This window comes from Aethalodelphis obliquidens, unplaced genomic scaffold (assembly GCF_003676395.1).
Source record: "Aethalodelphis obliquidens isolate GAN/ISIS:26980383/991018 unplaced genomic scaffold, ASM367639v1 scaffold8, whole genome shotgun sequence".
Lineage (NCBI taxonomy): Eukaryota > Metazoa > Chordata > Mammalia > Artiodactyla > Delphinidae > Aethalodelphis > Aethalodelphis obliquidens.
The window spans coordinates 41,555,543-41,699,721 of record NW_020837952.1 but is presented as its reverse complement, the minus strand read 5'-3'; positions in this window follow the sequence as shown (position 1 = coordinate 41,699,721).

Below are 144,179 nucleotides of genomic sequence, written 5' to 3'. Positions count from 1 at the left end.
CATTCTAAAAAAGAGGAAAATGAGATACAGTGTGTTTAAGTAACTTGCCCGAGTTCACACAGTTTGAAAGTATCACAGCCAAGACTTGAACTCAGGCAGGCTTTCTCCAGAGTCATGTGCTTAACCACCACACCATGGTGACAGTAAAAAAAAACAAACACACACACACAAAAAGATGCACAATAATACTTGTTAAATGTTATGTGACTTCACAAAAGTATTGATAAGATGAATATTTAAAATATGATGCAGGAGAAGTAACAATTGACACCAGAGAAATACAAAGGATCCTGAGAGACAACTATAAGCAACTATATGCCAGTAAAATGGACAACCTGGAAGAAATGGACAAATTCTTAGAAAAGCACAACCTTCCAAGACTGAACCAGGAAGAAATAGAAAATATGAACAGACCAATCACAAGTAATGAAATTGAAACTGCGATTAAAAATCTTCCAACAAACAAAAGCCCAGGACCAGATGGCTTCACAGGCAAACTCTATCAAAGATTTACAGAAGAGCTAACACCTATCCTTCTCAAACTCTTCCAAAATATAGCAGAGGGAGGAACACTCCCAAACTCATTCTATGAGACCGCCATCACCCTGATACCAAAACCAGAGAAAGATGTCACAAAAAAAGAAACTTGCAGGCCCAAACCACTGATGAATATAGATGCAAAAATCCTCAACAAGATACTAGCAAACAGAATCCAACAGCACATTAAAGAGATCATACACCATGATCAAGTGGGATTTATCCCAGGAATGCAAGGATTCTTCAATATACACAAATCAATCATGTGATACACCATATTAACAAATTGAAGGATAAAAACCATATGATCATCTCAATAGATGCAGAAAAAGCTTTCGACAAAATTCAACACTCCTATGTGATAAAAACTCTCCAGAAAGTGAGCAGAGAGGGAACCCACCTCAACATAATAAAAGCCATATATGACAAACCCACAGCCAACATCATTGTCAATGGTGAAAAACTGAAAGCATTTCCTCGAAGATCAGGAAAAAGACAAGGGTGCCCACTTACACCACTATTATTCAACATAGTTTTGGAAGTTTTAGCTACAGCAATCAGAGAAGAAAAAGAAATAAAAGGAATACAAATTGGAAAAGACATAAAACTGTCACTATTTGCAGATGACATGATACTATACATAGAAAATTCTAAAGATGCTACCAGAAAACTACTAGAGCTAATCAATGAATTTGGTAAAGTAGCAGGATACAATATTAATGCACAGAAATCTCTTGCAGTCCTATACACTAACAATGAAAAATCAGAAAGAGAAATTAAGGAAACACTCCCATTTACCATTGCAAGAAGAAGAATAAAATACCTAGGAATACCTACCTAAGGAGGCAAAAGACCTGTTTTCAGAAAGCTATAAGACACTGATGAAAGAAATTAAAGATGATACAAACAGATGGAGAGATATCCCATGTTTTTGGATTGGAAGAATCAACACTGTGAAAATGACTATACTACCCAAAGCAATCTACAGATTCAATGCAATCCCTTTCAAACTACCAATGGCATTTTTCACAGAAATAGAACAAAAAATTTCACAATTTGTCTGGAAACACAAAAGACCCTGAATAGCCAAAGCAATCTTGAGAAAGAAAAACGGAGCTGGAAGAATCAGGCTCCTGGACTTCAGACTATACTACAAAGCTACAGTAATCAAGACAGTATGGTACTGGCACAAAAACAGAAATATAGATCAATCGAACAGGATAGAAAGCCCAGAGATAAACCCACACACATATGGTCACCTTGTCTTTGACAAAGGAGACAAGAGTATACAATGGAGAAAAGACAGCCTCTTCAATAAGTGGTGCTGGGAAAACTGGACAGCTACATGTAAAAGAATGAAATTAGAACACTCCCTAACACCATACACAAAAATAAACTCAAAATGGATTAAAGACCTAAATGTAAGGGCAGACACCATAAAACTCTTAGAGGAAAACATAGGCAGAACACTCTATGACATAAATCACAGCAAGATCCTTTTTGACCCACCTCCTAGAGAAATGGAAATAAAAACAAAAATAAACAAATGGGACCTAATGAAACTTTAAACCTCTTGCATAGCAAAGGAAACCATAAACAAAATGAAAAGACAGCCCTCAGAATGGGAGAAAATATTTGCAAACGAAGCAACTGACAAAGGATTAATCTCCAAAATATACAGGGAGCTCATGCAGCTCAATATCGAAAAAACAAACCACCCAATTTAAAAATGGGTATAAGACCATTTCTCCAAAGAAGAAATAGACATTTCTCCAAAGAAGATATACAGATTGCTAGCAAACTCATGAAAGGATGCTCAACATCACTAATCATTAGAGAAATGCAAATCAAAACCACAATGAGATATCATCTCACACCAGTCAGAATGGCCATTATCAAAAAATCTACAAACAGTAAATGCTGGAGAGGGTTGGAGAAAAGGGAACCCGTCTTTCACTGTTGGTAGGAATGTAAATTGATATAGCCAGTATGGAGAACAGTATGGAGGTTCCTTTAAAAACTAAAATAGAACTACCATATGACCCAGCAATCCCACTACTGGGCATATACCCTGAGAAAACCATAATTCAAAAAGAGACATGTGTTAGTGAAGAACCTAGGGGCAGGACGGGAATAAAGACTCAGACCTACTAGAGAATGGACTTGAAGACACAGGGAGGGGGAAGGGTAAGCTGCGACAAAGTGAGAGAGTGGCATCAACATATATACACTACCAAATGTAAAATCGATAGCTAGTGGGAAGTAGCCACATAGCATAGGGAGATCAGCTCGGTGCTTTGTGACCACCTGGAGGGGTGGGATAGGAAAGGTGGGAGGGAGACGCAAGAGGGAGGGGATACGGGGATATATGTATACATACAGCTGATTCACTTTGTTATACAGCAGAAACTAACACAAAATTGTAAAGCAATTATACCCCAATAAAGATGTGGAGAAAATATATGATGCAATAAATTCGTCAATAGCCTTAATGGCTTTTGTATAAGTCTCTGTCATCACATTTAGGAAATTATATTCTAAGGATGTGTTGAAATGTTGTCTTTCTCTCCCAATACTGTTAAGCCACTCAGACATAAGGGCTGGGTTCTATTCTAGACATTTGCACTGTGTCTTGTGCAGTGCACTCAATAACCGTTTGTGGAACGAATTACTTTCTTATGTATTATATGTATTATTTATAATTTCTAAACTGTATTGACTACATTATCTCATTCAATAATGACATCAACTAGAAAAGATAGGGGTGGTAGGTCCTGTTATTCCCATTTTATAACCGTGGACATCAAGGCAGAAGAGAGTGACCAAACTGAACTCCAAAGTCCAATTGAGAGCACTCATCATCCTTCCTCATTGTAATCACTTACATCTTGGCCAGAATGATGGAGCCCAGTGAGAAAGTCAAATTCTAGGCTGAAATACTCAATGTAATGGCTATGATTCTTTGCCATCATTTTTTTTCTTTTTTATAAGCACATGAGGGAAACAAGCACATGAGAACATGGGCTACACTAAAAGCTAAAAAGACTCAGGAAAGTGTTGCAACTGGCATTAAGTGATTAATTAATTAAATGGCCACCACAGTCTAATGAAGAGGTCTATTTTTTTTTTTTTAATTTTCTTTTACGGTATGCGGGCCTCTCACTGTTGTGGCCTCTCCCGTTGCGGAGCACAGGCTCCAGACGTGCAGGCTCAGTGGCCATGGCTCACGGGCCCAGCCGCTCCGTGGCATGTGGGATCTTCCCGGACCGGGGCACGAACCCGTGTCCCCTGCATCGGCAGGCGGACTCTCAACCACTGCGCCACCAGGGAAGCCTGAAGAGGTCTATTTATTGGGGAAATAAAGACAAAAAGCCAAGGGAACGATTGTGGCTGCCATCCTTGTTTCAGCACATGCCCACCTCTGTCACACTGACCTCTTATCCACTCACCAGTTCAAAATAAATCTAGGAAAATCGCCCTCATCAGCAGTGTGGCTTTCAGCTATTCCACAAGCAAGACTAAGTCTTTGTTTTTCCCTTCAAAATTCACCCCTATTCTTCCCTTATCTATATCAATTGTCTAATTTCCTTCTATTGTTTAAAGTGCATCTTTGTTCTTTTCCTCCAAGACAACACCTTAAGAAATAAGATAACATTTATCCTTTTATTCCCTTTTTTTGGTTTGTTTTCTTGTCCTGTCTCCTCCACAACCTTCTACTTTTCTCACATGTAGACTGAGATCAACTTTTCCTGCTTCAAGAATCAGCTCAGGAGTCCTTTTGGGGTAAACTTATTTCTAAGAAGGACCCCAGTGTTTCCTGTGTCCATGTATTCATGCCCTTGTGCAACACCCCCCCCCCCAACTCCTGCCTGAGTCTGGGCTGAACCCTAGTGATTTGCCAAGCATTGGCAAAAGTAGTGGGATAATTAGCGTGGCAAGTGTGATGGGGTGTCACTTCCATGGTAGGGTTACAAATAATTGTGATGTTGATCTTACGAGTAAGCTCTCTCCCTTGCCTTCTTGGCTTGAATGGCTGGATGTAGCAAGCTGCCATGTGGAGAGGTCAACATGGCAAGGACCCGAGGGCAGCCTCCAGCCAACAGAGAGGACTTGATGCTCTCTCTAACAGTGCACACAGAAATGGATTCTGCCAGCAACCACAGACCTTGGAGGTGGGTCTTTTCTGCAGTAGAGCTTTCAGATGAGACTGCATACTTGGAATAACACCTTGACTGCAGCCTCACAAGAAACTATGAAACAGAGGACCCAGCTAAGCCATGCACAGATTCCTGACCCATTGAAGTGGTGTGATAACATACCTGTGCTGTTTTAAGCCACTAGGTTTTGGCGTAATTTGTTACACAGCAACAGATTACTAATACACTTCCCTTCCAAGCAGCTTCCCCACACCCTAGGCACCTCTCCTTTGTGCAGCCATCTGTATAGCTCTATTCTTGTACTTAGAACACAGTATTCTAATGATGTTTACCTTTGTTTCCTGCTCTGCACTGAGCTCACTGAGGACAGTGACCTGATTTATCTCCCAACACAGCACCTGGCTCAACAGTAATTATGTGTTAAGTAATGAACATGTATTCAATAGCTTTCTCTGCTCCCACTGCTCTCCCACCAGTCACCTGCAATTGGTACCATTAGGGCAAGAGAAGATGGTTCAGTTTCAGCCATCTCAGGTCACTGCTATAATTCTTCATGTGCCCCTGCTCTCTTTGTCCCTTTGAGCAACATATCCTGGCAAAAACGAGACGAGCAGATTTCAGACACATTCTCTTCTTTGATCTTCCCAGTCAATCATATGGTCTAGATATCAGGATCCAGTGTATAATGAGGAAATTAATGTCTTGCACAGAGTTGCACAGCTGATAAGTAGCAGAGTCAAAGTTAGTATTTGAATATATCTGATTTTTAATTCAATACGAATCTATTCACAGTTACGCCATGCATTATGATCATGGACAAAGTTTCCTACTCTCTAGGATAAACTGTCAAAATGAGAATAACAAAAATAATGTTATTTGAAAACATTTATTGAGTTCTTGTTCTGTGGCAGGCACTGTTCTGAGCCCTTTAAATGTATTTACTCAAGACTTTCTTACAAAAACCATGAGGCAGGTGTTATTATTATCTCCATTTTACAGAGAAGAAAACTGAGACAAAGGAAGGTTAAATAACCTGCCGAAGGTCATATGCCTGGGAAGTAGGAGAGCAAGGATTCAACTCAGGGGGTCTGGGTCTAGAAATCAGCCTGGTCTTAGGGGACATGATTCATCTCAGGTAATTTTGATTTTCTCCTATAAGAGAGAGTAGAATGACAGACCACTACTCACATGTATTTGAATCCTAGGTTCCCAAGAAAAAATTAATTTGAAGATTCATTTCTCTTTTGTTAATGAGCATCAGTTTTTCTCTGGAGAGAGGACCCCTCCTGTTATGAATCCCCACTGCAATGCAGGAACTCCAATTAATGCTATGCGAAGTACATAAAAAAGGGAAATAATGAGAATCTGGAATTCAGAAAGACATGACTCTGATAGCATCCTTGAACACAGTTTGGCCAGATTTTGTCCCTTCCTTTTAATATCTTGTGGCTGTGAGCAATAAGAAGGATATACAAAACATGTTAATTTTTGAAAGAAAGAAGCTTAATTGGAAGATTTTCTCAGGCAGGGGCACAGAGCATTATGTGAGCCTCCAATTCATTTGTTGAGAAGAATTTATAAATTTAATTTTTTTCTTCAGTTGTAATTGCCACATAAAAAGTCAAATAGTTATGCAAGACTTATGAAAACGAGTAGCTCCCAGCCCTGTCCCCTTCTCTGCCCCCCACTACCCCACAAGAGGCTACTTCTCTAAAGCCTTTTCAGTTCTTTCTCTTGATATTTACCTATATATTTCCAAATAACTTGCTCATACTGCTATCTCTTATTTCAGTTTTAGACATCATTCTGGAGAAGGATTTGTCAGTGGCATTTTATATGTTAACATTTCCTTTTCAGATATTTCTGCAAAAATAAAGACAATAAGGCAAAGAGGTCATAGTACCTCCACATTAAGAGTGTGTACATATTTATACAAAGCACCTTGAGACTTGGGCTAGGGAGAGAGAACAGCTATATAAGACAGCCTAAAAGCAATAAACAAGTAGATGGGTGAAATAGCCATCACAACTTTGGAATAAAAAAGGCAAACCAAAGCAAGCTTGAGGTGCTATTTTAAATGTAATAAATTGGAAAATGTTTAATAAAACATCCTGTGCTGGTGTGGTTATTATAAGTTGAAACACTTATATGCTTCTAATAGAATATCTTTGTAAGTCAATATGACAGTGTATACCAAGTGCCATAAAAATGGTCATACTGTTTGACCCAGTAATCTACTACTGGAAATTGATCCTAAAGAAATAATACAACAGATGCAAAAACCTATATATACCAACAAGTTCATTGTAGTATTAACTATAAATCAATATAAATCATTAGGTTATTATCTAGCTGTTAAAAGTGACATAAAAAATACTTATGATGTCCTGTTAACTGAACAAAACTAAACACAAAATAGTATATGCTCTGTGATTTTAACCCTGTATAAACAAGTGTGCATACCCACAGGAGTGGCTTCAGTATGAAGGACATGGATGAACTGATTTGAAGTCTGGGTCTTTCATTTACAAGCTGGGTGTCCTGGGGCTTAAAAAAGTACTTCTCTGAGCCTTGTTTGTTGCATCTATAAAATTAGAAGAAAATATTGACTTTTTAGTGTTGATGTAAACTTTAGAAAAATATATAATTAGAAGCTAATACAGTGCCCAGCATATTATAGTAAGGGCTCAATAGATGGTTACAAGTATTGCTAACATATGGACCCAAACCAGGAGGCAATATTCATGGGGGTGGGGCGAGCTACCTTAGGGAGATGGAACTATGGATGCTGGTTTTCCCCTTAAAATTTTTATGTATATGAATATATAAAGTTTGTATATACATTATATATAAATTTTAAAAATTTATAAAATTATATATACAAACTTACAAAATTTATATATATAGTTACATATAAATTATAATTTATATATATGAAATGTAAGTTTATACATAAATGTAATGTATATAGTTGCTACATGAGAGCTTTAATTCAGTGGAATCATACAGAGTGTCTTTGTCAGTAAGGAAGGCCCATGTTTCTGAAGGTGCCATAATAAAATAAGCCTGAAGAGAGAGCAAGGTTGGGAGCCTTGGTCTGTTAAACCTCTGTTCTCTTTTTATTGCCCTTGGCTCTCCCAGCTCTTTGTTCTCCTCTGGGCATTCCTGCTAAACAGCATTTTAACTCTGATATTCCCACAACTCTCTGCTATTTCCTTAACTGACATTTGCATGGCAGATGGTGCAAATGGCCTAGCAAATATATACTGGGTCAGTGTTAGAAAACTGCCAGATTGATGGCTTTGTTGGCTGTGTGCCTCCAAGCAGACACACGACTGGAAATTACACAGAGGCTCAATTTTCCAGACCAACGTGTGGGCTTTCTGTTCCTCCCTTGCTATAGGCGATCAGTAGGACAGGTGAAGATGGGGCTAGTCTGATTGGCTTCACTTTTAAATAGACACTGATGTGGGCAGATGGGTTGGCACACAATGTGCTGAACTGGGAGCTGAATCTTTCTCCTTCTAATCCTGCCTGCATCAGACTTGCTCAGGGATGGAAGCCAAAATCTTAACCTGTTCATTTCCAGAGTGTTCTATGGGATAATATTAAGCTTCTTTCAAGGAGAGTCATGAAGGTTGATTTAGGAAGGTAGAACATTTTATCTAAGTGGTTGAAGAAGACTCGTTTATTTAATAATTCTTAGTCCCTAACTGCTTCTGGGGAAGAATAAACCATTGACTTGACTTCTACCTCTTCTTTGGGCTTTCATCCCTGTACCACTATTATTTTCTGTGCTTTTGATCTTCCCAGCTAGACTGTAAGTTCTTTGAGGACAGAGACTAAATCTCATAGATGTTTGTTTTTCTTACAGCACATAGTAGGACCCTTGCCAGTGCTACTTCTCAGTGCCTGGTGACTACTTTGTGAAACAAGTACTGCCAGCCTGATTCATAGTACTGTGACAGCAGGCAGTCCTGTTGCTAGCAGGGCCCCTGCCCTGGGTCTCCTGTGGCTATAACCCTACTATTGGGGCCAAGAGTCGAAGGTTTTATTATCTCAGTAGATGGTTGTGAACATGACATGATAGATAAAAAAGATTCTACCTGGACCCCTCCCTTCTCTGCACCTACTAGACTATATTCTTCATATCCATGTCCCTGGAATTTCCTATCCCAATGGCCCTAAGCCCACTTGCAGAATATGCATAGGTCTCTTCCAAGGGAAGACTATGATGCCAGTGTTTGATATCCTTAGGCCTGAAGGATGGCCAAGGGGCAGCTGTTTGCAGGGAGCTGCGGAGAAAGGTAGAGCTGGAGCTTGGAAATTTGAGCCAGGAGGTGCATGCACTGTGAGCGCATGTTAGCCTGCACGGTGCAGGATGCAGTTGGACTGGGAAGAGAAGGTGAGTGAATAGTAGGCTGGGCACTGATGCTCCCTGTGCTGCCATGTTCAGGTATAGTACATGCTGATCCAAGAGTTCTAAACTTGAACCTGGCCTTCAATTTTCCAGACTAAGGTAGGAGTATAGGACAAGGTATATGTTTGAAAATAGACAGATAGAATGTACTTCATTTCACATGTGTTAGCTTCATTTATGACTTTTAAATATGTGGACGTATGGGCTTCCCTGGTGGCACAGTGGTTGAGAGTCTGCCTGCCGATGCAGGGGACACGGGTTCGTGCCCCGGTCCAGGAGGATCCCACATGCCGCAGAGCGGCTGGGCCCGTGAGCCATGGCCACTGAGCCTGCGCGTCTGGAGCCTGTGCTCCGCAACGGGAGAGGCCACAACGGTGAGGGGCCCGCGTACCGCAAAATAAATAAATAAATAATATGTGGACATATAGTAGATGGGTATCCATTTGTACTCTCACCACTCAGCTCTGCAAATTTTAAGGGCAGGGTGATGCCAATGAATTCAACTTGCAAAATAATGTTTGGAGTAAAAGGTGATGTCAATCCCTACATTTTATCAACTTATTTAACCTTCTTTTGGTGGTTCCTTTTTTTTTTTTTTGCGGTACGCGGGCCTCTCACTGTTGATGGCCTCTCCTGTTGCGGAGCACAGGCTCTGGACGCGCAGGCTCAGCGGCCATGGCTCACGGGCCCAGGCGCTCCGCGGCATGTGGGATCCTCCCGGACCAGGGCACGAACCCGTGTCCCCTGCATTGGCAGGCGAACTTTCAACCACTGCGACACCAGGGAAGCCCAGGATAGATACCTTTGAATGTAGTAAATGATAAAAAAGAATCTGAAATAGTTTGAAAAACAACACAATTTTGTTACATATAATCACCAAAACTGATGATCAATTAAGTATTGCTAAGTTGGAGTCTTATGGGCCTCCTTTAGTAAAAAAGGTAATTAGCTCATTAATGTCTCTGAACGAAATGAAATAAAATAGTTCTAAAAGCACTGAAAAACAATATTTTCTAAATGAGCCTTAATATTTTGCCTCTTTTCTTTATACAACTAATTTACTTAGGTCATTTTGTTTTCTAAAATAAGGTAAACTTCTGCCTAGTTCAAGTAAGAATGATGACCAATTCCAAAATGTGCAGGGCCCAGTTGGCAAGGTTTTGTGGAACTGATTAATGTTTGTGAACGTGACAGGGCAGGTAAGATTCCAGACCCAAAGTCAAGGTCCAATCTTTCCTCTGGGATACCTCTGGCAGTGAACAATCATTAAGATAATGATTATTACACTCTACAGAAACATTTTATTGTTCCTTTTCAAATGATTAAAAAAAATCCCACTCTAAGCAGGAAGAAATTAAATTCAGAGGGAAAACAGGAACTTTATAGGCCATCTGCTCAGACTTTCAAATTTAAATTTTATACATAAGAGCACATTAGCTGTGGGGAAAAATGTGATCACATTTTGTAGCTGTCTGAGCAATGAAGATATTTCCCTCGTTGGGCTTTCTGCATAGAGATAAAAGCAGCTGTTTTGTGGAAGAAAATGAAATGGCTTCGGTATGGGGGAAATCTGCTATTCACTATTTTATATGTATGGAGTGCTGAACTTACACCATCCTTTACGAAATATGAAATAACGGTCCATGCCTTTGGGGCTCATGGGGGACATTAGACAAACAGTATTTGAGAGCACCTCACAAAGAGAAAACTGAGGCCCTGACAGCCTGTTAGTGGCAGTGAGTAACGGGATGGATGGGTGGATTTACAGGTGACAGAGCGCCCACCTGTGTGTGGGAAGGAGAACTCAGGAGCACGAGGGAGGGGAGGCTGTTCCTTTGTACCCCTTCTCGGGAACCCAGGCCCCTAACATAGAGCCTGGTCCTGGTGGCCTGTGCCTTTAGGAATCTGCTTCCTCACATGGGGACAGAGAACGGTAGGACGTGGTTAACAGCATGAGTCAAGGATCACACTGAGCCGAGGAGAATGGGTGACAGCAACACTGCTCACGCTGGCTACTGCTTCCTGCGAGCCGCAGCTGGCGGCTTTCCTAGGAATGGTCAGGACAGCGTTTGATTAGGTCAGCCTGCTCCTTCTGCTGCCTCCAAACTACCTGTCTGACTCTTCATGACAGCGGCAAGAGAGGTCGTAGCAACACCAGGACAATTAGTGTGAGCCGTTGCTTTCTTCCACTGCCTGCCTCCCTTTCCAGGCTGTGATCATCAGAGAAATCTCCATCCTCATTTGGTCAACTGAAGCCAGGCAAACGAACCCAGTCTCTTTCCCCCACTTTGTTTTGCTGTGAAAAGATGAAGGAGGCACAATGAACGCTTAAAGTGATGGAACGAATGCTGACCCCGGCAGGTAACAGTCTTTTACAGTCAACCCTAAGAGGTGATACCTTAAAGCACCTAGTTTAGAGAGGTATGTGAACCACTCTAAAAAAATACTAATTAAGGAAAACCAGTTAGAAGGAAAACTGTGAACTTTCATGAAAAACAAATTAAATTCATTTGAGTTGGTGCTATTTTAGAAAAGCCTAGAAAAGCTGAAATTAATCTGATGGTAAATGAATGAAAGGAGCACAGAACTCAGTAGAAATGATAGCACTGAACATCAAACTTCCCTCAGTCATAAATCTTAAAAGCAAAATAACATAGCTGTTCATAGTGCAATCTTGGTAGTCAGAGCAACTTTATTTGAATTTTAGGTCCCCTATCTTTTAGCTGTGTGGCCTTAAATAAGTTAATTACCCTCTCTGTGCTTCCATTCCCTTATCTGTAAAATGGGGCTAATAATTGTACTTCATGTAGTTTGGGAGAGGGTTAAATGAGATAATACATAAAAAGTACTTAGTGGAGTACCTGAGACATTGAAAGTGCTCAAAGAAATATTAAGTATTTTAGTTCAGTGATTTTTAAACTATGCTTTAATAAGTCCTAGGTTCCAAAAGTTCCATTCTGGAATGTCTATAAGTTTAGGGGAAGGATAAACAGGGGTAACTTGATCCCTATCTACAACTACCACAGTATCTCAGCTTTTGGATGATATTTTGTTTTAAATCTATTTAAGATTTTATTTGAACAAAGTCCTCTAAGTTAAAACAAAACAAAACATGCCATATAAGACATCTGATCCAGCCTATTATCCCAGTTAGGAGAGAAATCTTGTCCCTATTTGTTGGTCATCCTACCTCTTCTTAAACATTTTTAGTAATGGGTTCTCACCAATCCGCAGGCCTTTTTAATTTGGAATCACTCAGATAATTAGAAAGTTCTTTCCCATATTGACTTGTGTGATTTCATTCTCAGCTTTGCTCTCTAAATATGACCAAATTCTCTTCTGTAAAAGATCCCTTTTGTATCCCTTCATACAAAAACCCATTGTATCATTTGAGATCTTTGGTTGCAAGTAACAGAAATTGACTGGCAAACCTAAGATGAAAAGAAATTTCTTGGTGAGACATTAGGCTGCTCATAGTTAAGGAGAAGGCTGGAGAACCAGGCTTAGTAGAAAAGACGGGAATCAGGGTCCTTCCGGGTGTCTTGGCAGCATGATCCATTTTGGTCTTCCTTTTTCATATTCTTTCAGCTATTCTTCCTAAAATGTGGTTTCCATGATCACTGCTCACTGTGAACAGTGCTCTAGTTCACTAGCATCTCTCTAAGAGTGGGTCCTGGAAAGGCACACAACAATCAATACATGCTCTGCTGAGCTCAGTAAATCTTGGGATTTCTTTCTTTCTTCTAGTCATCATTATTTCATTCATATACTGCAAAATTGATTTGTTTTCCAGGGCACCCATGTCTGAAGACCTGTACTGAGCTTTCAATCTGTTAGAACCTTAAAAGTAAGTCTTCCAGATTTACTAATAAAATATAGAACACTCAGTTAAATTTTTTCTCCTTCAAAAAAAAATTGAGTGAGTCTTTAAATTCTATAGTACTTTACAATTTTCAAAAGTTTCACACAGATGATTTCGTATAAGCCCATAACAGCCCTTTTGCCCCCTTTCCCCGTATTGCTCCTCGCCCCTTCCCTCTCCCCACTGGTAAACACTGGTTTGTTCTCTATATCTGTGAATCTGCTTCTTTTTTGTTTTATTCACTAGTTTGTTGTATTTTTTAGATTCCACATATAAGTGATATCATACAGTATTTTTCTTTCTCTGACTTATTTCACTTAGCATAATGCCCTCCAAGTCCATCCATGTTGTTGCAAGCGGCAAAATTTCATTCTTTTTTTTTATGACTGAGTAGTGTTCCGTTGTACATATATAACACATCTTCTTAATCTACTCACTTGTTGGTGGACACTTAGATTGCTTCCATACCTTGGCAATTGTAAATAATACTGTTATGAACACTGGGGTGCAAAAACCTAGAACACCAGTTAAATTAAAATTTCAGATAAATGGTGAATAATTATTTAGAATAAGTATGTCACAGATATTTTATCTGGCAATCTTCCTTAAGTTTATTTTTTGGTTTTGTTTTTTAATATAATTTTCTGTTAAACCATTGCTTATCTTCTATACTTCATTTTAGAAACTAAGCTCAGAAATGTACATTTATCTCAATTAAATTTCATCCCATAAATTTCAGCTTCTCTTTCCAACTTGTCACAAGTTTTAAATTCTTGATTTTATAAAGTCCTTGTATTCACTCTATTTCTAACCCTGAATCCCTAGTTTGATATTATGACCAGATAAGGAGGGTCTATGGAAGGACAGGTAAAGAGCAAGATGGAGTTTAGAAAGGATGGTGGTGGTAGGGAGGTAGCCAGTCAGAAAGAAGGACTCAGGATAGAAGAAGTTTTAGGGAAATTGGAGAAAAAGGAAGAAAGAAAAATACATTGAAAGGAAAGGTATCAGTAATCAGAGTTCTTAATTTCATGAAACTGCTCAATTTAAGCAAAAAATAAAAAATAAATAAAAAGAGCAATTATGTGAAGATATGGGAGGCTCATAGACTCTACCAGAAATTTGGATAATGGGCAGGAATCTAGAGCTGGGCAACAGGAACCACAGCAAAGACTGTGAAGTAGAAACAGATTGGACTCAAGGCCACTTGGGCTGCTGCTGGGGCTAATGAGGACCTCTATCTGACCCCACAGCCTTGGGTCATAGGTGAGCTCTGGCTAAGAGTATCCCACTGGCCGAGCCTAAGTCATAGCCCATCCCCTGGCAGTGTTGAGCTGAGGGGAACTTTGGTCAAGCTCTTTGGGCTCCATCAAGGAAGGCTCAACAGTGTCAGAAAAGTGCAGTTAGGAAGGGGCTTCTATTTCAGACAGCCAAAGCCAATGAAATCAAATCGATCAATCAACCAACCCTTCAACAAGCAAGCAAACAAAGAAGTAAATATTCCCAATGGAAAGGTTAAAAGAATAGAGTCACATGCAGGTGACTCTCTATATGCTGCCTCCAGCCCCAGTCTCTCTTCCATGCTGCTAATCAGTACAGTCAATGGCTACTCAGTATCTCTGATAGTATGTGAGTCAAATCAATACCAATAAAGTCTCTCCAAGATCAAACTCATGCTCTGCTCCCATTCTACTTCCAGCCTGTGACTTCTTTGAGTGTTGCCCATCTCTGTGAGCATCACACATTCCTAATCTAGTATCATTCTTGACACTTCCCACTCTTTGGTCCTTCATACTAAATATACCTCCAAGTTCTGTTGAGTTTACTCATTAATATCATTCGAATCTCTTTACTTCTCTCCTTCTCCATCACCTCCACCACCCTAGTCCATCCTAATCCTACCCCTCACCTTTACTACTATAATTACCACATAACATATCTCCGAATCTATTCTGCCATCCCTGCAGACTGTTCTCCACCTTGTAGCCAGAGCAATCTTTCCAAAATGCAAATTTGAACATGACACTTACCCCATTCCCAACATCTCTCAGCATGAAATGTTTCAATGGCTTTCCGCTGTGCTTAGGAAAAGACCAAGATCTTTAATCTAGTCTACAAGGCCAGGAATGATGCTAAGCTATTAGTGACCATATAGGGCTTCTGTAATGATTACATAAAGTACTGATAGATAAGGTGACTGAAAATGCTAGGAACACTGTCAGGGGATGCTTGTTTCTTTGTGCTAAGCACTATATAGGCCAATAAATTTAATCTCTGTTATATCACTGTGAAGTCACTTCCTTGTTTTATTGGGAACTGAGTCTCAGAAAGGTTGAAGTCCTTTAACCAAGCTAGACAATGCAGAGTCAGAATGCAAACCCAGTTTTCGCTGGCTATCTCCGTAACTCGGTATTTTCCATAAGAAACATCACCTTCTTCCTGATTGACAGAGAGGTAGGCCTATGCATTAGGAATCACTAAGAGCTACCCAATACTTATACCTTCAGCCTGGCACAATAGAACATTTGAAGAGTCAGTGAGCCAAGTGGAGGGAAAATGTCACACGGACCACAAGACGGAAACAACCGCACTCTCCTTTAGCTTGCACCATGAGCCATTTCGCTTAATGATTCAACTGCAGGTAAATGTATATTCCATATTTCTTTACTAATTCTCTCTAGTCTTTTCCCTCCTTAACTGAATGGGAGACAACTGCCTTTCAGACTATCTGCTCTTGTTTTATTTAATTCAACCCAGGTTTGTTGATGCCTTGAGTGACTTATTAGTTAATTGGCACCTTGTTGGTAGGACAATCCCTAGCCAGTTCTAGAGGCTGAGTGAGGTGGGTGAAATCTTTTGGAAGTGCCCTCTGTGGCCCCGTGGGGATTCTCAATTGATGACTTCAGCAGCAAACAAGGCTTTCAACATCTTGCCCGCTGTATGCCAGTGAGGTGGAGTTCCATGCCAGAATTTGCCTTTCAACTTTGGGCTTCGTTCCTGTTGTGTGGCAGCCATGGCTCACTCTTACCGCCTGGGCCATCTCTTCTGGCTCTTCAGTGGGTCTTAACTATGGTAGTAGTTAGTAGTTAGTTGGCGAGTAACTTTCTCTGAGTCAGTGAAACTAGTGTGAAGATTCCACCTTGGGAGAGGGCATGCCCTGGCATAATCCCAGCTCCATGATTGACCACTGGATGACCTAGAGCAAGAGACGGGGTTCCAGCTTCGCAAAGTGGAGTTAGTGACACATGTGCACAGTATTCCTAAAGGAATTCCCTGAACTCCAGCCCAGTGCTTAGTGCACACTGCCCACTGAGGGCCTGACTATACTAAACCCTTCTCAGTGTCTACTTCAGTTAATCCTCACAATAGCCCTAAGAGGTAAAAATAACAGTAGAATCCTCTTTTTATAGGGAAAGAGAGAGAACACACTTAAATAACATGCTCAGGTTCACATAGTTCAAGAGAGAGTAGGGACTGCTTTCAAACTCAGGCAGACAAAGAGCATGGCCTGTGCTCTTAATCATAAGGCAATAATGCACAGAGTGTGCACTTAATAGAAGGGCACTGATATTGTCTTTGATGATGATGCTGTTACTGTTACCCTTCTCATGTGGCTCCATTCTCAACTTCCCAGCTTCCTTGGGGTCTGTACCTATACCAGAGCATGCTCCTTTGTTCTCATTCAACAGGTATTTCTTGAACACTGACTCTATGCCATACAGTGTCTCACCTAAGAAAAGTAAACCAGACAGACATGGTTCCTGAATCCCTGGAAGAGTTCAGTGGGGAAGATGTCCATTGGAAGAGTTCAGTGGGGAAGATGTCCATGGAACAAAAAGTGTCAGATGATGAATTAATTGCTAGTATGATAAAGCAGAAATCAAGAGAGCTAGGAAAGCTGATCACTGGGGCTCTAATCTTGGAGCGGGTGGAGGGGACAGGAAGGCCTTTTAAATCAAGAATTCTCCTCCTCTTTCCTGTAAGCTTGCAGGGAAGGGATACAGGTATTTTTCTTAGGAGATCCAGAACAGACTCTTAGAGCTATTTTTCTGTTAAATTTCTTATTAAAAATAGAACAAAACAACTCATGGGTTTTAGAAATCATACGGTAGACCATTAGGAAAACTGAATTAATGAAGTAGGTTAAATATGAAAATCTGATAAAGTCTCTTAGTAGTTTTCTCTACAGGATTTTCCTTCTGCTTCAGGAACCCTATCCTCCATCTGTTCATGTGAACTTTCATCCAATCTACTCTATGGCTGCCCTGTCCTGATAGGTTTGGGGTTTGGGATTAAACACTCTGTGTTCATCCACTAGGACTTTTGCCTCTAGCTGTTCCCAAATTCTAGATTGTTCCTTCAACACAGAGGTTTTACACCCTTGAGGGCTTTCTACCATCATACAACTATGCCAGTTTTTCCTCTTAGATCTGTTTTAAAAATTTACATTTTACTTACGAAGTTAAAATACGTAACCCAGGGGCTTCAGTTTCTTTCCCATATAATGTAGCTCTACGTATTACATTTCCACCTAAAAATATAGAGGAGGATTTGTAAAATAGTTAGGTTAAGAAACCATGGCACAAACCTAATTTATAACATGTTATAAATGATAATGAAGCAGTTTTCTAATTAGAAGCTGTTTCCCCAAATAAAGTCATACCACAGTGGTTTATTTCTGTAGTCCTTTTGAAAAAAATCAGTTCATCAGCATATCTGAAATCCATATACTAAACTGGCAGAAAATCAAAATATTAGTTTTATATGGGAGAGGAAAACCCCTAAAGATTTTCATTTAAGTATCTACATCTTGGACCCATTTCAAGTTCTGATTTAAAATCAGGGGTTCAATATTTCACGGCAGATTATAAGGCAGAATCCAGAGAATTAGATGAGACATTTTCTGACTCGTATTATCTCCTTGAAGAGCCAAATTCTTGCTTTCAGATTCATTTTCCGTATGATTTCCCTGTTGGATACGTCCTGGATGCTGTGGTGAGAAGCCAGCAGGAAAACCCCAGGGAAGAGGTCAGAAGCGATGCTATCAGAGACAGAAATGTCATGGGACAAGGACTGAAAATTGGAAACAATGAGAGAGGGAGAGAGGGGAGGGAGGGAGAGAGGTAGAGAAAAATAAAGAGAGGGTGAGATTGAGAGAAAGAGAATTTGTATGCAAGGGAGCACAATATGAGAAATAATACATGGAATACTGCCACCAACATGATCATTTTGGTTCGTCTTATTTAAACCCTCTTTAAGCCTTCACTTGTAATTAATAAGAATTGCTATTTAAAAGATTTCAGAAGGACTTCTGTTTACTGTTGAAGCATAAAAGAAAAATATTGGCCTTTCATCATCTCCAAAAGGAAAAAACCCCACACGATTTATGTATATGCTTTGGAATCAAAGCCCCTTTTAAGTCTCTTGGAGCTGATCGTGAATAGAAGCCAAGTCTGGTCTCCCCAAATAATAAAACAGTGGAGAAAAAGATAATGCACCCTCTACCATTTAAGCAGTTGGCCCACATCATTAAAAATGGTTCAAGTAAGTGCTATTAAATTAGCCCTAAGAATGCAATGCACTGAAATTTGTGTGTAGTAGGGGCTGTTTTTCCGTGTAGAAGCAACTACTGATCCAGCAGTAATAGGTATACTCTTCACGGTTGCTTTCCCAAGAGCGGTGCTGGCCTGCACAGCTACCATGCTGGTCACTAACCCTCCCTAACCCATTCTCCCTTGGGACTGATGCTGTTGGCTATGGGGTTTTCCTGTAAAGCGGAATTTGCAACCTCCTCCTTTTACTTTCCAAGTGGAGGAAACATGAATTATGTATATCAATACTAGTACTCAACTGAGAAGGTCACTTACCAGATAGTAGAGTTTTGATGGAGGTGAAAACTTACCCTGGGAGGAAGAAATTAGCGGTAAATTTGGTGAAGAAGGCAGCTGAATTTTTCTCCAGCAAGGCCAATTGAGATATACAACCTGAAGCGTATAGCAAACGTGATGGAGAGCCAGCTGAAACTTAATACGTTTTCCCACTGAAGTGCATTTGGGAGGTGGGGGGATTTCAAATAGAGATAAACAGCAATCTAAGACTGGGTAAGCATCCTTAGAGACAATCATTTTTTAGACAGAAAACAGAAAGGCTTATGTATACAGCTGGTATTTACATGAATTCCTCCCACTAATGCCTGGGACTTTGGAAGACACACCAAGAGATAGGAGGTAAGCAGCTGTCTGTGCAGATGTTGTCAACAAATAGGATTTGGAATTCTGATCTATTACGTAAAAGCCTATAACCAGTGACTTTTACCTGGGGATCTGGGGAAGAAGGGAATCTAACTGACCTCTAAATGCTAGTGTGTTCAGGGCTTATTCCTGAGCCTCCTTCTTTAGCTGCCTTTTCTCCCCAGGTGAACTCACCCAGTATGTAAATGTAATCTATGCCGATTTAATGTTTGTAAAGTGCTGAGAACCGTGCCTAGTTCATAGTTAACACCATAGAAGTGTCAGCTCTCGTTACTTATTTTAGCTAATTGCCTAGTAACTGTTTTGACTTGAATGTTTGATAGGTATTTCCGAATTAAATCCAAAATGGAATTGAAGTTTTCACTGTTCCTCCAAACCAATCTCCCCTGTGTTGTTTTTCCATCTCTGCTATAGCAGCTTGACCCAGTGACTCAGGCCAAAAGTTTAGGAATCACCGCTGATTCCTCTTTTTTCTCTTACTCTTCACATCCAATTCATCAGCAAGTCATTCTGGTCAAACCTCTGAGATAGAAAACAAATCCATCCACCTCTCTTCATCTTCGCTGCCACTGTTCTTGAACAAGCCTCCCCATCTCTTGCCTGGAGGACTGCAGAGGCCTCTTCCCTGTTTCCTTTGCTCCCAGATACCCTTACGATCCATTCTCCACACAAGTAACCAGAAGGATATCTTTAAAATGGGAATAGGGGTCAGGCTTGTGACTCACTAATGACCTACCAGTGCCTTTGGCATAAAGTTGAGTCTCCTTTTGTTTAATCTGTTTGGGCTACTATAACAAAAATGCCATAGACTGGGTGTCTTAATGAATAAATACTTGTTTCTCATAGTTTTAGAGGCTGGATGTCCTATATCAGGGTGCTGACAGATTCACTGTCTGGTGAGAGCCTGCTTCCTGGTTCAAAGCTATCTTCTTGATGCGTCCTCACATGGCAGAGGGAGTGAAGGAGCTCTCAAGGTCTCTGTTGTAAGAGCACTAATCCCATTCATGAGGGCTCCACCCTCATGACCTAATCACCTCCCAAAAGTCCTACTTCCTAATACCATTACATTGGGGGTTAAGATCACAACATGGGAATTTTGGGAAGCACAAACATTCAGTCTGTAGCACCTTCCCAAGTCTTTACCACCTGACCTTCTCTAGCACCTGCCTGTCTTGTGCTCACTACACTCCAATCAAACTGGACTTCCCTTTGTTCTTTTCTTTTGTTCCCCCGCATCGTCTCTCGCTCCATCTCCAGCATCTGTCCCTCACCCACAATAGGTTCCTTCTCAAAGTTCAGGTTGCAGCTCAAGTGTTGAAGACTTTCCCTGACCCCTTGGCTCGCTCTAAACAAGCTCCCACCCTCTTTACTCCAGGGAGGTTCTGTTTCTGCATTCATCACCATCTGAACTCATCGTCTTCATTTGCATATCTACTGGCACATTGGCCTTCTCCTTCTACTGTTAGTGCAAGCTCTAGGAGTGCAGGGCCTTTTCTGTCTTGTTCACTGCTGCATCTCAGATGCTCAGGACAGTCCTGGAACAATGAAGTGTCTCAATGAATATGAATGAATACAAAATTATCCAGGAGCCACTTCACCTGATCAATGAGCAGGGGATAAAAGCTTAAATCTTATTTATAGAAAGCAGTAGCATGCATTATGTATAAGAATAGTAAAACTAAAAGATGAGGGGCCTGTTGATTTACTTAGAAAAAATGGAGGGTGGGAATAATAGCCACCATCTCTCTGCACCTGTCTGAAGTCGAGCTCTTCACCTGCCCACTGGATCTCATCTCCTTACCTACTCAGGGACAACATTGCAGAAATTTCTCTCTCTCTCTTTTTTTTTTTCTAAAATTATACCTTTTTTGTGCTCTACTGGATCATTTCCATCATGCAAAGATATTGTAATTTTTCCCTTAAAAAAATCAAAAACAAAGAAACAAACCAAAATTCAACTTGTTTCCTTGTCTTCGTAAGTTTACAGAAAAAGATGTCTAGTCTTGCTGATCCCATCCCACTCTTGCAATTCTTTTCAGGCCAGCACATCACCAAAATTACTGTTGTAAGCGTCACAGATGACCTCCACATAGTTAGTCTTTAGTCCTTGTCTGAATTTTCCTAACAGTAACTGTTGATCACTCTGTCCTCCTTGATATGATTTTCTACTTGGCTTCCAACACACCTTGCTGTCTTGGCTACTTCTTTTTCTACCTTCCTGATTGCTTCTTTTCAATCCTTTTTTTGCTGTTTCTCCTCATCTCCCCCAATTCTAAGTATTCAAGTGCCCTAGGAATTAGTCTTCACTCACTTCCTTGGTAACTTCTTAGAGCGTCACAGTTTTAACTTCTGTCTATATGCTTATGACTCCCTGATTTCTATCTCACACCTGGACATTTTCCAAGTCTTGCCTATTCATCATCTCCACTTGGATATATAATAAACCTCTCAAAATTAAAATGTCCTAAACAAAACCCCTGATTTTTTTCCACTCAATTGTCCTCTTCCACTGTTGTCTCCAGCTAAAGAAATGGTGACTCTTTTTGATTCCTTGGAGGGGGAAACAAAAACTTGGAACCTTGGATCCATCCTGGACATCTCTTTTTCTTTCCATCCCCACATCCATTCTGTAGACTCTACTTTTAAAATGTACCCAGATTCTGACATTGTCTGTCTTCACTACTATGCTGGTTGAAGCATCCTTTTTTGCATAGATTATTTCAATATTCTCCTAATTGTTTTCCCTGTTTCCTTCCTGAACTATTAGAATCTATTTTTAGCACAGCAGCCAGAATGATCCATTTAAAACCTAAGTCAGTCAAAGTCACTATTCTGCTCAAACCAGTGCTTGCCTTCTTGCTCAGAGTAAAAGCTAAAGTCCCCATAGTGAGTTATAAAGGCTTTATTTCCCAACAGACTATAAGGTTCCTGGGAGGTTTATACAGTCCCTACAAGGCACCTTCACATTATAGGTACTTAGTAAATATTTGCTAAATAAAAAAATTTAAGAAGAGACTCCTCCAGAAAGGAGGCAGAGTAACACTATATGTCATTAATGTCTTAAATTCCCCCAGAAACTCCCAGTGCGGGTCAAGTAATGTAGAACTTGGACACTAACCCTCTCCTATGTAGTCTTTTACCCATCGCGTCTCTGTCTTCATGTCCTAGTTCTCTACCACTCACTTATTCCACTCCGGCAACACTGTCCTTCTTACTGTTTATCAAACATGTCATGCATGTTTCTGTCTTCGGGGCATTGGTACTTGCTACTTCCTTTGCCTGGAGCCCTCTACCCCAGAAATCTGCATGGTTTTCTCCTTCCCCACCTTCAATCTTTTGCTCAAGTGAATCTTTTTTTCAGTAACTCCTTTCCTGACCATCCTTTTAAGAATTTTAATCCCACACTCATACTAGCCTCCTCTTCCCTAAAATATCCATCTTCATCCAACTGGTCACCATCTGACACTCTATAATTTTATACTTTTATTTGATTAATTGTAAACTCCTTGAAGGATTTCTGTCTGTTTGGTTCTCTGCTGAATCTTCAACACTTCCAACAAAGTCTGGTTCTCATAGGAGACTCTCAACAGATGTATGTTGAATGGGTGAATGAGCTAATGAATAAATGAACTTTGATATGAAGGACTGAAACCTCAGTTGGATAAAGAGTTTGAAAGACAGGCAACCCAGGTACTACAGGTGACTTTTTTTTTTTTTGGGCTTGTGAACCAGATTATTTCTCATGGTTGTGGAGAACTTGTAAGTCAGGTCATTGAACTGCTTTGATGATTCTTGATGAATTAAGACAAAGAAAAGATGTGCCAGAAAACTCTGGACATGAAAAAAAGATATTCTGATTTTCAAAAAGAGGGTAAGGTATAGATTCAGCAAATCTCAGACTGGTATACTCACTCCTGAACAAGATTTTAGAATTGATCATTATACTGTTTGTCTGCCTTCTAAAGGAAGTTTACCACCAAGACAAATTTTAGCATACTAAAACCGAGGTTTGTTGGCTAAATTTATTTTTTATTTGCCTTGTCGAAAACTAGACTGCCAGAGAAATGTGAGAGACAGAGTATATTTGCATTTTAGCAAGTCACTAATGAAAAATCTCCCATTATTTTCTTGTGGATAAAATGGGGAAAAATAAGCTAGACCTGACATAATCAGATGGATTAATGCTTTGTTTGACAAAGCATTAATTGCTATCAGCCTAGATAGAAATTCCAGTTGAAAAGTTTTATCAGTTCTTCATGTTTTGGTAAGCATTCTCCATTCTCTCCTTTTCTCCTTGAAGTAAAGTTCATTGGTGCCCTGTGGCTCTCTCTGTGGTCTTAATCAACATATTTATCCATGCCTTTATCAGTATTAAATTTTCAGGTATGGCTTACTCGGGAGGAATGGCAAATATATTTTATGACAGAATGTGAATCCAATACAATCCAGATTAGCTTGGATGACACATTGCCTGAGTTTAAACAGCTGCCCGCACCCATGATAGATGGGGCAGACACAGTTTAGTTGTCATCCACGTGGAAAGCATTAGAGGTTTGATTAGGTAAAGTAGAGGTGAAGTTGTTACAGAAAGCAGACCTCCCAGATAGTAGTCCAGACTGCTGGGTGTGCTGCTATCCACTAGGGTGTTATCCTTGCCTGAGTGGGCAAAATGGCCCAGTTTTATGCCAGTTTTCTAAAGTGTTGGAAGAAGAATGCCCAGGAAAAGTGATTTCTTTTTTAAAAGTTATTTTTAATTTACATGTAGTAAATTTCATTTTGGGGGGTGTATAGTTCTGTGAGTTTTCACGCATGCATTGATTTTTGTAACTACCATTCTTGGTTCTCTGACGAGAGAACATGGGCTTCTCTTGGAGCTTCCTCTTTGTGATTCCATTTTTGGGCCGATCCAGAGCCCAAGGCAACATATATCAGAAGCAAAAGCAAACAAACAATAACAACAACACTGCTGGGTTGCTTTGGAGCCCTGAACTTCCTATTCAGTCCTCATGTTCTTAAGCACTTTTTCAGAGTCCTCTGGTAGTTGCTTTATATACTTTGCCCAAACTTTTTAGTTGAATTAAGTGGGAGAGATAGTGTAGGGTGTGTTTATTCCATCATAACCAGAATTGAATCTCATGATTTCCTCTTAAACACATGGAATGACAGGGACACTCTTCACTTCCACTTACATCCTATTGGTGAGAACTTAATACCAGGGCCACACCTAGCTGCAAAGGAGTCAGGAAATGCATCCTCCAGCTTAAGGTAAGGAGACAAGCTAAAACTCGTTTACTAAGAAGAAAGGAAGAGCAGATTTTGTAGAACACTGGCAGTCTGCCACAGGGATGATGGCAAAGAATACACTCAATGTGGCTTGAAAGACTAAGATGGCTAGTAAGACCTCATGCTACATGTTTATGAGTATGAAACAGCAGGTTAGAATGAGACTCTTCTTCTTACCTTGGGTTTATCTTGGACTCCAGCATGATAGATATTAGAGACCACAGTGAGGGTTAGACAAATTACCGTGTACAGAGTTGCTAAGGAAATAGCTACAAACTGGATGAGAATGTGGAGAGGAGGTAAATGTGGGCAGAAAATTACTTTGGCAAAAGCTGTAACTTTACCTCCAGCCTGCTCCCCTGACGGGAGCTTCCATGAAGCCATTTGGAGAACTTCAGTGTCTGCTCCATCCATTACATTGTTGGGGGGGGGGGGCATGGCGGGGTTGGTGGTGCCTGACTCATACCTGAGGATAGAGGTGGCTGCATAAAAACCAGCTGCTACATCCAACATTTGTTGGGGTGAGGAGTGGACCATAGGTGGGCCACACAGATGAGAGAGAGCTGATGTAAGGCTTTCTTGAGTCCTGTTTAATCTGTCTACCTGTATGAGAAGAACGGCCCCAGTAACAAGAACATGAAGGAGAATGCTGACTTCTAGGGGTTAAGGAAAGGTCTCAAGTAATAATCATCAGGACAACAAGTCAAAGTAGAAATATGTGTGGTAGGGTCAAGAGATTTTCAGGAAAACTGGTCCTCAGAGATGGAATTCTCAACCAAAGTGCACAAAAACACCCACCCGCCCACACAAAAAAAGCACTAGACATCTGCCAAGCCCGGAGAGAGAGCAGGTTATGATTTAAGACCTTTCCTTTCATCTTATCCACCTTTCCTTTCATCTTATCCACACTTTCCACACTTAGTGTGGAAAGGTCAGAAATTACCTAGCAAGTGGAAAAACAGAGAAGCCAACCACCACCCACCACCGTTCACAAGCACATGAAACCACCACCCTTTTCATGTTGCAGGCTTCCAGCCTGAAGCTGACTCCAGCTGAGGAAGTGGAAAGGATATAGCGTTTGACCAAGTTGATGATTTTGATTCCTATCTCGAAATGGACATTTTCATTACCGAATTGAGTGTATGTTTGTAATTGAAAGTGACCTTAGGAATGTCTGTTACTTAAGAGTAAGAAAAATATCATTTTTAAAAACCATCTCTGATTACATTTTAATGGAAAGGTAGGAGACAAAAAAATGTTGTATTTTGACAGTGCCACAAATTGTAGCTTGTCAATATAGCAACTACAAGTATGGAGTATTTCAGATGCAAGAAGATAAAATCTGCTCTTATTTTCTCACATAAGAATTTTGAGCATTTGTAGGCACTGTACATTAAGAGAAATACAGAAAGGAACCATTTACATAGAAGCAACATAATAGCAAAAAGATTCAGAAGGATCATGTTACTATTTTCCCAAATTGAAGTGCTATCACGAGGAAGAAGATTAAACTTCCTTATCCCCCATTGATATAGGGATGAAAGTTGTGATAGTGGAATTTAAGGGAAGTCAGCTGAAGGCTGAAGGCTTATGGGTAAACTTTCCTTCCTCATTAAAAAAATAGGCAAGTGAGGAGAAAAGTCTTTTTTGCTTCTTCTCTCTTTGCTTCAAGGGTAGATGCTAATTTCTGAGGATGTGACACGTAGCTGGGACAGACATATTTGTATTACGAAGGGAGGCATTGCTACACATAGTAGATGACAGATGGATAGAATCAAAGGAATCCAGGCTCAATCTCTGTCAGGATTTCTTGTTAGATATAATAAATGTCCCTTTGATTTAATTCTATGTGTTTTTTCCTTTTACTTGCAGGCACAAACATTACTAGATTTTATCTTCTATATCTCTTCTTCCTTCTGCTGTCTTCCCTCCTAACTCACTTTACTGGAACCTCTGGAAAGTGAGTTCCATTGTAAATAATTCTGAGGCCATCACACAATACTCTTGTCTCTGCCTAACCTGAACCCTGGCTCGTCTCAGAGGGCACTGAGTCTGTTGCAGTCCTTTCAGAAATTCATGTCATTTTTCTTTCTCCAAATGTCACAGGGGTCAAAGGTAAGGATGACATTATCTTGGATGCCCATTGCCTTGGTAGACCATTAATTTTCTGCTCTTATGAGGAAAAAACCCTCCTCCTTTGAGGAGGCAGGAGGAAACAGATTGTGCTTATACCTGATTATGTTTAATAGTAACTACCATCTGGTTAAGACATCCTCTACCTCTGCATGTTGTTGCCATGTACTACCCCCTGCCACCAACATCCAAGAAACCCCTTCATATTTCTTTTCTGAAGACTTTGGCAACTGGTTCATAGGTTTCCTTTTTGCTCCAAACACTGTCATCATCATGGCGACTTCAGCATCCATGTAGATGTCCCTTCCAATACTTGAGTTTCAGGAGCAGATGTTCATCCTCTCACTGAAATTGTTCTTTCATTATGGGTGATATTGATGTAGTGATTTTAAAATATGTAAGCAAATTCTTTGACACGCCTTCAGTCAAGAGGTGGGGTCTCTGTTCCCTCTCTTTGAATTGAACCGGCATGAATGACTCCCTACTAACCAAAAAAATGCAGTGGAAGTGGCATTATATGACATCTGAAGCTAGTTTAGAAAAGACCATGCAGCTTCTTCCTGGTTCCCTTGGAATGTTCATTCTAAGGAGGCTAGTCAGCACGTTAAGAAGTCCAATTACTCTGAGTCATGCTGAAGAGGCCATGAATAGGTGCTCCAGACAATACTCCCAGCTAAACCCCCAGCTGGCAGAGAGCATCAGTGGACAGCCTTATCAGTAGACCATCTTGGACAGCTAGTTGCACTTTCAGATGATTCCATCTCCAGCCATTGAATCACCCCCAATGGCTTTTGAGTTTTTCTAGGTAAAGTCCTAAATATCATGGAGCAGAGATAAGCCATGCCCACTGTGCCCTGTCTGAATTTCAGACACAGAAATGTGAGCATATTAAAATAGTTATTTTAAGCTGCTAAGTTTGGGGATAATTTGTTTTGTAACAATAGCAACCAGAATCCCTGCCATTGGCTTTCAGGGGAGTACAGTTTGTCCAATGCTCACAGAAGTCCTTAAGACAGGACCTTCCAAAGCAGGGAGGCAGGACAGAACAGACTGTGATTGTACCTGGTTACACCCAATAATAACTACTGGATTTTGAACACTACCATTGTGCCTGAGACTGTGCTTAGGTTAAGCATGTGAATTTTGATATCAAACAAGTATGGGTTCAAACTCCTGCCTTGCTGCTTACCAGTTGTGTGATTTTGAGCAAAAAACCTTTTAACATTTCTAAGACTCCTTTTCCTCATCTGTAAAATGGGAAAAATAACAACCATCTCATAGGATAGTTTTTAAGATTAAATAAGAAAAAGTGTATAAAGCCACTGACACGCAATAATGGTAGCTATTTGATAACAACACAAGAGTAATATGATTTGTAAAGGGCAGAGGTGAGCGATGAAGTCAGTGGAAGAGGAGAGGGTGAGGCTTTAGGATCTTGAGTGTTGGGAAAAGGAGTTCGGAATTTGAGGGAACTACAGGTTTTAAAATTTTTAATTTAATTATTTTTTATTTTTAATTAATTAATTTATTTTATTTATTTGTTTTTGGCTGCATTGGGCCTTCGTTGCTATGCGCGGGCTTTCCCTAGTTGCGGTGAGCGGGGGCTACTCTTTGTTGTGTGCGGGCTTCTCATTGCAGTGGCTTCTCTTGTTGCGGAGCACGGACTCTAGGCACGCAGGCTTCAGTAGTTGTGGCACGCGGGCTTCAGTAGTTGTGGCTTCAGTAGTTGTGGCACGTGGGCTTCAGTAGTTGTGGCTCACAGGCTCAGTAGCTGTGGCTTGCAAGCTCTAGAGCGCAGGCTCAGTAGTTGTGGCGCACGAGCTTAGTTGCTCCGCAGCATGTGGGATCTTCCCGGGCCAGGGCTCGAACCTGTTCCCTGCATTGGCGGGTGGATTCTTAACCACTGCGCCAACAGGGAAGCCCTAATTTTTAATTTTAAATGAACAGTTTAAAAAAAAATCAATTTAGTCTTCTAATTATGTGTGAGGGAGTGGCTTTGGTGTTCTAACAATTATGTTTGGACTCACTATAATATTTATCATTTATTTAAAAAATACTTAGGAACTATTTCCAGTGTGCAGCAAAGTGCAGAAAAACCAGTGTATTATTCACTGAGGATCAGCCTCCCGCCCAGATGCTGATATTTAAATGCCTTTGTGTTTTAGAAGATGAAGCTGTTAGGGTGGTGCAGAATGAATGGAAAGGTGGAATGTCTGAACAGGGAGGCTAGTCAGGGTCTTTCAATTCCAGCATTACTGGTAGGTGTGTGGTTGTGATTCAAGGATGGGCGGGAGGCTGGATGGGAAGTTTTGGTATGTGAAACCCTAGCAAAGAAGACTTGACAGGCCTGACTTTCCAGGAGACTTGTGGTCAAATTCCCCTACCCAGCCTCCAACACCTTACAGTTAATCCTTTTTTTCCTTTTGCTTGGGAAAAAAAATAAAATTAACAAAGTGCAACTACTAAACAGGTTACACTAAGATGTGTGAGCAATTTTGTCAGAAATATCAATTCTACATATTGCAGCAAAGGAAACATGGAATGTTTGCCAAGTTCTTGTGAGAACTCTCTGTCTAAAAATTGTGCCAGCTTGCTAAATATAGAGTCATTACCAAGAACATCCCACCTCAGAGGAGATGACGGGGTTATGCTGGATCTTGCCCTGCCGATGGCTTCCACTCCAGGGGACCTAGGAATGGGGTCAGGGCACTTTTCTTCCCCGAAGCCACAGTCTTCCAGTGTCTGTAGCTGCCCCTCCCCACACAAAGTGGCAGGAAGTTTCCATATGTCCTCCTACACCTGAGAAAAAAGAAATCTCACATGCAGATGGCTGAAACAAAGCTGGGTGCTGTCTGGATATCACTTAATATTCTTCCAAGTAAAGAATCCAAAAGAGGCAGGAGAGAAACTCTTTGAATGCTCTCGTAGTGTCCTGAGACCTCTGTTGCATTGCTTTTACAGAACAAAGTTAGGTCTGTTTCCCTAGCAGGGAATTACCTTTAATATTGGAAAACACCTAAAAATGTAATCGACTGAATATAAAAGAGTCAAAATAGCTCAAGGTATGAAGGCTGTAGGAAAAGGGGTTGGCTTGGGGGAAAGAGGCATGTGTGTGGTTTTGGATATCATGAGGACAAACATGCGAATTGTTGTTTGGGAAGGTAATTTGTGTCCCACACGAAAGCCTCCTTGTAGAAGAAAGTGCCAGAATACTGCTCTAGTGGGTTGCACTGTGTCCCCCCAGAACACACGTCCAAGACCTAACCCTTGGTAACTGTAAACGTGACCGTTTTTGGAAACAGGGTCTTTGCAGATGTAATTAAATTAAGGATCTGGAGATGAGATCATTGTGGATTTAGGATAGACTCTAAGTCCCACACCAGTGTCTCTTCAGAAGAGAGAAAGGGACATTTGAGACAAAGAAACAGAGACACAGAGAAGGAGGTGATGTGAAGACAGAAGCGGAGATTGGAAAGACAGAAGCATCTACAAGCCGAGGAACATTGACGATTCCTGCCAGCCGCCGGAAGCTAGGGGACAGGCATGGAACAGATTCTCCCTTAAAGCCTCCAGCAGGAACCAACCCTGGCAACTTGATTTTGGACTTCGGGCTCCATAATAGTAAAAGAATAAATTTCTGTTGTTATATGCTACTCAGTTTGAAGTAATTTGTTACAGCAGCCTCAGGAAACAAATACAACCACCCATAAAAACACACATACACACACGAAGAAGAGACCCAGGACTAGAAAAAAGGACCCTGGTAGGTATAGGACTGTGTTGTTCAATATGATAGCCTTAGCCACATATGGCTATTCAAATGTAAATTAATTAAAATGAAATGAAATTAAAAATTCAGTTCCTCAGTTGCACTAGCCACAATTTGAGGGCTCAGTTGCTACATGTGTCTCATAGTTATGCAATGGGACAGCACAGAGAAAGAACATTTCCATCATTGCAGGAAGACCTACTGGACGGCACTTCTGTGAGAGCCACGAATCAAGGTTCCATCTTTAGAGGCAAGCGGTGTGCATGGGGGCTTCATATCTGCTTTTTTACCCACAGCTGCCCCGGAAGATAGCAGTTATCACTGGTAGTGTCACTTTTGATTATGAAGGAAAAACAGCAGCAAGGTGTAAATATAGTACAACCACCTGTCTCAGGTTTCCTCCCACATACCATCTTCCAAAACAGCAAACATATTAAATGATTGTATTGACAGACAATTCTCTTCCAGGCCAACATCCTACACCACTAGTTCAGAAACCATCAAACATGTTCTTATCTACAAATACTATGTGAGTCATATCCAGGTGAACATATTTATTTGATTCCCTTCCTTAAATATTTCTATTTCATCTTAAAATTTTAAGAGGAATTTTTCCCCCTTACAGCCTTTTCCCCTCTGGTGGGCTCTGTGGCTTTTGGGAACAGCAGGAGCTCCTTGATGGGCTTAGAAAACTAGGGAAAGATTCTTAACAGGGGAATAAGGTGATATACACTTGATTTTTCCCCAGGAGATGAATCTGGCAATGATGTTAGAATGATTTGAAGGGGTAAAGATTGTTGGCTGGGTGGTCTTGCTGAAAATGGGAAAGAAATTATCCTGTGAATTGCAAAAGCTGCCGTCACCGAGATCCACCTGTTAAGGGCTATCTTTAGCTTCATTCGGGAACATTTTATCCACATAACCTTTCTTTCCCTTATTTTTCTTGTCTCCAGATACAGACAAGGAGGAATTTGCAACACTAATATGGGAAACAGCATCACAGGATTGTATGTGTGTGTACGTGTATGTATGTGCGTGAGAGAGAGAGAGAGAATGAGAGAGAAAGAGAAAGAGGAGAAAGAATGACGGGAGATAGATATATATATATATATATACACCATATATGTATATGGTGGTGCATTTTGTTGGCTACAGGTAGAATGAATAGTATGGCACTCAAAAGTTTCTTACAGGGCTTTCCTAGTGGCACAGTGGTTGAGAGTCCGCCTGCCGATGCAGGGGACGCGGGTTCATGCCCCGGTCCGTGAGGATCCCACGTGCCGCTGAGCGGCTGGGCCCGTGAGCCATGGCTGCTGAGCCTGCGCGTCTGGAGCCTGTGCTCTGCAATGGGAGAGGCCACAACAGTGAGAGGCCCGCATACCCCCCCCCAAAAAAAAAAAAGTTTCTTACAGCCTGACCCCTTACTCCTTCCACCCCAAATCCCTCCCTCCCTCTGCTCTCAGAACCACACGCGCTGTCGCAAAAATATGCTACACACATCTGTGCCTCCATCTTTTGTCCTTTTCTTCACTTTGCCGAGAGCGCTGTTTCTTGTCCTCTCCCTGTGGTAAACTCCTGACTCCTTTTCAAACCCAGTACATATGTCACTGCCTATAGACTGTCACTGCCTATTTCAGACTTCGATCCTTCAGAACTGTCAGAAAATAAATTTCTGTTGTTTCAGCCACCTAGTTTGTGGTGATTTGTTAACCAGCCCTAGGAAATTAATACAGGCTGGAATCCTGACACAAGATCATGAGCTCTGCCAGATACTAGCTCTATATCCTTAGGTAACCTCTCCAAGCCTCAGTTTTCTTCTTTGAAAAAGAGAGTTACCCCAAAGCCAGACAAAGACTGTACAAGAAAATAAAATTACAGGCCAGTTTCCATGATGAACATAGATGCAAAACTCCCAACAAAATACATGCAAATTGAACTCAACAGCACATTAAAAGGATCATACACCACGGTCAAGTGGGATTTATCCCTAGGATGCAAGAATGGTTCATTTGCAACAACATGGATGGAACTTGACATTATGCTAAGTGAAATAAGTTAGTCACAGAAGGACAAACACTGCATGAGTCCACTTATATGAAGTATCTAAAATAGTCAAAATGATAGAAGCAGAAAACAGAATGGTGGTTGCCAGGGGATTGGAGGGCGGGAATGGGAAATTGTTGTTCAATGGGTATAAAGTTACAGTTTTACAAGATGAATAAGTTCCGGAGATCTGCTGTGCATTGTACCTATAGTTAACAATCTGATGTTGTGCACTTAAAAATTTGTTAGGAGGGTAGATTTCATGTTAAGTGTTCAGACCACAAAAACAAAAACAGAAAAAGCAAAGGGACATGAGGGAACATTTGTAGGTGATGGATATATTTATTATCTTGATTGTGGTGATGGGTCATGGGTAGATGCATATGTCCAAACTCATCAAATTGTATACATTAAACATGAGCAGTTTGGGGGTGTATTTATATATTAATTATACCCCAATAAAGCTACAAAAATGTTGGTGAATTATAAGAATATTAATAAAAGGTCTTTGAAGTATGTCACAAAAAAGAAAAAAAAGAAAAAGAAAAACAGTGTGTATAGGACGCCTCTAGTGCCCAGTTTCATGTTGCATACCGTCTTACTCTAGGTGTACTTTACAGAAGCTCCCTTTGGCTTCCCCAGGCATGTGCTACATTTTGCCCCAGGGCGTCTCTGCTGCAGCCACATGGGGCACCTTCCAGACTCACTACTCTTAGGCATTGCAGTCCTGGAAGTGTTATGGTGTCGACACCCTATAGGACAACTCTTGGCCAAGGGGACAAAGTCCAGGGGGAAAATATTCCTCTCTTCAGAGTCTTAGATAATTCTGGGGTGCTTTCTGCACAGCTTCTCAGAGCTACCTTCATGAATTAGAACCCCTGTTGCCCACAGAGTAGATCAGCCAGACAGCACACCCTTGGCTTGGCTTTCCACACTCCCCTGTTTCGTTCCTCCTAGTCCTTACTCCCTTTCCTTGTTCGCTTTCCAAATTCAGCTACGTGCACACAAGCCCCTGCCACAGACTCTGCTCTTTGAGGAACCTAGGCTAAGATACAGTGATCATCATGGTATTGACCTCACGGTGTTGTTCTGAAGGTGAACATTTAAATGTATGTAAAGTGCTTAGTCTAGTAGCTGGCACAAAGAAAGCACCCAATAAACATTAGCCATTTCCCCATTTGAGGTGGAATGTTCTGGAAGATGAATTTGAAATGTGCTATCATCAATCTCTCTTTCTAAGTGTTGAGTGGGCACATAACAGTAAAAGTTGCTCGTGGTCTTTCAGCTTCAGCTCCCATCTTCATTAACACAAGTGGGGCTGTAATGGTAGAAAACAAGATATCAAATTTCACTCCCCTTTATGACACCCACTTGAAGCCCTGAACCCAAGAACTAAAAGCTAAATAAAACTATTTACCAGCCAGAGGGAAAGGAGAATAACAGCATGTGGCTTGTAAACTTAACAAATATAATCACAGTAATTGAGCAGCCCAGGAAATAATTTGACCAGCATAATTATATTACAAATTACATATTGCACAATTAAACAATGCATTTTGGCCACAAATGGAATTCCAAATATACAATTTGTGTTGAAGTGGAGAGGTAATTTAAAATAAGAAAGCAAAGGCTCAGAAATGCACTTACATTTGTATCCATATTAAAGGAAATATACCAAGGAAAGTAACAAGGAAAAAGATCAGAGTTTTCAACAGAAAAAAATACAACTGAGTTGAATTTTGAATTTTGCCAAATACTATGTAGATACAATACCATGATTTGAATTTCCAACATGTGTAAAATCCCCACACCTCATTATTTCTTAAATAGACATTCTCATATTATGGGTTCTTGATTTGGGCTCTTAAACAATGGATTAATGAAGTCCTAAACTCAGTGGGAAATTCCAATATCCAATCACCAAAACATGTTGGTGGAATCAAATTTTATTTTTTCTTGTCAAGTGCATACATTCCTGAAACATGCCGATTGGTAGATGCACAAGAGAAATAAATTGCTTTTCTCATTCTGCTGTTCCAAATTCTTGGTAATTCAGTCATTTGGTCTGATCCTCATCAAATATTTACTATGGACTTTTCTATGTTCCAGATTCTATTCTAGGGGGTACAGTGGGGAACTTAGTAAACATGATTATCTCATGAAAAGTGTGCTAGATGAGAGAAAAAAAACATTAATTATTACAAACAATTCATGAAATGATTACAGATGTATAAAATATTAAGAGGTAAGGGTGGAGGATACCATGTGTGCTCACAGCAGTGTGTTCTAACCAAGCCTGATAGGAAAGGACTGATATTTACACTGTGATCTGAGGATCCCCAAGAAATAGAGGACTCCCTACTTATTTTACAGTTAGTAATGGGTAAGGAAGCCCTTCTGGAATTTTTTGCCTGGGGGCCCCAAAGTACAATGTCTGCTGCAGATGGGAACCATCTAAAGGGAAAAGCAATTGGAGAAAATATTTTCCCGTTAAAAAAGAATCTTAAAAAAAAACCAACCTCGGTAATTTGGGGATGAGTTCTATACTAATTCTTGGTTTGTGTCCTGGAGAGCTGGAGATTTAATATGCCTTGCCCATTGGATTTTTGAAAAGTGCAATTTAAAACACCCAGACTCTCTTTGCTCATTACTTGGAGTTTAGGGTCAGGATAGCACCAGTGAAAAATCAACAAAACAATACTCATTGTGGTTCCCATTTATTGAGCACTTTGCTTTGAGCCAGAGTCTCTGTTGAGAGCGTTGTCCTACTCAATCTTCACAACAGTCCATGTGTTGTGAGCCGTTGTTGCCCTGTTCTGCACATGGCACAATTGGGGTTTCCATAGGGTAAGTAAATTGTTCTAGGGCCTCAGAGAGTGTGTGACATATCTGGGCTTGAACCCAGTGTCTCTCTGATCCACATGTCTGCTCTCTAGCATTTTGCTATTAGGCTGTTCGTGTTTTAAAGAAAAAAAATGAAAAAAGGAAGAAAGAAAAAGAGAAAGTAACTTATTAACAATAGATTTGTCCCAGGCCATAGTTTGCTGTCATCTAAGTCTGGTTCTCAAAGTGTGGTCCCCAGAACAACATTGTCAGCATCACCTAGAAACTTGATAGAAATGGGTAAGCTGTGGAATCTGAAACTCAAGGAGTGAGACCCAGAAATCTGAGTTTTGACAAGCCTAGGATTGATTGCCAATTAAAGTCTGAGAACCACTGCTCTAGGCAAATATGGAAGGCTCTGCAGAGCCCTTCTGTTCATTTGGGGTCCAACAGTGTCAGACAACAAGGTAATTCTGATTCATTTCCTTCTGCTGGGACAGCCATAATCGGGAAGTAGCTTTTCTATTTAAGCTGCAGATTCAAAGCATTTTCATGGTCTGGGATTTCTGTCTTCATTGCCTACCCCACACTGATTTAAAACTGATCTTTGGTCCCTGAGCTTTTTTATTTTTGATTCATATCAACTGCTGTTTAAAACAGATGACCTCATTAAGAAACTTCCTCTGCTCTCCTCAAGGTCCTGGCTTTGTTTATATTGGAGTGTGTGTATCTTAATTGGAAAATGTGTCAGAGCCAGGTTAGGATGTGAAAAATCTGATTGGACCCTGGGAAGTGTAGATTTTTCCATGTGAACTTAATGAAGGAACTTTTTCCGCAAGACAGAGAGAGACCAACACCACAGGGAAGAAGTTAATAATAAAAACCAAGGGAGTAAAAACAAACAAACAAATAAAAAAACCTAAGGAAGTGAAAAAAAAAAAACCCAGTGAAAAAGGAAAATATTAGATATGTGGAATTAGGTCTTTTTCACAAAAAGGAAAACTATATTGAAGTGAGATGGGAAGCCACTGGACGAGTGACATGACCTGGGTTATGTTTCTTTCGGTTCATCTTTTTCTCTTTCAGGTAAATACTGACCTGAGACTCAGCTTTACATGACTTGCAGGTCATATTAAAGAGACATCATGACCCAGGATGGGTTTTGTGGGCAAGAGAGTAATCAGATAAATTCGGAACATGCTGCATATCGTCTCTGTCTTGGAGGTTTTGGTGCACATCAAGCATTCTTTCAGCACATAAGCCTTTCAACAAGTGTTTCTCAATATTGTTTGACCTTAACACTATTTTTATAACAATATCTATTATTATCCTGAGAACATGCTACTTGAAGAACAGGTCTTCAAGTAGCAAATGGTCTTTGGTGCATCGAGTTAGTGTGGCCAACGTTGTGACGATCTTTCACAAATTGGCACTTGTGACTGGTGCTGTTTTGATGCACTATGTCTGGATGGACAGTGGGTCTCTGGGTGTGGTAAATGGAATATGAGCTGGGTTCCCTGGGAAAAAGCACTGACATGGAGATATTGAGTAAATGACATGATTAAAAGATCTTCTTACATTTTTGTGCTGGATTGAAAGTCCATCCACTGGATACCTCTGTTAAATAAAAGTTTCGTAGGTAGTTCTCTAGTCCATGTTTGAAAATATTTCATGATAGACAACTTGCTCTTTTGCAATGTCTAATTTGGAGATAAAGGTAATGAGACTCAGCCTTGGCTAGAGAGTCTTGAGGAAAATATCATTCCTGGAGGCAGCATATAGGAATGAAGTTGGCCTGAGCCAACTTAGTTGGCTCAGCCTCTTAAATTCTTGGCAATGAACTCAATAACCTCAATCCTGCCCATTTGCTGAGTCAGTCTTGGTAAAGGGCTTCTTAACCTGGATTGTGTGATCCTACATGGCCAGGCCCCTGCTTGTTCAGTCTCATTTCTCACTACTCACCATCTGCCATGCCACCTAACATTTTTAGTCCCCTAAATACACAAATACTTTCTCTCTTCACTGGACCATATTGTTCCTTCTGTTCCAAACACTTTTCCTCTTTCCCTAACTACCCCATTCCTTGTTGACATCTCAGTTTAGACAACACTTACCCTGGGAAGCCTTTTATATTTGTTGGGGTTTTTTTTAGTTGCAAGTGGTAGAAACCAAGGCTGGCTTATTAAGAAGAAAATGTTATTACATGGATCAAAAATTTTGGATCCTCGACTTGACTGGAAATGCTCCTGTTGCCAAAATTGATACTAACCTGATTCAGAAACCTGACTTTCCAACCAGTGTAGCTGCTAAGGCTTGGGTGCCTTGAAAGCCAAATTGTTCCATGGGGGCCTTTGTATTCCTCTTTCACAGTTCTAAGTCAAAGTCTTTCAAAGATGAGTCAGGTTAGTGTGGTCTAGGGAACACACCTGTGCCTCAGTTACAAAAGAGGCTGGGAGGCAAGTTTTCTGGATCCTATTTTAGGGAAGAGGGATGCATAAGGCTGGACATTTCCTGAGGATTCAAAGAAAGATCAAAGATGCTGGGCTAGCAGCTAACATAACAAATGTTCACCATCCATTTCCTGATTTTTGTGACTCTGTGTTAGGTGCCCCTCAGCACACTATACTTCCCCATGTTGGCATCTCCCTCCCACCTCCATATCATAATCAGCTCTTCACTGTTTTATAACTTTTCCCAGACTGCTTGTGAGAAAAAGGGCTGTGTGGTGTGAATTTCTTTTTATTCACAATTGCATTCCCAGACCCCAGCTTAGTATTGCTCTGTACACAGTAAGTGCTCAGTAAAGATCTGTAGAGAGAATACATTTGGCTCAATTAGTCTGGGTTTCATAAAGCTGGCACCCAAGGAACCTACGTCTCATACCTGCTGTATTTTTCCTATTATGACTCACTCCCATCATTCCTTTTCTTTTCTTTCTTTCCAGCTTTATGAGATATAATTGACAAATAACACTGTGTAAGTTTAAGGTGTAAAATGGGATGATTATATATATATATATATATATATATATATATAGAAATGATTATCACTGAAGATTAGTTAACACATCCATCACCCCACATAGTTACCTTAGTTTTTTTAGTGGTGAGAACATTTAAGATCTACTCAGAAAATTTCAAATATGCAATATAGTATTGCTAACTATAGTCATCATGCTGTATCTTCACTGGATCCTCAGAACTTATTCCTTTTATAACTGAAAGTTTGTACTCTTTGACCAGCATTTCCTCTTTTCTCCCACCCCCCCAACCCCTGGTAACCATCAATCTCTCTGTTTCTATGAGTTAGTCTTTTTAGATTCCACATATACGTGAGACCATGCAGTAGTTTCATATTAAAGTGATTTATTTCACTTTAACTTAATGCCCTCAAGGTTCATCCATGTTGTTGCAAATGGCAGATTTCCTTCTTTTTTTTTATGGCTATTATCCCATGGGCCTTTGTCCAACACCAGACACTTAAGTTGTTTCCATGTTGTCTTGGCTATTGTGAATAATGCTGCAGTAAACATGGGGGTGCAGATATGTCTTTAAGGCTGTGACTGCATTTCCTTCGGATGTACTCCCAGAAGTGGGATTGCTGGGTCAGCTTTCCTTTTCAACCTGTACCCAATTCTATCACTGAGGCAGGGAAAACTACCTTGGGTTCAAACCTTTTTACTGAAACGGGCCCTGGAAACGTACAAGCTTTTGTTGCTCTTATATCCTCAACCATTAAATGGAACCATATTCCCAACCAGGAATATAACTCGGGAGCAATACATTCCCACCTGCCTACCTTCCACATTGCTCTAGATTACTGACTCTTGCTTCACTATATTAGTTCCTCTTTTATATGTCATTCCAGTGCTGATTTTTGCTTTTCACATCTGGATAGGCCTGACAGTTAAGTTTGCTTCTTTAGCTTCAGGTCTGCCAGTTCCAATTCCTCCCTTTTTCCACTAGCCCAGCCCAGAGGGCTTAGCGTTCTTCAGGGTCAAGCCCAAATGAGGGTGGGAAGTGGGAGAGTATAACATTCCATTTTAGCCTCACTGAATTTGAATTATGAGTGGAATAGCCCAGTGAAAATACCAAGAAGGCAGTAATAGGAAATATTGACCTTGAGTTCATGCATGAAGTCAGAGCCAGAGCTGAGAATTTGAGATTCACTAGAAAAAGATAGTGGATAGAGTATGAGAGAATCCCCAAAAGCTAATGCAGAATGAGGAAAAAAGCAAAGACCAAACTTTCAGTCTGCTTGCAAGCCAGGGGCAAGAGTCTGTTCAGATGAAGAAATTAAGAGTGTGAAATATGGAGGAAATAAACAGTTGAGTAAATTTGTAGGAAGAAAAAACAGTATGAGATTAAAGGATACAACTGAAAAGATTTCTTAGAAAGAAGGGGGAAAATATCCTTGAAATGAGAAGGAAAATAAGCCAGAAGAAGTGAAGAGCCAGAGACATAACAAAGTAGGTGGGGAGAAGTCCTAAGGGAATTTCATGGCTGATGGCTTTTATTTTTTCCTATCTGCTGAGAGTTATGGGACTGAGATGTCCTTGAGGCATTGCAAAGAACTGAGAAGACTTGAAAGAGCAGCTATAAGGAATGAGAAAGAGATATTTAGGGATGCAGTAAAGTATCAGGCTCTAACAGAAGCGTAATGATGTGAATTTGTAGTGGTTGCCGTCGCTGCTTTTATTTGTGATGATAGCAAATTATTCAAGTTTTAAATTCTTCTGAAATAAAATAATATTTTTCACATGTTGTTATAGTTAAAAAATAGGAAAAAAATGAGATATACTTAATAAAATCCCAAATTAATTTCCAGTGACTTACATTCCAAGTTATCTTGGGAAAAGTTTAACTGTGGTATATCTCAAAAACAATACAGCTAGAAGGAGAACTAGTGCTTAAATGGCTATAGCATACCAGACCCTGGGCTATGTGCTTTATATGTGTTACCTATTTTTTAAAAATTTAATTAAATTAATTAATTTATTTTTACAGCAGGTTCTTATTAGTTTTCTATTATATACATATTGGTGTATATATGTCAATCCCAATCTCCCAATTCATCCCCCACCCCTGCTTTCCCCCTTGGTGTCCATATATTTGTTCTCTACATCTGTGTCTCTATTTCTGCCTTGCGAACCGGTCATCTGTACCAGTTTTCTATATTCCACACATATGCGTTAACATACAATATTTGTTTTTCTTGTTCTGACTTACTTCACTCTGTATGACAGTCTCTAGGTCCATCCACATCTCTACAAATGACCCAATTTCATTCCTTTTTATGGCTGAGTAATAGTCCAGCGTATATGTGTACCACATCTTCTTTATCCATTCGTCTGTCGGTGGGCATTTAGGTTGCTTCCATGACCTGGCTATTGTAAATAGTGCTGCAATGAACATTGGGATGCATGTGTCTTTTTGAATTATGGTTTTCTCTGGGTGTATGCCCAGTAGTGGGATTGCTGTGTCATATGGTAATTCTATTTTTAGTTTTTTAAGGAACCTCCATACTTTTCTTCATAGTGGCTGTATCAGTTTACATTCCCACCAACAGTGAAAGAGGGTTCCCTTTTCTCCACACCCTCTCCAGCATTTATTGTTTGTAGATTTTTTGATAATGGCCATTCTGACTGGTGTGAGGTGATATCTCATTGTAGTTTTGATTTGCAGTTCTCTAATGATTAGTCATGTTGAGCATCCTTTCATGTGTTTGCTGGAAATCTGCATATCTTCTTTGGAGAAATGTCTGTTTAGGTCTTCTGCCCATTTTTGGATTGGGTTCTTTGTTTTTTTGATACTGAGCTGCATGAGCCACTTGTATATTTTGGAGATTAATCCATTGTCAGTTGTTTCGTTTGCAAATACTTTCTCCCCTTCTGAGGGTTGTCTTTTCGTCTTGTTCATGGTTTCCTTTGCTGTGCAAAAGCTTTTAAGTTTCATTAGGTCCCATTTGTTTTTTTTTGGTTTTATTTCCATTACTCTAGGAGGTAGCTCAAAAAACATCTTGCTGTGATTCATGTCAAAGGGTGTTCTTCCTATGTTTTCTGCTAGGAGTTTTATAGTGTCCAGTCTTACATTTAGGTCTTTAATCCATTTTGAGTTTATTTTTGTGTATGGTGTTAGAGAGTGTTCTAATTCCATTCTTTTACATGTAGCTGTCCAGTTTTCCCAGCACCACTTATTGAAGAGACTGTCTTTCCTCCATTGTATATCCTTGCCTCCTTTGTTATAGATTAGTTGACCATAGGTGCGTGGGTTTAACTCTGGGCTTTCTATCCTGTTCCATTGATCTATATTTCTGTTTTTGTACCAGTACCATACTGTCTTGATTACTGTAGCTTTGTAGTATAGTCTGAAGTCAGGGAGTCTGATTTCTCCAGCTCCGTTTTTTTCCCTCAAGATTGCTTTTGCTATTCGGGGTCTTTTGTGTCTCCATTGTTTACCTCTAGTATTTTTCTGGTGGCAGCTTTAGGGTTTTCTATGTATAGTATCATGTCATCTGCAAACAGTGACAGTTTTACGTCTTCTTTTCTGATTTGTATTCTCTTTTATTTCTTTTTCTTCTCTGATTGCCCTGGCTAGGACTTCCAAAACTATGTTGAATAATAGTGGTGAGAGTGGACATCCTTGTCTTGTTCCTGATCTTAGAGGAAATAGTTTCAGTTTTTCACCATTGAGAATGATGTTGGCTGTGGGTTTGTCATATATGGCTTTTATTATGTTGAGGTAGGTTCCCTCTATGCCCACTTTCTGGAGAGTTTTTATCATAAATGGGTGTTGAATTTTGTTGAAAGCTTTTTCTGTATCTGTTGAGATTACCATATATATATATTTTTAACATTTTTATTGGAGTATAAGTGCTTTACAATGCTGTGTTAGTTTCTGCTTTATATCAAAGTGAATCAGCTATACATATACATATATCCCCATATCTTCTCCCTCTTGTGTCTCCCTCCCACACTCCCTCTCCCACCCCTCTAAGTGGTCACAAAGCACCGAGCTGATCTCCCTGTGCTATGAGTCTGCTTCCCACTATATATCTATTTTACATTTGGTAGTGTATATATATCATATGGCTTTTATCCTTCAGTTTATTAATATGGTGTATCACATTGATTGATTTGGATATATTGAAGAATCCTTGCCTTCCTGGGATAAACCTCACTTGATCATGGTGTAAGATCCTTTTTTTTTTTTTTAAATAAGATGTTGGGGGTAGGAATTTATTAATTAATTAATTTATTTTTGTTGTGTTAGGTTTTCATTTCTGTGCGTGGGCCTCTCACTATCGCAGCCTCTCTGGTTGTGGAGCACAGGTTTCAGACACGCAGGCTCAGTAGTTGTGGCTCACGGACCTAGTTGCTCTGTGGCATGTGGGATCCTCCCAGACCAGGGCTCAAACCCGTGTCCCCTGCATTAGCAGGCAGATTCTCAACCACTGCACCACCAGGGAAGCCCATAAGATCCTTTTAATGTGCTGTTGGATTCTGTTTGCTAGTATTTTGTTGAGGATTTTTGCATCTATGTTCATTAGTGATATTGGCCTGTAGTTTTCTTTTTTTGTGTCATCTTTGTCTAGTTTTGCTATCAGGGTGATGGTGGCCTCGTAGAATGTGTTTGGGAGTGTTCCTTCCTCTGCAATTTTTTGGAAGAGTTTCAGAAGGATGGGTGTTATCTCTTCTCTAAATGTTTGATAGAATTCACCTGTGAAGCCATCTGGTCCTGGACTTTTGTTTGTTCGAAGATTTTTAATCACAGTTTCAATTTCATTACTTGTGATTGGTATGTTCATATTTTCTATTTCTTCCTAGTTTAGTCTTGGAAGGTTATACCTTTCTAAGAATTTGTCCATTTCTTCCAGGTTGTCCATTTTATTGGCATAGAGTTGCTTGTAGTAGTCTGTTATGATGCTTTGTATTTCTGAGGTGTCTGTTGTAACTTGTTTTTCATTTCTAACTTTATTGATTTGGGCCCTCTCCTTCTTTTTCTTGATGAGTCTGGCTAAAGCTTTATCAATTTTGTTTATCTTTTCTAAGAACCAGCTTTTAGTTTTATTGATCTTTGCTATTGTTTTCTTTGTTTCTATTTCATTTATTTCTGTGCTGATCTTTATGATTTCTTTCCTTCTATTAACTTTGGTTTTGTTTGTTCTTTTTCTAATTGCTTTAGGTGTAAGGTTAGGTTGTTTATTTGAGATTTTTCTTGTTTCTTGAACTGCTTTTGCTGCATCCCGTAGGTTTTGGATCATCATGTTTTCGTTGTTATTTATCTCTAGGTATTTTTTGATTTCTTCTTTGATTTCTTCAGTGATCTCTTGGTTATTTAGTAATGTATTCTTTAGCCTTCATATGTTTGTGTTTTTTACATTTTTTTCCCTTTACTTGATTTCTAATTTCTTAGCATTGTGGTTAGAAAAGATGCTTGATATGATTCCAATATTCTTATATTTACTGAGGCTTGATTTGTGAGCCAAGATGTGATCTATCCTGGAGAAGGCTCCATGTGCACTTGAGAAGAAAGTGTAATCTGCTGTTTTCGGATGGAATGTCCTATAAATATCAACTAAATCTATCTGGTCTATTGTGTCATTTAAAGCTTCTGTTTGCTTATTAATTTTCTGTCTGGATGATCTGTCCATTAGTGTAAGTGAGGTGTTAAAGTCTCTCACTACTATTGTGTTACTGTCAATTTCCTCTTTTATAGCTGTTAGCATTTGCCTTATGTATTGAGGTGCTCCTATGTTTCGTACATATATATTTATAATTTTTATATCTTCTTGGATTGATCCCTTGATTATTATGTCGTGTCCTTCTTTGTCTCTTGTAATAGTCTTTATTTTAAAGTCTATTATGTCTGATATGAGAATTGCTACTCCAGCTTTCTTTTGATTCCCATTTGCATGGAATATCTTTTTCCATCCTCTCTCTTTCAGTCTGTATGTGTCCCTAGGTCTGTAGTGGGTCTCTTGTGGACAGCATATATATGGGTCTTGTTTTTGTATCCATTCAGCAAGCCTGTGTCTTTTGGTTGGAGCATTTAATCCATTCATGTTTAAGGTGATTATCGATATGTATGTTCCTGCTACCATTTTCTTAATTGTTTTGGGTTTGTTTTTGTAGGTACTTCTTTTGCGTTTCCCACTTAGAGAAGTTCCTTTAGCATTTGTTGTAGAGCTGGTTTTGTGGTGCTGAATTCTTTTAGTTTTTGCTTGTCTGTAAAGCTTTCGATTTCTCCATCAAATCAGAATGAGATCCTTGCCCGGTAAAATAATCTTGGTTGTAGGTTCTTCCCTTTCATCACTTTAAATATATCGTGCCACTCCCTTCTGATTTGTAGAGTTTCTGCTGAGAAATCTGCTGTCGACCTTATGGGAGTTCCCTTGTATGTTATTTGTGGTTTTTCCCTTGTTGCTTTTAATAATTTTTCTTTGTCTTTAATTTTTGTCAGTATGATTGCTATGTGTCTCAGTGTGTTTCTCCTTGGGTTTATCCTGCCTGTGACTCTCTGTGTTTCCTGGACTTGGGTGGCTGTTTCCTTTTGCATGTTAGGAAAGTTTTTGACTATAATCTCTTCAAATATTTCCTTGGGTCCTTTCTCTCTGTCTTCTCCTCTGGGACCCATATAATGCGAATGCTTGTGCGTTTAATGTGGTCCCAGAGGTCTCTTAGACTGTCTTCATTTCTTTTCATTCTTTTTTCTTTATTCTGTTCCACAGCAGTGAATTCCACCATTCTGTCTTCCAGGTCACTTATCCGTTCTTCTGCCTCATTATTCTGCTATTGATTCGCTCTAGTGTATTTTTAATTTCAGTTATTGTATTGTTCATCCCTGTTCGTTTGTTTTTTAATTCTTCTAGTTGTTTTTTCTTTAATTCTTCCAGATCTTTGTTAAACATTTCTTGCATCTTCTCGATCTTTGCCTCCATTCTTTTTCTGAGGTCCTGGGTCATCTTCACTATCATTATTCTGAATTCTTTTTCTGGAAGGTTGCCTATCTCCACTTCATTTAGTTGTTTTTCTGGGGTTTTATCTTGTTCCTTCATCTGCTACATAGTCCTCTGCCTTTTCATCTTGTCTATCTTTCTGTGAATGTGGTTTTAGTTCCACAGGCTGCAGGATTGTAGTTCTTCTTGCTTCTGCTGTCTGCCCTCTGGTGGATGAGGCTATCTAAGAGGCTTGTGCAAACTTCCTGATGGGAGGGACTGGTGGTGGGCAGAGCTGGGTGTTTCTCTGGTGGGCAGAGCTCAGTAAAACTTTAATCTGCTTGTCTGCTGATGGGTGGGGCTGAGTTCCCTCCCTGTTAGTTGTTTGGCCTGAAGGGACACAGCACTGAAGGCTACAGATTCTTTGATGGGGCTAATGACAGTTCCAGGAGGGCTCATGCTAAGGAGTAATTCCCATAACTTCTGCTGCCAGTGTCCTTGTCCTCACAGTGAGCCACAGCCACCACCAACCTCTGCAGTAGACCCTCCAACAGTAGCAGGTAGGTCTGATTCAGTCTCCCTTGGGGTCACTGCTCCTTCCCCCTGGGTCCTGATGTGCACACTACTTTGTGTGTGCCCTCCAAGTGTGGAGTCTCTGTTTCCCCCAGTCCTGTCAAAGTCCTGCAATCAAGTCCCACTAGCCTTCAAAGTTTGATTCTCTAGGAATTCCTCATCCCGTTGCTAGACCCCCAGGTTGGGAAGCCTGAGATATGTCTTAGAACCTTCACTCCAGTGGGTGGACTTCTGTGGTATAATTGTTCTCCAGTTTGTGAGTCACCCACCCAATGGTTATGGGATTTGATTTTATTGTGATTGTGCCCCTATTACCGTCTCATTGAGGCTTCTCCTTTGTCTTTGGATGTGGAGTATCTTTTTTGGTGAGTTCCAGGGTCTTCCTGTTGATGATTGTTCAGCAGTTAGTTGTGATTCTGGTGCTCTCACAAGAGAGAGTGAGCACACGTCCTTCTACTCTGCCATCTTGAACCAATCTCTATATGTGTCATCTTATTGAACACTTACAGCATCTCTGAGAGGAAGTGACTAATATCTCCTTCATAGAGATGCAGAAAATGAGATTTACAAAGGTAATTTATTCAAGATCACCCATCCAGCAAGTAGAAGAGAGAGAATTTGAACCTTAAGTCTTGAAATGCCAAAACCTGAACTCTTTTCACTTCTCTATATTATTCTTCAATAAGATCAGAAAGTCATCTCATAATTTTGGTCTTTTATTATATGCACATTGCCATCTAGGTAACTCCTGATTTTGTTAAAGATATAAAAGTTTGAAGCTATGGTTTAATCTGCTACTCTTCAGAGATGAGGCCTAAAAGAGAATTCAGAGAAAAGATGGATGGAGGAGAATTTTGGAATAATTTCCAGAGATGCCATTGGGAAAGTCTTACTTTCCTCTGGAATATGCCAGAAGTTTTCAGTCCTTGAAGTGAATTCTCAGTGAGAAATGAGAAAGATAAGACTAGAAAAAGAGAGCTTAACTGGAATTATCTTTTGTATATTTTATGTCTTTGGGTCCTATTTGGCTCTTCATCTAGATTATGTTCTCACATTACTCTAATTTCTCCCTAGGAAAACAAAAGTAAAAAGTGAAGTAGAGATGAACTTTTCATAGAAGTAATGTCAAGTCAGTAGGACTACTAAAGTTAAAAGCAAATGTGATCAGAAAATCCAAAGAAATGTTCAAACAATTATAAGAACTAGTGAGTTTAGCAAAATTTCTGGATAAAAGATTAGTATACAAACATCAATTACCTTTTTATATTAGAGCAATAAACACATTAAAATAAAGGTAAAAATTACCATCTACATTAGCTTTAAAAGGTATCGAATACATAAGAATACATTTACCAAAAGAGGTATGAAACTTCTATAGTGAAAACTTGAAAATTTCCAAATAGCTGAGAAAAAATAAAGATGTCTCACATGAATGGAGAGAAATTCCATGTTTATAGACAACAATATTGTTAAGATGTCAACAGTCCTAAAGTTCATCTTTAGATTCAATAAAATCCCAATTTAAATCCAGCAGTTTCTTTTTTTGTGTGTGTGGTAGGAATTGGCAAGTGGAACCTAAAATTTATGTGAAAATGCAAAGAACATAGGACAGCCAAGAACAAAGGAGACCCCCAAACACAGTAAGTTAAGCAAAACGAGAAGACAGAGAAATATGCAGCAGATGAAGGAGCAAGGTAAAAACCCACCAGACCAAACAAATGAAGAGGAAGTTGGCAGTCTACCTGAAAAAGAATTCAGAGTGACGATAGTAAAGATGATCCAAAATCTTGGAATTAGAAGAGAGAAAATACAAGAAGCATTTAGCAAGGACCTAGAAGAACTAAAGAAGAAACAAACAATGATGAACAACACAATAAATGAAATTAAAAATTCTCTAGAAGGAATTAATAGCAGAATAACTGAGGCAGAAGAATGGATAGGTGACCTGGAAGATAAAATAGTGGAAATAACTGCCCCAGAGCAGAATAAAGAAAAAAGAATGAAAAGAATTGAGAAAAGTCTCAGAGACTGCTAAGACAACATTAAACACACCAACATTTGAATTATAGTGTACCCAGAAAAAGAAGAGAAAAAGAAAGTGTCTGAGAATATATTTGAAGAGATTAGAGTTGAAAACTTCCCTAACATGGGAAAGGAAATAGTAAATCAAGTCCAGGAAGTGCAGAAAGTCCCATACAGGATAAATCCAAGGAGAAACAAGCCAAGACACATATTAATCAAAAATTAAAAACAAAGAAAAAATATTCAAAGCATCAAGGAAAATCAACAAATAACATACAAGGAAATTCCCATAAGATTAACAGGTGACCTTTCAGCAGAAATTCTGCAAGCCAGAAAGGAGTGGCAGGACATATTTGAAGTGATGAAAAGGGAAAAAATACAAGGATTACTCTACCCAGCAAGGATCTCATTCAGGTTTGATGGAGAAATTAAAGCCTTTACAGAAAAGCAAAAGTTAAGAGAATTCAGCACCACTAAACCAGCTTTACAACAAATGCTAAAAGAACTTCTCTAGACAGGAAACACAAAAGAAGGAAGAGACCTCCAAAAACAAACCCCAAACAATTAAGAAAAGAGTAATAGGAACATATATATCAATAATTACCTTAAACGTGAATGGATTAAATACTCCAACCAAAAGACACAGACTCGCTGAATGGATACAAAAACAAGACCCATATATATGCTGTCTACAAGAGACCCACTTCAGACCTAGGGACACATACAGACTGAAAGTGAGAGGATGGAAAAAGATATTCCATGCAAATGGAAATCAAAAGAAAGCTGGAGTAGCAATTATCTTACCAGAAAAAATAGACTTTAAAATAAAGACTATTACAAGAGACAAAGAAGGACACTACATAATGATCAAGGACTCAATCCAAGAAGAAGATATAACAATTGTAAATATTTATGCACCCAACATAGGAACACCTCAATACATAAGGCAAATGCTAACAGCCATAAAAGCAGAAGTCGACAGTAACACAATAATAGTAGGGGACTTTAACACCCCACTTTCACCAATGGACAGATCATCCAAAACGAAAATAAATAAGGAAACACAAGCTTTAAATGACACATTAGACAAGATGGACTTAATTGATATTTATATGACATTCCATCCAAAAACAGCAGATTACACTTTCTTCTCAAGTGCTCACAGAACATTCTCCAGAATAGACCTCGTCTTGGGTCACAAATCAAGTCTTGGTAAATTTAAGAAAATTGAAATCGTATCAAGTATCTTTTCCAAGCACAACGCTATGAGACTAGATATCACTTACAAGAAAAACTGTAAAAAATACAAACACATGGATGGTAAAAAATATGCTAGTAAACAACCAAGAGATCACTGAATAAATAAAAAAATACCTAGAAACAAATGACAATGAAAACACGATGACCCAAAACCTATGGGATGCAGCAAAAGCAGTTCTAAGAGGGAAGTTTATAGCAATACAATCCTACTCAAGAAACAAGAAAAGTCTGAAATAAACAACCTAGCCTTATACCTAAAGGAATTAGAAAATGAAGAACAAAAAAATCCAGATGTTAGCAGAAGGAAAGAAACAATAAGGATCAGGTCAGAACTAAATGAAAAAGAAATCAACAAAATCAACAGAATTAGAAATGAAAAAGGAGAAGTAACAACTGACACTGCAGAAATACAAAGGATCATGAGATATTATTACAAGCAACTATATGCCAATAACCTGGACAACTGGAAGAAATGGACAAATTCTTGGAAAAGCACAACCTTCCAAGACTGAACCAGGAAGAAATAGAAAATATGAACAGACCAATCACAAGTAATGAAATTGAAACTGTGATTAAAAATCTTCAAACAAAGAAAGGCCCAGGACTGGATGGCTTCACAGGCGAATTTTATGAAATATTTACAGAAGAGCTAACACCTATCCTTCTCAAACTTTTCCAAAATATTGCAGAAGGAAGAACACTCCCAAACTCATTCTATGAGGCCACCATCACCCTGATACCAAAACCAGACAAAAATGTCACAAAGAAAGAAAACTACAGGCCAATATCACTGATGAATATAGATGCAAAAATCCTCAACAAACTACTAGCAAACAGAATCCAACAGCACATTAAAAAGATCATACACCATGATCAAATGGGGCTTATTCCAGGAATGCAAGGATTCTTCAATATACACAAATCAATCAATGTGATACACCATATTAACAAATTGAAGAATAAAAACCATAAGGCAATCTCAGTAGATGCAGAAAAAGCCTTCGACACCCATTTATGAAAAAACTCCCCAGAAAGTAGGCTTTGAGGGTATCTACCTCAACATAATAAAGGGCGTATATGACAAACCCACAGCGAACATCATTCTCAAAGGTGAAATCATTCTCAAATGTGAAATTTCCTCTAAGATCAGGAACAAGACAAGGTTGCCCACTCTCACCACTATTATTCAACTAGTTTTGGAAGTTTTAGCCACAGCAATCAGAGAAGAAAAAGAAATACAAAGCAGGAAAGAAGAATTAAAACTGTCACTGATAATATATAGAGAGAATCCTAAAGATGCTACCAGAAAACTACTAGAGCTGATCAATGCATTTGGTAAAGTAGCAGGATACAAAATTGATGCACAGAAATCTCTTGCATTCCTATACACTAATGATGAAAAATCAGAAAGAGAAATTAAGGATATATGCCCATTTACCATTGCAACAAAAAGAATAAAATACCTAGGAATAAACCTACCTCAGGAGACAAAAGACTTGTATGCAGAAAGCTATAAGACACTGATGAAAGAAATTAAAAACAACAAACAGATGGAGAGATAGACCACGTTCTTGGATTGGAAGAATCAATATTGTGAAAGAGACTATACTACCCAAAGCAATCTACAGATTCAATGCAATCCGTATCAAACTACCAATGGCATTTTTCACAGAAGTAGAACAAAAAATTTCACAATTTGTATGGAAACACAAAAGACTCCAAATAGCCAAAGCAATCTTGAGAAAGAAAAACGGAGCTGGAGGAGTCAGGCTCCCAGACTTCAGACTATACTACAAAGCTACAGTAATCAAGAGAAGATGGTAATGGCACAAAAACAGAAATATAGATCAATGGAACAGGATAGAAAGCCCAGTGATAAACCCACACACATATGGTCACCTTATCTTTGATAAAGGAGGCAAGAATATACAATGGAGAAAAGACAGCCTCTTCAATAAGTGGTGCTGGGAAAACTGGACAGCTACATGTAGAAGAATGAAATTAGAACACTCCCTAACACCATACACAAAAATTAACTCAAAATGGATTAAAGACCTAAATGTAAGGCCAGATACCATCAAACTCATAGAGGAAAACATAGGCAGAACATTGTATGACATAAATCACAACAAGATTCTTCTTGACCCACCTCCTAGAGAAATGGAAATAAAAACAAAAATAAATAAATGGGACCTAATGAAACTTAAAAGCTTGTGCACAGCAAAGGAAACCATAAACAAGATGAAAAGACAATCCTCCGAATGGGAGAAAATATTTGCAAACGAAACAACTGACAAAGGATTAATCCCTAAAATATACAAGCAGCTCATGCAGTTCAATATCAGAAAAACAAACAACCCAATGCAAAAATGCTCAGAAGACCTAAATAGAAATTTCTCCAAAGGAGACATACAGATTGCCAGCAAACACATGAAAGGATGCTCAGCATCACTAATCATTAGAGAAATCCAAATCAAAACCACAATATACAAATATCCAATCATTATGTTCTATACTGAAGTGAATATAATGTTATATGTCAAAAAAAAAAAACAAACCCCACAATGAGATATCACCTCACAGTGGTCAGAATGGCCATCATCAAAAAATCTATAAACAATAAATGCTGGAGAGGGTGTGGAGAAAAGGGAACCCTCTTGCAGTGTTGGTGGGAATGTAAATTGCTACAGCCACTATGGAGAACAGTATGGAGGTTCCTTAAAAAAGTAAAAATAGAACTACTATATGAACTAATAATTCCACTACTGGGCATAAACCCTGAGAAAACCATAGTTCAAAAAGAGACATGTACCACAATGTTCTTTGCAGCACTACTTACAGTAGCCAGGTAATGGAAGCAACCTAAGTGTCCATTGACAGATGAATGGATATAGAATATGTGGCACATGTATACAATAGAATATTACTCAGCCATAAAAAGAAACAAAATTGAGTTATTTGTAGTGAGGTGGATGGACCTAGAGACTGTCATATAGAGTGAAGTTAGTGAGAAAGAGAAAAACAAATACCGTAAGCTAACATATATGTATGGAATCTAAAAGAAAAAAAAGGTTCTGAAGAACCTTGGAGCAGGACAGGAATAAAGACGCAGATGCAGAGAATGGACTTGAGGACACGGAGAGGGGGAAGGGTAAGCTGGGACGAAGTGAGAGAGTGGCATTGACATATATACACTGCCAAATGTAAAGTAGATAGCTAGTGGGAAGCAGCCGCATAGCTCAGGGAGATCAGGTCGGTGTTTGTGACCACTTAGAGGGGTGACGTAGGGAGGGTGGGAGGGAGATGCATATGGGGATATATGTGTACACAGAGCTGATTCACTTGTTTATACAGCAAAAACTAACACAAATTTTAAAGCAATTATACTCCAATAAAGATGTTAAGAAAAAAAGAGAGGGTGCTTAGAATGGAATTTATGTGGAGTGGTTGCAGGATTTTGCAATGAGAAGTCATAACCATGAAAACGTATGTCAAAGGTAGGGTGAGGACAAGATCATTGGAAGAAAGAGCGTCCAGAGCTTGAGAGACTAGGTATTAGAATGATAATCTACATTAAAAGTTGGCAAACCACAGCCCAGTCTGGCCCATTCTGGCCCAGTGCCCGGTTTTGTATGGCCCCCGGTGCTGCTGGAACTGGCTAGCATAGTGAACCACAGCCGGTGCATTCCTTCACTCTGCGCACCTCCACTCCAGTGCCTGCCACCCAACTGGTGACCACACCTCATCACTGCTTAAGACTCATGCTATTCATCACCTACCTACTGGACACTTCACTGTTGGCAGCTGCCAGGCATCAGGGTGTGGAATCTCAGCCCAGCAGGCAGAGATTCAGTGAGTTCCCTCACCTCTGGCTAGCTGCCCAAGTTGAAATGGCTGGGCTCTCCAGGAAGAAGAGGATTCTAGGATCTGGGTCACTGGGGCAGAGGGTGAAATTGACTCTGATGGCATCTCAGGTAGGAATTTTCTGCTTTGTTACATAAGTAAGTTGTTTTGTCTCTTGAGCCACAAAGCCTGCAATGTTTACTACTGGCTAGGCTCTGATCTACAGACTTCACAAAGAATTGAGGTAAAAATAGTGCTGGAGGGTGTGACAGTGAGATAGGAGTAAAAATCTTCAAAAAATTAGGGAAAATGGACTAACTGACTGCACCAGGGAGGGTAGTAGATGGAAGAGTCTAATGACCTGAGATTAAAACTGGGTCCTGGGTCCCACACTTCTTAATATTTTTAGAAAACCTGGAGGGAGAATGGCCACGGAATGTCAAAGGTTATTACCAGGAATAAAAATAGAGTTTCAAATGAGCTTTAAAAAGTCACCATCTCGCCATTATCATTATGAAATATAAATGGTTATTGTGTTGAAGTAGAATTCAATGGACACTTGAAAACTATAAAATAATTAAGTATATAATCAAGAGTGAACCATAAATGTAGAATTTTTAGCAAGTTTTTATGCAGTTCTGAAACCAAACTGTCCTATGAAACTATTCTAAGTGTCCTTGGATTCAACTCTAGTGTCTTACTCAGAAGTAAACTTGCCATGCAAATTATTCATTGCCTGAAGAAACAGGGACCTCAGGAAGCTAAAATTAGAACTACCATCCAAGGAATTGTTATTAAATATTTCAAACAACTGATGCTCTCCTCCATCTCAGTCATGACAAGGTACTTGGACAATGGAATAATTTTTAATGGATGGATACTCTTCTAGGCTATTTTTTTTGGAAAATTATTTCCAAAGGCTGAATCACACTAATGGGAGGCAGCATGAAATGGTGAAAAGCCCTGAATTTAAGTAGGAACCCCCAAACCACCATTTCCCAGTGGTACGATATTGGGAAAATGACTAAGCCTCTTTGAATCAAAGTTTCCAAAACTGTAAAATGGGGATAATATTAAAGCACATTGGATTTTTGTGCAGAAGAAAAGTCTGTGAAAGTTCTTAACACTGTGTCTGGCACATGCTGTGTAAACTCTGTGAAGTAAGCCTGAATCTGAACCAACAAGACGTTTCACTGATCCTTAGACAATATTCTTCCAGGCTCATGACTTTTACGGATGAGTTTAAAGATTCATGGGAAAAAAAAGCATTGTGTTAAAATATTTCAAACGGCTATCCTGTGTTGTTTAAGCAATAGGGTAACATAATTAATGGGTGTCTTTAGGGGGAATGCAAAATGTTATGTATAGAAACTTAATTCTTCATACTCATTTATTCTATTATGTATTACATAATAGACGTTCTTTCCAAAAAAAGAATGCCAGTAGCTGAGGCATACTGGAGAGTCCATGTCTATCTAACAGATTTCAAATGCTTTTTAACAATATGTTCTTTCCTCCCCCAAATCGTAAGACTTAGCTTGTGGGCCATCATTTTGTGACTCTGTGTGTAGACCCGTGGTTTTTCTGAGAGAAACATCCAGATCTTTATGAATCTCCTCTTAATTCTGTTGAGAGTCACAAACTTCCTATGCAGCTCTGTCACTGATGCTAACTGCATGCTTTTTTTTTTTTTTTTTTTTTGCGGTACGTGGGCCTCTCACTGTCGTGGCCTCTCCCGTTGCGGAGCACAGGCTCCAGACACGCAGGCTCAGCGGCCATGGCTCACGGGCCCAGCCGCTCCGTGGCATGTGGGATCCTCCCGGACCGGGGCACGAACCCGTGTCCCCTGCATCGGCAGGTGGACTCTCAACCACTGCGCCACCAGGGAAGCCCTGCATGCATTTTTAACTTTCACTAAAACTTGATCTTTCACTGTATGGCCATTTGTCATAGAGAAACAAAGCTTTTTTCACCTCTTGGGAATTCTGCACACCTCCATAATGAGCAGAGAACAGCAAAGGCCCATTGAGATATGACTCCTGGGTTGAGGCTGACTTCCTAGCTAAGTGGTTTGTTCTCGTACGTTATGCCCCAAATTGTTTGAGACTCAAATTTCTGCCTCAGCAAAATAGAGTGACGACAGTATGGCTGAAAGTTTGGGATCCCTGACTATAGTCATGGGATCTGGTTCAGATCCTGGTTCCTTGCCTTACTGGCTGTGTGACTTTGGATGAATTGCTTAATGTCTTGTTTCTTCTGGGAGTTTCAGCTTGGTCAGACCAGTAATCAGTAGTAATGGCCAAAAGGGGTGAGAGGTCAGGGTGCATTGTGGCCTTTGAACTCAATTTATCTAGGGGGAAATGAGTTCAAAGCAGAAAAATAATATTGTCAATGCAAAAAGCAAGAATGGAGTTAAAAATCTGAGCTACAACTACAGAGATCAAGAGCCAGATAGAAGCAGGAATGGAGTAGGCAGCAAAGAGTGAAGGTGGGGCAAAGCAAAGCAAGGGGTGCCAGGCATTTCCCAGGAAGCTGGGGCTATTCTCTAAAGCTTGGTTTTATAGGCTGCTAAGTGCTTTCTGATTTGAATCCCAGTTGCTACAGTTTAAAGCAAAAATTGCAAATTGAAGCCCCAACTTTCAAATTCAGCCCACTAAGCCAGAGGTAATGAGAAGAAAAGTAATGGCTAATGTATATTGAACACTTACTACACATGAGGCATGTTCTAAATATTTTATGCATGTTAGCTCATTGACACCACTCAGCAATCCTTTGAGTTGGATACCACTAGTATCCTCAGTTTACAAATGGGGGAACTGGGTAAACAGCCAGTTAAGTTTTAGTGTTGGTCTTTAAACCTTCCTAGACTGGTTCCAGAATCTAGGCACTTAGCCACCATCCTACAATAGGGGCCATATCCTAATGTCAGGGGGATGGGGTGGCAGAATGAGACCCATACTCTGGGCTGGTGGGCTGGTGTTCCTACTGACCACTGTCATGGTGCCTGATGGAGCAGGTGCTACTCCCCAGAGCCCTGTAGTCCCCACCCACCTCTGCTGCATTGTTCATTTATGTCACCCGCATTTCCTCAGTAGGTCTTTGTGACCTCAGGTTTAAAGGTCTCAGGTGGACTGGAAGCATCAATGGTAGTAGAGTGCTGCCAGAATTATCCAGAGGGCCATGAAGAAAGCAGTTGAATTTAAAATTAAAATAGTGGTACTTAAGCAATTGAAAATAACTACCCAGCTATGAACATCTACTTATATGGTTTTAGAGCTTTGATTTTTATAAATAATTGCTAGCATCTATTGAAATCTTTCCAGTGACAGGGAGAATGCTATGCTCCACTAAACTGGTTCACTTTATACCAGTGCACATAATGACAGATCTGTTGACCAGTTCCCTGGCATCTAGGAAGAGTCCTGAGACTGGCTCACATGTCATTACTAGGCCTAGCTCCTAAGAAAAGCTTCCAGATATAATTATCCTCTTTCTTCCCCTTCCATGGACTCTTGGATACCAGGTGTTAAAGAAGATAGCATTACAACATAGGAAGAGTTTGATCCTGGTGTCATTACCTGGAGAGCAGCCATTTGGCAAGGACCATCTGTGCTGGAGAAATAACTTTTATTTTGTTGAGCACTTTATGTATAAAAACACACCAAATCCTCACAGCTATCTTCTAAGTTCTCTGCTATCCCATTTTGCAGATGAGGAAGCTGAGGCATGGAGCAGTAACTTGCCCAAGGTTACAAGGCTAGTCAACAGCAGAGTCAGAATTTGAACACAGGCTGACTGGCTCCAAAGTCTTACTATTGCCCATACTGCCTCTTAAAGAACATCTACTGAGCATGTATGAAGGTCCAAGCAGGAAGTAATGCTCTGGGCATGCAAAGTCCATAAACACACATCATCTTTGTACTTAAAGAGCTCATGGTAAAAAAAGTGGAAACAGCCTTGTGAATGACTTCAGTAATTTGACATACTTATTGAGTGCATACTCCGCATCTGAGTGTTGTAGGGAAAGAAGGTCATCCACTGTGAAAGCTGGTAGAGGTAAGTCAGGATGGAGAGACAGAGAAGGGGGGGAACCACTTCACGCAGGGCACACTTCTCTTGGGAGACAACAGTCCACTTGGCTTCTGAGGATTGCTTAAGGATTTGCCAGCATTAGAAAAGTTCTAGGGGCCTTTAGGCATGTCCTATTTCTTCTCAAGTACATACACCGGCACTTCTTTCCCCTATCACTTATGTGAACATTTTCTTCATCCAGTGAAATGATCATCTTTGCTTAGTTATTTTAGGAATAGGAACAGAGAACAATTAAAAAATTATAAATTACTGTAAATAAACTTGACAGTCAATATCCCTCATGATACCATAAACCCATGCAGCTATTGACTCACTAACAGGTGAATAATTCTCTAGGATCAATGGTGACAATAATGCTTTGCTAAATTTAGAACCATCAAAATAAATATACAGGTACATAGGGTCAAAACCATTCCTCATATCCACAAGGGAAATTTTCATCAAGTTAATGTGCCATGATAAAGCAAAAACAAGTAGAAAAAAATCCACTTCTCCTTGAAATGTACTTTTTTTCCTGAAGAGGATTCTCAAATTATTTTCTTTGTTCCTAAACTTTATGATATTCTGTGCAGCAATGATATTAGCTGAGAAAAATGATGACGAGTCGGTATCAATACAGAGGCACTCCTTTTTAGATATTTGTGAAAGAGTTCAATAATCTTTTGCATCCCAAGACTTCAGCTTGGTGATTGCAACAGTTGTTTGTATTCCTTTGTTTTGCTGTTTTCCTGTTATACGTCATCATGGCATTTCGGATATTCCCTACCTGAAATGTATAGTGTTTTGAAAATTTTTTTGACAGCGGGGTTTACAGTAAGCTGAAATTTATATGGGTTTATATATTCAAATACTTATTACTATACGTATTTATGTACATAGATGCACGGAGTTATGCTCTGTGATTGATTGAGTCCAGAGAGACCTGAGTTCTAATCCTGTCTCTCCCTGGTTTTGACCTTGGGAAAGCTCCTTTACTCCTCTGTACCTCTTTTTCTGATTTATTAAGTGGAGTTAATAAGAGAAGTTTCCTCATAAGATGGAAGAGTATAAATGAATGAATATGGAAAGAATGGAAAGAATATAGATAAGGAATATCATAATAAAGAAAAAAGAAAGGCACTGAGACTTGAGTTGAGAGAACCCAGAAGACTCATGACATTTCCTTCCTCATAATCTTGAGTAATTTTCTGTCACTTACAAAATAAATACTGAAGTCTAAATTCCTTAGCTGGACTTCAGTATTCTCACTCCAGTGTACTTTTTGAGCTTTATCTTCCTATAGTAGTCCAGGCTTAGATTGAAATATCTGGGTTTTAGCCCAGAATTTGCTATTTATTAGCTGTGTGTTTGAACAGGTTGCTGAACCTCTCTGAACCTTGGTTTTCTCAACTGAATAATGTAGACGATGATTATCTTACAGGTGATGAAGAGGGTTGAATAAAACATTTAGCATAGAATCCCACACATCATATGTCCCCAGTAAAATATTCTCCCTCTTCTTTCCTTGTATGAAAAGTCCCTATAAACTGTAAGGCGTTTGGAAGAGCTATGTGTCATCATCATTCTGACAGAGCAGCTGGCTAGAAGAACACTGCATTTATGCTGCTTCATAGACACTGTATAAATACATAAATGCCTATATAGAATGCAGATAGATTTCACTTCCTAGTGTCATCGAGTTTCTTAAAGTCAGCAGCCATGAGTGAAAGACTATTCCAGTAGGATACACATGAGAACAATGTTATTTCAAAACTTAATTATGACAAAAGTATGGAACTGAGAAGATTAAAAATTCTATCCCAAGACTTCAGCAGAACAGCAGAACATTGCAGATTGGTCAGAAAGTATAGTGGGAAAAAAGTGAAAAAAAATTCTGCATGACACAGATTTTCCATGGGCTTTTCCACTTGGGAGAGAGCAGTGACTTCTCCCTGGAGAGCCCTCCCTACAGATAGCACTTTGGTCTTGGCCTGCATATGCCTTCAGCTCTGCCAACCTTTCCCTCTCATGAACTCCTTAGATTAAATCAATTGTCACTTCTTCCTAGACCCAGTAAATACAGTTCTCCACCATCTTTTAGCAAAGCAACTTTGTCCACCATTCAAAGCAACTGCTGCTCAATCCCATTATATGTATGGGTGTTGGTCAGATTTCATTTAGTAGCTACAGACATCAGTATTTCAAGTCCTTTTAACATCCCTTGGGTTCCGTTCAAATGACCTATGAAAAGTACTGACCGATCCTTGATCAGACAGTCAATTCACTTTTTCATTCCAGCACCAAAAAGTTTTCCATTTTGGTATTTATAAAAATTACTGTGATAAATCATGTTGAGTCCCAGTTCCATTTCGGTTCCTATTAGACCCCATGCCAAATCTTGTCAGACCGGCATTCAATCTGCTTTCACATAATAGAAACCTTGTGCATCTGAGGAAGGAAAGTGGTCTCTATTTTTCTGATGGTAAAAAAAACGAACTGCTCCTTCTCACACGTGTCAGGGGAAGCGGGTCCTCTTACAAATCCTCCAGATCCCCTGTAAGAAGGTGGTTTATGTTCCTGCTGATAAGTGACAAAACAAAAGAAATACAATAATTGTGGCCTTGAGAAGTTATGAGACAACTACTTTTGAATACTTATATTTTTAGGCAGTTTAGAATCACGTTCTTTTAAAAAATAGTAATAGGCTAAAGAGACATACTACTTATTAAGTCCATACCAGGTACAAGTAATGTGTTCAGCACTTATGAGATTTATCTTATTTAATCTTCCCAGCTTTATGAGGTGATATGGTGGATATTAAGTAACTTCTCCAAAGCCATGTATTTGTCAAGTGGTAGAGCTGATTTTGAATCTAGGTCTGGTAGATTTCAAAGCCCAAATTACTTTAACCCTACTCTGCCAGCTCCCTCTAACTAGAGAAACTTATAAGTAGAATCAGCTCTGCATTGGAAAATTTCATATCAATCTTTTCTTTGCCTGGCTGTCTTTTTTATTCTAAAAAAGCTTGGTAAGTTATGGTGAATCAGAAAGAAGACAAACCTGGTTTTTCCTCCAGGCTCTGTAACTTGCTAGCTGTGTGATCTCAATCAAGCATCTTAGATCCTCGAATCCTCAACTTTCTTATCTGTGAAGTGAGGATAATGATATCTGCATCGCAGAGTTGCTGTGAATTTTTTTTTTTTTTTAGTTTATTTATTTTTGGCTGTGTTGGGTCTTTGTTGCTGTGCGCGGGCTTTCTGTAGTTGAGGTGAGCAGGGGCTACTCTTCCTTGTGGTGCACTGGCATCTCACTGCAGTGGCTTCTCTTGTTGCAGAGCACGGGCTTCAGGAGCCCGGGCTTCAGGAATTGTGGTGTGCGGGCTCAGTAGTTGTGGCTCACAGGCTCTAGAGTGCAGGCTCAGTAGTTGTGGCGCACGGGCCCAGTTGCTCCACGGCATGTGGGATCTTCCCGGACCAGGGCTCGAACTTGTGTCCCCTGCATTGGCAGGCGGCTTCTTAACCACGGTGCCACCAGGGAAGCCCAGTTGTTGTGAATTTATAGATAATACATGCAGCTCTTCCAGCTGAAGATCTGGTGAGTTGTTCAACAAAAGGCAGCCATTCCTCTTTTATACTGAGTGGATATTTACTTGGTGATACTGAAAACGGTTATTCCAATTGATGTTAATGTTTTGAACCAGAACATTAGAATGACTCCTTCATAAAGGCTCTGGACAAAGAAATGGCTGAGAAATAGTTTCTTCATACACATAACTGCTAGCAATTTTAGTAGATGTTGAAGAATTACTAATGCTACCTGCAAGACAAATCGGTCTGTAAAAGGTCAAAATAACAAATACATTCTTTTACTTTCTCAAGTTTAAAATGCTTAGGGTAAAAATAAATTTGTAGTTTTCCACTGAAACTTTTTATTCATTCCTTTTTTAAAAAGTCAGGCCATAAATTTAACAGGTCCTAAACTATAAGTTAGAGTAATTTTTAAAGTGGTAGGCCAAATTACATGCATGCCACCTAGTAGCATTTTTCTGAAAACACTAATATTGCTCTAAATAGTGTCAAAATGTGCAATTTCTGAAAAGCAAAAAAGAAATGTTGCAAGTATTTTATTATCCCATTTGATAGTCCTCTGGCTGGAGACTTTCAAATTGGGATTATTCTGGGTAATAAAAGTAACTGAAAGCAAACAAACATCACTCTATAGGTGGCTTCTCTTCCTCTTATTCCTTGGGAGCAGCAAATATTCAGAAGACACTGACAATTTCAATGGCAGGCTTTCACCACAGTGAAAATCACTCGGTACTGTGCCTAATGGAAATCACTGCATCCAACTACAGGAAATCAATGGGTCAAAAACTTTAACCTTGAATTTTAGAACCTTTTGTGACCCTCAGAAGTACATTTCCCTATATTGGTGTATAATAACACCATGGGAAATGGAGGTTCGTAATTTCGGGCAGTCTTTGCCATTCCAAGTCTAGCACAAAGTCTAGAGTGGATGTTGGTATTTTAAACATTATCCGCCTTTCAGTTTTCTGAGACAACATGCATTCAGTGTCTTAATGGGTAACAATCTCCATCTTTCTCTCTGACAAAAATTCTCAGAAACACAGTGGACTGAAATTTACATATGAATTTCACACTCTAAGCCATCCAGTAACTTATTCAAAGCTATACAGCATTTGAGATAGAACCAAGACTCAAAGCAAGTCTTTGGACCATCAGCCTATCACTTTGTCTTCCGTGAGAACCTGAAAAGAGAGTTAGTTTTGATAAGAGGAGAAGCAAGAGCAGCATATGAACTGGATCCCTAAGCAGGTGCCAGGAAGAGAAAAGGACAAGGTGAGACTAGTCCAGTTTTGTCCCAGTTCACCCGGAGCAGCTCAGCTTCTGGGCAAATGAGATCCAAGGTATACCATCTGCAGAAGCCAGCAAACTAGGGGAGCACACAGGGATGAGCAGATTCGCCCTAGTGACTTGGTGAGACTGAAGAGACCAGGACTGTCTTCCTCTGGATGTTTCTCACCTCTGATGATAATTGTACCCATCTCACAGGATTATTATGAGGATTAGTTGATCCACATAAAGTTCTTTGAACAGGGCCTGGCATGGAAAAAAATTACTCAATTAGGGACAATAATCATTGCTTTATAAAAGAATATCCCTTCCTTTCCATTATAGGAGTGCACATGTCCATGATTGCAGATTTGGAAAGTATTTTATTTAACAAACACTTAAATAGTGCTTAACATGTGCTTCACAAATATAAACTCATTTCTTGATAAGTAAGTATTATTACATCTTCATTTACAGGGAGGTTATAAAACTTGTTTAAAAGTCCCACAGTTGGTGAAAGAGCTGGTTTCAGTGCCAAGAAAAGCCATGAGTCAAACAATTACCTTATGTTGTCTCTCAAATAGAAAAATGAACCCACAATATTCATAATCTCACCACCCAGATATTTTAATTTTGTTTCTGTATTTGTTACTTTCTTCTCTCTTTTGGTAGTTCATTTTAAAGACAGGCCATTTTTTAATTTGATGATTTTACATTGTCAGGATTATCATGACGTGATGGAACATCACATTTTGGTAACCTACAACATCCCAGACATCATGCTAAGTGCTCTGCATGTACTTTCCAATTAGACCTTCACAGCAATCCTGTCAGGTAGGTCTTATTTTCTCCATATTATTGATGAAGAAGAAAGGAAATTACCTTAAAAAAATTCTATTCTTATAGGCTTCTCATTCAAAAATAACTATGCAGCAGAGATTAGCAATATAGAAGCAATATAGAAGCAATATAGAAGCAACAAGGAAGCATAAGATGGCCTGGCCTGATTTTACAGATGAGCATGGAGAGGGTATTTGACTTTTTCAGTGTCATGCATCGGGTTGGAGACAGAGGGAAGACTAGAACTCCAGACCTATTCATTCTATTTGAATGCTCTAAGACCACCCCATGTCTCCCCCTATCCTCACTTGCATAGTGATTTAAATAAGAGCTTTTTGTTATTGTCCCTTTTTTTTTGCCATTCATTTCTTCTAAGCAGTGTGTGACAGAGAGTCAATGTTTCTGAGCTGACTGGTCCCTTAGCATCCTGCCTTATGATGCATTTGACTGTCTGTTTGTCTGCAAGAGCTTCCACAGTGCTGTTGATTCTCATGACTGCTTCCATCTCCATGAATCACCCATGATATCAACATCCTTCTCCTGTGTGACCTACATTATATGTATAGGGAAGTTAACTTTGAGCTGAACAAATTGGATTTGGGAGGATATATCTGATCCATTTTAAGGTAACAAGGACTTAAACAAAATAAAGAAAATGCAGTGTGGTTGAGCAGAGATAATATGGGGGGACATGGTTAGAATTTTGTCAGATATAATACAACAGAGAATTAGACTGTGGACATCTGACTGATTAGGTTGAGAGTATATAAAATAAATTTTTAAAATAGTGTGTATAATGTCTCTGAAAATAGGAGTGAACAGAAATGTAGTAAAATAATAATAACAAATCTCATTCATATTTAGGGCTTATTATGTACTACGCCTTGTGCTAAAACACTTTACCTATATTATCTCTTTTCACCTTTATAACCACCCTAGCTATAATCACTACCCTTATGAGAAAAATGAGAGTTTATGTAACTTTCAGCTTATGTAAATTCTAAGCACTTAGAGCTTGTAAATGACAGAGCTGGGAGCCATATTTTTTTTAATGGACACATTTACAGGCATACCTTAGAGATACTGCGGGTTTGGTTCTAGACCACGACAATAAAGCAAGTCACACGACTTTCTGGTTTCCCAATGTACGTAAAAGTTATGTTTACACTATTCTGTAGTCTATTAAGTGTGCAGTAGCATTATGTCTAAAAAACAATGTACATAATTTTAAAATAATTTATTGCTAAAAAATGCTAACCATAATCTGAGCCTTCAGGGAGTCATAATCTTTTGCTGATGGCGGGTCTGGCCTCCATGTTGATAGCTGCTGACTGATCAGGGTGCTGGTTGCTGAAGGCTGGAGTGGCCGTGGCAGTTTCTTCAAATAAGACAACAATTATGTTGGCCACATCAATTGACTCTTCTTTGCATGAGTGATTTCCCTGTAGCAGGCAATGCTGTTTGGTAGCATTTTACCCACAGTAGAACTTTTTTCAAAATTGGAGTCAATCCTCTCAAACCCTGCTGCTGCTCTATCAACTAAGTTTATGTAATATTCTAAATCCTTTATTGCTATTTCAGCAGTCTTCATAGCATCTTCACCAGGGGTAGTTTCCATTTCAAGAAACAACTTCCTTTACTCATTCATAAGAAGCAACTCTTCATGCATTAAAATTTTATCATGAGATTGCAGCAATTCAAGTCACAAATTCAGGCTCCATATCTAGTTCTCTTGCTGTTTCCACCACATCTGCAGTGACTTCCTCCACTGAAGTCTTGAACCCCTCAGAGTCATCCATGAGGGTTGGAACCAATTTCTTTCAACTGCTGTTAACGTTGATATTTTGACCTCTTCCCATGAATCTTGACTGTACTTAATGGCATCTAGAAGGATGAATTCTTTCCATATGGTTTTCAAATGACTCTGCTCAGATCCCTCAGAGGAATCATTATTTATGGCAGCTATAGCTTTACAGAATGTATTTCTTAAATAATAAGACTTGGAAGTCAAAATTACTCCTTGATCCATGGGCTACAGAATGGATATTATATTAGCAGGCATGAAAACAACATTAATCTCGTTGTGTATCTCCATCAGATTTCTTGGGTGACCAGGTGCATTTTCAATGAGCAGTAATATTTTGAAAGGAATCTTTTTTTCTAAGTAGTATTTCTCAACAGTAGGCTTAAAGTATTCAGTAAACCATGTAGTTAGCAAATGTGCTGTCATCCAGTCTTTCTTGTTCCATTTGTAGAGCACAGACAGAGTAGATTCAGTATAATTCTTAAGGGCCCTGGTAAATGAGCATTGGCTGCAACTTAAAGTCACCAGCTGCCTTAGCCCCTAGCAAGAGGGTCATTCTGTCCTTTGAAGCTTTGAAATCAGGCATTGATTTCTCCTCTCTAGCTATGAAAGTCCTAGATGGCATCTTCTTCTAATAGAAGGCTGCCTTTTCAACACTGAAAATCTGTTTTTTAGTGTAGCCACCTTTATTAATGATCTTAGCTAGATCTTCTGGATAACTTGCAGCAGGCTCTACATCAGCACTTGCTGCTTCACCTTGCAATTTTATGTTATAGAGACACCTTCTCTTCTTAACCCCCATGAGCCAACCTCTGCTAGCTTCAAACTTTTCTTCTGCAGCTTCCTCGTCTCTCTCACCTTCATAGAATTGAAGAGTTAGGACCTTGCTCTGGATTATGCTTTGGCTTAAGGGAATGTTGTAGCTGGTTTGATCTTCTATCCAGACCACTAAAACTTTCTCCATATCAGCAAAAAGGCTGTTTCACTTTCTTATTATCCTAACTGCTGCAAGAGGCCCATCTTTCAGCCCATCTTGGTTTTCAACATGCCTTTCTCACTAAGCTTAATCGTTTCCAACTTTTGATTTAAAGGGAGAGATGTGTGACCCTTCCTTTTACTTTAACACTTAGAGGCCATTGTAGGGTTATTAATTGTCCTAGTTTTAATATTGTTGTGTCTCAGGGAGTAGGGAAGCCCCAGGAGAGGGGAAGAGATGGGGAAATAGCTAGTTGGTGGAGAAATCAACACACACACATTTATTGATTAAATTTGCTGCCTTATATGGGTGTGGTTTGTGGTGCCCCCAAACAATTACAATAGTAATGTCAAAGATCACTGATCACAGGTCACCATAGCAAATATAAAAATGTTTAAAATATTGTGAGAATTACCAAAATGGGACACAGAGGCATGAAGTGAGCAAATACTGTTGGAAAAATGATCGACTTGCTTGATGCAGGGCTGCCACAAAACTTCAATTTGTAAAAAATGCAGTGTCTGCAAAGCACAATAAAGTGAAGCATGATAAAATGAGGGAGACATATATTTCCCTCTAGAATATAAGCTCCACGAGAGTAGGAATTTTTTAATTGCTGTTTTGTTCATTGCTGTGTCCTAGAGTCTAGAATGTTGCCTGGCATTGATTCACAGTTTAAAAGCCCTTAGCGCCTGGATACCCTTATTCAATAGATCTTAACAGAGCTAAGCCATGTTATTTTTGTTTGCTCTGTAGAGCCAAGAATGATGTAGTTGACTTTTCTTTTTTGTCAAAACTATTAAGTACTCCTACTGGTAGCAACAACTTCAGGGAAGAGATAAAACTCCTAACTAGGAATAATTATCTGGATTGACCCAAACAACCAGAGAGGCTGTAAGTATATCATCGTAAGCCTGTGTTAATGAGGTGGACAGAATGTGTTAGAGGGATGTCAGTATGAGCGGAGGTCAGCTGCCATTACATAATGGAGGAACCATAGCAGTGGCCAGATGCATTTGCAATGCATAGTTTTATAAAATGACAACCCAGCACAAATTGCTTCTATGGAGATAATAAGAATAATGGGAAGAACATCTCTTTTACTCACTCTCTGTTTCCAGAATTTAAGATAATAATGATTGCATGCAAAGCATTTTGAGGGGCTACTTACTGCCATTCTGCCAAACGGGATTCCTCAACTCTCTGACTCCTGTGGCTCATCTAAATGGATACAGATCATGGCCTACAGTGGAAACTGTGATTGAATGTTTCGTGAATCAGTCCAGGCTCTTGGACCTTGACCTTTTATAGATAACTCTCTGGAATTTTTTCATTAAAACTATAGTTAGTATGAGAGGGAAAGGAACTGGCATAGTAGTTAGTAAGATTTTGAGTCCACAGAAAGAGAAAGTGCACAATATGGGTGGGACAGACTAGGTGTGATTTTTGGACATTGACAGGAGGATGGAATTTGGCTCTGAATGCTTGAGATTGCATGACTATTTCTTGACTGTAGCATTCCATGATTCCTATGGTGAGATAACTGCAACATTTATATATAAATGGCTTGTTATTCTCTTTTAGCATACAATAATAGTGGCAACAAAAAAGCCATTGGCACTTTGAACTTTTTCTTTATTAAGAGAAGGCTGCATGTTGCAGTGATAAGGACATGGATTTTGGAGATAGACAGACCTGGGTTCAAATTCAGCTCTGTAATTCACTTCCTGTGTAAACGTCAACGAGTAACTCCAATTAACTGTTTCTTCAGCTACAATTTGAAAGCTGTAATACTAGTACCAGACACACACTGATGGCATATAAATAAATGTGTCTGTCCTTTGATGGCTGTTTTAAGGATTAGAGAAAAATATATGTATAGAGACTCTATAAAAAGCAAATATATATACATATATTTATATACATATATTTGTTTGTTTTTACCTACTATATAAAAGAAACATTAAGAAAAGAAATGTGTCATTTCCATAAATAATAGTGCCAAATTCAAAAGATTCAAGAAAATTCTTAAAATTTTATGTTTAAAATAAAATGTTGGACAAAGAACACTGACAAGCAAGTCATAAGAAAATGTAAATGCATAATATACTTCCAAAAGATTCCTCAACCTTACCTGTTTCCTGAGAGATGCAAAAATTTTTTAAAAAGTACTATATTTTACTAAATATATGGAAAAATATAATTTGATAACATATTACAATAAAGACAATATGGGAAATGGCATTATAAATTGTGTTTTTAAGGAAAGTAATTAGGCAATATCTATTTGAAATAAAAATGAACATATTCTTTGACAGCAGTGTCGCTTTAGAGATCAGTTCTATAAAGAAAAAACATGCTGGATCATAAAAGAATTCTTTAATAAATTGGAAAGGATTGAAAACATAGATTATATTCTGTGACAAAAATGAATTAAATTAGAAACCAACAAAAGAAAAATATCAGGAATATCACTAACTGGAAATTAAATAACACACTTCTAAATAACTGATTGAAAATGAAATTACAAGAGAAAGCAAAAAACATTTTAAATTGAGTTGAAATGAAAACATAAAATATTAAAATTCATGGAACAGAGTTATCCAATTTGTGTGAAATTTGTAACATGGAACATTTATATTAGAAGAGATTTTAAAGATTTCAAAAAATGATCCAAGCTTTAACTGTAACAAATTAGAAAAACACACACACACAGAATAACCCAAAGTAGGCAGAAGAAAGGATATAATGAAGATGAATGCAAAATAACAAAATAGAATTAGATAGAGAAAATAAGTGAAACCAAAAGCTGGTTCTTTGAAAAAATCAATATAATTGATAAAACTTTAGCTAGACTAATCCAGAAAAAAAAAAAAAGAGAAAACAGAAATTACCAACCTCAAGAATTAAAGTGAGGACATCACTTCAGATTCTATAAACATTAAAAGGATAACAAATGAAAAATATTACAATAAATTTGACAACTTACACAAAATGTCTTGGAAAATACAAACTACCAAGCACACCTAAGGAGAAAAACAGATAACCTGAATAACCGTATATCTATTAAAGAAATGACATTTATATTTAAGAACTTCCCCAAAAGTAAACTCCAGGCCTAGGTGGTTTCACTGGTGAATTCTGTCAAGCATTTAGGGAAGAAATCATACCAAATTTGCATACTCTTACAGAGAATGAAAGAGGAGGGAACAGTTCTCAATTCACTTCATGAGGCCAATATATCAAAACTAGACAAAGAAGGTATCACAAGATAAAACTACAGACCAATATAATCAAATCCATCACTATGTAAAATATATAAAATTATATATCATGATCAACTGAGATTTATTCCAAAAAAATTCAATGTTCATTTAACATTTGGAAACCAATCAGTATAATTCACTATACCAACAAGATTAAAATTTTTTTAAAGGTTTAATTTCAATAGAGTAGGAAAAAGCATTTGAAAAAATTCAACACCCATTCATGATTTTTAAAAAAAATTGTAGCAAACAAGGAATTGTGAGAAAAATTTTCAACATAATAAAAGATATCTATGAAAAAAACCACAGACATCATACTAATGGTGAAATACTTAATGCTTTCCTCTTAAGATGAGGTACAAAGCATGGATGTCCACACTCACTACTTCTATTGAGCAAAGTACTAGAAGTCCTTATCAGTACAATAAGGCAAGAAGAAAATGCATACATATTGGGAAGGAAAAAGTAACACTATCTCTTTCGTATAATCACGAGTTTGTATATGAAAAATCCCAAGGAATCTACAAAAAATCTAATTGAACTTAGCATGGTTTCAGGATACAAGGTCAATATTCAAAAACCAAATGTATTTTTACATACAAGCAGCAAGTAATTAGAAATCGAAATTTAAACATATTGCAATAAAGTAAACAACATAAAATTCTCAAATAAATTTAACAAAACACGTGCAAAGCTTTTACACTGAAAACTATAAATCCTTGCTAAAATAATTTAAAGAGGATCTAAATAAATGGAGAAGCATATGGTGGATTGGAAGACTTAGTACTCTTAGGATGTCAGTTCTCTTCAAATTGATCTGTAGATTCAATGTAATTCCAGTCAAATCCCAGTAGGCTTTAGAAAAAAATAAAATTGGAGAAATTGATTTCAAAATTGTATGGATGTACAAAGGACTTAGAATAACAAAGATAACCTTGTAGAAAAACAAAGTTGGACCGCTCTTATTACCTGAATTAAAGACAAAGCCACAGTAGTTGAATATAGCATTAGTATAAGTGGAGGCCAAAAATAGACATATTCATACATATTCAACTGATTTTTGACAAAAGTACCTAGACAATTTAATGTGGAAAATATATTCTCCTTAATAAATTGTTTCGTAATAAATGGATATCTATACTGTTAAAAAATAAAACTCAACCCGTACCTCACTCCATACATAAAAGCCAACTCAAAGTATATTAGAGATCTAAACCTAAGAGCTAAAAGTATACGTCTTAAAAGAAAAGATATTTGTGATCTTGTTTTAGGTAAAGATTTGTTAGATAGGACACAAATATCACAAACCAGAAAAGAAAAGTTAATAAATTGTATTTCTTCAAAATTATAAATTTTGCTCTTCAAAAGACACTAAGGCCATGAATAGGCAAGACACAGATTAGGAGAACATTTTTGGAAAACAGCTAGTTTATTATTTCTAAAACCTAAGTGAAAGAAGAAAGGGCACAAACTATAGTCATAAAAGCAGATCAGCAGCTGTGGAAGGCTAGGGCTGCAAAGGGGCATAGGAAACTTCTTGAGGGTGGTGGATGTGTTCTACATTTTGCTTTTTGTGGCTTTTACATGACAGTACATATTTTGTATACATATTGTTAAAACATATCAGTCTGTGCACTTTAAAGGGGTGAATTTCATTGGTTATAAACTATACCTCAGTAAAGCTGATTAAAACAAATAAGCAGCACTTACAATGAAAGATAGATGTATGGGGATTTTTAAAGACAAAAACAAAACACACAAACAAAAAAGTAAAATCAAGGCTGTAACCTGATTGTCTATAATTTATCATTCAATACATTATGATATATTCAACATATACAACATAATGTATTTTTTTAAAGGATTACATGCATATTGTTGGCCTGGAGGTATATGCATGATATCTGTAGAATTCCAAAGTATGTATAGTGTACCCCTCTTTTATTATTAGGAAAATTAAACTCTATATATTGAAGCATACTTAACTTTTATTATTAAGAATATTTCAGGATGCTGAGATTAAAGATAGGGAACAAGGGAGATTATCCTGTTTTTTATTAATATATCTGTGTATATATAATATTACTACCACCAATTCTCACTTATAGTGCTCATGTATGTACATTGTTCTCAAAATCTATCACATTGCATTTTAGTTGTTGGTTTTCAAGACTGACTTAATGGATCATAAGCCATTGGAGGGCAGGGAAGAATTGTATTCATCCTTGAATCTCTGGGACTATTGATTTATCAATTATTTATTGAATACCGACTAAGTGCTAGTCCATGGCCATGCAGTAGTCATACTTTCCAACATGTAATAGAGCTGCAATGCTTCTTAATTGCTGAACTGAATTTAGGTATGTTATTTCACGGTGGCAGGAAAAGGAAGGCACTAAATGAATATGCTGCTTTCTCTTCTAACAAATGTTAAAAAACAAAAAAAACTGAACTGTAATATCTGTCCACTTATCATCTGGTTTAAAGTAGAATTTGGCTCTGCAATTTGAGTGTGAAAGAGGAATTTGAGAAATAAAAAATTACATAAAAGTCCAATTTAAATTGTTTTTAAAAAAGCCGTATGTTCGATATCTGGTGTTCCCTGTTTCCTCCCATATCCATACAACTACAATTTAAGATCATAGATCACAAACCTAGTAAAAATTAGGGCCACCTAATTGCATTAGAATTCATGTTATTATAAAATTGAAGTATATAAAACTATCATTATCTCAGTAGGAGAGGTTTAATCCTTATGAACCAGTGTGCAAGAATTAACTCTTGAGATGGAACATTAATGCTTTCAAATTCTGCAGGCCGGTGTGCCCAAAGAGTCCTAATCACATTCACAGTCATTGTACTTCTAATGCCAGTTTCATAAATGCCATGTAGTCATAAGTGAAAAACCAGCAACACCAACACCCCACAAATAAACACTGGCATAGAGGTTAAAATATGGATTCCAGAGCTGGCCTATGTTCATAATTCATGCCCCATCATTTACTGTCTCTGTGCCCTAGGGTAAATTGCTCAATTTCTTTGTGTCTCAGTTTCCACATATGTAAATTAAGGATAATAAAAGCTTCCATCTCATAGGGTTGTTATGAGGGCTAATGAATTATATTAATTATGAATTTCCTGAAGCAACCCTGGCCCATGAGAAGTATTTGGTAAATAAAAGAAAATACAATTATGCCTGGTGAACCAGCTGTGCTGGCTTTACATCTCTGTTAGGGACATCTCAGAAAAGTGGGTAAGTGGGAGGGGCTTGGGGAGATCATCTCAGACCCAGCTTAATTTCTGTCCCACTTCGCCTTGAGGTTTGATATTTTTACCTCCCTGCTTATAATCAGGGGTGCCTACACCAGAAACACCAGTGAAAGAAACTTCTAAATGAAAATATTCACAAGAAGAGAGTGTAAACAAGTCTATCCATGCCAAATTGCATCATTCTAGGATTCTGGGGCTGGGACTTTGTCACAAATTTGAGCAATGGTGTTACAAAACAGACTGACAAGGCTGCGAATTGCAACAGTACATCAAGCTGGAGTCCTAAACTGTTACACTTTTTTTTTTTGCTTTGAGTTTTTACCCCATATGCTTACCATTTCTGCAGACATAATTTCATGAATTAAGATTTCTATTTTCCAAGGGAAAATGTACTAGGGTTTAAATCAGTGAGGATTTTGCTAAGTCTTAGGGCACGAAAGTTATGGCATTTGGGACTTAGCAGGGAGACAGCTGTGGAAGGACAATCTATGTCTCTGTTCCATTCCCTTTCCAAAATCTGCCTGTACTGGCATTAGTTATGCCTGTTTCATTTTCCCACTGTATCTTGAGTCTTCTGAGGTAGAACTGTCTTACTTATCTTTGAACAATAACTGGTAACGAAAATAACGATGACAGGCAATACGTACCATGTGGCAGCTAGCATGCTGAGCGTTTTACACGAGTTAGCTTGTTTAATACTCACAATCATTCTGGCTATTGCTTTTATTCCAGTTTAGCAAATGGGGAAACTGAGGCTTGGAAAGGAAAATTAATAAGCTCAAGGTCACATGGCTAAGTGGCACAGTCAGGTTTGGGACTGAGGTTTGTCTGGCTTTACAATGCATTCCCTTGATCAATACACTGTGATTCTCATGTGGGATACAGCTTAATGCTGGGAACCTACTAGGAGCTCAAAAAATAAATGTTCCCTCCTTGGAGGCAGCTGGATGAAAAGAGTGAGACTGAGAGAAGCCTGAGGTGGGAGCTTAGTAGAAAAATTTGTGTTCTCCATCCTTTAAAAAATATATGTACACGTATGTATGCATTCCTTTATAGAATTTCAGTTATTAACATTTACTAGTTTTTATGTTTAAAAAAGCATTTCAGAATAATTGGACAACAGAAAGTTTATTGTATCATAATTGCAAAGATTGTGGAGAAATCTTTTCAAACCACATTTGGCTGGTTTACTGACTATGTGATGCTCTTCTATGGGGATATCTGTGATGTCTTGAAAGGGCCTGGGAGCTGCGGTTGGGAGGACTTAGTTTGGGTCCTGAATACACTACTTACCTTCCATGGTCCTCAGGCAAGCGATTCAACTCTTTGATTTTAATTTCCTCATCTGTGTAATGCAGGTAAATACCTTATAAAAGTGAGGATCACACAAACTGGAAAAATATGAAAGCATTGTAAGTTATAAGGCACTTTATCCAAGTAAACCATAATCAAGTTCTTCTCCCAGGCTGCTAAGGCATTGGGAACAGTGCAGATTCTTGTCTTTGATGAACCAGAGAGAGTAGATCAGAGATATACAAGACAGGTGGCAGAGATGTACAAGAAGAAAAAGGAGGAGGGATATTTCCCTGGAATGACACAAAATGCAACATGATCACCCCTTTGATCATGCACACTGTCCCTTTTATGACCTCCTGGGTGACAACTGGCAGTTTGATGGGGAAGACAGGAAGGGAAGAGAGCTGGAGCCTCCTGGATGAATGCAGATGTGGCTGAATGGAGCCAGTGAAGGTGCAGCTCTGGTGATGGAGGAGGTGGATTTCTGAAGGATTCCTAAGAGTCTGAAAAGACAGAAGGAAGATTTACCTAGGTAGAGCTTTTGTTGAGTATGATGCACAGTTTAGTTCAACTCTAGTTTTACTGTGTGTTATGGGCTGAATATTTATATCTCCCTAAAATTTACATGTTGAGCTCCTAATCCCCAGTATAATGGTATACGGAAATGGGGACTCTGGGAGGCAATTAGGGTTGGATGAGATCAGGAGGGTGGTACCCTTATATAGGATGAGTGCCTTTATAAAGAAAAGACACCAGAGAGCTTGCTCTCTCTCTCCTGCATGCATTCACTAGGGAAAAACCGTGTGAGCACATAGCCAGAAGGTGAGTCTGCAAGCCAGGAAGAGGGACCTTACCAGAACCTGACCATGTTGGCACTTGAATCTTAGACTTCCAGCCTCTAAAACTGTGAGAAAATTAATTTCTATTGTTTAAGCTCCCCCAGTTTATGGTATTTTGTTATGGTGATCCCAGTAGATTAAGTCACTGTCACAAATCTCAGGTAAAATTTGGGAGACTTGTATCAAATGATACAATGATACAGTGGAAGACTTGTATCAAAATGACGAACATGAATTTACCTCTTTTGTACTTAGAATTAGCTCTGTTTTTTTTAATGTTTTTATTGGAATATAATGGCTTTACAATGGAGTGTTAGTTTCTGCTTTATAATGAAGTGAATCAGTTATACATGTACATATATCCCCATATCTCTTCCCTCTTGAGTCTCCCTCCCTCCCACCCACCCTCTCCCACCCTTCTAGCTGGTCACAAAGCAACAAGCTGATCTCCCTGTGCTATGTGACTGCTTCCCACTAGCTATCTATTTTACATTTGGTAGTGTATATATGTCCATATATACACTACCACTCTCTCACTTTGTCCCAGCATACCCTTCCCCCTCCCCATGTCCTCAAGTCCATTTTCTAGTAAGGCTGTGTCTTTATTCCCGTCTTGCCCCTAGGTTCTTCATGACCATTTTTTCTTTTTTTTTTTTTTTTTTAGATTCCATATATATGTGTTAGCATATGGTATTTGTTTTTCTCTTTCTGACTTACTTTACTCTGTATGACAGACTCTAGGTCCATCCACCTCACTACAAATACCTCAATTTCATTCCTTTTTATGGCTGAGTAATATTCCATTGTATATATGTGCCACATCTTCTTTATCCATTCATCTGTCGATGGACACTTAGGTTGCTTCCATGTCCTGGCTATTGTAAATAGAGCTGCAATGAACATCGTGGTACATGACTCTTTTCGAATTATGGTCTTCTCAGGGTATATGCCCAGTAGTGGGATTGCTGGGTCATATGGTAGTTCTATTTGTAGTTTTTTAAGGAACCTCCATACTGTTCTCCATAGTGGCTGTATCAATTTATATTCCCACCCAAAAATGTATGAGGGTTCCCTTTTCCCCACACCCTCTCCAGCATTTATTGTTTGTAGATTTTTTAATCACGACCATTCTGCCGATGTGAGGTGTGACCTCATTGTAGTTTTGATTTGCATTTCTGTAATGATTAATGATGTTGAGCATCCTTTCATGTGTTTGTTGGCAAATCTGTATATCTTCTTTGGAGAAATGTCTGTTTAGGTCTTTTGCCCATTTTTGGATTGGGTTGTTTCTGTTTTTGGTATTGAGCTGCATGAGTTGCTTGTATGTTTTGGAGATTAATCCTTTGTCAGTTGCTTCATTTGCAAATATTTTCTCCCATTCTGAGGGTTGTCTTTTCATTTTGTTTATGGTTTCCTTTGCTGTGCAAAAGCTTTTAAGTTTTATTAGGCCCCATTTGTTCATTTTTGTTTTTATTTCCATTTCTCTAGGAGGTGGGTCAAAAAGGATCTTGCTGTGATTTACGTCATAGAGTGTTCTGCCTATGTTTTCCTCTAAGAGTTTGATAGTGTCTGGCCTTACATTTAGGTCTTTAATCAATTTAGAGTTTATTTTTGTGTATTGTGTTAGGGAGTGTTCTAATTTCATTCTTTTACATGTAGCTGTCCAGTTTTCCCAGCACCACTTATTGAAGAGGCTGTCTTTTCTCCATTGTATATTCTTGCCTCCTTTCTCAAAGTAAAGATGATCATATGTGCGTGGGTTTATCTCTGGGCTTTCTGTCCTGTTCCATTGATCTATATTTCTGTTTTTGTGCCAGTACCATACGGTCTTGATTACTGAATCTTTGTAGTATAGTCAGAAGTCTGGAAGCCTGATTTCTCCAGCTCCGTTTTTCTTTCTCAAGATTGCTTTGGCTATTCGGGGTATTTGTGTTTCCATACAAATTGTGAAAATTTTTTTTCCAGTTCTGTGAAAAATGCCTGTGGTAGTTTGATAGGGAATAATTGAATCTGTAGATTGCTTTGGGTACTATAGTCATTTTCACAATGTTGATTCTTCCAATCCAAGAACATGGTATATCTCTCCATGTATTTTTGTATCACCTTTAATTTCTTTCGTCAGTGTCTTATAATTTTCTGCATACAGGTCTTTTGTCTCCTTAGGTAGGTTTATTCCTAGATATTTTACTCTTTTTGTTGCAATGGTAAATGGGAGTGTTCTCTTAATTTCACTTTCAGATTTTTCATCATTAGTGTATAGGAATGCAAGAGACATCTGTGCATTAATGTTGTATCCTGCTACTTTACCAAATCATTGATTAGCTCTAGTAGTTTTCTGGTAGCATCTTTAGGATTCTCTATGTATTGTATCATGTCATCTGCAAACAGTGATGGCTTTACTTCTTCTTTTCTGATATGGATTCCTTTTATTTCTTTTTCTTCTGTGATTGCTGTGGCTAAAACTTCCAAAACTATGTTGAATAATAGTGGGGAGAGTGCGCAACCATATCTTGTTCCTGATCTTAGTGGAAATGGCTTCAGTTTTTCACCATTGAGGATGATGTTGGTTGTGGGTTTGTCACATATGGCCTTTATTATGTTGAGGTAAATTCCCTCTATGCCTACTTTCTGGAGGGTTTTTATCATAAATGGGTGTTGAATTTTGTTGAAAGCTTTCTCTGCATCTATTGAGATGATCATATGGTTTTTCTCCTGCAGTTTGTTAATATGGTGTATCACATTGATTGATTTGCGTATAATGAAGAATCCTTGCATTCCTGGGATAAACCCCACTTGATCATGGTATATGATCCTTTTAATGTGCTGTTGGATTCTGTTTTGCTAGTATTTTGTTGAGGATTTTTTCATCTATTTTCATCAGTGATATTGGTATGTAGTTTTCTTTCTTTGTGACATCTTTGTCTGGTTTCGGTATCAGGGTGATGGTGGCCTCATAGAATGGGTTTGGGAATGTTCCTCCCTCTGCTATATTTTGGAAGAGTTTGAGAAGGTTAGGTCTTAGCTGTTCTCTAAATGTTTGATAGAATTTGCCTGTGAAGCCATCTGGTCCTGGGCTTTTGTTTGTTGGAAAATTTTTAATCACAGTTTCAATTTCAGTGCTTGTGATTGGTCTGTTCATATTTTCTATTTCTTCCTGCTTCAGTCTCAGAAGGTTGTGCATTTCTAAGAATTTTTCCATTTCTTCCAGCTTGTCCATTTTATTGGCATATAGTTCCTTGTAGTAATCTCTCATGATCCTTTGTATTTCTGCAGTGTCAGTTGTTACTTCCCCCTTTTCATTTCTAATTCTACTGATTTGAGTTTTCTCCCTTTTTTTCTTGATGAGTCTGGCTAATGGTTTAACCATTTTGTTTATCTTCTCAAAGAACCAGCTTTTAGTTTTATTGATCTTTGCTATCGTTTCCTTCATTTATTTTTCATTTATTTCTGGTCTGATCTTTATGATTTCTTTCCTTCTGCTAATTTTGGGTTTTTTTGGTTCTTCTTTCTCTAATTGCTGTAGGTGTAAGATTAGGTTGTTTATTGGAGATGTTTCTTGTTTCTTGAGGTAGAATTGTATTGCTATAAACTTCCCACTTAGAACTGCTTTTGCTGCATCCCATAGGTTTTGGGTTGTCGTGTTTTCATTGTCATTTGTTTCTAGGTATTTTTTTATTTCCTCCTGATTTCTTCAGTGATCTCTTCGTTATTAAGTAGTGCATTTTTTAGCCTCCATGTGTTTAAATTTTTTACAGATTTTTTCCTTTAATTGATATCTAGTCTCATAGTGTTGTGGTCAGAAAAGATACTTGATATGATTTCAATTTTCTTAAATTTACCAAGGCTTGACTTGTGACCCAAGATATGATCTATCCTGGAGAATGTTCCATGAGCACTTGAGAAGAAAATGTATTCTGTTGTGTTTGGATGGAATGTCCTATAAATCTCAACTAAGTCCATCTTGTTTAATGTATCATTTAAAGCTTTTGTTTCCTTATTTATTTTCATTTTGGGTGATCTGTCCGTTGGTGAAAGCGGGATGTTAAAGTCCCCTACTATGATTGTGTTACTGTCAATATCCCCTTTTATGGCTGTTAGCATTTTCCTTATGTATTGAGGTGCTCCTTTGTTGGGTGCATAAATATTTACAATTGTTACATCTTCTTCCTGGATTGATCCCTTGATCATTATGTAGTGTCCTTCTTTGTCTCTTGTAATAGTCTTTGTGTTAAAGTCTATTTTGTCTGATATGAGAATTGCTACACCAGCTTTCTTTTGATTTCTATTTGCATGGAATATCTTTTTCCATCCCCTCACTCTCAGTCTGTATGTGTCTCTAGGTCTGAAGTGGGGCTCTTGTAGACAGCATATATATGGGTCTTGTTTTTGTATCCGTTCAGCCAGTTTATGTCTTTTGGTTGGAGCATTTAATCCATTTACATTTAAGGTACTAATCGATATGTATGTTCCTGTTACCATTTTCTTAATTGTTTTGGGTTTGTTGTTGTAGGTCTTTTCCTTCTCTTGTATTTCCTGCCTAGAGAAGTTCCTTTAGCATTTGTTGTAAAGCTTGTTTGGTTGTGCTAAATTCTCTTAGCTTTTGCTTGGTCATAAAGGTTTTAATTTCTGCATCGAATCTGAATGAGATCCCTGCTGCACAGAGTAATCTTGGTTGTAGGTTTTTCCCTTTCATGACTTTAAATATGTCCTGCCACTCCTCTCTGGCTTGCAGAGTTTCTGCTGAAAGATCAGCTGTTAACCTTATGAGGATTCCCTTTTATGTTATTTGCTGCTTTTCCCTTGCTGCTTTCAATATTTTTTCTTTGTATTTAATTTGTGATAGTTTGATTAATATGTGTCTTGGCATGTTTCTCCTTGAATTTATCCTGTATGGGACTCTCTGTGCTTCCTGGACTTGATTGACTGTTTCCTTTCCCATATTAGGGAAGTTTTCATCTATAATCTCTTCAAATATTTTCTCCTTCCCTTTCTTTTTCTCTTCTTCTTCCGGGACCCCTAAAATTTGAATGTTGGTGCATTTAATGTTGTCCCAGAGGTCTCTGAGACTGTCCTCTATTCTTTTCATTCTTTTTTCTTTTTTCTGCTCTGCAGTAGTTATCTCCACTATTTCATCTTCCAGGTCACTTATCTGTCCTTCTGCCTCAGTTATTCTGCTATTCATTCCTTCTAGAGAATTTTTAATTTCATTTATTGTGTTGTTCATTATTGTTTGTTTGCTCTTTAGTTCTTCTAGGTCCTTGCTAAACGTTTCTTGTATTTTGTCCATTCTATTTCCAAGATTTTGGATCATCTTTACTATCATTCTGAATTCTTTTTCAGGTAGACTGCCTATTTCTTTTTCATTTGTTAGGTCTGGTGGATTTTTACCTTGCTCCTTCATCTGCTGTGTGTTTGTCTTCTCATTTTGCTTAACTTACTATGTTTGGGGTCTCCTTTTCACAGGCTGCAGCGTTCTAGTTCCTGTTGTTTCTGGTGTCTACCCCCAGGGGGTAAGGTTTGTTCAGTGGGTTGTGTAGGCTTCATTGGTAAGGGGACTAGTGCCTGTGTTCTGGTGGATGAGGCTGGATCTTGTCTTTCTGGTGGGCATGTCCACCTCTGGTGGTATGTTTTGGGGTGTCTGTGACCTTATTATGATTTTAGGCAGCCTCTCTGCTAATGGGTGGGGTTGTGTTCCTGTCTTGCTAGTTGTTTGGCATAGGGTGTCCAGCAGTGTATCCTGCTGGTCGTTGAGTGGAGCTGGGTCTTGGCATTGAGATGGAGATATCTGGGAGATTTTCGCCATTTGATATTACATGGAGCTGGGAGGTCTCTGGTGGACCAGTGTCCTGAACTTGGCTCTCCCACCTCAGAGGCACAGATCTGAAGCCTGGCTGGAGCACCAACAGCCTGTCATCCACACGGCTCAGAATAAAAGGGAGAAAAATGAAAGAAAAAGATAAACTAAAATTAAGTGAGATAAAATAAAAGTTATTAAAATAAAAAACAAAAAATAATTATTAAAAATTTTTAAAGTAATTTAAAAAAAAAACGAAAGAAGAGAACAACCAAACCAAAAAACAAATCCACCAATGATAACAAGCTCTGAAAACTATACTAAAAAAATAAATAAATAAAAATAACGGACAGACAGAACCCTAGGACAAATGGTAAAAGCAAAGCTATACAGACAAACTCACACACAGAAGCATAGGCTTACACACTCACAAAAAGAGAAAAAGGGGAAAAATATATATATATCATTGCTCCCAAAGTCCACCTCCTCAATTTGGGATGATTCTTTGTCTACTCAGGTATTCCACAGATGCAGGGTACATCAAGTTGACTGGGGAGATTTAATCCGCTGCTCTGAGGCTGCTGGGAGAGATTTCCCTTTCTCTTCTTTGTTCATACAGCTCCCAGGGGCTCAGCTTTGGATTTGGCCCCGCCTCCACGCGTAGGTCGCCTGAGGGCGTCTGTTCTTCGCTCAGACAGGACGGGGTTAAAGGAGCAGCTGATTCGGGGGCTCTGGTTCACTCAGGCCGGGGGGGAGGGAGGGGTATGGAGTGCGGGGCAAGCCTGCGGCAGCAGCAGAGGCCAGCGTGACGTTGCACCAGCCTGAGGCTCATCATGCGTTCTCCCAGGGAAGTTGTCCCTGGATTCCGGGACCCTGGCAGTGGCGGGTTGCACAGGCTCCAGGGAGGGGAGGTGTGGAGAGTGCCCTGTGCTTGCACACAGGCTTCTTGGTGGCCGCAGCAGCAGCCTTAGCATCTCATGCCCGTCTGTGGGGTCCGCGCTGACAGCTGCGGCTCGTGCCGGTCTCTGGAGTTCGTTTAAGCGGTGCTCTTAATCCCCTCTCCTCGAGCACCAGGAAACAAAGAGGCAAGAGAAAGTCTCCTGCCTCTTCGGCAGCTCCAGACTGTTTCCCGTACTCCCTCCTGGCTAGCTGTGGCGCACTAGCCCCCTTCAGGCTGTGTTCACGCAGCCAACCCCAGTCCTCTCCCTGGGATCTGACCTCCGAAGCCCGAGCCTCAGCTCCCATACCCGCCCACCCCGGCGGGTGAGCAGACAAGCCTCTCGGGCTGGTGAGTGCTGGTCAGCACCATCTGTGTGGGAATCTCTCTGCTTTGCCCTCTGCACCCCTGTGGCGGTGCTCTCCTCCGTGGCTCCGAAGCTTTCCCCGTCAGCCCCCCCGCAGCCTCTGCCCGCGAAGGGGCTTCCTAGTGTGTGGAAACCTTTCCTCCTTCACAGCTGCCTCCCACTGGTGTGGGTCCTGTCCCTATTCCTTTGTTTCTGTTTTTCCTTTTTTCTTTTGCCCTACCCAGGTACGTGGGGCGTTTCTTGCCTTTTGGGAAGTCTGAAGTCTTCTGCCAGTGTTCAGTAGGTGTTCTGTAGGGGTTGTTCCACGTGTAGATGTATTTCTGGTGTATTTGTGGGGAGGAAGGTGATCTCTGCGTCTTACTCTTCCACTATCTTGAAGCTCCTCCTCTAGAATTATCTCTTGAATGGAATCTCCCCCACAGTTCAATCTCTTTCTCTGTCTTCTTCTCCACTGCAAATATAATTCACTTCATATTGTTTAGATTTGCTAATTTTGGATTCTTAGTAAGAAAGAGTATTTTTAAACACTAAGACCGCTGTCTAAATACCTAACCCCCCCCCACCCCATACACAAAAAACTTTGCTGAAGAGGATAACTTACTTTCCTACCAACCTGAAACTCACTAGCCTATCTATGAGGGGTTAGGCGTTGAAAAGATGACTTTCATCTTAAGATCACCCAGATGAACTAACTAAAGGCCATTTCACATTTGGAATTAATAATAAAAAAAGCTTCTCCTACCTTGAACTCCTACCAGAGTTTCTCTCTCAATTTAAAAAAAGGAATTGGTGATTTACATGTGTTCCAACAAACCTCACAATTAGCCTTCAAACAATTGCAAGTTTTCAAAAGGATACGACAAAATGCTAGTAGGACTGGTGTACAAGAAATCAATAATGATGGTAATGAAAAGGTGTTTCATTGTTTGGAGATCATAAATTCTCTTCTCTGCATCTTTCTTCCAACAAATTAGAAAAAATAAAGTGACTGAACGTCAGATTCTCAGGAGTGAGGAAAAAAAAGAAGGCTTCAAATTAAATGTCCAATACCTGTGCCATGATGAATTACTTCTGGCAGGTTGACATCACTGATGGATCATGGCTTCAGCATCACCTCCTTTCTTGCCCAGAAACTTAACCTTCAGATTTGGTAGCAATGAAGATTGACTTTGTGCTTCTCAAAGCACAGTCAGAGTAATTCAAAGAGGAGAATTGCAGATCTTATGCCATTGTGCTAGGAAAGAAACTGATTTAGAAACCTCTTTGCAGAGAGCAGTTTTAACCACATTATGGTCCAAAATTGGACTCCCTTTTTGAGATGGGATGAAATTTGATCCCTTTGTCAATGACAAGTAGAAGCTTCATTGCCCACATGATAGAACCTTGTGTATGGTAGGTGATTCTTCAAAATTTCTCAGCAGTTATAAAGCAAACAAAATCAACTCTAGGTAATGTGATTGTGAGGAAGACTTTGCACAGTGCATGCTTCTGCTGTCAGCAAAGAGCCTGACTTGACCATTACAGACATACACCTGTCCTCCAAAGCTCTGATAAGATGGCTTTCTGTATAGTGCAGGTCAAGCTCCCCGCTTGCAGTCAGGCTTACAGAAAGCCTCCAGAGGCCACCTGACTGACCACACTGGCACTCAGTGGGGCCATCCATTTATCTTGCTGCACTTTAAGCCCAATTTCTCTTTGTGTATCCTAACCATGGAAGACAAGTCACTCTTTTCTCTATTATAAATCCCCTTGACCAAAGGCAATTCCAAAAGTTGCTTTTTCTTCTTCTTCAGGCTGAGTAATCCTAAATTCTATAAGCTTTCTCACAGGCCCTGCTTTTGATCTAATAATTCATTCTATGATTAACTGTGCCTTTCCAAGTTCTTTCTAGAGTTTTGGTTGGGCCAAACCAAAGACAACCATGATGAATGTGTCTTAACAATGAATATAAGTGTTGGTTGCCCAGAAGGCTGTCTCTCTAACTGGACAGTTTAGGCCTGGATCTTCTTAAATCACTAAAGTTATTGGTTACTCCTGTCTTCAAAAGCATCCCCTGCTGAAATGCATAAAGTAATTGGAAAGGAAGGGAAAGTGTTGTTCACGGGGATCTACATTGCAGATTAGTTTTTTGGGTTAACTGGCTGACAGCATGGTATATAGGAGGTGGTGACGTAGGGCAATGTAAAGAACACTGGACTGAGAGTCCCCAGGCAGGTATAGCATTTTCCCCACCCTTGCCACTCACCAACTGGGTGATCTGGGTCATGTGTCTAAGCTTTGGATTTCTTATCTGTATCAAGGAGATACTGTAGAGATGATATTTACAATCTTACTCATGTCTGAAGTTTGGAATTCCATAACTTAATATTAAGCAGGACTTTAAGAGGATATAATACAAATTGTATTTCCAAAGTGAAAGGGGTTAATTAAGGCCACCACAGAGGGTGCTCTGTGTGTGTGGGCTGCAGCAGAGGACAGCTGTGAATATCTGGGCATAGAGTATAGCCTTGGATGCTAGGAAACTGGGAAGATGGGGTGAGAGTGGGCTCCCATCTTGCAAGGACCTCAGCCAATGTAGAAGACAATGTCTGAACTCTTCTGTGCTTCCTTACATAAGCCCAGCTGTGCTAAAATAGACCTCAATGATACCGGGGACAGTTAATGTTTACCTTATATACACCTCTGAGGAAAATCTTATTGTTGAAGGCAAAATCATCTCCTCCTCTGTGGTTGCCAAGATGATAAATATCCCAGCAGAAAGGCTGATGACTCTTTATCAAGTTCTGTAGTAAACCCAAGAGACGAGTAGGATTTATCTTTCCTTTAATTTCAAAACACATAAGTCCAAAGAGCTCAGCAACCATAGAAGTTATGCCTTTATCTACTGCTTTCGTCAGTGGTATTAAAAAGTAGCAGAGGCGTCTCAAAGGAAATGAACAAGAAAACATCCTTGAATCTTAGACCCAATGAGTTTGGATTTTTTAAATAGTTGAAATCAATAGAGCATAGTGGTTGTGAGCATACATTCTGGACTTAGCCAAATCTGGGTTGTAGTTCTGAAGCTCTCATTTTATAGGAGTATGATCTCAGTGAAGGCTGAGGCTTTTCAGCTTCTATTTCTCTTCATCTGTTAAATGGAAATAATAAGAATAATATCTGTATCATAGGGTTGTCCTATACATTAAATAATAAAAATTTCTTAGTCCAATGCCTGGCATATGGTAAGTGCTCAATAAGTGGTCATCATAATCAATTTCATCTTCCAGGAGGATGAAGTGTTGTTCTAAAGTGTGCAAAATTCACACTCAGAGAAAACAGATGCAGTCTTAACAATATGCTTCCCATTCCTGGCTGCTGGACATGGCTCTTGAAAATGAGCTGGAATGTGTCAAATATGAATCTCACAGAAATAGGGAGAGGATTGCTTGAAGCTAGATTCCCAAGCCAGGCCAGTGTTTGATATTAAAGTTTCCCTGCAATCATATTGAAGTATTATTACTCTGTATTGCTTTGAAAACAAAAGCTGAGACCTGTGTCCTCAGAGTACCTTTTAGGCTATGTTAATTGGTCCAATAAATCTTCTCATTTTTTAGTGAAATCATTGTGGCTAAGAATAGACAGATGACCAATTGGCCTGTGTAACCAATGCCCTAACTTGTTTCAATTTTCATAAACAAAATGAAAAACAGATTTTGCTCTGGTTATGAATTTGGATATCTATGGATGAGTCATTATAAGGTTGATGAGAAATGGTTACATGTGATGCCATCACACCAAAAAACTTTTTAAAGTGCCTATTTAGTGGAGGTTAGTGATTAGTCGAAACATTGTGTAGTTGAGTAAGAGATGAATGTATAAAAGTTGAACATGGGCTTTTCATGCTCACTACAATTTTTCCCTCTTTCAATTCAAAATTCATGTTTTTATTTTTTAATATTTTATTTTGTGAACTTAAACAAGTTCAAGCTGCAAAAATGACATCTGTGTTTGTACAAGACAACAGACATCATTTGAATTTATTAATGTAAAGCATTTTACACCTAGAAGAGACTCAAATAACCAATGTAGTAAGCAGATGGGGAAATATAATAAATAGTCTGGTTTTCAATGACATTTATAACTGTTCCTTATTCAGCAATGGTAGGCTAAGTAGACTTTTTTATAGTTATAGTCTAGGAAGGCTCCTTTGAAGCTGCAGTTATTGGAAGCTCATTTTTAACATATTGGATTGAGTCTATTCAAGGGATCTTCAGTTAAGGATGCAGAAGTTTTAAGCCACTTTAGGGGGAAAAAAACAACCTAATTTACAAAGGTGTTCAAATGTAAATAAAAGCCAAAAGAGTTTTCTGAAATGGAGAATATTTTAGTGAAAACACTTCAACCTAAGGCATTTTAATCTAAATTTTGCTTTCAGATGTACTTGTTCTAATACATACAGTGAAAGATCCAAGAGCAAAGAACTAAATGGGTTTGGGGTTTCAGTTTGAAGGAGAGAAAATAAGGAAAGTTCAAATTAAAAATCTTTAATTTTAGAAAGTTTTGACTAAGAGAATGGAGATATATAGTTCTCTGTCTTCATTTACTTTAAGAAATGCTTAAAATTTTTAAGAAAATAAAGAGTCTGTGAAAGTTAACATATGGAGGTCTTCAATTGGAGAAGCCACCATTTACTGTTGGTGAGAGTTTTTTTGTTTTGTTTTGTTTTCTTAACATGGAGTAGAGAGTCTGCAGGAATTTGAAAGCTTTTTATAAGATCTTTCAAAATTAGGATTTTTTTTCCAGGTTGTTTAGAATTGCTCAGGTGTGTTGACTCCAAATTCATTCCAATCCTCTTCTTCCAGCTCAATTTGCTGTTTGGCAAGATGTATTATATTTCTCCAAAAAAGTAATTTCAGCCATGTGCTGTTCAATTAATTAAACCAGGAGGCCATTAGACTGGTGTGGCTCTGTTGCCAGGCTACCTATGTAAGCAAACCGAAACTAACGCCTAGAAATGCCTCAAAGTTACGAGATCGAAACCTAGGAACAACCAATCAGAGCCCAACTAGACTTTAAACTATAGCCAATCAAATAATTTCCTTGTTTTGCTTCTGTACCTTCTCTACATAAGTCTTATCTTTGGCCACTGTCTTCAGAGTACCCCTAACCACCTCCTGTTCGGTGTTGAATCCAATCGGTTTTTGCTCAAACTCGAAATATTTTTTTATACTTTTCAGTTTATCTCTTAACAGTGCTTAGGGAAAGATTAGTTAGACAATAATCCCACTTAATTTTTATGCCCACCATAGTCAGAAAGCAGAAGTTGACTGTTTTGTTCATGTCTTTTTTTTTTTACATCTTTATTGAAGTATAATTGTTTCACACTGTTGTGTTAGTTTCTACTGTATAAGAAAGTGAATCAGCTATATGTATACATATATCCCCATAACCCCTCCCTCCTGCGTCTCCCTTCCACCCTCCCTATCCCACCCCTCTAGGTGGTCAAAAGAACCAAGCTGATCTCACTGTGCTATGCGGCTGCTTCCCACTAGCTACCTATTTTACATTTGGGAGTGTATATATGTCCATGCCATTCTCTCACATCATCCCAGCTAACCCTTCCCACTGCCCATGTCCTCAAGTCCATTCTCTAGTCTGTGGCTTTATTCTTGTCCTGCCACTAGGCTCATCAGAACCATCATTTTAGATTCCATATATATGTATTAGCATATGGTATTTGTTTTTCTCTTTCTGACTGACAAATTCTAGGTCCATCCACCTCACTACAAATAACTCAAATTTGTTTCTTTTTATGGCTAAGTAATATTCCATTGTATATATGTGCCACATCTTCTTTATCCATTCATCTGTCGATGGACATTTGGGTTGCTTCCATATTCTGGCTATTGTAAATACTGCTGCAATGAACATTGTGGTACATGTCCCTTTTTGAATTATGGTTTTCTCAGGGTATATGCCCAAGAGTGGGATTCCTGGATCATATGATAGTTCTATTTTTACATTTTTAGGGAACCTCCATATTGTTCTCCATAGTGGCTGTATCAATTTACATTCCCACCAACAGTGCAAGAGGGTTTCCTTTTCTCCACACCCTCTCCAGCATTTATTGTTTGCAGATTTTCTAATGATGGCCATTCTGAACCGTGTGAGGTGATGTCTCATTGTGGTTTTGATTTGCATTTCTCTAATGATTAGTGATGTTGAGCATCCTTTCATGTGTTTGCTGGTAATCTGTATATCTTCTTTGGAGAAATGTCTATTTATGTCTTCCACCCATTTTTGGATTGGGTTGTTTGTTTTTTTGATATTGAGCTGCATGAGCTGCTTGTGTATTTTGGAGATTAATCCTTTGTCAGTTGCTTTATTTGCAAATATTTTCTCCCATTCTGAGGGTTGTCTTTTCGTCTTGTTTATGGTTTCCTTTGCTGTGCAAAAGCTTTTAAGTTTCATTCGGTCCCATATGTTTATTTTTGTTTTTATTTCCATTTCTCTGTGAGGTGGGTCAAAAAGGATCTTGCTGTGATTTATGTCATAGAGTGTCCGGCCTATGTTTTCCTCTAAGAGTTTGATAGTTTCTGGCCTTACATTTAGGTCTTTAATCCATTTAGAGTTTATTTTTGTGTATTGTGTTAGGGAGTGTTCTAATTTCATTCTTTTACATGTAGCTGTCAGGGCTCCCAGCACCACTTATTGAAGAGGCTGTCTTTTCTCCATTGTATATTCTTGCCTCCTTTATCAAAGATAAGGTGACCATATATGTGCGTGGGTTTATCTCTGGGCTTTCTATCCTGTTCCATTATTCTATAATTCTGTTTTTGTTCCCGTACCATACTGTCTTGATTACTGTAGCTTTTAGTATAGTCTGAAGCCAGGGAGCCTGATACCTCCAGCTCCAATTTGCTTTCTCAAGATTGCTTTGGCTATTCGGGGTCTTTTGTATTTCCATACAAATTGTGAAGTTTTTTATTCTCATTCTGTGAAAAATGCCTGTGGTAGTTTGATAGGGATTGCATTGAATCTGTAGATTGCTTTGGGTACTATAGTCATTTTCATCTCTCCATCTGTTTGTATCATCTTTAATTTCTTTCATCAGTGTCATAGTTTTCTGCATACAGGTCTATTGTCTCCTTAGGTAGGTTTATTCCTAGGTATTTTATTCTTCTTGTTACAGTGGTAAATGGGAGTGTTTCCTTAATTTCTCTTTGAGATTTTTCATCCTTAGTGTATAGGAATGCAACAGATTTCTGTGCATTAATTTTGTATCCTGCTACTTTACCAATTCATTGATTAGCTCTAATAGTTTCTGGTACAATCTTTAGGATACTCTATATATAGTATCATGTCATCTGCAAACAGTGAGAGTTTTACTTCTTTTCCAATTTGGATTCCATTTATTTCTTTTTCTTCTCTGATTGCTGTGGCTAAAACTTCCAAAACTATGTTGAATAATAGTGGTAAGAGTGCAACCTTTTCTTGTTCCTGATCATAGGGAAAATGGTTTCAGTTTTTCACCACTGAGAACGATGTTGGCTGTGCATTTGTCATATATGGCCTTTATTTTGTTGAGGTAAGTTCCCTCTATGCCTACTTTCTGGAGAGTTTTTATGATAAATGGGTGTTGAATTTTGTTGAAAGCCTTTTCTGCATCTATTGAGATGTCCATATGGTTTTTATCCTTCAGTTTGTTAATATGGAGTATTATATTGATTGATTTAAATATATTGAAGAATCCTTGCATTCCTGGGATAAACCCCACTTGATCATGGTGTATGATCCTTTTAAACTGCTGTTGGATTCTGTTTGCTAGTATTTTGTTGAGGATATTTGCATCTATGTTCATCAGTGATATTGGCCTGTAGTTTTCCTTTTTTCTGACATCTTTGTCTGGTTTTGGTATCAGGGTGATGGTGGCCTCGTAGAATGAGTTTGGGAGTGTTCCTCATTCTGTTATATTTTGGAGGAGCTTGAGAAGGATAGGCCTTAGCTCTTCTGTAAATTTTTGAATGAAATTCACCTGTGAAGCCATCTGGTTCTGGACTTTTGTTTGTTGGAAGATTTTTCATCACAGTTTCATTTTCAGTGCTTGTGATTGGTCTGTCTGTATTTTCTATTTCTTCCTGGTTCAGTCTCGGAAGGTTGTGCTTTTCTAAGAATTTGTCCATTTCTTCCAGGTTGTCCATTTTACTGGCATAGAGTTGCTTGTAGTAATTTCTCATGATCCTTTGTATTTCTGCAGTGTCAGTTGTTACTTCTCCTTTTTCATTTCTAAATCTTTTGATTTGAGTCTTCTTCCTTTTTTTTCTTAATGAGTCTGGCTAATGGTTTATCCATTTTGTTTATCTTCTCAAAGAACTGGCTTTTTGTTTTATTGATCTTTGCTCTCGTTATCTTCATTTCTTTTTCATTTATTTCTGGTCTGATCTTTTTGATTTCTTTCCTTATGCTAACTTTGGGGGTTTTTTGTTCTTCATTGTCTAATTGCTTTAGGTGTAAGGCTAGGTTGTTTATTTGAGATGTTTCTGGTTTCTTGAGATAGAATTGTATTGCTATAAACTTCCCTCTTTGAACTGCTTTTGCTGCATCCCGTAGGTTTTGGGTCATCTTGTTTTCATTATCATTTGTTTCTAGGTATTTTTTGATTTCCTTTTGATTTCTTCAGTGATCTCTTGGTTATTTAGTAGTGTATTGTTTGACCTCCATGTGTGTGTATTTTTTACAGATTTTTTCTGTAATTGATATCTAGTCTCATAGTGTTGTACCCAGAAAAGATACTTGATACGATTTCAATTTTCTTAAATTTACCGAGGCTTGACCTGTGACCCAAGATATGATCTGTCCTGGAGAATGTTCCATGAGCACTTGAGAGGAAAGTGTATTCTGTTGTTTTTGCATGGAATGTCTTATAAATATCAATTAAGTCCATCTTGTCTAATGTGTCATTTAAAGCTTGTGTTTCCTTATTTATTTTCATTTTGGGTTATCTGTCCATTGGTGTAAGTGGGCTGTTAAAGTCCACTACTATTATTGTGTTACTTTTGATTTCCCCTTTTATGGCTGTTAGCATTTTCCTTATGTATTGAGGTGCTCCTTTGTTGGGTGCATAAATATTTACAATTGTTATATCTTCTTCTTGGATTGATCCCTTGCTCATTATGTAGTGTCCTTCTTTGTCTCTTGTAATAGTCTTTATTTTAAAGTCCACTTTATCTGATATGAGAATTGCTACTCCAGCTTTCTTTTGATTTCCATTTGCATGGAATATCTTTTTCCATCCTCTCACTTTCAGTCTGTATGTGTCTCTAGGTCTGAAGTGGGGCTCTTGTGGACAGCATATATATGGGTCTTGTTTTTGTATCCTTTCAGCCAATCTATGTCTTTTGGTTGGAGCATTTAATCCATTTAAATGCAAGGTAATTATCGATATGTATGTTCCTACTACCATTTTCTCAATTGTTTTTGGGTTTGTTATTGTAGGTCTTTTCCTTCTCTTGTGTTTTCTGCCTAGAGAGGTTCCTTTAGCAATTGTTGTAAAGCTGGTTTGGTGGTGCTGAATTCTCTTAGCTTTTGCTTGTCTGTAAAGGTGTTAATTTCTGCCTCAAATCTGAATGAGATCCTTGCTGGGTAGAGTAATCTTTGTTGTAGGTTTTTCCCTTTCATGACTTTAAATATGTCCTGCCACTCCTCTCTGGCTTGCAGAGTTTCTGCTGAAAGATCAGCTGTTAACCTTTTGTGGATTCCCTTTTATGTTATTTGCTGCATTTCTCTTGCTGCTTTCAGTATTTTTTCTTTGTATTTAATTTGTGATAGTTTGATTAATATGTGTCTTGGCATGTTTCTCCTTGGATTTATCCTGTATGGGACTGTCTGCACTTCCTGGACTTGATTGACTATTTCCTTCCCAATATTAGGGAAGTTTTCAACTATAATCTCTTCAAATATTTTCTCCGTCCCTTTCTTTTTCTCTTCTTCTTCTGGGACCCCTATAATTCGAATGTTGATGCGTTTAATGTTGTCCCAGAGTTCTCTGAGACTGTCCTCAATTCTTTTCATTCTCTTTTCTTTATTCTGCTCTGTGGTAGTTATTTCCACTATTTTATCTTCCAGGTCATTTATCTGTTCTTCTGCCTCAGTTATTCTGCTATTGATTCCTTCTAGAGAATTTTAAATTTCATTTATTGTGTTGTTCATCATTGTTTGTTTGCTCTTTAGTTCTTCTAGGTCCTTGTTAAATGTTTCTTGTATTTTGTCCATTCTATTTCCAAGATTTTAGATTGTCTTTACTATCATTTCTCTGAATTCATTTTCAGCTAGACTGCCTATTTCTTCTTCATTTGTTTGGTCTGGTGGGTTTTTACCTTGCTCTGTCATCTGCTGCATATTCCTCTGTCTTCTCATTTTGCTTAACTTACTGTGTTTTTGGTTTCCTTTTCGCAAGCTGCATGTTCGTAGTTCCCATTGTTTCTGGTGTCTACTCCCAGGGGGTAAGGTTTGTTCAGTGGGTTGTATAGGCTTCCTTGTGGAGGGCACTAGTGCCTGTGTTCTGGTGGATGAGACTGGTTCTTGTCTTTCTGGTGGGCAGTACTGCGTCCTGTGGTGCGTTTTGAGTTGTCCGTGAAGTTAGTATGATTTTAGGCAGCCTCTCTGATAGTGAGTGAAGTTGTGCTCCTGTTCCAGTAGCTGTTTGGCATTGGGTGTCCAGCACAGGAGCTTCGTGGTGGAGCTGCATCTTAGCACTGAGACGGAGACCTCTGGAAGAGCTCTCACTGATTGATATTATGTGGGGCCAGGAGATCTCTGGTGGTTCAATGTCCTGAACTTGGCTCTCAGAGTCTTAGGTCTGACAGTGGGCTGGAGCACCAAGACCCTGTCAGCTACACGACTCAGAAGAAAAGGGAGAAAAAAAAAAAAAGAAAGAAAGAAAAATAAAATAAAGTGATTAAAATAAACAATTAAAAGAATTATTTAAATAAAAAAATTTAAAAAGTAATAAAAAAAGCAAATAAAAGAAGAGAGCAACAAAATCAATAAATAAATTCACCAATGATAACAAGCACTAGAAACTAAACTAAGATGAACCTAAAAATCAGAAACTAGTCAGTCACATATAGCAAACCCGAAGTCTACAGTTGCTTCCAAGGTGTACTGCCTCAATTTTGGAATGAGCCATTGTCTATTCAGGTATTCCACAGATGCAGGGTACATCAAGTTGATTGTGGAGATTTAATCTGCTACTCCTGAGGCTGCATGGAGAAATTTCCCTTTGTCTTTGTTTGCAGAGCTCCTGGGGTTCAGGTTTGGATTTGGTTCTGCCTCTGCATGTAGGCCACCCTCTGACACCTGTTCTTCACCCAGACAGGAGGAGGTTAAAGGAGCGGCTGATTAGGGGGCTGTAGCTTACTCAGGCCAGGGGGAGGGAGGGGTATGGAGTGTGGGGCAAGCCTGTGATGGCAGAGGCTGGCATGATGTTTCAATAGCCTGAGGCGGGCCATGTGTTCTCCTGGGAAAGTTGCCCCTGGATCACGGGACCCTGGCAGTGGCGGGCTGCACAGGCTTCCGGGAGGCCTAGGTGGGGATAGTGTCCTGTGCTTGCACACAGGCTTCTTTGTGGCTGCTGCAGCAGCCTTAGCGTTTCATGCCTGTCCTTGGTGTCCAAGCTGATAGCTTGGCTCGCACCCGTCTTAGAGCTCATTTAGACGGTACTGTGAATCTCCTCTCTTCGTGCACCCTGAAACAATTGTCTCTTGATATTTAGGCAGTTCCAGACTTTTTCCCAGACTCCCTCCCAGCTAGCTGTGGTGCACTAGCTCCCTTCAGGCTCTTTTCATGCAGCCAACCTCAGTCCTCTCCCTCAGATCTGACCTCTGAAGCCCGAGCCTCCGCTCCCAGCCCCACCCTCCCTGACAGGTGACCAGACAAGCCTCTCAGGGTGGTGAGTGCTGGTCAGCACTGATCCTTTTTGCAGGAGTCTCTCTGCTTTGCCCTGTTCACCCCTGTTGCTGTGCTCTCCTTCACGGTTCCAAAGTTTCCCCCTGCCCACCCACTGTCTCCACCAGTGAAGGGTCTTCCTAGTGTGTGGAAACTTTTCCTCCTTCACAGCTCCCTCCCAGAGGTGCAGGTCCCATCCCTATTCTTTTGTCTCTGTTTTTTCTTTTTTTCTTTTGCCCTACCCAGGTACATGGGGAGTTTCTTGCCTTTTGGGAAGTCTGAGGTCTTCTGCCAGTGTTAAGTAGGTGTTCTGTAGGAGTTGTTCCACATGTAAATGTATTTTTGATGTATTTGTGGGGAGGAAGGTGATCTCCACGTCTTACTCTTCCACCATCTTGAAGGTCCTCATCATGTCTTTTTTTTTTTTTTAAATTGGAGTGTAGTTGTTTTGCAATGTTGTGTTAGTTTCTACTGTACAATAAAGTGAAGTAGAGTTCCCTGTGCTACACAGCAGGTTCTCATTAGTTATCTATTTTATACATTGTAGTGTATATATGTCAATCCCAATCTACCAATTTATCCCTCTCCCCTTTCCCGCCTTGGTGTCCATATGTTTGTTCTCTATGTCTGTGTCTTTATTTCTGCCTTGCAAACTGGTTCATCTATACCATTTTTCTAGATTCCACATACATGTGTTAATATTCGGTATTTGTTTTTCTCTCCCTGACTTACTTCACTCTGTATGGACCTAGAGACTGTTCATGTCTTTCAACTCTAGTTGAAATCCATCACAATCAAAGGAAACATTGGGAAGTGGTTGCATTTCTGGATGCTTCTCATTACACTTCTTTTTTTTAACTCTTTTTGATACATCTCATAATAAGAATTCTTCATTGCTGTTGCTTTAATTTTTTTTTTCTCCCACTTCACAGATAAACCCAGAGGAAAAACTATCATACCAGGGACTAAGGAACATCATGCACATTGGTGACATTGTGTAGCAGACGTGAAAACTCTATCAAAATAAAAGGGTGATCTGGATCCACACACCATTCTCACTTCATCTGGTTGTCAATATAAAACAATTTTATGTAATTTTTCAAAATGTTGCTTAATTCAAAGTAGGAACTAGCATAAGTTTGTATGTAGGCTTCCTTTTGTGAAGTCCATGTGCAATCACTCAAGGTACAACTCAGCTCCTCAAATTTTATCTTAACAGATTCCAGCTTCTTTAAGAGTGACAGTACACTTGTTGACAACTGGGAGAATTCTTTCTTCTTGTTCTTGTGTACAGATGTTATGAATATTTCCTTTGGGAATATTTTTCCTAGTGGAAATGGGAAAAGGAGGCAAAATGGATGTTAGAGAAGGAGGTTTTTTTCATCAGAAAGTTAGTAGATAAAGCTGACATTTAGAACTGTTAATTCAGGACAAGGATGAAAATGGGGGAAGGTGACAGAAGTGGGACTCAGGATCTAGTCAGAACCACTCGAAAAGTCATAAAATCACAAAATGAGTGGTCATTATAAAGAGAGATAAGGGTCTTTGTTATGCATATTATCTGTAACCAGATGATACAAATGTATAAGCATTTCCTAAAAGTAAAGGAGGTGGTGAATGCTTTGGAGTTTGAGATAAGTGTTTGTCATTTACATTTTTCTTTAATTTTTTTTTTTTTTTTTTTTTTTTTTGCGGTACACGGGCCTCTCACTGTTGTGGCCTCTCCCGTTGTGGAGCACAGGCTCTAGACGCGCAGGCTCAGCGGCCATGGCTCACGGGCCCAGCCGCTCTGTGGCATGTGGTATCTTCCCGGACTGGGGCACGAACCCGTGTCCCCTGCATCAGCAAGCGGACTCTCAACCACTGCACCACGAGGGAAGCCCTGTCATTTACATTTTTCACATAACTAGAACAAAAAATTATACAATATGTATGGAAACACAAAAGACCCTGAGTAGCCAAAACAATCTTGGGAAAGAAAAACAGAGCTGGAGGAATCAGGCTCCCTGACTTCAGACTATACTACAAAGATACAGTAATCAAGACAGTATGGTACTGGCACAAAAACAGAAATATAGATAAATGGAACAGTATAGAAAGCCCAGAGGTAAACCCACGCACATATGGTCACCTTATCTTTGAGAAAGGAGGCAAGAATATACAATGGAGAAAAGACAGCCTCTTCAATAAGTGGTGCTAGGAAAACTGGACAGCTACATGTAAAAGAATGAAATTAGAACACTTCCTAACACCATATACAAAAATAAACTTAAAATGGATTAAAGACCTAAATATAAGGCCAGACACTATAAAACTCTTAGAGGAAAGCATAAGCAGAACACTCTATGACATAAATTACAGCAAGATCCTTTTTGACCCATCTCCTAGAGAAATGGAAATAAAACCAAAAATAAACAAATTGGACCTAACAAAACTTAAAAGCTTTTGCACAGCAAAGGAAACCATAAAAAAACCTAAAAGACAATCCTCAGAATGGGAGAAAATATTTGCCAAGGAAGCAACTGACAAAGGATTAATCTCCAAACTATACAAGCATCCCACACTGATAGCTGGGGTGAAACTCACACATTTGAAGGACTTTATAGCATCCTCTGTCTCAAAACAATACCTCCTGAAAAGGACCTCTAGTGACCTATGACAAGTAAGGCAGGAAATTACAGCTCTCCCATATACTCATAAAGGTTGTTTTGTTTGTTTTTGTTTCTTTTTGTTTGAGGGGTTAGGAAAAGCTGGAGTAGAATTGGGGGCTAGGGGGAGAAATTTGGAGCAAATATGCTAAATAGGATACCATTATTTCATTACAGCAATTCTTTTGGTAAAATCTAATTAAAAACTCTTCTATACACTTAATTAACTGATAGATTTCATTCTGAGTTTGGCTTCAACATCAGCTAAAAATATATTGAATTGCAAGTCAATTCCAAATTCCAATCAAGCTTCTTTAAGAATCTGAATCATGTCCTAATTTCTATGACAACCAATGTATGCTTCTTTCTATCTCCTGTGAAGCTTAAAATGACACTGACCCAAATCAATGCCATCTATTAATATAACAACAATAGCTTAAGTTGTTTAGACTCCCTTTATATTGTTTGCAGGCTAAGGAAATATATCTTGCTTTAAAATTTTTTTAGTTAGGTTATAAAGTGAGGTCATCTGATTATGAAGACCTAAATTTCAGTGAGCAGATATTTTATTTTATTGAGTTTGTATTCAACAATTTTTTTTATGTTAACATATCCCTTCCTTAACCCTGATGCTCTCCATGCCCCCACTTACTTTAGCCCTCAAATCTTCCATTTTATCTGTGATAGCTGGATTGATTCAATTCAATAATATTTATTATCTGTTATGCCCAAGCTCTATAGAAGATTTGGAGATGTCTAGGTGAAAAGACAGAGACAGATCCTTCCCTCACAGAGCACAGAGTAGGTAGGTGAAAACTAATAGTGGAGGAACTACTGTGTAATGGAGTCAGGACTCTGGTAGGGAAAACACAATGCTATGTCGGTACCACTCACATCCTGCTTCCTTGAGGCGGGATCAATTGCCTGTGTTAGAAAGATCTTGTCTCCTCTCTTTGTACTTTAAACTTCACAGCATGAAGACACAAGTGGTTTAGAGATTATTTCTTAGTAATTGGTTTCAGGACTTCAGGCAAGGTGATGATCTTCTGTGTGTATGTGGTAGTGGTGGGGGTGGGCAGGTAGAGAGGATTAGGTCTGTCACAGGAAGCCATCTTTCTTTCTAAAATAATAATGGCTCCACATGTCAAATCGCTTGCCAAAAGAAGTGCCAACTTTTCTTTTTTCTTTTTTTTACTCTGGCTTGTCAGCACTTCCTTAGACTCAACATCTGAACAGGAGAAACTGAGTTTGGCTCAACCTCATACATCACCAGCAAAATCGTCCACACTCTACAACACAGATCTTATGAGGGGATCTGGAAAAGATAGAAAGGTGACTTTTTTTTTTTTACTTTAATTGATTTTCAACAATGTATAGCCAATCAGCTAACACAAATGAACCTGGAAATTTACCTATGATTCCAGTTGAAAAGGTTACATTTAAAATCACAGGTCCAATATTCAGTAAGTAAATAATACAGCAGATAAGGTATTGGATTAACAGAAAGACATCTAGAACTAGCTGGACTCCCAACAGTCATTAGTGCAACATTTTTAAAGTCTTTTCACCTAAAACACAAGAGTTCACAAATTCAGAATTTCTTGGCCTCTCATTTCTCCTGAGTTTCCTTCACCTTTTACTCTTTAACCCTGTCTGAAGGGTATGGATTTTCTGACCACATACATAGTCATCTCTCTCTCCCCGCATGTCTCTGTTTATGGAAAGTCAACAACAACCTAACAGTATAACAAGAAATTTCATGGCATACCTGGGAGAACACAAAACCAAAAGGTTTGGCCCTCATTTTGGCACTTAGTGGATTTCGTGTCCCAGAGTAAGTTTTGTTACATCCTTGAGGACCAATTTGCTCACATGAACAGTAGAGTTTCATGATCTATGTATATATCTATTTTTCTTTTCTTTTCTTTTTTTTTTCCCACCGCCGTGGCCTCTCCCATCCCGTTGCGGAGCACAGGCTCCGCACACGCAGGCCCAGCGGCCATGGCTCACGGGCCCAGCTGCTCCGCGGCATGTGGGATCGTCCCGGACCGGGGCACGAACCCGTGTCCTCTGCATCGACAGGCGGACTCTCAACCCCTGCGCCACCAGGGAAGCCCTCTTTTCTTTTTTTGCTGACAGGGTTTTCTGTCACCAGAACTCCTAAGGCACATAATTTTTGCACGCTGCTTTATAGTTTTATTTTAGTGAAGGTAAACATATTTATAAGGTTTACATAGATCACTTAATGGGTGCCGCCTCCAATAGGGGCTGCTGATTGTCCTACAATACTTCTTTCCTCCTTCCAGTTTTTAGCAAGGCTTATGATCACTTGCAGAAAGACAACATTTCCTAGTTTCCCTTGAAGGTCTTGTCATGTGTATAAGTCGTGACCAATGAGATTCATTCATTCATTCATTCAATAAATAGTGATTGAGCACCTACTGTCATCTGGAGTCTAGAGATATAGCAGGGAATAAAATAAACAAAAATTCCAATAATCCCTGCCCCCCATGGAGTTTACAATCTACTGGGAGGAAATAGACAAGTTAAAATATATTATTTCAGGTGATGACAAGTGCTATGAAGAAAAATTAAGAAAGGTAGGAGGATAGAGAGTGACAGATGTGGTGGGTGTTGCCTCAACAGTCCTGGGAATGAGGCTAGCCTGGTATTCAGGGATTCTTGTGGTAACTGGTGTAAAAGGCACACTGTGGTAATGACAGGGCGGATAATGGTGGTGAGACTATGAGTGCTGAGAAAAGGGCAGAGTGGGGTTTAGCTAGGAACACACAGGAGCAACCTGTCCACATCCTGGAACCTGTCAATGTGATCTCATTTGTAAACAGTCTTTGCAGACGTAATTAAGTTAAAAATCCTGAGATGAGACATCCTGGTTTATCTGGGTGGGCGCTAAAACTAATGCCTAGTGTCTCTATAAGAAACACACAGAGGAGGGACAGATGGAGAAGAGGAAAAGGCCATTTGAAGAGGAGGCAGAGACTGGAGTTATGTAGCCACAAGCCAGGGAACACCTGGAGCCCCCAGACCCTGGAAGAGGGAAGAAAGCACTCTCCCCTAGAGCCTTCAGAAAAATCATGTCCCTGCTGACACCTTGATTTCAGACTTCTAACCTCCAGGACTATGAGAAAATAAATTTCTGCTGTTTTAAGACAGCAAGTTTGTTGTAATTTGTTTCAGCAGCCCTAGGAAACTAGGCTTCTAGAATTATCTATTAAAAAAATGTCTTACAATATGATTATTCGTTTGTGACTGTCTCTCCTGTGTAATAGACTGAAGGTCCTCAGAAAGACAAAACATGTGTTAGTTACCTATTATATCCTGTACCTAGCCTAGCACAGGACATGTGGTTTGAATTTATTAAATGAATGGAAGAAGAGATAAATAAATCAGAACTAAACATTTCTACACCTTGACTACAAAGTGTTAAAAAACAAAATTTGTTTGGGTTTCTGAAAGATGCTTGTTTATAAGTGTTGGATTTTCCTCCCCTGCTGCCAGGGGGGTCCTGTGCACTTTAGTTCTTGCTGGATTTTATTTAGCATCATACCAAATTGAAGGAAATTAGATGTTCATGCCTTTCCTTGTTTCCTGGGGTTTAACCTTCCTTTTGTGTAAGTCCTTCCTGGCTCTCACAGCAAGGTAGTGCCTGTGTGCACGCTAAAATTGTTGTATTCAACACCATGTGGGACCAAGGTCTAGACAGCTACTCTGTACTTCTCTCTCTCCCTTCCTTCCTCCCTCCTTCCCTCCCTCCCGCCCTTCCTTCCTTCCTTCCTTCCTTCCTTCCTTCCTTCCTTTCAAGCTGAATGCAAATGTTCAGCTTTGGCAATAATTCAGTGTGGAGATGGATGTATATTGACTCTAATGTGTTTTTCCAATTGTGTGACATTTTCACGACCTGATGAAAGGGATCTTGACCACACCTTGAGCCCCAGCTGCAGGGTTTTATAATGAGGTTCCTTGTCTGTAGACTATAATTGGCTCAGACTGGCTCATCCACTATGGTATTTGCTTCGGTTTGATGTTCTCTGGAACCTCATATTCATCCATTTGAAAAGCCAGACTCAAAGATTAGGGGACAACTGAACACATCTCATATGTAAAAGAAATACATTCATTGTTCACCAGTGGGAAAGCAGCTCACAGGCAGACAGTGGTGAGAAGGGCCCAGCATTCTTCTTTAGCTCTGCTTGTGGTCCCTGCTTCTACTGCCTCTCAGTTTTCTAGCTCATCTACAAAACTCACTCAGTCAACTCTTTATTGAGCACCCACTACATGTCAGGGCATTGGACTAGGTGTTGAGGGCACAGCCAAGAAAGAAACAATATTATTTCAATCTGAAATCAACATAAAATTATTAATGAGATATTTTATATTTTTTGTTACTAAGTTCTTGAAATCTGATGTATTTTCTAAACAGCACATCTCAGTTGGACACTAAATTTTCGTTGGAAATACTTGATCTGTATTTAGGCTTCATAAAATTAAGAGTTGACAACGTAGAGTCACATGCCCAAGTTGTTCCTTAAAACTTTTTTAATAACCAAATTGAGCATCAGTTTTTAAATTTAACTGATTTAACTTTTCAAATAAAAATTAAAATTTCAATTCCTCAGTCGCACTAGCCATACTTCAAGTGTTTGATAACCATGTGTCGCTAGACAGGGTGGACGTACATCTCCCTACATAATCAGCCAACAGTGGGAGTGCAATAGGAACTTTCTCTCTGTTCTCTCTAACCACAAGGTGCCTCTGGATTAGTTCTCTTAGTTTGGTGCAAGAGCTGTAGATGTCACTGGAACTCTTACTTAAGATGGAACGTGAAAATAATGCCCATTTTTGTGAGGTTCTTGAGGTTAGAGCTGGTGTTGGAAACAGTCCTGGATCCCACTGGGTCAGTGCCGGTAAGAAGAAAGCCCCAGGGTGGATGAAGCTTGACCAGAATTCAAGAGACTCGGTTGGAACAAGATGGACTCAGTAATTCAGCCAATTGGACTTCTGTGTAGAGAAGCCTGAAGTCCATTTGCCAGGCTATTTCCCAAATATTCAGTTGGTAAGAAATAAGGGAATGGCCATAGTCCTGAAACAGACACAAAAAGGGAAAAGAAACTATGAGTTTTTATTAAGTCTTATTCTCAGATAGAAAAAATAAAGCCTAGAGAGCTTTGGAGACAGATGGGGAAGCAGCGAATTTGGGGAAGGGGCGGGATTTGTTCCCTGGGACAGTGGTGAGTTGTTACTTGAAATACTAACCTGTCTTTAGCTCTTCTTACACTTACTGGGTGGAATGGAATTCAAAGAGAGAGATAGTTAAGAGAAAGAATTTCCAGCTGGGATAAATGAAAAGACATGGAACTTGGAATAAAGGAGCCTAAAGAAGGCATAGTTATCCTGGGCAAACATGTCACAGATGTAATCATATAGCATCAATGTAAATATTTGACATTAAAGAGATACCACGATATAGAGTAATAATATTCAGTGCTTTTGTTTGACCACCCCAAAGGCCTAATGTTAATAAAACTTTACAGTAAGTAACGAGACTTAATGAATAAAGGGAAGCAGTGGTAGTTTCTCCCTTTGATTCCTTTAAAATTAAAAGAGAAAGGGCAATAACTCACTTTCCATGTAACAGGGTAGAGAATACAGTCCACTGCACATAGGCACCACCAGGGCGATCAAATTAGAATTCTCAACTAAAAATAGAACTACCATATGACACAGCAATCCCACTACTGGGCATATACCCTGAGAAAACCATAATTCAAAAAGAGTCATGTACCACAACGTTCATTGCAGCTCTGTTTACGATAGCCAGGACATGGAAGCAACCTAAATGTCCATCGACAGATGAGTGGATAAAGAAGATGTGGCACATGTATACAATGGAATATTACTCAGCCATAAAAAGGAATGAAATTGAGTTATTTGTAGTGAGGTGGATGGACCTAGAGTCTGTCATACAGAGTGAAGTAAGTCAGAAAGAGAAAAACAAATACCGTATGCTAACACATATATATGGAATCTAAAAAAAAAAAAAAATGGTCATGAAGAACCTAGGGGCAAGGTAGGAATAAAGATGCAGCCCTACTAGAAAATGGACTTGAGGACATGGGGAGGGGGAAGGATAAGCTGGGACAAAGTGAAAGAGTGGTAGTGTATATATGGACATATATATACTACCAAATGTAAAATAGATAGCTAGTGGGAAGCAGTCACATACCACAGGGAGATCAGCTCGGTGCTTTGTGACCAGCTAGAAGGGTGGGATAGGGAGGGTGGGAGGGAGGGAGATGCAAGAGGGAAGAGATATGGGGATATATGTATATGTATAACTGATTTACTTCGTTATAAAGCAGAAACTAACACACCATTGTAAAGCAATTATACTCAATAAAATGTTAAAAAAATTAGAATTCTCCCCTTAGACATTTTTATGACAACTTTAGAAAACAGGTAGTTAACCTGTGTGTAAATAATTCATTTCTAAACTGAGTATTCAAGTTTATATGAACTTTCACAGACCGTTGTCATTTTTGGAGGACCTTTTATTAAGTGTGGAAGTCACCTTTGCTCAATGCCTGGCTGAGAACAGACAAAGCTCAATAATTTATCCAAGACCAAACATGTACTTAATGGCAAATCTGAGACTAGAACTCAGGTCTTCTGAGTCTCTCATTTATCCCATTTTTCTCCAATAAAGAGCACTTGTGCTTTCTGCAATCAAATGTGTATTCTTTTAAAAATAGGGCAAAATCCAAAATTACTACCAGAATAGATTTAAAATGTGTCTGGTGTTTACAGAGTATATATAGAATAGAAATATAGTGTTGTACACTAAAAAAATAAAACATTAAAGAATTTTTAAAAATGAAAAAAAAATCCCTGTGAATGCATGCTCCCAAGTTATTCTGACCATGTATTCTAGAAATGTGATTGTAATTTAAATCACATATATTCCATTATATTCGTATATTACCATTAATACTTTATAATACTTTATAATACTTTATAATAATGAATTTATAATCTGTTTTAATTAGGGCAGCATGGTGTAGGGAAAAGAGATTGAACTCTTCCAGTTGCTAATTGGGCAATATCTGTGAAGCTGTTTCTCCCATTTCAAAGTGAGTAAACTTGTCCTTTCCAAATGCCCCTTTTAAATTTTTTCTGTAGTACTTATCACTTTCAAGTGTATTATATAATTTGCTTATTTATTATGTTTGTTTGTTATCTGTATGCCCCAACTAAAATTCAAACTCTATGAGAACAGTTATTTTCTGCGTGCTTCTGCTAAGCACTGTTCATGGAAAACACTTGATCCGTATTCAGATTTCATAAACTGAGCAGCTGAAAAAATAGATTCAACACACACAAGTTTTTCCAAATATACTCAAAAAATGTATTTAATGAAAGAATGAGGTTTCTTCTTAGCTAAGTATTAAAGTTGGAGAGCAGCCTCACCCTTTAGGAGTTCCCTGGCACTGTGTGGAGGAACTGGGGGGTTAGGGGGATGTTGGTGGCCCTAGATAACCTTTTTTCTGCCTTTCCTAGGGAGTCTGACTCATTGGCCTGGGAGATTATGGGGCTTGAGGAAGAAGTGGGGAAGAAATACAATCTCCCTCTGTATTCAAGGGAGATTGCTTCCAGGATCCCCCGCAGATACCAGAACCCACAGATTCTCAAGTCTCTTGAGCACATCAAAAATATTTGAACTGCGGTTGGTTGAATTCACAAATGCTGAATCTGTGACTACTGAGAGCCAACTGTAATCACAAGAGGTTGTGGGTTAGGAGACAGGAAGCAGTTGCAGGAGAGAAGTTGGGAGTCAGTTGTCTGGAACGGGAGAGGCTCCAAGCTGCTATAGTGTGAGAGATTTAAGAGAGGAAGGACAACTTAAAAGGAGATATTTTCAGACTTAGGGCTCTAGGTTACAATTTTTTTTTTATGCCAAACTCACTCAAATTTATTAACAGACATTTAAAATGTGAAAATGTAAAAATTATAGAGATAAACAGAAAATCTACATGACCTTGGGTTTGGTCTGGAGAGCATGAGCTTTGACTTTTAACACACAACACAAAAAGTCAATCCACAAAAGAAAAAAGGATTATGGACTTTATGAAATTAAAAAAAATTTTTTTGAATTTTATTTCATTTATGTTTTTATACAGCAGGTTCTTATTAGTCATCAGTTTTATACACATCAGTGTATACATGTCAGTCCCAATCGCCCAATTCAGCACACCACCATCCCCACACCCCTGTGGCTTTCCCCCCTTGGTGTCCATATATTTGTTCTCTACATCTGTGTCTCAACTCTGCCCTGCAAACCAGTTCATCTGTACCATTTTTCTAGGTTCCACATACATGCGTTAATATACGATATTTGTTTTTCTCTTTCTGACTTACTTCACTCTGTATGACAGTCTCTAGATCCACCCACGTCTCAACAAATGACCCAATTTCGTTCCTGTTTATGGCTGAGTAACATTCCATTGTATATATGTACCACACCTTGTTTATCCATTCATCTGTCGATGGGCATTTAGGTTGCTTCCATGACCTGGCTATTGTAAATAGTGTTGCAATGAACATTGGGGTGCATGTGTCTTTCTGAATTATGGTTTTCTCTGGGTATATGCCCAGTAGTGGGATTGCTGGATCGTATGGTAATTCTATTTTCAGTTTTTTAAGGAACCTCCATACTGTCCTCCATAGTGGCTGTATCAATTTACATTCCCACGAACAGTGCAAGAGGGTTCCCTTTTCTCCACACCCTCTCCAGCATTTGTTGTTTGTAGATTTTCTGATGATTTCCATTGTAACTGGTGTGAGGTGATACCTCATTGTAGTTTTGATTTGCATTTCTCTAATAATTAGTGATGTTGAGCAGCTTTTTATGTGCTTCTTGGCCATCTGTATGTCTTCTTTGGAGAAATGTCTATTTAGATCTTCTGCCCAGTTTTGGATTGGGTTGTTTGTTTTTTTAATATTGAGCTGTGTGAGGTGTTTATATATTTTGGAGATTAATCCTTTGCAAATATTTTCTCCCATTCTGAGGATTGTCTTTTCGTCTTGTTTATGGTTTCCTTTGCTGTGCAAAAGCTTTTAAGTTTCATTAGGTCCCATTTGTTTATTTTTGCTTTTATTTCCATTACTCTAGAAGGTGGATCAAAAAAGATCTTGCTGTGATTTATGTCAAAAAGTGTTCTTCCTATGGTTTCCTCTAAGAGTTTTATGGTGTCCAGTCTTACATTTAGGTCTCTAATCCATTTTGAGTTTATTTTTGTGTATGGTGTTTGGGAGTGTTCTAATTTCATTCTTTTACATGTAGCTGTCCAGTTTTCCCAGCACCACTTATTGAAGAGACTGTCTTTTCTCCATTGTATATCCTTGCCTCCTTTGTCATAGATTAGTTGACCATAGGTGTGTGGGTTTATCTCTGGGCTTTCTATCTTGTTCCATTGAGCTGTGTTTCTGTTTTTGTGCCAGTACCATATTGTCTTGATTACTCTAGCTTTGTCGTATTGTCTGAAGTCTGGGAGTCTGATTTCCTCCAGCTCCATTTTTTTCCCTCAAGACTGCTTTGGCTATTCGGGGTCTTTTGTGCCTCCATACAAATTTTAAGATTTTTTGTTCTAGTTCCGTAAAAAATGCCATTGGTAATTTGATAGGGATTGCATTGAATCTGTAGATTGCTTTGGGTAGTATAGTCATTTTCACAATATTGATTCTTCCAATCCAAGAACATGGTATATCTCTCCATCTGTTGGTATCATGTTTAATTTTTTTCATCAGTGTCTTATAGTTTTCTGCATACAGGTCTTTTGTCTCCCTAGGTAGGTTTATTCCTAGGTATTTTATTCTTTTTGTTGCAGTGGTAAATGGGAGTGTTCCCTTAATTTTTCTTTCACAGTTTTCATCATTAGTGTAGGAATGCAAGAGATTCTGTGCATTAATTTTGTATCCTGCAACTTTGCTAAATTCATTGATTATCTCTAGTAGTTTTCTGGTGGCATCTTTAAGATTCTCTCTATATAGTATCATGTCATCTGCAAACAGTGACAGTTTTACTTCTTCTTTTCCAATTTGTATTCCTTTTATTTCTTTTTCTTCTCTGATTGCCATGGTTAGGACTTCTAAAACTATGTAGAAAAATAGTGGTGAGAGTGGACATCCTTGTCTTTTTCTTGATCTTAGAGGAAATGCTTTCAGTTTTTCACCATTGAGAATGATGTTTGCTGTGGGTTTGTCGTATATGGCCTTTATTATGTTGAGGTAGGTTCCCTCTATGCCCACTTTCTGGAGAGTTTTTATTATAAATGGGTGTTGAATTTTGTCAGAAGCTTTTTCTGCATCTATTGAGATGATCATATGGTTTTTATTCTTCAGTTTGTTAATATGGTGTATCACCTTGATTAATTTGCATATATTGAAGAATCCTTGCATCCCTGGGATAAATCCCACTCGATCATGGTGTATGACCCTTTTAATGTGTTGTTGGATTCTGTTTGCTAGTATTTTGTTGAGGATTTTTGCATCTATATTCCTCAGTGATATTGGTCTGTAATTTTCTTTTTTTGTAGTATCTTTGTGTGGTTTTGGTATCAGGGTGATGGTGGCCTCATAGAATGTGTTTGGGAGTGTTCCTTCCTCTGCAATTTTTTGGAATAGTTTCAGAAGGATGGGTGTTAGCTGTTCTCTAAATGTTTGATAGAATTCACCTGTGAAGCCATCTGGTCCTGGACTTTTGTTTGTTCGAAGAGTTTTAATCACAGTTTCAATTTGATTACTTGTGATTGGTCTGTTCATATTTTCTATTTCTTCCATGTTCAGTCTTGGAAAGTTATACCTTTCTAAGAATTTGTCCATTTCTTCCAGGTTGTCCATTTTATTGGCATAGAGTTGCTTGTAGTAGTCTCTTAAGTTGTTTTGTATTTCTGCAGTAACTTCTCGTTTTTCATTTCTAATTTTATTGATTTGAGTCCTCTCCCTCTTTTTCTTGATGAGTCTGGCTAATGGTTTATCAATTTTGTTTATCTTCTCAAAGACCCAGCTTTTAGTTTTATTGATCTTTGCTATTGTTTTCTTTGTTTCTATTTCATTTATTTCTGCTCTGATCTTTATGATTTCTTTCCTTCTGCTAACTTTGAGTTTTGTTTGTTCTTCTTTCTCTAGTTCCTTTAGGTGTAGGGTTAGATTGTTTATTTGAAATGTTTCTTGTTTCTTGAGGTAGGCTTGTATAGTTATAAACTTCCGTCTTAGAACTGCTTTTGCTGCATCCCATAGGTTTTGGATCGTTGTGTTTTCATTGTCATTTGTCTCTAGGTATTTTTTGATTTCCTCTTTGTTTTTTTCAGTGATCTCTTGGTTATTTGGTAACGTATTGTTTAGCCTCCATGTGTTTGTGTTTTTTACGTTTTTTCCCCTGTAATTCATTTCTAATCTCATAGCGTTGTGGTCAGAAGAGATGTTTGATACGATTTCAATTTTCCTAAATTTATTGAGGCTTGATTTGTGAGCCAAGATGTGATCTATCCTGGAGAATGTTCTGTGCGCACTTGAGAGGAAAGTGTAATCTGCCATTTTTTGATGGAATGTCCTATAAATGTCAATTAAATCTATCTGGTCTATTGTGTCATTTAAAGCTTCTGTTTCCTTATTTATTTTCATTTTGGATGATCTGTCCATTGGTGTAAGTGAGGTGTTAATGTCCCCCACTATTATTGTGTTACTGTCAATTTCCTCTTTATAACTGTTAGCAGTTGCCTTATGTATTGAGGTGCTCCTATGTTGGGTGCATATATATTTATAATTGTTATATCTTCTTCTTAGATTGATCCCTTGATCATTATGCAGTGTCCTTCCTTGTCTCTTGTAACATTCTTTATTTTAAAGTCTGTTTTGTCTGATATGAATATTGCTACTCCAGCTTTCTTTTGATTTCCATTTGCATGGAATATCTTTTTCCATCCCCTCACTTTCAGTCTGTATGTGTCCCTAGGTCTGAAGTGGGTCTCTTGTAGACAGCATATATAAGGGTCTTGTTTTTGTATCCATTCAGCAAGCCTGTGTCTTTTGGTTGGGGCATTAATCCATTCACGTTTAAGGTAATTATCGATATGTATGTTCCTATGACCATTTTCTTAATTGTTTTGGATTTGTTTTTGTAGGTCCTTTTCTTCTCTTGTGTTTCCCACTTAGGGACGTTCCTTTAGCATTTGTTGTAGAGATGGTTTGTTGGTGCTGAGTTCTCTTAGCTTTTGCTTGTCTGTATAGCTTTTGATTTCTCCATCGAATCTGAATGAGATCCTTGCCCAGTAGAGTAATCTTGGTTGTGGGTTCTTCCCTTTCATCACTTTGAGTATATCATGCCACTCCCTTCTGGCTTGTAGAGCTTCTGCTGATAAATCAGCTGTTAACCTTATGGGAGTTCCCTTGTGTATTATTTGTTGTTTTTCCCTTGCTGCTCTCAATAATTTTTCTTTGTCTTTAATTTTTGCCAATTTGATTGCTATGTGCCTCAGCATGTTTCTCCTTGGGTTTATCCTGTATGGGACTTGCTGTGCTTCCTGGACTTGCGTGGTTTTATCCTTTCCCATGTTAGGGAAGTTTTTGACTATAATCTCTTCAAATATTTTCTTGGGTTCTCGCTCTCTCTTCTCCTTCTGGGACCCCTATAATGCGAATGTTGTTGTGTTTAATGTTGTCCCAGAGGTCTCTTAGGCTGTCTTCATTTCTTTTCATTCTTTTTTCTTTATTCTGTTCTGCAGCTGTGAATTCCACCATTGTGAATTCTGTCTTCCAGGTTACTTATCTGTTCTTCTGCCTCAGTTATTCTGCTATTGATTCCTTGTAGTGTAGTTTTCATTTCAGTTATTGTATTGTTCATCTCTGTTTGTTTGTTCTTTAATTCTTCTAGGTCTTTGTTAATCATTTCTTGGCATCTTCCCGATCTTTGCCTCCATTCTTTTTCCGAGGTCCTGGATCATCTTCACTATCATTATTCTGAATTCTTTTTCTGGAAGGTTGCCTATCTCCACTTCATTTAGTTGTTTTTCTGGGGTTTTACCTTCATCTGGTACATAGCCCTCTGCCTTTTCATCTTGTGTATCTTTCTGTGAATGCGGCTTTTGTTTCATAGGCTTCAGGATTGTAGTTCTTCTTGCTTCTGGCCTGCGGTCCCCAGGTCTGTGGCAGCTTCTGCTGCTGGGGCCCCTCCAGAGCCAGCAGCCTCAGAAAGTCCGCCCTCCCCTCAGGCTCCGGGGCAGTTCAGTCTCTAGGTTACAAATTAAATCCTTTTCATTTTCTTTGAAGAGAGGAAAGATCAGAATTCCTATTTAATTACTTCGGGTGGGTTTTTTCTACCTGTAAATTGTAGATAATATCTGCAGTAAGGTGATGTGAGGATTAAATTACTCTTCCCTACCCTTTTCCCACTACTCCACTCCACCAAGGCCCTGCTCCATAACCATTGCCTCAAAAGGATCCTCTACTGGCTCTTGTTTATGTATTTATAGCCCTGGATAACACTCATTTGTTTGTAGTTGTGATTGTGAGCTCCTTGTGGGCAGTGGTCTGTCATATTTGTCTTCATGTCTTCAGTGGTGGACACAGGGTCTGACATCCTATGTATGCAATAATGTTTGGTAAATGAAGGAATGAATGTGAATGATAAGCATTAACACAATAAATGATCATTCCCATCCCTTCTCTTCAATATAATGAAAGCCAAATTCTGATATATTGAATTGTTTGCAGCAATTTCTTACAATTCTAGTTTAGTTAATTTACTTAATTAATTTTTAATTAACTCATCTGTGGCATCAACAGATATTTACTGAACCCCTGCTTGGCCTTATCTTTGTGATAGATGTAAAGTGTACAAAATTGATGACAGAGTTGCTCCCCTCAGAGAGCTCACATTCCTGAGAAAACCCAGACATGCAAACCAACATCTCCAGGGCAGTACTATAAGTGCTATGATGGAGGAAGCACCAAAAATGATGGGACTGAAGAAAAAATATTTAAGGCTTCTGAGAGAATATGAGGAAGCATCTCCAAGGAGATAGTCACTAAGTTGAGATTTGAGGATGGAGTAACAGTTTGGTATATCAGCTGGAGGGACAGTCCTACAGAGACAGCAGTGAGCACAAAACACAGAGCCATGAGAAAGAAAGGAATATTATGGAGCTACAAGATGTGGTGATCAGGAGTTGTGGAGTTCAAGGTGAAAAGTGGCAGGAGGGAAGGCTAGACTGATGGAGGTGAGATAATGCGGGATCTTGTGTTTATTTTGAGAAGCTTATATTTTATCCTGAAGATAATAAGCAATCATTGTATGATTCCTAGCAGAGGATAACGGAATTGTGTATTCTGGGGTACTGGGGGTCAGGGAGATTTGGCATCAAGAGAGGGTCTATTTATCTTTTGGGAGGACACATTTCAACCCTTAAGAGGTGGTTACTAAGATAGAGAATACAGAAGAGGGAATTGATTGGGTAAGGGTGGTGGTAGGGAGGAAGAGGATGTGTTTGCTTTGGATACAGTAAATGTAAGTTGCCTGTGGAATATCTAGGAGGCATGATTGGTTAAATGGAAGTGGAATTCAGGAGGGGTCTTAGTTGTAGATATACATGCGGGCATCATGAGCATCCAGGTATTAACTGACAATGTGAATATTGATTTGGAAGAGAATGTAGGGGCGAAAATGTGAGGGAAAAGGTCAGAACCAGAGACCTCAATGTTTAAGGGAGAGCAGAAAAAAGGGAGGACCAAAAAGTCTTGAGGAGGAGAGAACAGAGAGGCAAGGATGCCATGGTGGCGACCATGTCAAGTGAAGCTCTTTCTGTTGAAAGTGGCCAAAAAGATGCTCAAGTTGGTTTAAGCAGATGAAAGGAATATACTAGGTCACATAATCAAAGTGCCCAGAGGTAGAATTCAGCCTAGATTAAATCAAGAGATGAAATAAACACAACATGGTTTTTCTTCTCTCTTTTCTACGTTTCTCCTCCATATTGGCTTCATTCACAGACTCTGGTCAGTGTCAAACTGGCTGCCAACTTCTATAGTCCTGTTGGAAAAAGTCTCTCTCAGTTGTCCCAATAAAAGTCCTGGGATAGAACCTCACTGACTTGGATTGGGCCATTTGCCTGTTCCTGAACCAATCACTGTGACCAAGGACAGATGATGTGCTGATTGGTTAGGCCTAAGTCACATACCCAGTCCAGTTACTGGGGATAAATGTAACACCACTGAAAGTGAGGGAAAGAGGAGTGTTCCCTAGAGGAAAACCAAGGGCCCATACCAAAATAAAGTTCTGGGTGACAAAGCAACAAATGTCCCTCACAAGATCCAAGGGAAGAGGGAGTTTGAAGAATAAAAGATGCATCAATAGTACGGAATGCTACTGAGAAGTTAAATAAGGATAGGATTTTGACAATGGAAATGTCATTTTTGACTTTTGCCAAATGATGATGGAGTGGTGGGGGCAGGTGTTAGGCAGCAGCAGATTAAGATTTTAAGACTGGAAAAAAGAAACATGTCTTGGAGATAGTGTAGTTAGTGTGCCCAGTTACTTGACTATGAATGGGAAGAAAGATAAGGAAGGGTAGGTAGAGGGAGATTTGGCATCAAGAGAGGGTCTATTTATTTATTTAAGCCATGGAAGAAAGTTGAACTTGTTTATATGCAGATATATAAAATCATATGAGCATTTGCACATGAAGTGGAAAAAAGAGTTGCAGTGATGACAGACATGGTGGTAGGATGAATAATGAACCCCCAAAGATGTCTCCCTCCTAATCCCCAGAACCAGTGAATCTGTCACCTTACAAAGTGAAAGAAATTTTGCAGATGTAATTAAATGAAAGATCTTGTGGAGGAGAGATTATCCCGGATTATGCTGGTAAGCCTGATGTAATCACAAGTGTCCTTACAAGAGGGAGGCTAGTGGTCAGAGAAGAGAGAAGATGCTACACTGCTGGCTTTGAAGATGCAGGAAAGGGACCACGAGCCAAAGAATGCAGGTGGCCTCCATAAGCTGGAAAAAGCAAGGAAAGACATTCTCCCTGAGAGCCTCCAGAAGGAATGTAGGCCTGTGGACCTATTTTTAGACTTCTGTCCTCCAGAACTGTAGGTTAATAAATTTGTGTTGTTTGAAGCCAGTAAGTTTGTGATAATTTGTTATAACAGCCATAAGGAACTAATACAGTCATAGAAGTGAATTTCTGACATTTACAAATACAATGTTGGCATACACATTTAAAATATAATGGCCTCTATTCTTGCTGAGAAATTAGCAGGTTTAGACATGTTTCTAGGGACAATAGACTGCATGGTCTATATATATTATAGACCATATATACTGCATGGTCAGATACAAATATCTTATGTAACAGTATCCTCAAACATAAAACAGGCCTTGTGATTCACTAAGAGATTTGCAATTTTTGTTCGTTCTAATTGTCCACATTTAAATGCAATTCCAGTACTCTGCTAGGACATTATAGAACTGAGCAGACTTCTGTATCTCTACACACTGACTCTCTAAGAATAGTTAGATATTTTTGAAGTCAAAAATATAATCAACCTGATGAGGTAAGTAGGGCTCCCATACTTAAAATTATGTGTAGGATCACCAGAGTTCAGGGAAAGCTGATTAATTTGATCTTTTCTTGTTACCAGTAACCATAGAGGTATTTCTGTTGTGAGAACATCCTTTTATGAAGCATAAACAAGATTGTCTTGTTACCTCCTTTAATCTTAGAGCTTAGATTGTCCTATATCATTTTCTTATTTGTTTTGAGGGTCACTTTTCAACACAGGAGCACAGCTATATGAGAGGCCTCCTTCTTTGGAAATACAAAAATAGCACAACTTCCCATTATATCTCAGTTTCATTATAAGACAATTTTAGGCTGACCCAGGCTGTGTGATTCACTAATGTCCAGTCATCATGTGCAGTGGAGGTAGCTGAGCTAAGAGCCAGCCTCTCCTTCAACTGGAAAATTTTCAGACAAATGTTTATTTTATGAGGATGCTTCCTCTTCCCCATTGAGCTTATAGTGTATAATGAATGCTGGCTGAATTGCAGCACTAAAGGCAATATCCAGAAATCACTTACATTTCCTGATTTTTATTATTTACATTTCCTGATTTTATTATTTACTGTGGGTACATGCATCACATTGTTTACTTTCACGCACATAAATAATTGACCCATTGTAAATTCCTGAGCCACCAAATGGCATTGCATTTAAATTGTGTCCCCGACCCCCCCCGAAAATTATGTAAAAGTGTTTACCTTTAGAGCCAGCAGACTCAAGAATAGCCTGGAAAGACTCTGACAAGTGTCTCCAATCTAAATGAGAAACCCCTACAGCACCATTAATACTCTTATAACACACATGTTATGTCCTGTTATTGTGGCTTTATGTATTTACTGCCTGGCTTTGCAGTTTTTGTTTAGAACTCATTCTCCCTCTAAACTCATAATCTTGCAGTTTAGGGGTTGTGTTGGAAGACTTTTTCCCCCCACCTCCGAATAATGACTGGCATTATCACCAATTCATAGCAATAATGGTTTCCATGTTTTGAATGCTTACTATGTGCCAGGATCTGTACATGTTATCTCCTTGTCATCCTCACTACAGTACTGTGAGGTGGATATTATCAAACCAGTATCACAGATGATGAAACGGGGGCTCATAGAAATGCAGCATCTTGCATAAGGCCATAAAGCTAATCCAGGAAATAGGATTGGATATCAGTCAGTCAGAACTCTCCACCCTGACTCTGTGGAGTCTTTCACAGTGTTATTAGCACGGAATAAATAATGAATGGGTCGTTAACTTCCTGAAGTTCACCTGCATGACTTTTAAAATAGGAATAAATGTTATATATGAAAAATAGTAGAATGATTTAATGTTGGAGTGCTGAGTCCATTAGCATTTCCTTACCATGCAATAATTTATTTTTTTTCAAAGATTTGTTTGATGAGGACCATTTTTAAAGTCTTTATTGAATTTGTTACAATATTACTTTTGTTTTTATATTTTTTTGGTTTTTTGGCCACGAGGCATGTGAGATCTTAGCTCCCCGAGCAAGGATCGAACCCGCACCCCCTGCATTGGAAGGCGAAGTCTTAACCATTGGACCACCAAGGAAGTCCCTCCATACAATAATTTAGACAATCCAGAGCTAAAGGTTGTCTTGTTAAAGGCCAATTCAATCTTGGTCAAGTTTCTACAGCAGCTTGATGTAATGTTTTTTCTGGAGAACAAGGTTGGAAAAAGCTGGGCAGGAGCAGGTAGAGGCTCTGAGTTTGACTTCTTAGTAAACTTCTTGAAGTGGGGACTTCTAGGCCTTTCCCCTTCAGCAAGTGATCAAGCTGAAAAGACAGTAGGGCTGGCCTCATGAGATGTGGCCAGTGCAGTTGTATACAACCCCACCCTTAGATGGGGCCCCCACTCTTGGCATTTAATGCTCTGTGGTTGCCATCTTGAAATTCTTAATAATTTTATCTTTGAATTTGTGTTTTGTAAGTGAAGCTTGATGACAACAGAGCAGGAGCTGGGTCCTGGAGTCTTGGCTTACAACAGGCTCATCTGCCCCAAACTGGGTCCTGGCTGCTGACCCTCTACCTTGGGGGTGGCACTGGGGGGCTTCGGTGCATATACAGGGAGAGTCAGGGTCCAGAGGGTCCCATGTGCTAATTATGGGTGGGCCCTGGGTGCCTATGAGCACCCTTGCCTTGTGAGTATCCCCATGACCAAGAGAATGAGAGGTTAAATACAAATTAAGAAGATACAGTGACAGCTCTACAGAAGTGACAGAAGGAAGGCAAAAGCTTTTTACCTGGTTTTTGTTCAAGGGGCCTCACATTTTCATTGTATACTCTGTCCAACAAATTATGTAGCTAACCCTGAAGGATGATCCAGATTTTTTGGAGGGAAAATATTCTGCAAAAGCTGAATGGCTTTTTTTTTTTTTTTTTTTTTTTTTTTTTTTTTACTTGTAACTCTCTCTCTCTCTTTTGTTTTTTTGGTAGCTATTGGCTAGATGCTCATCAATCCTCATTTCTTTACTGGGCTCTTTTACAGGAAGTTATATTTCTCAACCTCTTTTGTAGTTAGTTCTGGCCCCTAATATGTGGGTTCAAGTGTGGCCTGGCCATGAGAAGTTCCACATGATCCTCTTCATTCTCTCTTTTTACTCAAGGACTGGCTGGATGAAAAGGATCCAGCAAGGGTTTCCAAGGAACCCTAAAGGTGGGATTGCCACAAGATAGAAGGAGACAGAATCCCCAAAGCACCATTGGAAGGCTGCCCACCAGATTCTGTATAAGAAATATACACTGATTGTGTTACATCATTGAGAATTTGAGCTTGTTAGTTATAGAAATAGTGTTAATTAACCCAGCTATAGTAGTTTCAACAAAAGATATTTTTCTTAAGCAGGGTCTGTAAGTTATAGCCTTCAAACCAAGTTAGGCCACCACCTATTTTTTAAATAAAGTTTTATTAGCCATGTCCATTTGTTTATGAGTTGTCCATGGCTGCCTTTATGGTACTGTGGCATAAAATGTGACAGAGAGAGTTCGTCCCATAAATCCTAAGATATTTACTATCTGGCCATTTATAGAAAATGTTTGCAAACTACTGGTTTTACGAATAACTGATGTAGTGGTTCCACTCATTTTATCAAATGTGTCTATGCTGACTTGACTGAGCCTTTGTAAGATAAATAGTGATATAACCTGAACAATATGATTTTAATTCTTACTCTTTCCCATTTCTACCATTATAGCAAGTTGTTTTCCAAAGAGATGTAAGATTAAATCCGAGAAGATTCTTGCTATTGTGCAGTTGATTATAATGATAATAACAATAATAATACTAACAATTAGAATGATAACTGCTAGAACGTTCACTGGAATATATACAGCCAATATGTTCAATATTATATGTATAATATCTGCTTTAATTCTCATAACACCCTATGAAATAGGAATTGTCATTTCATTTTATTGATAAGGAAACTGAAGTTCAGAAAGGTTAATGACTTGCCCAGTATCACTAGGGAAGTGGAATAACTCCTGTGAGTCCTGGAGTTATATACACACATGCACACAATGGTGAGAAGAGCAGCATCTTTCAAAGCTCTGCTTCAGAATCTTGGTTATAAGGATTATACACTTCAGGAAAGATAATGAAGGAGTCCTCTTTGGGGAAACAGAATCTCCCAAGAATGAAAACCTATGGACCTTGGCATTAGAGGGTCACCCAATACCATTCCCAGTAACTTTACAGTGAAATCTACTAACTATCAAACTGGCCTATGAATATATAGCTTTTTAGTGCTTCATTTTAAAATATGACCAGATAGCCAAAAATCCGCAGATTTTTGAGGAAATTCTCTAATTACATAAAGAGATCAAAACAAAGAAGCAGATTAAAAGGGGAAGTAAAGGAAATAAAACACATAGCAAAATAAAAAAACAAATAAAAAACAGCAAATGATTTCCTTAAATAAATAAAAACAAGAGCCTATTTAAAAGAATAGAAAACCTTGGACTTTAAAAGCTCTTGGACATTAAAAATAAATTAGCACAACATTTTAAAAAATCAACAGAGAAGTTAAGAAAATCTTCCAAGAAGAAAAAGAAAGATGAATCAAGGTTCAAGAGGTCTCCCAAGAATTAACACAAAGTGCAAATTGGTAGTTTCAATTTTTTTTGTCAGTAGTGAGGGAAACTGAGGGAAATGGAGGGAAAGAAATTATAAAGGAAATAATGATGAAAATTTCCAGGAATTGAAAAGCATGAGTATAATCATTGAAAGAGCCAACTGAATGCCCATTTCAGAGAATGGGATAAAATATACAGGATGGCACATTATCATAGAGTTTCCCAACACTGGACATTAAGAGGATCAGGAATGAGAATGAAGTTGGACTTCACACTAGCAACACAGTAGGCTAGAAAAAGTGGAGCAACACTATTATAATTCAAAGAGAAGATGATTTCCAACCTGTAAGTTCTCAAAAAATATATTTCATATCCATCTTTTTCAGGAAGCTACTGGAAATGTACCCATAAAAATAAGAGATTAAATCAAGAATGAGGAAGCTGTGGAATCCAGGTAAGAATTCAGCCCAGGGGACAGGGACACATGGAATTCCCAGGATAGTCCTTGTACAGTAGGCCTTGGAAATCAGGTGGTCCAGAAAAGGAAGATGGAGGGGACTTTAGGAAGGAATGTCACAGTAGTATTGATATTATTTATAATAACCTAAATTGGAAGCAACCCAAATGTCCATCACCAGTAGAAGAGATAAATAGTGGTATAATAATGTAATAATATAGCAATATAACAATTAAAATGAATAGACTACCACTAGCTACATGCAACAATGTGGATATATTTGTCGGGTGAAAAAACAGAAATGAAAGAACACAATATATGATTTCACACAACCAGACAGAATTAATCTATGGTAATAGAAGTAAGAACAGTGGGTACTTTTGAGGGGATTGTTTAACTGATAGGGGGTTCAAGGGAGACTTCCAGCAGGTGGGGGAAGGGTCTGGTAATGTTTCTGGTTTTGACCTGGATGATGGTTACATAGATGTGTTTACTTGGCAAAAATTAATCAATTATGATTTGTTAATCTTTCTCTGTATACATAATTTTTTTCAATTAAAAGGTTTACTTTGAAAAAGGAAGAAAACAAAAGCAGGTTTACAGTATAATCCCAATTTTATTTAAAAAATTATAACATTGAGAAATAATGTAATGTAAAGATCTATAGCAGAATGTTGATAATGTTTACCTCTTGGATGTACCATTATTGAAGGAGTTTTATTATTGATGATTTTATATACTTTTCTCAATTCTCTATAATGTATAAATATTAATTTATTATCAGGAAAAAAAGGAAACATAAAAAGAACTACACTGAGATAATATTTTCCCCTGCTTATCAAATTGTCAAAGATTAAAAAGGTAAGAGCATGAGGGATGGGTGCCTCATACCTTGTTGGTAGAAGCTATAAACTGAGACATGTATGATTATTAAAATGTGTCCACCATTATACCCAATCAATTTCACCCCTAAGAATTTATACAATAGCAACAGATAGGCAAGTATGTAAAGATCTTTATGAAAGGGTGTTAATTTTAGCTGTTTTTTAGTTAAAACGGAAACTGTTGAATGTCCATTAAAAGGAGATTGGTTCAATACATTATGATATAAACTCAGAATGGAATGCTATAGAGTCATTAAAAATGAGAACCTGGATCTATATTTATTTATTTATTTATTTATTTATTTATTTATTTATTGCGGTACGCGGGCCTCTCACTGTTGTGGCCTCTCCCGTTGCGGAGCACAGGCTCCGGACGCGCAGGCTCAGTGGCCATGGCTCACAGGCCTAGCTGCTCAGTGGCATGTGGGAATCTTCCCGGACTGGGGCACGAACCCGTGTCCCCTGCATCGGCAGGCGGACTCTAAACCACTGCACCACCAGGGAAGCCCTGGATCTATATTTATTAACATGGAATGCATTTGGATTATAGAACAACATATACAGTTTGATCATATTTTAGCAATTATAATAAATATATGGATATATATGTACTGACATAGAGCAGTAATGGTTATCTCTGGATGGTGAAACTGTATTATTTTTACTTTTTCATCATTCTTTTCAGTATTTTGATTTCTCTTTTATAAATGTATTAGCCTACTTGGGCTGCTAAAACAAAATACTATAGACTGAGTGACTTAAACAGCAGACATTTATTTCTCACAGTTCTGGAGGTTAAGAAGTCCGAGATCAAGGTGCCAGCAGACTTGGTTCTTGGTGAGGGCCCTCTTCCTGGCTTGGTGATCGATGGCTGCCTTATTATTATGTCATCACATGGAGGAGAGAGGGAGGGAGAGAAAGAGAGAGAGAGTGAACTCTGGTCTCTCTTCCTCTTCTTATAAAGGTACTAAGCTCATCATGGGGGTCCATTCTCATGACCTCATCCAAACCAAACTTCCTCCCAAAGCCCACACCTCCAAATATTATCACATTGTGGGTTAGGGCTTCAACATATGAATTTTGAGGGACACATTCAGTCCATAACAAACAGCGTGCATAATCTTTCTAACAAAAAGAAATGACCAAGCTATTTTCATTTTGGAAGGAATGAAACTAGCTAAGAGGGAGTGAAGCATTAGTTGTGCCAGAGAATAACCATGTTTTATTTTAATTTTCTTTTCCACTCGAGTTGTTGTTGGTATTTGTTGTGATTTTAAGATAGATTTGTTCTATAGACCTCATGGAGGAGAAAAGAACTGTCTTAAAGAGAACCTTGAATTTCTTACCTATTTTTACTGTTATCTAATACATTGACCTTGGAGGGAAGATGCGATAGGTGTTAAGTCACAGCTTGGCCACTCATCAGCTATGTGATGATGTTAGGCTAGTCACGTAGCTCCTCTGAGCCTGAACTCTTCCAGCCTGTAAAATACAGATAGTAGTATTCCTAATGAGTTGAGAAAATGTAAGCAGTGTGTGGTCAGGCCTTGCCAGTCCTATTTACTACTGAATCTGCCTCCCACCCTCCCAATCTAGAACAGTCCCTGACCCAGAGTAGGTCAGTAGTTACTTGTTACATGAATGAATGAATAAGTGCTATTGTTCTGTAAACTGTAAAGTGCAAAAATGTAAGTGTTGATTTCATAGTCATTAAACATGATCACTCAGATCTGTATTTATTATCATGGAACCAGTTTGGGTTATAGAATAGCATGTATTGTGTGCTTGCTAACATTTCCTTTTAGTTTGCAGAAATTATTACAATATTCAAAATTACGCTTGAAATGCTGGGGGAAAGTCCAGGGATTTATGGGATGTGTGTTAGTAAAGCTATGATCTTATAAAAATGAAAGTTTTGGGCATATGTAAAATCAAGTTTTCTGCTGGGTTTTGTGACTATATAAATGGAAAAACAATATTTTTCTTCCAAAAATTATTCATCCAACAAAAATAGTGGTATGGTGGATATAAAATAATTTTATGGATAGCAGTAAATCTTTGTGGAATAAGATCCTAATCTTTTTATGAAAACATAGGACATGCTTCTAGATGCTGATTAGCTTCATGCAGAAACTACAGAGAATGGTAAATATTCTAGTCATCTATTCTAATTAAAATTTAAATTGAAATCTGGGTTCTAATGAAGAGAAACTTAGTGCTGGCCCTGTGGGAACTCTTCAGAGGGTAAGAGGAAAAATGCACAAAAGCATAAAAAGATTTCACACAGACATTTTCTTCCCATGTGTTTTATTTGAACATACAATTTATATTTTATATAGGAGCATGTCTTTCCCTGATGGAGGCCAAACACTGTCCTTTTGACATGGACATTCTTAAAATTGTGTCATATCCCAAGAGTGCAGACCCAACTATGTCACTGTGGACACATTGGCATTATCCCTCTGACACCGTCTCAGGGAAATTAGGTGACAGCTCAACTCCACCTGAGAACTGGATTCATTACTACCAATTTTGGGCATATGATTTGGCAGACAGGGCTCAATGTCAGAGGTTACTGCTGTGTTGAGGGAAAAAAAATGTTGGGTTGCTACAGAGATATAATCAAGGAAGAATAAAACTTAAAACTCCATACAAATCTTATTGGGCAACTTTAAAAATTAAGTCTGGTTGTCAAATTATTTTACAACATCCCTTTAAGAGCTACTTGTTAAATATCACACAAGCACAAGCCTAGAGAACTCATTCAAAGAGATAAGTTATTCAAAACATTGACAAGAAATAAACGTACAAAATAAAGACATTTCAAAAGAAAGATGTCAAAATGGTGATTTCTTACTAAATGTGATATTGTCATAAACATAAAGTAAATATAGGAAATGGAAACACTAAAAAATCCATTATAGTATTTTAAAAGACATATTCGCACCACTTTAAAAAGATGTGATTTCAGCCAGACATTTGAATCAAATTCAACTATTTTTTTAACTTTGAACTGCATTTGTTGCTAAAACATGACACACTAAGTGTGTCATTCCTCCATCTTATAGAATATTTCCTGCTATATTTCTCCACACTTACTCTCTTAGGTTAATTGGGGAAGTGAAACTAATTCTCTATTCAGGATTCCTTCTCAGTCAAGAACAAAGGCATTTCAGCCTACAGGAGAATATCTGAAGGCAGAAGTGGTTCTAGAAAGGTAATAAACACTGTGTTAAGGCATCTTTTCCTGGCTGTGAGCATTCTACAGATAGATGAAAGTTAGCAACTGTCTGTTGGACACTGAGTGGTAGATAGCATGCCAGAGAGAGAGAGAGAGCTCACAGCTAATCTATTGTGAACACTATGCAGCATCTCCTCCTCAACCTCCCTTGGTTACTATGCAGAGAGAGGGCTGGGAGAGGAACATCTCCCCAGCAACACTTGAAGGAAGAGCACGCTGAAAAAACAGAGCACAAAATGACAAGGACAGATCTGACACGGACTACCAGTGGAGTTTGATTAAAATGTACCAAAATTGTAAGTTTTCCTTTCCTATTTAACTGTAAGACACAGTCAGTGTTGCTTAATGTCAATGCCGTTAATGAAGTTGTCAGGCTTGTCACTTTCAATGAATACCAACTTTACTAAGAAACTGGTGCTACAGTTACCTCCAGCTGTATACGATTAAATTCATTCAAGTATGCCCAGGATCCAGACTGTTGGATCTTTGGAGAATTTCCCTATGGCTTTGGAGTCTGCCCCCATCAGAACAACTCAACATACCCTGTGAAAGACAGAAGCTTAAAACACTCATCGGAAACACAAAATTTATTTCGAACTTCCTCCAAAATGGGCGAAATGAAATTGGAGGATTCTGTTCTCCTATTAGAAGAACCAGTCTCGTTCGCAGATTTTGTGGCACTTTTTGAGGCACTCCAAGACTCTGTATCCCTACTGTCTGTCTTCTGCATTCCTTCCACAAGTGAAATAAAATTCCACCATTTTTCCTTTGCTCATTCCTTCCTTCCTTTATTCTCTTATTCACGAAATGTTTGAGTGTCTGGATTAATATTGCATTAAGTACAGGAGGTGATAAAAAGAAGAGCAGATTTTGAAGAATTGGAAATTCTAATAGGGTAGAAAGACTCGTGCATAAATAGCTAACATCCAAGATATAAAGTAGTAAGCACTGCAAAGAAAAAGTATTATGGGCTGAAATTCAGGTGGGAAGATAAGAAAAAGTTTGAGGCTGAGGCTGCATCTGAACTAGGCCTTCGAAAGTGGATAATATTTGAATATTGGGGGTACTTGCTGAGCTCTCTCCCTGGAACTCTCTGATCTTCACATGGCTGGGCTCCTTCTGGATATTTAGTTTGAGATCAAACATCAACCACTCAGAAATATCTTTCCCTGAACACTCAGTGAAATGACACATCCCAGTCACTTTCTATCACATCACTCTGTTTTATTGTCTTCAGAGCACTTATCACTCTGTGAAATTGTTGTGTTTATTTATTTACTCTTTTCACTCATTAGAATAAAACCTCCATGGAAGTAGATATCTTGTCCCACTTGATTAATGCTGTATTCCCAGGGCCTAGAATATGAGTGGCCTGAAGCAAAGGCTCAAAAAATGTAAATGGGTGAAATGAGTGAAAAAGATGAGGAGAAGAAGACTCCAGGTTTCGGGAAGAGTATAGGAAACAGTGAGGAGGCTGGAGCACATGGATGTGCATAAGAAACAGTAAAACAGGTGTGAAGTCATGGCAGAAAACACATCCGAAAGGTAGGCTGACGCAGATGTTGAGAGTATCAAATGCTGGTTTAAGGAATTTGAATTGTTTTCTCTTGTAAGTGGGCAGCCATAGATTTTGGAATAGGAAAGTCACTCAAAGCAGCATTGGAAAAGCTTAGCCTTTCGGCTGTGTCCAAAATAAAGGAGCAGAGACTGAAGTCTGGAAGAACAGTTAGAGAACTCTTTAGTAGTTTAAGTGGGAAGAAATAAGATTCATTACTTTAGGGAAAGACCATGGAATGATGATTAATCCTCAACACCTGTGTGACTTTGTGTCTCCAATCTCTCTCACAAGAATTAAGTAAAAACTATTCAAGGAATAAGTATTCAGTAACAGAAAGACATGTGATGGGGATAAGGAAAAAGGGAGGAAGGAAGAATAATTCCTAGACCTTTATGTCCAAGGAAGCCAGAGCTGGTTGGAAAGGCCTTGCAGGGAGGAGAAGACGATCTTGAAAACACCTTCACATTGTTTCTAGATCTGGCCTTGTCTTTGAGCTGAGAAAACTCAATTTGAGTTCGCATATACTTTTCCATGTTTTATTCATTCTTTAGGATAAAGAGAACACCGTTCCGTTGCACACTAGCCACCTCATGTCTACTATTAGACCACACACTCTGGTCCTCACATTCTGGTTGCTCTTTAAGAAGATCTGAATATTATAGAGAACAAACTAGGGGTTACCAGTGGGCAGAGTGAGGGGAGAGGGGCAAGATATGGGTAGGGGATTAAGGGGTGCAAATTACTATGCATAAAATACATAAGCTATAAGGCTGTATTGTATAGCACAGGGAATACAGCCAATATTTTGTAATAACTTTAAATGGAATACAATCTATAAAAATTTTGAATCACTGTTATACACCTGAAACTAATATAATATTGTAAATCCACTATACTTCAATTAAAAATTTTTTAAAAAAGAAGATCTGAAAATGTAGCAGACTGTGGATCCTAGAACCAGAGCAACAGGGTTCAGATTCAGTTGTCGACCCTTGGACAAGTTATCTAAATGCTTTATGCCCCAGTCTCCTTATTTGTAGACTTGTGATGATAATAGTAGCGCCAATGACATAGAGCTTTTGTGAGAATGAGTGAGCTAAAACATGTAAAGTGCTCAGAGGAGTACCTGGCACAAAGAGAATACTCAGAAAACTTAGTTGTTACTCTTAATGCTACTGTTGCTACTCTTCATCACATTGCTAGCACCTAGCATAGTACTCAGTGCATGCTCACTATTACTCATTAATATTAATGAAAAAAAGTATGGCCTTCATTTACGTTCTGGGTTATAAAGAAGTATTCTAGTAAGCCACTTATTTGTCAGCTTCCATAATGTCAGGAGTCCGCTTTGGATAGGGGAATAGCTTCAACAGCTTTCCTATGAGGTTACCAGCTCACTTTCTTTCCCATGAGTGACTCAGTTTGCTAGCCCACGGGTACATCATCATCATTATTACACCATCATCCTAGTTATCATATAATGAACACTCGCGAGGTACCAGATATTTCTGTTTGATGCAAATAGTAATGTGTGCCAGACACTGTTCTAGGGCCTAGGAATGTAACAGTGAACAAAACCCTTTTCTTTTCCCTCTAGGAGTCAGTACTTTTTTTTTTTTTTTAATTGAGGCATAGCTGATGTACAATATTTTGTCGGTTTCAGCATAGAGATTCAAAAATTTTAAAGGTTATATTCCATTTATACTTATAAAATGTTGGCTATATTCCCTGTGTTATTCAATATATCCTTGTAGCTTATTTATTTTATACATAGTAGTTTGTACCTCTTAACCGCCTACCCTTATCTTGCCTCTCCTCCTCTCCCTCTCCCCACTGGTAACCACTAGTTTGTCCTCTATATCTGGGAGTCTGTTTCTTTTTTGTTATATTCACTGGTTTGTTGTGTTTTTTAGATTCCACATATAAGTGATATCATCCTGTATTTGTCTTTCTCTGTCTGACTTATTTCACTTAGCATAATACACTCTAAGTATATCCCTGTTGTGAAGTTAGTACTTTATAAATGTAATTTCATTTAATCTTCCCCAAAGTGTTGATACGTTATCACTCCCCTTTTATTTATGAGAAGTTTGAGGCTCAGCATAGCTATTAATACATGTGAAAAATCATACAACTATTAGGTGACCGATGTAGGATATTACTCCAGGTCTGTCTTCAAAGTGTGTTTTCTTTCCAATAAGCTTCACAGCTTCTTAAACATCCTGAATCTATAAAGTAACAAATATTATTTTGTAATTGCTTATGTTGAGTGAAAGCATCTTTATTAGAAGTTCTGTCAAATTGACATTTCTGAGAAAGATTTAATATAAAACTGGGCTGAAGGGTTGATCTAGATAGAATTCTAATAAAACAGTTCTAGATGTCTCTTAGCAAGTATTTTTTATCAATATATAAGCATTTAGGTATTACTGAATATGAAAGTGGGGTCAGGTTGTTTTAGTTGTGATGGAAAGCCAACACAAAGAAGCCTCAGCGAAAAGCAAGGGACCTTATTGGTTCATATAACTCAACCATAGGAGAGATTGATGGATTCAGGTGTGTCTGGATCCAGGTACTCAGAGAATATCAGCAAGGCTTGTCTTGTTCTCTCTAGTTCTAAGCTTTCCTTTCTCCCCTATTGGCTTCAGTTTCAGGCAGGAAACTCTTCCTGTGGTTGACTTGTCCTTTCAACTTCCAATCCCATAGAAATGAGCACCTCTTTCCTTATGGCTCTGGTCAAGCTCCTGAGGAAGACTCTATTTGAACCAGCTTGGGTCATGTGTCCACCAGGTATAGGGGAGAGGAACACTCTGATTCTAAATCATGGGCATGCTTGAACTTTATGGGCTGAAGTGAATTTTTATGGAAAGCTAGAGATCTAAACATTCCCCAAAGAAAGGGACGCTGGAACAACCAATATAGTCAGGAAAGTTCAAAGCTACACAGGACAGAGAGTAAGCAGAGAGTGGCAAACAGTCCAGTGAAAATCACCAAAAGAAAGCTGCAGTTAATCACTGGAATAAAAGATTAATGTAGTCACTCTGGTAATTTCACCATTTTGCCACAAGGTTTAAATTACTGATCTGAAACGTAAAACTGGAAAATGTATGTGGAATTAACATTTTTACTAGAGTGATAACTAAATGCTGGAAATAATCCTTCAAATGTAAACATATGCTCCATCTGGGTTAGGCCATAAAACAGTTGCACTAAAAGAATATTTTTCTTTGCATGCTGCTAGAAACTTGCACCCTTGCAAATTTTCAATCTTCCCCAAAGCAAATCCTCTTCTTGTATAAATTTATGATAGAAGTGAAGAAAGCATCCAGGTGATAAATTCTATGCACCCTCTAAATTCATGCTTTTTCTTTTAATTTCCCTATTTTTCCATTTCCCTCTGTCTGAGCTTTCCTCCATCTCTTCCATTCTTCTCTCCTGCCATATACCAATGTATTTGTCAATAACACTTGACCTGTTTAATTGTTCATAAGCCCCTGCCATCATGCAACATAGAACAGAGTGAAATAGTCGCCCTAGAAAGATTTCCAATAAAAGGCTGTATCAAGGTAAGATTTTGCTAGAGAACGGGTACCTTTCCTGATGACATAGTTTTCTCACATGTGGAGGAGAAAAGAAAGAAAAAGGACTGACAATTCTGAGCATTTCCTATGCACTAAACCCTGTGTGAAGTAGGTTTGTCTATATTCTCTTACTGAAGTCACCCTTGTTTCAGCTTCCATGAGCCAGCTATAATCACCATCTTATAAACAAGGAAACTGGTCTAGAAAGGGCAAAATAACTCAGCCCAAGTCACGCGGAGAACAAAAACCAAAACTTGAACGATGTCTACCTGATTCCAGAACCACTGTGTTTTCCAAGTCCAATAACTATGTGATTTTTATGTCCTGATACCGCATCCTCTCCATTCTTTCTCCTACATAGTTCTTTAACTTCCAATTCAATGTCATCTACAGTAGTCTACTTTAGCCTATCATCAGCTTCCTCCTGGACTAAAGCAACAGCCTCTCAACTAATCTCCTTGACTCCTTCTTTGGTCTCCTCCATTCCATCCTCCACCTTGCCTAATGAACATTCTAGAGACAGATCTCATATGATCCACTTTCGTTAAAATCCTTAAAACCCTTAGGGTCAATTAAAACCCTTAAAACCCTTAAAACCCTTAACACCCTTAGGGTCAATTCCAAAGTTTTTAGCATGATCTCATCTTCACCTACCTCCTTAGCTCCATCTTTCGTTCCTCTCATTTTGTGTTCTAGCTGTATTGGGTATTTTCTAGGTCCTCAGATATGACACCCTCATTTTGCCCACCAGCCTTTGTGCTTGCTGTTTCCTCTACCATTGTCTCTTTACTTTGTTGATTCTTATTATCCTTCAGGACATATTTAATTTATTATTTTTTTCATTGCCTCTGGGAAGCTTTTGCTGACCTCCTAGATTATGTTAGATTCTGCTTAGCACCATGCATTCCCTTAACATCGCATGTCTCTCTGGATGGAGCATTTATCACATCAAAGACTGTTGTATGCCCAGGGAGGGCAGGCATCATGGCAGTCTTGCCTACCAGTGACTACCTAATACTTAGTGTGGTGACTGACACTTCACAGTAGGCACTCATTTTATATTTTTCAAATGCTCAGTGAATTCAAGTTATGCTCCTTGACTGTGAGTCTCCCTGAGTCTCTCTAAGTAGATGGGAAGTATCATATCATTTGATATAATACTAAATGAACTAAATGAATAATGAAGAGCTATATACCATAGTTATATGGTATATAGTTAAACAGTTTGTGCAATTACTTATTCACTCTTCTGGTAACAGCATTTTTTAGATTATATGACATACATAATGCTGTGCCATGTACTGAGGATATAAAGAAATCATTTCTCCAGGATCCAACAATCTATTATTTAGGGATGTAGGACACACACACAAAATATTTACTAAAACGGGAAACATTATAATAATTGCTTTGGAAGGCCAAAGCAGGGGAAGATCAATATTAGTTGGCATGTCAGGGAGTCTGAATGAAAGAAATGGGCCTGGATAAGTAGTTAGGATTGGAGAATCAGAAGGGATTGGGGAAGGTATTCTGGGTGAGGAAAGAGCATGATCAACAACAGTTATAGATGGGAAGTGAGTTAGCTGGAGTGAAGAGTGTGTATAGAGAAATGAGAGGCAGGATTAGACAGATTGGAGGGAGTTTGATTTTATAGAGTCATGAAGCCAAACTGAGGGCTTTGCACTTTACGCTGTAGAAGGCAGTTAAGAATTCTCTTCATGTGGATGTGACATAAAAATATTAATATTTTTGAAAGATGAAATCTTTCCTGAGTCTTTCAGAAAGGCCAAGGTGTTTCTTGTTCTAAGTTCCTACTGATTCTGATGATCATTTTGTAATTGTTGGGTTAGTATTCTTATTTCCCAGTAGACTGGTAACTTCATTGAGTAAAGAAGGATGCAATTTTGTTTCACATCCCCAGTGTCAAGCACATTGCCTGGTACGTAGTCAGCATACAATACATACTTACTGAGTGACTCAATGATGAAATGAATTAGTTATCAATCAGGCATCAAGGGGTAATATTTGAAAGTAGGAGAGAAAAGATACAGGAGATTAGTAGGTTAATGACAATAAACTAGGCATGATAGCGTAAATGATTGGAGTGGCTCCACAGGCACCTATGTGACAGATGTTTGGAAGAACTGATTATACCGTATGGTTTATGGTAGCCCAAAATGGAGGTCCACCAAGGCAGCTAGAGAAACAGGACAAGATCTTGATTGAGATGTCGGGGTTAATCATTCAAATAAAAGCTTTTGCAAGAATGAGGCACGGTTTCTAATGATTCTTATTTGGGCCCTTATCAAAATTTTACAGCAGAACAGTCAAAGCAGTGTTATGTAATTAATATAGAAGGGGATATATAAAAAAAATCTTCAGGACATAATGTTAAATAGAATCTACTGAAAAGTTATAGCCCAAATACTGATTTTTTGCCTATGGCCATTGCAATTATAAGAGATTTTGGCTTTGCTTTTGCCTATCTGAATTTTTTCATGTCTCTGAAAAACCATAAATACCTCTCATGTGGTAGTTATGATGAATGCTGATACCATTATAAAACTGTTTCAGGGATAATTCAGTACACTCTCTATGTTTTCTGAAATTGCCTTATCTGTTAAGGCAAGATTCCAATTTGGGAGCCACAGATACATACGAGAACAAAACCATCTATTTGTGAAATGTGAAGATGAAAAACACGCCAAACTATCTATTCTTATGACCCCCAAGCTCCTTTACTTTACAATATTATTTTCAATTACATCCTCAAGTGGCACTTTTATTTTATAATTTAAAAGAGCACACTGGATAATATATAAACCTGAGAGTAGCTTTACTACATCCTAGTCAATGGAAATAAATCCTGCCCCTTTCCGCTCTAGTGTACATATCTTGCAAATCTCCGTCAACTGCATGGAGGCATTATGCATATGAGAAGTGGCATTTGTTTTTTTATTACCACTTGGTTGGAGCTCATGCAGGCTTTCTCTGCATACTGGTTTCAGCATACAGTGTGTAAAATGGAATCTTTCCAAATCCCATCTTCTCTGCTTAAGTGTGGGCCTGCCTGTTGCTCACCCTGCAGTTTCTCCTTGGTTTCCAAACATCCTCCCACTGGTCCCTGGTAGAGCAGCTCCAGAGAACAGTACCTTCCCATCAGCTTAGCGAATAGCTGGATTTCCTAGGCAGACCTTTTGGTTGTGAGTAACTGTGTGAACTCCAGTGACTCACACACTCATAATTATGTGAACACAGGGGCTCTCCATCCTGCATTTGTTTTTCACTTCCTGTGGTGTTTAAGTCATAAAGAGAAGACTTTTCCCCATTTTCTAAACCCAAAACAACCTGCTTGGGGCAGCCCTCGCAAGTCCTCTTGTAGGTTTCTGTTTTCCTTGTCCCCGCTGATCCCTCTGGCTTTCAACCAAGGTTTAACCGTAAGACTCTCATCAGAGACCTTAAAGAATAAAGGTTTCCAGCATGGGTACACTATATTAATAAATGAAACCCAACCTTTTAAAAATTACATGGTCAGAAAAACCCATTAGGCTGTAAAAGGGTTGAAGTAAACGTTAGATTTTAATATCTACTGCTGCTTAGATTTTTCTGAACTGAAAAATCCCCGGTGAGCACTTAAAACTTCATTACTCCACTGAAAGGTTGTGAAAGGCTATTCAAAGGTTTTCAGTTTTGTTGAAGTCTAGAGGTTATTACAGCTGGAAAGAATACAAACCCTAATATTACAAGAAATGAAAGGAATGAAATTTATGTTCTTATCTTCCCTGCAGTTTAATCCAGGTCTATTAGATTCATTGGTAAAAATTACGGCAGGTTGAAAATTTTCTACAGGTTTGATGAAAAATAATATTTGGACATTATGAAAAGTATCGCTGTCTGCATCACACTCAAAGAAATGCTTTATCTCCCAGTCTTCTGGTCCGAAGTTATTTCAAGACCGGCCTCTGCTTGAAGCCCCTTAAACAGCTTCAAAACTCACATTAAAAACTTAGAGCAAAGCTGTGAATCCAATCCCCAAAGCCAAACGTATGAAATGAAACCTGCAACTCAAACTCATAAATACAAAAACTTGGGGGTTATGTTCTTTTTCCATGACTTTTTAAAAAAAATATCCTATTTTTTTAATGGAAGGAATTTGTCTTAATTTCCTTTTACTTTGCCAAAATTGGTACTGATATATTTAACCAAGTAGTATTAGATGCTTTGTACCTCCCTTATTCTTCTTTCAAAGACCTTTGTGACTCTCTCCAGTCAGTGTCTGTGCTGCGGAGTGGCTTTGAACTTAATATAACATTATTCTCCATATGTCCTTCTAACCATTCATCCACCTGCCCATCTATCTATCTGTCCAGCAAACATGCCTGGCACTGTGCTGGGTGCTAGGGAACCAGGAAAAGATTGCTGACTGTTTTGAGGTGGACAGGTTAACAAATTGTAGCATAAAATGGAGCGACAGGTGCTATGCTGGAGGTGTGTTTAAGGAGCACTAAGCTCTCACAGGAAGAGCCTAGCTTTACTACCTGAGAGGAAGATTTATTTGAGAAGAAGACATTTGGGGGTAGGGGTTCAAAGGATGAGTCATGGAGGAAATGGGAAAAAGGGAACACCATAAAGGCAATTTTATACTTGGAAAGGCACGGTGGGATATAAAAGCAGAGCATCTATATCGGGTTCAGAATGGGTGAGTGTGGAGGCTTGGCATAAGATGAATCTAAAACAGTGGTCTGGAATGAATGGTGAAAGCTATTGTTGAAAGGTGTATTGGATTTGGTTAGGGAATTTTATGGGGTTTTTTTCTAATCGCAAAAATATTGATACAAACTTACTGTAAAAATTGAAAATTTAGAAAAGTATAAAGGGAAAAAAATTTTAAATCATTCATAACCTCATCATGTGGTAGAAATCATTGCTAATATTTTGATGTGTTGTGTTTATTTCCAGGCCTTTAAAGAATTTTTTTTGTTAAAATCGAATCTTGCACACAATTCTATATATTGTTTTTTTTCCAAATAACATTACAACTAATACATAATTCTATATTACCCCTTCTTCATAATCGTAGTTTCAATAGTTGCATTGTAATCTACTACAATGAATGAAACTGTTCCTTGGCTGATGGATTTTTTAAAAAAGTTTTTGACATTATAAACAGTTCTGTAAAGACCATTTTTTGCATAAATATTTTTTCTAACTTTTGGATTATTTTCCTAGGCTTTATTCATCAGAAAATGTAAATGAGGTACTTAGCACAGTAGTTGGCTCAAATATTAACAAATATTATTGTCAGAAGTGGAACCATTGGGTAAAAAATAAGAATAGTTTTAAGGGTCCTGATACACATTATTAATTTTTTCAAAATTATTTTAATGAATTATTCTTCTGCAAGAGGTAATGTAAATGTCCCTCTTTTATTGTATCTTTACCCACTGTAAATGTTATCACAAAATTGTCAAAAATTAGCTTTGTTAATTTGATAGTGAAACATAGCATACCATTGTTTTAATTTATATTTCTTTGGATACCAGTGATGCCAAATATAAATTCAATGTTTATTGACCTTTTGTGTTTTCTCTTCTGTTTTCATGTTCTTTGACCATTGTTTGTAAAGGATTTGGAAAGTCCTGCTAGAAAACTGGGAGTTTATCCAATTGGCAATGGGGAGTCACTGGCAATGGGGAGCTTTTCAAGTTTTTGCAGTTGCACAAAAATGACCATCGCAGAAAATAATTCATTGCTCTTCGATTATTAGCTCCATAATAACACTGTTCACATATGGTTTTAAGAGGCATGGTGATAATAACAACATGATAAATAATAATAGTAGCTGCTATTTAGTCCATGCCTGCTAAGCAACAGCATTTTGTAGGCATTTCCAATATTATTTTAATTAATTCCCATAACACTGTAAGGTAGGTATTATAATCTCAGCACCATAGCTTGAAGTTTGAGTGCCAGTTATTCATCTTTCCTCCATCCCAATTCTATTCATTAGAGAACTAAAACAAGGAATACAGCTATATTGTAATAAAATTTCTGTACAACTCTAAGGATATATCTGGGGCTTGCCATATGATATATTTAAATGCTCAACCCTAACATATCTAAAATATAAACTATTTGTACTCTGTTTATACATAGCTACACAAATTGATTTCAAAAATATCATTATTATTGAACCTATTTATAGAGTGATTTAATGGATGACATTTTATGGAAATCTTAGTTAAGTTATATTAAGTAATTAGGCTTGTTTAGGCATGGAAGCCTCAATGATTTCCCCAGGAAATTTCTTAAAACTCCTCAGTTTTAAGAGAGATTTTGTGGTATATATCCAATTTTAAAAAAGACTGAAGCATATCTCTAAATCAAGCAATGAAAAACAAAATGGTGGGGTGTTCACAGTTCTGGCTTTGAGTTACAGTTCATTCTTCAGCATCTAATCATTTTTCATTCAAAAATATAGAGGGAGGAGATATGGGGATATATGTATAGCTCATTCACTTTGTTATAGAGCAGAAACACACCATTGTAAAGCAATTATACTCCAATAAAAATGTTAAAATATATATATATATATATATATATATATATATATATATATATATATAGGTTCCTCTTAGGGATTATGAATTGGGTATAGACTTGAAACTTGTCCTCATACAGAAGGAGGTAAGCACAAATGATCTGACAAATTCCATTAGAATTTTAAATGGTAATAAGTGCTTTCAAGGAAACCTGCAGGACATCTAAATGAGCTGTAGAGAAGACAGCTCTGAGGAAGCGGTATTTAGCCTGAGTTCCAAAGGATGAGTTAGAAATAGACTGACCTATATTAGGGAGAAGGTGTTTGGGGAGAGGTCGGGAGCAGAGAAAAATGTGGAGGGTTTGAGGAACTGAAAGATGAGTGTGGTTGGAACTCAGGCTAAGCGGAGAATGAAAAGGAAGTAGATCATGCAAGACCCTGTGGGATGTTGGCATTTCTGGATTTTACTCTAATGATAAAAGCAAAGAGACATTTCTCATTATTATCATCATCATCATCATCATTAATTAATTTATTTTTAGCAGAGGAGTGAAGAACGCCTCCACTATTTGGTATATATGTAGGTGAAAGAAGTGGTATTGGCAGGAAATGAGAAAGGGCTTTTATTCTGTTTAATTACTGTGATCAAACTTCCTAAAAATAATAGGGACCCACGGCTTAACAAAAGTTTTTTTCTGTGCTGCTGCAGGAATAAGAGTCCAACTGGTAGTTGTTGACATTTCTGGGAAATTATAATAACAATAGGGAGGATATTTTACAATTGGGACTTGTCAGGAAAATAGTATTTCTGTGATACCTTTATGTGCAGCAGGCTAGGGGGTCTGGACTTGATTCTTCTGGCCATAGGGTGACATTGGAGGTTTGTAGGCAGAAAGTGACGTGATCCGATGTGTTCTAGTGAGGTGAGTGGAGGCACTGAGAGACTGGATTGCAGAAGAATGAGACAGCAGTTAGGAGTTTACTTTAGGCATCCAGGCAAGAGATGATGAGATTTGGCTAAGACACTGGGGTGGGTTTCATTTACATGTTCCTGAGCGAATGTGTATTCTTCTCACACATGGTCGTAAGTATCTGGGAAAATGTTACTATTTAGGTATGGTTAGGGCAGATCTACAAAGAATCTGAATAAACGCTCCTTTTCCAAGAAGCTGGGTGGCATATGGATCACTCTTGTCTGCGAATTTTTATACTTTATTAATTGTGTCAGCAAGTATAAATCAAGCCCCAATTACCTATACCAATAGATACTGGAGTCATAATTGTCTACCTGAAACAAGGTAGGGGTAATTATGCTATTAATGCCATTTGTACAACGACAGTCAATGTTCTCAGCAGCAGCAGCTTCTGTATGACTGCCAAAGAGTCTTCCGTTTTTGACAGGGCAGACTTCAAGTGTGGGTAGTCAACCACACGCCTTGAGGGGTAGAAAGGAGGTATCTTTTGCAAGCAGAGCCATATGTGTGGAAGGTTGATGTCTGGAACACCATCCTCAGTGGTTCTCTTATACCTTTGCTCTAAGCATTGCATTTCCTCTATGGTCCTTTGAGAACGGGAATTTATCTGGTGGGGAAAATCACTGGGTTGTGTCTATAGCAGAAAAATACAGTGAGTTAATTAGGTTGCTCTTCTTGCTTGCTTTGGAGACAGAGATTGTGACTGTATTGCCATGGGATAGGGGACAGGGAGAACTGGTACAGAGAAGAAAGGGGACACTGAAATAACGTGACTGATATAGAGAAAGGAAGAAGTAGGAATTTGAGGGGGAAATGCTGTCAGCTCATCCATAGTTTTGACTAGGTCTGGCCCTGGTAACTAAGTTAATCAATATTGTATATGGTGTAACTCAGATCATCTCAGATTTAGAAAGGATATTAAATATCACTTTATCCAAACCTCATCTATTACAGGAGAATTACTTACAACACTCCTAACAAGTGACCATGTACCTTTTCCTTGAATACTTCAAGTGGCATGCATCCCTTGACTTCCCCAGGCAACCTGTTCCCACTGAGGCCAAGACTTGAATTTCATTATAAGTTGTTCCTTATGAGGAGCCCAGATTTGTGTTCTTGAAACTTTGTTTTGACTTCCAGACCCACACTTTCTTCAATTATTCATATTTGTATTTTCTTTTTTTCTCCCTCCTTCCCTTTTTCCCTCTTTACCTTTCTCCATCCTTCCTTAAAAAAAGCACCAAGCATTGGGCACAGAACAAGTTTAATTTTTCCCACATGCAATCCAAGTATTAAAGACATATCATCACAGCCTCTCAAGTCCTCTCAAGAGTTGAACTCCTTGTTTTATTTGTTTTTCAATCACAGTCAAATTACTTTAAATTTCGTATTATAAATGCAATCTACTGGTTGTGCCTGTATTTCACAGTAGGGTGGCAGATTGTCTAAAAGCATTCAGTAGGGGAATATTCATTTCAACCCAAACAAGATAAAGTGTATGCTCTTGCGAGTTTCCTTTGCCTCCCAAGTATTTGATTATGCTCCACAGGTGATAGAAAACTTGTTTTGATAGCTTCTTACAGAAAATAGCTACACCTCAGTTGCAAGTTATTGGAATCCCAATTATAAGTTGTTCCTTTAATAACATGACATTTTTGCCTTTTTCAGATTATCTGCTTCTCAGGGATATTACTTTAAGAAAATAAGTAACTTTGTTGTGATTGTATAGATTTTCTTTTACCAGAATGATAACTTTAAAGGTACCAAACAAATTAATGGTCTTATGAGCTGGATGTTCTCTGCTGGATTGCTTGTCACATAAAATACCCTTCTCCCAAACTTTCGGGACCTAAAAGTGCACACTCACACTCTCTCTACAGATGTCTGTGAACAAATCAGATGCTTGAGGTGACTTCTAAAGTGTCAGATGCTTCACTATGAGGCCTGGGTCAACTCATCTAGCATATTTAGAAATCCTGCTAATAGCAAATGTGTTTTTGCTTTGAGATTAAATGCCAATCATATGCCAAACCAATCATATGCCAATACCAAACATATAAAGTTCCAATTTCCACAACTTTGTAGCTATTTCTCTTCTCACTTGACTTTCATTTTATATAAGCTTTCTTAACTTTTATGATTAATTTACTGTGCATATTCTCACAACTTAGTTTTCTCTCTCTTTGACATCAGAAGGCCTTCCTCTCACTGATAGCCAATTTACTAAATAACATTTCTTTCCACCTGCAAAACTCACTTCATTCTATAACTTTTCTAGACTGAACTTGATCCTGTCCAGAAAACTTGATCCTGTCCTCTGTTGCCAGAGGCGAGGAGAGGCAAAAACAGAAAAAATAAAAAATAAAATAATCATAATTGATCCAAACATCATATAAATATGTAATGACTTTATATACACTATCTCATTTGCCAGGGATTGTCTAGGGAGGCTGCGTGAATCTGTCACAGCCAGTGAGACACAGAGTGAAATCAGCTAGGAGCTGTCTGAGAGAGCTTATGCTGCTGGTAAAATGCTGGACCAGTAAGAGAGGCTTTTTTTTCCCCTCTTTTCCTTCCTTTATCTTGTGGTGCTATAGTATAAGAATGTGACGCTTCAAGTTTCAGTGGCCATCCTTTAGCCATAATGGAGCTACTGCTAATGATACACAGTTGATGGCAGGAGAGAAAAGCAGAAAGAACCTGCTTCCTGGTGACATCATGAAGGTGCTGTATCTGCTAGCTCTTGTTACTCCAAAAATATTGCTTAAAACAATAACCATTTATTTAGCTCAAGATTCTATAGGGGGCAGTTTGGGCTGGCTGAGCTGAGTGGGTCTTCAGGACTCAGCTGGTCTGATTCGTGCATCCATGGTCAGCTGCCAGGTCAGTTGAGAGTTGGTTGGTAGGCAGGGGTGGGGAGAGTACACAGCTAGAATGGCCCGTTTCTACTCACATAGTCTCTCACCTCCTGTAAGTTAGTCCAGGAATATTATGGTTAGTTGGAGTACAAGAGTAAAAGTGGAAGTGCATAAAGTCTCCTGAAGCCTAGTCTCAAAACTTGTCCAACAATTCTTCTGTTGCATTCTATTAGTTCAAGAAGGCGACAAGGCAATCCAGACTCAAGAGGTGGTAAAGGCTCAGTCTCTTGGAAGGAGCTACAAAGAATTATACCCATTTTTCCATCTGCCACAAATACCAAATCAATGCTGGGACCACTCACCTTTGGACCAATGCATATCTTTATGGGTTAAACTACCACGAGGCAGTTTTTCTGTTATTTTCTGCCAACATATTCTAACGGATCCAAACTGTCCTCCAACATTCCAGCAGCTGACTCTTAAGCTGAAGAAGTAGCCTTCACTCTAGACAAAATTACAAGTTAAACTCTTTAATTTTCAGAACAAAAACACCCTGCATACTACTTGGAGGGCTGATATACTGAGAAAATTATCCTCCTTTCAATCAACACCACAGAAAATTTGCATTTCTGGGGAGTGTGAGTGATTTCCACTTTTAATTGTCTTCCACACAGTTCTTGTCAAAGATGAGCTGAGACAGTCAGCATCCCATAGGGATTACCTGTTATATCTTCTTCTTCTAGATTCTGTAAGCCTCAATTTATTCTGCCTTGCTTTCCAGGTAGCTGTTTGCATGTTGGTCTCTCCCATTAGGTAGCAAGGAGTAGGGTGGCCAAAACTGTGTTATATTCATTCTTCCTCCATCACTCCCTGTTCCTGGCACGTCTCCTTCCCCAGCTTCAGCACTCATGGCTCCCTCTGGCAAGTAGCAGGTACTCAGAGTTTTGTTGAATTGAATAATAGGATAAAAGCTGATAATACCATATTAAAGACTCTAGAGAGTCATTGGTGTTAAAATGTATCTACTCTTAAAATTCAAGGTAAAGGGGTTGTAAGTAAAGTATATCTCACTCTGAGTTTGTAGTAACTGTGTTTCTAGTGTCTGTAAACTTGATGCTTTAACATCTGTCCTGCAGGCATATGTTGGACATGCCTTATTCTGGACAACCTGATAATAAGTCTGTGTCAGTTTGCCTTGACCTCCTGACTTCCTGGTCAACCCCCCACCTCCTCCTCCAGAGAAATTCTCCTCCTGGGGACGTGCTTTTCAAACATAAACCAAACAATCCGGAGTCCACGCCCCCAACTGCCTTCCTTTTTGGGCTCTTAGTCTCTGAGCCACTATCTACCGGCCCTAATCACCCCAGAGGAAGGTACCAGATAACCAGGAACAGCCGCCATGCTCCAGAACCCACTGAAAATATTCAAGCTAGCCAATCCTAAACCTGCTTACTCTGCCTTGTCTTTTCATTCCCACAATAAAAGCTCATGCTCATCATGCCCGCCTCTCTGCCTTATAACCTACACCAGGCCTTTCTCATATGGCCTTCCATAGCGTGATGTGTACTCCCTCTTTTGGGATCTGTGAGTATAATAAAATATCTTTTCAATGACAATCATCTCCTGCTCTGTTGGCCTTATAATGCTTATATTATAATAATACCTACTGAAACAGAGTTGATTGTTCCATACCTGACCAACATCCAGCCAGAGTCTGAAGTGGAGAAATAAAGGTTTTCTTTTTCCTTAAGAGGACTGGAAACAGAAAAAAAAGTTTAAGGAAAATAGAATTTATGGGCTCTTAGAAGAAGAAGAAAAAACAATATTTGTCAGCAAAATGAGAACTGGATAAGGGCTCTACGCACTTGGAGTGAGAAAGTGGAAACACAAAAGGGAACAAAAAGGAACAGGGGAAAATATAAAGCTACTCTGACCATTTTGCCACTGTGTCTTAAAATACTTGCTGAATATGTGAATTGGGGCTTGGAGGAGCTTGTTTTCTGTATTTCTCCTTCCTGAGCTTCAAAAAATCCCACAGTAATTCCCATGGCAGCCAAGGCTGAGAACCAGTGTACTAGAGGCTTCCTATTCAAAGAGGGATCCTTGGGCCAGCAAGGTTGGGCAACACCTTGGGGACATGGTGTCCTATTGCCAGCTTGCACAGGCTTCAAAAAGCCAATTGTACACATCTCTTTCCAACATCACCTTCACTGGCATGATGCTGACAGCTTGAAATAGGCCATGGTGGGAGTAATTATACCATGGGAATTGGAAAATGCCCTTCTGATCCCTGGCCCCAGAGCCAGCTGTTAAATATTTACCAGCATTCTACTTCTTAGGGGCTTGTAAAAAATGCAGCATCTCCAGCTCCATCCCAAGTCTACAGAATTAAATGAACATTTTAACAAAATCCCCAGGTAATCCACGTGCATATTGAAGTTAGAGAAGCACTGATAAAGTCCAAATTCTTGACACAGCTTTCAAGGCCCTTCAAAATGCAGCTTCATATCCTCCCACTACCCATTTCCAGACACATGAAATCCCCCTCACTAAACGCCCTCCAAAATCCTGGATTCTCACAACTCCCCATGCTTTTCCCTTAGCCTGGGAAACCCATTTCTTTCTTTGCTTTCACTGCTAAAATCAAATACCATCTCTTCCAACTGTGCAGGCAGAAATAATGATTCTGGTTTTTTTGCTCCCTAACTTGTCACATAGCACTCTCTCGGGGTAATTCTTTTATTTTATTGTCCTATTCCATTTACAAATCAGTCTCTGTGACTTGCAAGATCCCCCAAAGGCAGGCACTGTGACTTCATCTCTGAATCCCTACAAACCAGCACATAGTAGGTGCTCAGCAAATATTTGTTAAATCTCTAAATTGCTTCATCAAAGAGATGTAATCTAAAAATTTTGAAATTCTAGTCAGTTCTGATAACATATGCATCTAGGACAAATGTGCAAACCTCAGGAACAGGCATAAATGACAAAAATAAAAAGGGCTTTTCTGCTACAATTTGTTCCTAAGTACTTAGGAATAACTGAAAACTAAAGGCCATTTCTGCTTGTTTTGTTGAATAATACATCTGCAAACTAGAAAACTGCATGTCTATTTTATTTACCAGCACAAACGCCCATTTGCTCACACACAGAGCTGTTTGCAAGCAAATTTTGTTCCCATGCAAAACAAATGTAGATTTGGCATTAAACAAGTGCCAATTATTTCGTGACTGTGGAAGGGAAAGGAAGGGTGATTTAACAGAGACTCTGGACTAGGAAGCAGAGTAGGCGGCCTAGCTCAGCTGCATGGGGCTTTCTCATCACACGGAGTGAATGTTTAATCTGCTTAATTGGGTGGGCATTCATTGCCGATGAGCAGGGACCCAGTGTTCCATGTCATTTTCTTTCTCTACGAGATGGCTGCTGTGACCTTCAGCAGTCTCCTCTGCTTGCTGCTGGAAAATAGGAAGCTAATTTGGGCTTGTTCTCATGTTTCTTTCATGCGGTGGAGAGAATTCGTTTGATAAGCCCTATGTCAGTTTTTATTGTGAGGCCTGATTACTGTGATTAATTTCAACACAACTAGTTACTGTTTATTAAGGACCCGCTAGGTGCCAGGCGCTAAACAGAGAAGCTTCAAGCGCCCTGTCTCAGGGAAGTTTTAACCCTCACCACAACCCCGTAAGTGACGTTGTATTGGCCTTTTCTGAGGATCAGGAAACGAGGTTCGGTATTGAGTCACGTACTGGTGAGTGGCACAGACCGAACTGTACATCAAGTCTGTTGGCTCTAACCAACCCTGGCATCTTATTCTTTCCACTGTGCCGTGGTCCCTCAATTTAATGAAAACTACCTAATTAATCATTTTCACAGCTTGACCGTGTCAGCAACTGTTCTGGAGAAGAACTTTATTCCTTTCTTTTGGCTGTCTTAGTGGAAAGAAGCAAAGTCTGCTTTTCTGGCAACTCTACCTGCCTTTTTCCTCCTGCCCTCTTCTCTCCACACCCACCCCATTCCCAGGAGTTTGGGGTCTCCTGGGCTCCCACTTCACTTCCCAGTGCAATCCTGCAGCCTTCTGCTCTGGGCATGTTCTGCCTTTTCCTTGAGTCCCCAGCTTGCACTCCCTGCTTATAGAAAGCTCCCTTCCTTCCTCCCTGCCCCTGCCACACACGCAGACACTGAACACTTAACTTGTCTCCAGTCTCATACTCCAAGCATTCCAAGCCACAACAGCAAAAATGATGAACTATTTCCTGCTCAGGTCCTCACGAGTTTCAAATGACTTACATTTAGTTCTGCAAAGAGTTATACATTCAGCAAAAGTGTACTGTGTGCCATTGGGTGTCAGGTACTGTTACAGGCTCTGGATATTAAGCAGTCAACAGCACAGAAGGTCCCTGCCCTCATGGAGCTTATTTGAGTACCTGCTATACAGCGAGCACTGTTCTGTGATCTGAAGGTACAAATAAGACGAAGGCTTAGCATGTGTGCTTGGGGGTTCACAGATAACTGAAAAAACATAGTTTAACTTCCACCGGAGGAAATTATATACAGTGTTTATTGAGCATTTATTATGTATCAGTTACATTTCTAGGCCCTTTCTAGATATTATATTAACTACATTTCATAACTTACCCCATAGCATTGGCTGCTAGCATTATCCTAATTTTGAAAAAGAGGAAATTTGTGACAGAGAGAAGTAAAGTAACTTGTCTGCAGCCCCACAGCTAATGAATGGTGGAGATAAGATTAAGAAGAGGAAATCTGAATGTGGAGCTGAAGCTCTTCATTCCACTAAGAATCTCTCTCAAAGAAAATATCTTAATGTGGAAAACCTTTCATGAGTAAAGATGTGTATATAGATGTATTTATAAGGGCAGGAATTTGGGGATCACCAGCATGTCTAACCACAGAAGAATGTTAAGGGAATGGTAGTACACTGAAATTCTGAGGAATTTCAATAATCATTCAGAAACTCAGTAACAGCCACACCATTCTCCCCAGTGCCAGCATCTGTAGGAACCTGGCAGTATCTCCTCAAGGCAGAGTAGTGTCAGATGCCTAGATTTTTATAATATTTTTCTGCTCCTGGTTTCATGCTTTCTGCAGTCTCAGCTATTTTTCCATTCTTATTTTTTTTCTCATAGATAAACATTCCCACAGATATATATATATGAACTATATGTAATTTGAGATGTTCAAAACACAAAGCTGAACATAATTGGTGGCACTGTAAATCTTGGAATCACAAAGAACCATCTAAGGTACCAGAACAAGATAGTTTCTGGGACCTTTCCTCCACTTAATTACATGGGTTTCCATAGCAATGGAAAAAAGGAGCAGAAAAGAGATGGTAGAAGACTCTGGTATTGGGATTCACATAGTCTTGGTGAAAGTTTCTTTGAGTCAGACTTCAACTGGACATTGCCTTATTACCAGTAGCCCAAGATTATTCCAGTCAGTCTCTTGCGTATCATCCCATGGATGATGAAGAAAATGAAAAACGGAAGAAAAAGTGAGATTCGTGCCAGTGATACCATAAAATGGAACACGATGGGACTTTCAACAATTTTATTATGGTGACAATATAATAAAATAGCAAATTTTTATTATGTAGAGTAAAGTCATAAAAGTAGAATAAAAGATTGTATAGGATAAGCTGAAGGCCAGATTTGTGCTTACCCTCTGGCAAATGTATCAGGTTTTATGATTATACATTTTGAACATCACTCAAATTGATAACTTGATCCAAGAGTTCTAACTGGTCTTTTCTTTGCCGGTTTTTCTAACCTTGTTATAAATTTTTGTATCTCAAAATGCCTTTAACTTTATTTTAGAGAAAAGTAGGGTATAAATTAATTAACGGAAACATTATTTTTCTATCTCTTACTTCCTTTCACACATTCTTTGACCTATTCTGGGCTCTAGTGATTTCCCTCTTCTCAGTAGAATTCTGCTTTCTCAGATCTAAAGAATTATTATTATTTTTTGACAGATAGTAAACCATCAGGAGTTGAGAGGAAGAAAATGCTGAAATTACTTGCCTTTGGTGTCAAGTTTCAGATGAAGTCTAAGTGGGGGAAAGAGGAGTGTGGGAGAGCTGATGTCCTGAAACGGGCAAAAGCTAGAGAGCTGAACCCGGTGTCTGAGTTCTAAGAGCAAAGACCATGGTGTTAGACAGGAATTGGCTGGGGGCTAGAGTCAGAGGTCATGATGGGAATTGCAAAATTGAGAGTCAGGTAGCCAAATTAAGTAAAGAGTAAAAAATAAAGTGAATTCTCAAGGCAAGACCCTGAGAGTCAGAGTGAAGGTGCTAGAAAGGCAAAGGCAAGATTCTCTGAGGTTCATTAGGGCTGCAGTTGTCTTTGCCTTCACCGAAATGTTTGCCTTTTCCCCATTTCTTGGGGCCTCATGAGCTGGGCACTGTGACTGCGTCTTCCTGTGGCTTTCATAGATTCATCCTTTGGAAGCATTTTAACTTTGGGCCAGTTATTGATTATACATTATGGTCGTGTACTCTTTGTGTAGTCAGTCCCGTGCCTCAAGGCTTTCAGGGAAAGAGGCTGGAGTACGGACTGATTCTTCTAAACAGGATCCAAGTTAGCTCTTTGTCTCTCCCTTGCCCCTGTGGATGGCACATGAAAGCACACATTAAAAAGAAGCACTTTTCATCCCCAAACTGGCCCCAAGCAATTTCTGTGAAATGGTTGTCACTTTACAACAAATGGGCCCAGCATCACTCATAATATTAATAAAATAATTATGCAAAGTATTTGCTTTTCAAGTTGACTGATCATTTTCTCTTTTCCTTTAGACATCAAAAAGAACTAGTTCCTTGCTTCCCTGGGGGCACAGTGGTTAAGAATCCACCTGCCAATTCAGGGGACACGGGTTCAATCCCTGGACCGGGAAGATCTCACATGCCACAGAGCAACTAAGCCTGTGTGCCACAACTACTGAGTCTGTGCTCTAGAGCTAGCGAGCCACAACTACTGAACCCGCGAGCCACAACTACTGAAGTCCACGCACCTACAGCCCATGCTCCGCAACAAGAGAAGCCACCGCAATGAGAAGCCTGCGCACCTCAACAAAGAGTAACCCCTGCTTGCCACAACTAGAGAAAGCCCGCTCATAGCAGTGAAGACCCAACACAGCCAAGAATAAATAAATAAAATTTTAAAAAAAAGTAGCTCCTACTACTGATTTTAAAATGTACCACCCACCAGGTCTCCCTTGGAAATTCTAGCAGTTTATGCATTTTATCCTGTGATGAAAACATCCAACATCTATGTTTGTTTATTCATTCATTTGTTCATGCATTTATTCATATACCTAAGAGACACCACTTAGTGAAAACTGTGATGCGATGGGCACTATATCAGTTTCTTTATAACTTATTAAATACTAAAGAGCTACTACGTGTCAGTCACCATCCTAGTTTCCATAGATCAAAAGACCATCCGGAAAAGTTCATGGGAGAAGAATAAATAAGTTGAATAATGTTACAGTGGGGACCTAAAAGCAGACATGGACAGTAATTCCTGGGGTCTGAAGAAACCAGGTTTCATAAAGGAGTT